Below are 142,802 nucleotides of genomic sequence, written 5' to 3'. Positions count from 1 at the left end.
GCACCTGTAGTCCCAGCTACTCGGGAGGCTAAGGCAGGAGAATCACTTGAATCGCTTGAACCCAGGACGCAGAGGTTGCAGTGAGCTGATATTGCACCACTGCACTCCAGCCTGGGTGACAGAGTGCATCTCTGTCTCAAAAACAAAGAAACAAACAAACAAACAAAACCTCATTTATTAGGAAGGAGGGGAGAAGATATTTTGAGGCATAACTAGCAGCTTATTACATTTTATTTTTTGGCTTTTGGCTTTAGTTTTCTCAGAGCTGGTGTCATTGAAGAGATTATGCCGAGTGCTTCTGGGGACAGGGAAGTGGGGACAAGCAGTAAGACCAAGAAGAGAGAATCTAGGGAGAGAAGAGGGCTCCTGTACCAGTGGTCAATTGCTGCATAATAAAACATCTCAAAATTGTTAGTATCAGATATTGACAACATAGGTGAGCAGGGTGTGATTTTAAAAAATTAAAAAAGAAAAAAATGTTGACCACATTTATTTTGCTCACAGATCTACTATTTTTGTAACATTTGGTGGAGACAGCTTATTTCTGCCCTACTCAGTATCAGCTCAAGCATCTCAAAGCCTGGGTGCTGAGATCATCTGAGGGCTCTCTCAGTGACCTGTCTGGTTATTGCGGGTTGTTGGCTGGGACTTTAGTTGGTCTTGTGGCTAAAACACCTATGCATGGCCTTTCTGTATGGACGCATGGCTTTCCCGTAGCCTGGGGCATGGGTTGTAAGTGCAAACCTCCTGTTGCCTTTTATTTTTATTATATTTTCATTTATTTTTTGAGATGGAGTCTCACTCTGTTGCCCAGGCTGGAGTGCAGTGGCACAATCTCAGCTCATTGCAACCTCCACCTCCCAGGCCCAAGTGAGTCTCTGCCTCAGCCTCCCCAGTTGCTGGGATCACAGGTGCACACCACCACACCCAGCTAATTTCATATTTTTAGTAGAGGCAGGGTTTCACCATGTTGGCCAGGCTGGTCTCGAACTCCTGACCTCAAGAGATCTGCCTGCCTTAGCTTTCCAAAGTGTTGGGATTACAGCTATGAGCCATGGTGCCCGGCTTATTGCCTTTTATTTATTTTATTTTATTCTATTTCATTTTATTTTATTTTTTTGAGACAGAGTCTTGCTCTGTCACCCAGGCTGGAGTGCAATGGCACAATCTCGGGCTCACTCTGGTTCACGTGATTCTCCTGCTTCAGCCTCCCGAGTAGCTGGGACTACAGGCACCCACCTCGGCCTCCCAAAGTGTTGGGATTACAGGCATGAGCTACTGCACCCACCCAATTTTAAATCTTAAGTATTTATTTTACTTATCACCTATGTAAGAAAAAATACAACCACCGCACCAGAGATATCATTGCTTTGGATGAGGCTGAATTTATTTAGGTAAAAAATAGTGAGTCGATTTAAAGAAATACCTTAAGTAAATAAATCTGAGGCCAGGCGCGGTGGCTCACGCCTGTAATCCCAACACTTTGGGAGGCCGAGGCGGGCGGATCACGAGGTCAGGATATCAAGACCACGGTGAAACCTCGTCTCCACTAAAAATAGAAAAAATTAGCCGGGTGCGGGAGCGGGCGCCTGTAGTCCCAGCTACTCGGGAGGCTGAGGCAGGAGAATGGCGTGAACCCGGGAGGCGGATCTTGCAGTGAGCCGAGATCACGCCAGTGCACTCCAGCCTGGGCGACAGAACAAGACTCTGTCTCAACAACAAAAAAATAAAATTAAATTAAATTAAAAAAATAAATCTGAGTGAGGACTAGAGAAGGCTCTGTACCAAGTTCAGGGTGCAGTGCAAGCTGCTCTTTCTTTTGGCCCTTATGATCCACAGACCCAACAATATCCGAGTGTCTGTGGCAGTGGGGATGCTATATGGAGGCCCTGGGAAGCACCAGTAAGAGAATCACAGCACAGGCCTCTAGGGTTTGGGAACAGATGCACAGCCTGTTTCACAGATAACTGTTCTTCTGGCTTGCTGCTGGTCCCTGGTAGAAACAGAACACCTAGTTATGGGTCGTGAAGCGGCCGCGTGTGCACTGCATGTTGTCTTACTCACCCCGCCACGGGATTGGGCACGTGCAGCAGCAATCTCTAATCACGTGGAGACGGCATATGTACACTGGGCTCGAGCAGGCTCAGAAGGCACAAGCGAGCTGTGTGAGCAGGTGGTGCAGACTCCTTCGACAGCGATTCTTGCCTTATTGCCCGTTTTCCTTCATTCCTAGGACCTCATAGAAAGTTCCTTGTGTCGGCCGGGCACCGTGGTTCATGCCTGTAATCCCAGCACTTTGGGAGGCTGAGGTGGGCGGATCACCTGAGATGAAGAGTTTGGATCAGCCTGGGCAACATGGTGAAACCCCGTCTCTACTAAAAATACAAAAATTAGCCCGGTGTGGCCTGTAATCCCAGCTACTCGGGAGGCTGAGGCATGAGAATCACTTGAACTCAGGAGGCTAAGGTTGCAGTGAGCCCGAGATCACGCCATTGCACTCCAGCCTGGGCCACAGAGCGAGACTCCATCTCAAAAAAAAAAAAGTTCCTGTGTCAGTTGACTGAGGAGGTCAGTCAAATCCAGACTTGGTTTACAGATGGCTCCTGCACAACAGAGTGGACAGCTGGAGCCCTCCAGCCCCCCTCCAGGGTGGCCCTGAAGGACAAGTGGTGAAAGAAAATCTTCCTGGGGGGCAGAACTTCAAGAGGCACATTTGTTTGTCTACTTTGCCTGGATGGAGAGACAGCCAGACGGAGGGATCTACATAGATTCACTGGCAGGAACATGGAAGGAGGATTGGTGACAAGGAGGTCTGGGGAAGAAGTATGTGGACAGATCTCTCCAAACAGGCCCAGAGTATAAAGATATTTGGGTCCCGTGTGAATGCACACCAAAGGGTATCACTGCAAAGGAGGCTCTTGACTATCAGGGGAACAAAGCATGTTCTCTGGAGGTCGGGCTGTCTCTTTTTCCAGCTACCATTGCTTGCCCAATGGACCTATGTAACAAAGAGGCTGTGTGGCAAGATTGGAGGCTATGCACCAGCTCAACAACATGGACTTCCCCTTACCAAGGCTGAGTAAGCCATCTACTAACTGCCTAATCTGCCAACAGAAGAGACCAACACTGAGCCCACTGTGGCTCCTTGGGGGACCCAGCCAGCCATCTAGTGGCAAATTGATTACAATGGACTTTTTCCATCATGGAAAGGACATTATACACATAATTCTGGATTTGCTTTACCTGTTCATCTTGTTTCTGCCAGCACCACCATGCATGGATTAACAGAATGCCTTCCTCACCATCCTAATACTCCACTCAGTACTGCTTCTGATCAAAAGATGAGCAGCAATGGCCTACTGCCCATGGAACAAACTGATTTTTTTGTTATTTTTCTTTTCTTTTCTTTTTTTTTTTTTTGAGTCGGAGTCTTGCTCTGTCGCCCAGGCTGGAGTGCAGTGGCGCTATCTCAGCTCACTGCAAGCTCCGCCTCCCGCATTCACGCCATTCTCCTGCCTCAGTCTCCGGAGTAGCTGGGACTACAGGTGCCGCGCCACCACGCCCGGCTAATTTTTTGTATTTTTATTAGAGACGGGGTTTCACCTTGTTAGCCAGGATGGTCTCGATCTCCTGACCTCGTGATCCGCCTGCCTCGGCCTCCCAAAGTGCTGGGATTACAGGCATGAGCCACCGCGCCCAGGCTTCTTTTTCTTTTCTTTTTTTTTTTTTCTGAGATAGAGTTTCACTCTTATTGCCCAGACTGGGGTGAAATGGTGCGATCTCGGCTCACTGCAACTTCTGCCTCCCCAGTTCAAGCAATTCTCTTGCCTCAGCCTGCCAAGTAGCTAAGATTACAGGCACCTGCCACCACGCCTGGCTAATTTTTGTCTTTTTAATAGAGACGGGTTTTCACCATGTTGGCCAGGCTGGTCTTGAACTCCTGACCTCAGGTGATCTGCCCACCTTGGCCTCCAAAAGTGCTGGGATCACAGGGGCGAGCCACCGTGCCCAGCCCTTGTTTGTTTTTAAGGCAGGATCTCGCTCTGTCACCCAGGTTGGAGTGCAGTGGTGTGATCTCAGTTCACTGTAGCCTCAAACTCTTGAGCAAGTGATTCTCCCAGCTCAGCCACCCAAGTAGCTAGGACTACAGACACACACCACCACATCTGGCTAATTTTTATTTTATTTTATTATTTTGTTTTGTTTGAGACAGGGTCTCGCTTTGTCGCCCAGGCTGGAGTGCAGTGGTGAGATCTGGGGTCACTGCAACCTCTGCCTCCAGGGTTCAAGTGATTCTCTTCCTTCAGCCTCCCAAGTAGCTGGGATTATAGGCGCCTGCCACCAAGCCCAGCTAATTTTTGTATTTTTAGTAGAGACGGGTTTTCACCGTGTTGGCCAGTCTGGTCTCAAACTCCTGACCTCAAGTGATCCACCTGCCTTGGCCTCCTGAAGTGCTAGGACTACAGGTGTGAGCCACTGAGCCCAGCCATGCCCGGCTAATTTTTGTATTTTTAGTAGAGAGGGGGTTTCACCATCTTGGCCAGGCTGGTCTTGAACTTCTGACCTCGTGATCCACCTGCCTAGGCCTCCCAAAGTGCTGGGATTACAGGCGTGAGCCACTGCGCCTGGCCTCGCTTTTTTCTTTTCTTTTTCTTTCTTTCTTTTTTGAGATGGAGTCTCACTCTGTCACCCACGCTGGAGTGCAGTGGTGTGATCTCGGTTCACTGCAACCTCCGCCTCCCGGGTTCAAGTGATTTTCCTGCCTCAGCCTCCCGAGTAGCTGGGGGTTACAGGTGTGCGCCACCATGTCGGGCTAATTTTTGTATTTTTAGTAGAGATGGGTTTTCGCCCTGTTGGCCAGGCTGGTCTCTAACTCCTGGCCTCAAGTGAGCCGTCCGCCTTGACCTCCCAAAGTGCTGGATTACAGGCGTGAGCCAACGGCGCCCGGCTCCTGAGACCACTTTCGCGGGCAGAGGGGATGGAGCTGCGGGGAACAGGCTGGAGCGCTGCGGGGCCGAGAATTACTGAGTCCCGCGAGGCGCAGGCAGGACTGGCACTGTTTTTTCCAGCTCGCGGGCTCTCAGTTCATAGTATGACATCCCCACTCGTCGGCTCGGAGGCAGCTGAGCACTAACCCGCTTTGTTTTCCAAAGTGCCAAGCTTCACCCACTCGGCAGGATGTGCGGCACCTTCAAGGCCGCAGCTGCAGCTCGCGGGCTCCAGGCGTTCGCATGGCTGGGCTGGGCGCTGGAGGCGGCCCTCACCCATGGGACGGTGCCCCCCAGGCCCCGGGACGGAAAGGAGCTGCGGCGACGGCGGGAGTGGGCCCTGCCCCCAGCGAGGCTGAGGCCTGAGGAGCCGACCTCACTGCAGGCAGCCCTGGCGGGAACGGCGGGGGAGTCCCGGGTCGTGGGGGTGACCCAGCCAGGGCTGGCGGAAAAGGGCCCGTAAGGTCGGCAAACCTGGGAAAGCGCGGGTGGCGGGAACCCCCTGGGTAGGCGGGCGCGTGGGGGCGGACCCGGTGGGCGTGGCGAGCTCCGGGGGCGTGGCCTGGGCGCTGGGGCCGCGTCACGTGACAACGACCGAGGCTAGAGGTGCTGTTGGGCGAACGCGAGGCGTCTGAAAGGATCAGTTTCGCGTTTTGGGGAAAGGTCTCTCTGGCACCTGGGGCTGGGGAGGGCGAGCCGGAGGAAGAGAGCCCGGGTGAGGCGGCGATTTCAGAAATGCCTGAAAAGGGAGAAGCCCGCCCCGGAGCCACGACAGTGGGGACACTGGAGAGATGCTGGGGACCGGCCTCCACGACCTGGGGGGGAGGGGAGAGGGGACGAGCGGCGGGCACCCTGAACCCTCAGTCCTCGAGGCCCTGACAGCGACCCTCCCTCATGCTGCCCCCGAGGAGGAGTTGGAAGGAACAGCTGGCCCCACGCCCCGTTTCCTGAGACTGCAGGCAGCGCTCTTCAGCAGTCTGTCCGGGGCCGGCCACTTCCGCCACTGAGAGCCGAGTCGCCCGGGCCGCAGGAAGGGCCTGGTGCGCGGCCATCTGCTGACCAGTCTGGAGCCAGCGTGGTGGCCTCGGCTATGCTGACAGTGAGGCCACCGAGGTCTCTCACACACCATCAGGCTTCACAGGCCCCTCACCCGGCTAAGCCCGGGCATGGCATGCCTTGAGGGTATCCGAGGCTGTGACATCTTAGCAGAAATCCAAGCTAGCCCTCCCTACCCCCTCCACTCTACCTCCCTCCCCTTCACTTGGAATCAGAACTGTTTTATTTCAGCTCCAAATGTGATGATGATGACCAAATAAAATCCACCGTGAATTGAGCCCTCACTGTGCGTGCCCGACTCTGTGCTAAGCATTTGTCATGCGTTCTCTCACATAATCCCCGGACCTCCTACCACTTTCCTTATTTTTGCCTTGCCAGCACTAATTGTAAAACTGAACTCTTACTATTATGATGTTTTAACTGACTCAAATTTAAACTTAGAGGTATTATACGAAATCACAGGTTTGATGTGCGATGTTTATTTTACTAATTCATATACAACATACAGACCTTGAAAATGTTTGAAACTGGCCGGGCGTGGTGGTTCACGCCTGTAATCCCAGCACTTTGGGAGGATGAGGCGGGCGGATCACCTGAGATCAGGCGTTTGAGACCAGCCTGGCCAACATGGCGAAACCCTGTCTCTACTAAACATACAAAAATTAGCCAGGCGTGATGACACGCACCTGTGGTCCCAGCCACTCGGGAGGCTGAGGCACGAGAATCACTTGAACCCGGGAGGCAGAGGTTGCAGTGAGCCAAGATTGTGCCACTGCACTACAGCCTGGGCAACAGAGCAACTCCGTCTCAAAAACTAAAAATACATACATACACAAACATTTAACAAATTGGATCGGCCATTTTTTTTTTTTTTTTTTTTTTTTTTGAGACTGAGTTTCGCTCTTGTTGCCCAAGCTGGAGTGCAACGGCGCGATCTCGGCTCACCGCAATCTCCGCCTCCCGGGTTCAAGCGATTCTCCTGCCTCAACAGGCGCCCGCCACCAAGCCCAGCTAATTTTTTGTATTTTTAGTAGGGACAGGGTTTCATCGTGTTAGCCAGGATGGTCTCAATCTCTTGACCTTGTGATCCGCCCCCTTTGGCCTCCCAAAGTGCTGCGATTACAGTGTGAGCCACTGTGCCCGGCCCTTTTTTTTTTTTTTTTTTTGAGACAGGGTGTCACTCTGTCACCCAGGCTGGAGTGCAGTGACGCGGTCACAGCTCACTGCAGCCTCAACCTCCCCCGGTTCAGGCGATCCTCTCACCTCAGCCTCTTGAGCAACTGAGACTACAGGCGCGCAGCAGCATGCCTGGCTAATTTTTGTATTTTGTGTAGAGATGGGTTCTGCTATGTTGCCCCAAGTTGTTCTGGAACTTGGGCTCAAGCAATCCGCCTGCTTCGCCCTCCACAAGTGCTGGGATTACAGGCCTGAGCCACCATGCCCAGCCCTGCCTCATTCTTTTTAATGGTTATATGGTATTTCTTTTTAAAATTTTTTGTTTGGGTTTTGTTTTAGAGTATATTGCTCAGGGTGGACTCGATCTCCTGGGCTCAAAAAGTCCGTATTTTATTGTTTTCTTTGACTATGAATTATTTAGTTGTTTTATGTTCAGGCAGCTGGTCTGTTTCTAGTTGTATTTTTCTATTAATTTTAGCTTAATTCCATTGTGATTGAAGAACATGCTCTATGTAACTGCAGTTAAGAATATTTGTTAGGCTTTCTATCAGCTCTGCATGTGAACAACTTTGGTAAAAATTTTCCTTGTGAATTTGAAAAGAATGAATTCAAGTGTTGAGTTCAGAGCTCTATATATGTTAGTTGATGAAGTTTGTTAATTGTATTGTTCAAATCTTCTATATCTTTACTTCTTGTTTTTTCTCTCAGCTGATATAAAATATATTTTAAAGTCTCCCACAATGATTGTCAATTTGTCTACTTCTCTTTTTAGTTTTCTCTGCTCTGTATATTTTCAACCTGTGCTGTTAGGTGCATACAGATTTAGGATTGTGATGTCTTCCTTTTTGATTGCTTCCTTTAGCATTATGAAATGGCCTCTTTACCTCTTGTTATGTTTCTTCCCTTAAAGTATACTTTTATGTTTGTTTGCTGTTTTTATTTTTGAGATGGGGCCTCACTCTGTCGCTCAGGCTGGAGTGCAGTGGCCTGATCAGGGATCACTGCAGCCTCTACCTCCTGGGCTCAGGCGATCTGGAATCCCACCTGAGCTCCCCCAGTAGCTGGAACTACAGGCCCACACCACCACACCCAGCTAATTTTTTTTTTTTTTTTGAGGCGGAGTCTCGCTCTGTCCCCCAGGCTGGAGCGCAGTGGCACGATATCGGCTTACTGCAAACTTCACCTCCCAGGTTCACACCATTCTCCTGCCTCAGCCTCCTGAGTAGCTGGGACTACAGGCGCCCGCCACCATGTCTGGCTAATTTTTTGTATTTTTAGTAGAGACGGGGTTTCGCTGTGTTAGCCAGGATGGTCTCCATCTCCTGACCTCGTGATCCACTCGCCTCGGCCTCCAAAAGTGCTGGGATTACAGGCATGAGCCACTGCACCCGGCCTAATTTTTGTATTTTTTATAGAGACAGGGTTTCATCCTGTTGCCCAGATGGGTCTGGAACTCCTGAGCTCAAGCAATCCTCCTGACTCCGCTTCCCAAAGTGCTGGGACTACAGGCATGAGCCACTGTAATGGTAATATTAAGGTGTATTTTTCTTTTACTTCCATTCTTTCTTTGTCCTTTTATGTATTTTATTTTATATTTTTTTGAGACAGGGTCTTGCTGTGTTTCCTAGGCTGGAGTGCCATGGCCTGATCATGGCTCACTGCAGCCTCGACCTCCTGGTCTCAGGTGATCCTCTCACCTCAGCCTCCCGAGTAGCTTGGACTACAGGAGTACGCCACAATGCCCAGCCAATTTTTGTATTTTTTGGAGAGATGGGGTTTTGCCATGTTGCCCAGGCTGGTCTTGAGTGTTTCTGACAAAAATGCATAACCTGATCTAATCTGGAAACAGCCAACAAACCCAGAATGTGGAACATTCTTTTTTTTTTTTTTTGAGACGAAGTTTCACTCTTGTCGCTCAGGAACTTCTGAGCTCGAGTGATCCATCCACCTCGGCCTCCCAAAGTGCTGGGATTACAGGCGTGAGCCACTGTGCCCAGCCTCCTCTTGTCCTTTTATTTAAAGTGTGCCTATTTGCAGCATTGTTTGCTGATTTTTAAAAATAGTCTTAGAATCTTACTTGGAATATTTAATATATTTACATTTTGCATTTAATTATAATATAATTAGGTTTATATTTATTGTATCTTTTTTTTTTTTTTTAAGACGGAGTCTCGCTCTGTTGCCAGGCTAGAGTGCAGTGGTGTGGCGCAATCTCAGCTCACTGCAACCTCTGCCTCCCAGGTTCAAGCAATTCTCCTGCCTTAGCCTCCCGAGTAGCTGGGACTACAGGTGTGTGCCACCACGCCCAGCTAATTTTTGTATTTTTAGTAGAGATGGGGTTTCACCATGTTGGCCAGGATGTTCTTGATATCTTGACCTCGTGATCCGCCTGCCTCAGCCTCCCAAAGTGCTGGGATTTGGTCCATCTTTTGAATGTTGTTTTCTCCTCCTTTCTTGTCTTCTTTTGGATTAATCAAACACATTTCCTTCTTTTGTTAGTTTTACATTCTTTTTCTGTTCTTTTAGTTATTACCCTAAGAGTTATATAATATAGATACTTGACTTATTATGGTGGAACACAAAGTATTGCTTTAACCATGGCTCCAGTGCTGTGGAATATGTTTTAACTACATTTACTGCCTCCTACTTTTTCTGTTATTGCTGTCATGCATTTTAGCTCTACAACTATTTTAAACTCCTTATGTCATTGCGATTATTGGCTTACCCACATATTTACCTTTCTATGTTTATTTGTGTTTCTTGTGTTTCTATGTCTCTCTGGTATCATTGTTCCTCTGCCTGAAATATTCTCTTTAGTAAAAGGTATGAACCTGCTTGCAACACAATTCCTCATTATTTTCTTTTTTTTTTTTTTGCCTCCAGTCTTTAATTCACCTTCAGTTTGAAGGGAAAATATTGAGGCCTATAGAATTCTAGGTTGGCAGATGTCTTTAAAGTGCTCAGAGAGATGTTATTCTATTGTCTTCTGCATTCCATTATGTCTATTTAGAAGTCAGCCATAAGTCATATTACTGTTCCTTGGTAGGTAAATGTCTCTTTTGTTCTTAGGCTGCTTTTAACATTTTCTCTTTGGTTTTGGTTTTCCTCAGTTTGACTGTGGTGTCCTGAGCTGCGTTTTTCTTCACATTTATCCAGCTCGTGGCTTGTTGAGCTTTTTGAAGTAATGGGGGGAATATCTTCCATCGGTTTTGGAAAATTCCTGGACATTATGTCTTCAAATATTTTTTCCTGCTCCATTATCACTCTCCTATCCTTGTGTGACTCCACTTTCATACATTCTCTTACCTGATTTTTTTTCCCATTCTTTATTCTCGTGGTGTTTCACTTGGGGTGTTTTCCATAGATTCATATTCCAAGTCAAAAATCCTGTATTCTGCCATGAAATCTACCTAAGAATCTGAGTTGGGTTCTTAATATCAAATGAGAAGTATTTCAGTTCTGGAATATTCATCTGATTCCTTTTTATAGATTTCTTTTCTTTTTTTCTTTAGACAAGGTCTCACTCTGTCACCCAGGCTGGAGTGCAGTGGCGCAATCTCAGTTCACTCCACCTCCACCTCCTGGGTTTAGGCGATTCTCATGCCTCAGCCTCCCAAGTAGCTGGGATTACAGGCACATGCCACCATGCCCAGCTAATTTTTATTTGTATTTTTTGGTAGAGACAGAGTTTCACCATGTTGGCCAGGCTGGTGTTGAACTCCTGACCATAAGTGATCCACCCACCTTGACCTCCCGAAGTGCTAGGATTACAGGCGTAAGCCACCGCACCTTCGTATAGATTTCTTATAGCCTTCTTATAGATTTCAAATCTCTTGTGTAATTCTCTCTGTTTTAATCTATCTTTCATTCTATTTTCTTAAGCAAACTAATCTTACTTATTTAGAGATAGGGTCTTCCCGGGACGGAATGTAGCAGTGAGATAATAACTCACTGTAGCCTCAAACTTCCAGACTCAAGTGATCCTCCCAGTGATCCTCCCACCTCAGCCTCCCACGTAGCTAGGACTTCAGGCACATTGCACCATGCTCAGCTAATTTTTGTATTTTTGTGGAGACGGGTTTCACCATATTGCCCAGGCTGGTCTGGAACCCTGAGCTCAAGTGATCCACCCGCCTTGGCCTCCCAAATTGCTGGGATTACAAGCATGAGTCATCACGCTTGGCCATCTTATTTATTTACCAATTTATTTATTTATTTGAGACAGGGTCTCACTGTGTCACCCAGGCTGGAATGCAGTGGTGCAATCACGACTTACTGCAGGTACCACCTCCCTGGGCTCAAGTGATACTCCCACCTCAGCCTCCTGAGTAGCTGGGACTACAGATGTGTGCCACCATGCCCAGCTAATATTTGTATTTTTTGCAGACAAGGAGTTTCACCATGTTGGCCAGGCTTGTCTCAAACTCCTGAGCTCAAGTGACCTGCCTGCCTTGGCCTCCCAAGGTGCGGGGATTACAGGCATGAGCCACTGCACCTGGCTATCATGTTTATTTTAATATTCTTGTGTGCTAATTCAAATATCTGGATCCTCTGTAGTCTGATCTTTCTCTTGATCATCACTTACATATTCTTACTTCTTTGTAGGTCTAACAAATCAACAAGCAAAAAACAACCCGATTAAAAATGGGCAAATGGGCCGAGCACAGTAGCTCACGCCTGTAATCCCAGTACTTCCGGAGGCTGAGGTGGGCGGATCATGAGGTCAAGATATCACGACCATCCTGGCCAACATGGTGAAACCCTGTCTCTACTAAAAATACAAAAATTAGCTTGGCGTGGTGGCACATGTCTGCAGTCCCAGCTACTCAGGAGGCTGAGGCAGGAGAATTGCCTGAACCCAAGAGGCGGAGGTTGCAGTGAGCTGAGATCATGCCACTGCACTCCAGTCTGATGACAGAACGAGACTCAAAAAAGAAAAAAAAAAAGAAAAGAAAAGAAAAGGAAAAGAAAAGAAAAAGAAAAAAAATGGGCAAATGACACTGGAGGAAGAAAATGGCAGAAAGTAGAAAAGAAAAAATGGGCAAAGAACATGAACAGACACTTCTCAAAAGAAGACATACACACAGTCAACGAGCATATGAAAAAATGCTTGCTATCACTAATCATTAGGGAAATGCATATCAAAACCACAATGAGAGACCATCCTATACCAGTCAGAATGGCTATTACTAAAAAGTCAGGTGGGGTGCAGTGGCTTACGCCTATAATCCCAGAATTTTGGGAGGCCAAGGAGGGCAGATTGCTTGGACTGAAGGGTTTGAGACCAGCCTGGGCAACATGGCGAAACTCGATTCTCTAGAAAAATAAAAAAATTAGCCAGTCATGATGGTGTGCACCTGTAATCCCAGCTATTTGGTTGGCTGAGACAAGAGGATCTCTTGAATCCAGAAGGTCGAGGCTGCAGCGAGCCAAGATGGTGCCACTGCACTCCAGCCTGGGGGAGAGAGGGAAACCCTGTCTCAAAAAAAAAAAAAAAAAGTCATCCTATTGTTGCCACATCCAGTGAATAAAAAAATTAAGTCAAAAAGTAACAAATGCTGTGGAGGTTTCAAAGGAAAGGGAACACTTATACACTGCAGGTAGGATGTAAATTAGTTCAGCTACTGTGGAAAGCAGTCTGGAGATTTCTCAAAGACTTAAAATAGAACTACCATTCAGCCCAGTGATCCCATTACTGGGTATATACACAAAGGAATATAGATCACTCTACCATAAAGATACATGCATGCATATGTTAATCATAGCACTATTCATAATAGCAAAGACATGGAATCAGCCCAGATGCCACCCATCAACAGCAGACTGGATAAATAAGATGTGGTACATATACACCATGGAATACTAGACAACCATAAAGAAGAACAAAGTCCTGTCCTTTGTGGCAACATGGTTGGAGTTGGAGGCCATTGTTCTAAGTAAATTAACGAAGGAACAGAAAACCAAATACTGCATGTTCTCACTTATAAGTGGGAGCTAAAATTGGAGTACACATGGACACAAAGAAGGGAAAAATAGATACTAGAAACTACTTGAGGGTGGAGGGTGGGAAGAAGGTGAGTATTAAAAAACTACCTATCGGAGCTGGGCACGGTGGCTCATGCCTGTAATCCTAGCACTTTAAGAGGCTGAGGTGGGAAGGGTTGCTTGAGCCTAGAGTCTGAGACCACCCTGGGCAACATGGTGAAACCTTGTCTCTACAAAAAAATTTTAAAAATTAGCTGAGTGCCATGGTGCATGCCTGTAGCCCCAGCTACTCGAGAGGCTGAGGCGAGAGGAACCCTTGAGCCCATGAGGTTGAGGCTGCAGTGAGCAGTGATCATACCACTACACCCCAGTCTGGGTAACAGAGTGAGTCCCTGGATTTAAAAAAAAAAAGAAAAAGAAAAAGAAAAACTACCTATCAGGTATTATGCTGATTACCTGGGTGACAAAGTTGTCTGTACATTAAACCCAAGACACGAAATTTACCTATGTAACAAGCCTATGCATGCACCCCTGAACCTAAAAGTTGGAAAGAAAAAAAAAGGCCTCTTGAGCTTCCACGTTCTTCTTTAGTTACTGCCCATTTCTCTCCTTTTCTCCTTTTTTTTTTTCTGAGACAGAGTCTCACTCTTGTTGCCCAGGCTGGAGTGCGGTGGCACAATTTCTGCTCACTGCAACCTCCACATCCTTGGTTCAAGCGATTCTTCTGTCTCAGCCTCCTGAGTAGCAGGGATTACAGGCGCCTGCCACCACACCCGGCTAATTTTTGTATTTTTAGTAGAGACGGGGTCTTGCCATGTTGGCCAGGCTGGTCTGGAACTCCTGACCTCAGGTGATCCACCCACTTTGGCCTCCCAAAGTGCTGGGATTACAAGCGTGAGCCACCTCGCCCGGCCTCATCCAATTCTCTTTTTTTTTTTTTTTTTTGAGACGGAGTCTCGATCTGTCGCCCAGGCTGGAGTGCAGTGGTGCGATCTCGGCTCACTGCAAGCTCCACCTCCCAGGTTCACGCCATTCTCCTGCCTCAGCCTCCCGAGTATAGCTGGGACTACAGGCGCCCGCCACCACACCCGGCTAACTTTTTGTATTTTTAGTATAGATGGGGTTTCACTGTGTTAGCCAGGATGGTCTTGATCTCCTGACCTCGTGATCCGCCCGTCTCGGCCTCCCAGAGTGCTGGGATTACAAGCGTGAGCCACCGCCAGTTCTCTTTTTAAAAGCATTTCCCCTAACTGCTTGTTTTGAAATCTTCCTTGCTTCCTTTCCTTTTTTTTTTTTTTTTTCTTTTTTAGACGGGGTCTCATTCTGTCACCTAGGCTGGAGTGCAGTGGTGTGATCTTGGCTCACTGCAGCCTCCGACTCCCAGGCTCAAGCCATCCTCCTACCTCAGCCTCCCAAGTAGCTGGGACTACAGGCATGCACCACAATGCCCAGCTTTTTTGTTCTTTTTGTTGTTGTTGTTTTCTGTATTTTTTGTAGAGGTGGGGTTTTGCCATGTTGGTCAAGCTGGTCTTGAACTCCTGGCCCCACCGGCCTTGGCCTCCCAAAGTGTTTGGATTACAGACATGAGCCACTGCGCCTGGCTCGCTCCTTCTTTCTTTCCTTCCTTCCTTCCTTCCCTCCCTCCCTCCTCCTCCTTTTTTCTTTCTTTCTTTCTTTCTTTCTTTCTTTCTTTCTTTCTTTCTTTCTTTCTTTCTTTCTTTCTTCTTTCTTTCTTTCTTTCTTTCTCTCTCTCTCTCTTTCTTTCTTTCTTTCTTTCTTTCCTTTCTTTCTTTCTTCTTTCCTTCCATCTTTCTTTCTTTCTTTCTTTCTTTCTTTCTTTCTTTCTTTTTTTCTCTTTCTCTCTTTCTTTATTTATTTTCTTGCTTTCTTTTTTTTGAGACGGAGTCTTGCTTTGTCACCCAGGCTGGAGTGCTGTGGCATGAACTCAGCTCACTGCAACCTCCTCTCAGGTTGAAGCCTCAGCCTCCTAAGTAGCTGGGATTACAGGTGCGTGCCACCACGCCTGGCTAATTTTTGTATTTTTTAGTAGAGACGGGGTTTCACCATGTTGGTCAGGCTGGCCTCCAACTCCTGACCTCAGGTGATCCATCTGCCTCGGCCTCCCAAAGTGCTGGGATTACAGGCGTGAGCCACTGCACCTGGCCGGCCCTTTCTTTTTGAGACAGGGTCTCATTCTGTTGCTCAGGCTGGAGTGCAGTGGCATGACCTCAGCTCACTGCAGCTTCCGGCTCCTAGGCTAGGTTCAAGGGATTGTCCTGCCTTAGCCTCCCAAGTACCTGGGACCACAGTTATGTGCCACGATGCCTGGCTAATTTTTGCATTTTTTGTAGAGATGGGTCTCACTATGTTGCCCAGGCTGTTCTCAAATGCCTGGACTTAAACAATCTACCCGCCTTGGCTTTCCAAAGTGTTGAGATTACAGGCAGGAGCCACTGTGCCTGACGTCTAAATATATTTTAAACTGCAGCCATTATGACCCTTTACCCCCTCAGCATCTACCTCAAAGAACAAGGGCATTCTCTTTACAATCATAATACTGTTATTATTATACATTCAATAAATTTGAGAGTGATATGTTATTTAATATACAGTGCTTATTAAAATCTCATCAATAATTTCCTTTTAATGTTTAAAAAAAATCCAGACTCTTACACACACTGGCTCTCAGAAAAAAAAAACAACCTAGAATCCAATGAAGGATTGATTAATATGCAATTAATTGTCATGTCTCTTAAATCACCTTTAATCTAGAACAGTTCCCCTGCCTTGTTTCATGAAATTGGCTTTTTTTTTTTTTTAATTGAGACAGAGTTTCCCTCTTGTTGCCTGGGCTGGAGTGCAATGGTGCAGTCTCGGCTTACCGCAACCTCCACCTCCCGGGTTCAAGCAATTCTCCTGCCTCAGCCTCCTGAGTAGCTGGGATTAAAGGCATGCACCACCACGCCTGGCTAATTTTGTATTTTTAGTAGAGACAGGGTTTCTCCATGTTGGTCGGGCTGGTCTCGAACTCCTGACCTCAGGTGATCCACCCACCTCAGCTTTCAGAAGTGCTGGGATTACAGGCGTGAGCTACTGTACCTGGCTGACATTTTTTTCTTCTTTTTTTGGAGTTTAGGCAAGTTGCTTTGTACAATGTCTTACTTTTTTTTTTTTTTTTTGAGACGGAGTCTCGCTCTGTCGCCCAGGCTGGAGTGCAGTGGCATGAACTCAGCTCACTGCAACCTCCATCTCCCGGGTTCACGCCATTCTCCTGTCTCAGCCTCCCGAGTAGCTGGGACTACAGGCGCCCACCACCACGCCCAGCTAATTTTTGTATTTTTAGTAGAGACGGGGTTTCACCATATTAGCCAGGATGGTCTCGATCTCCTGATGTGATCCACCTGCCTCGGCCTCCCAAAGGGCTGGGATTACAGGCGTGAGCCACCACGCCCAGCCGTTTTTGTTTTTGTTTTTGTTTTTTTTTGAGACGGAGTCTTGCTCTGTCACCCAGGCTAGAGTGCAATGGCGTGATCTCAGCTCACTGTAACCTTCACCTCCCAGGTTCAAGCAATTCTCCTGCCTCAGCTTCCCGAGTAGCTGGGATTACAGGCGTGTGCCACCCTGCCTGGCTAAATTTTTTTTTTTTTTTTTTTTTTTTTTTTTTTTTTTTTTTTTTTTTTTTTTGAGATGGAATCTTGCTCTGTCACAGAGGCTGGAGTGCAGTGGCACAATCTTGGCTCACTGCAACCTCCGCCTCCTGGGTTCAAGTGATTTTTGTGCCTCAGCCTCCGGAATAGCTGGGACTACAGGTGCACACCACCATGCCTGGCTAATTTTTTTGTATTTTTAGTAGAGATGAGTTTCACCACATCAGCCAGGCTGCTCTTGAACTCCTGACCTCAGGTGATCCATCTGCCTCGGCCTCCCAAAGTACTGGGATTACAGGCGTGAGCCACCATGCCCGGCCCAATATCTTAGACTTTGGATTTATCGGGTTGTTTCTTTATCCTTATTATATTCAGTTTAAACATTTTGGCTAAAAGTTTGGGTCACGTTGCATCCTCAGTATGATGTCAGTTTGTCTCCTTTTTGATGACATGAAGTTTCATCGTTTGATTAAAGCCTAGTTTCTCTTGAATTCACTCTAATCAAGTTTTGCTCCCTCTATTTCATCAAAACTGTTATTAGGATCACCAATGACCTCTACAAATTCAATGGTCAATTCTCAGACCTCACACTCCCCTTGACTTAGTGGTATTTGACACCGTAGATCACTTTGTCCTCATTGGAGCACTTTCTTCTTTTGAATTCCAGTTGATCACATATGTCTGGCTTTCTTCCTCTCTGCCTATTTCTTCTCAGTCTTCTTTGGAGCTGTCACTCATTCCCTAAACTCTAAATGTTGAGTTCCTCATTCCTTGGAGCTCCTCTCTAATTTCTTTTCTTTTTTTTTTCTTTTTTTTTGAGATGGAGTCTCGCTCTGTTGCCCAGGCTGGAGTGCAGTGGCGCGATCTCCGGCTCACTGCAAGCTCCGCCTCCCGGGTTCACGCCATTCTCCTGCCTCAGCCTCCCCAGTAGCTGGGACTACAGGCGCCCGCCACGATGCCCGGCTAATTTTTTGTATTTTTAGTAGAGACGGGGTTTTACCTTGTTAGCCAGGATGGTCTCAATCTCCTGACCTCGTGATCCACCCACCTCGGCCTCCCAAAGTGCTGGGATTACAGGCGTGAGCCACCGCGCCCAGCCTCCCTCTCTAATTTCTATCAGCACCTACTTCCTTGGTGATCTCAGCTAGTTTTAAGACCATGCTGATGACTTCCAAATTTATATCTCCAGCCCAAACCTCTTTCCTAAACCCCAGGTTCATATCCAATAGTCTACCTGAAATCACTAAAAAGTCTAATTAAGCATCTCAATCTTAACACGTCCAAAACTGAGCTCATTATATTTCCCAAACCTGTTCCCTCACAGTCTTCCCTATGTCAAGCAATAGCAACTTCATGCGGTTGCTCAGGTCAAAACCCTGGCCCCATTAACCGCCCCCACCCCGCCTTTTTTTTTCTCATGCCTACATCCATTAAGTCCTAGCCATCCTTCTATCATTGTAAAATATCCAGAATGCCACTTTGCACACCTCCACTGCCACCACCCAAGTCCAAGCCACTATGTCATGTCGCACTTAGGTTACTGCAATAGCTTAATTGGTTTTCCTTTCTGCTCTACCCTTATTGCCTTCAGTCTATTCTCCAGACAGCAGCTGTAGTGATTTTGTTAAAACATTAGTCAGACCATTTTATCCTTCTGCTCAAAACTCTCCAGAGGTTTCCCATCTCACTCAGTGTCCTTGCAAGACCTATAAAGCGCTACATGCTCTGGCTCCCATTACATCTCTGGTTTCCCACCGTGCTTCTCTGCTCATTTGCTCTCCTGTGGCATGCTCACCTCCCTGTTGTTCCTAGAACATACCAGGCTGGCTCCTCCAATGGGACCCCTAATAGGACCTGAAATACTCTTCTCTCAAATCTGTGTGGCTTGCTGTCTCATTTTCTTCAAGACTTGACTTGAAAGATACCTCAGTGATGCCTCCCATGGCTACGCTAACTTCCAACATCTCCCCCCCGAGTCCACAACACTTGTTATCCACACTTTTTTTCTTTTTAGCACTTACCACTATCTGATAAACTATGTACAGATGGCCCCAAATTATGATGGTTCGACATACAATTTTTCAAAAGTGACACACATTCAATAGAAACCGTCCTTGGAGTATCCATACAACCATTGTTTGTCACTTTGTTTAGTATTCATGAACTCTTCAACATTTTATTTAAAAAATAGGCCGGGCGCGGTGGCCCACGCCCATAATCCCAGCACTTTGGGAGGCCGAGGCAGGTGATCACAAGGTCAGGAGTTCAAGACCAGCCTGGTCAACATGGTGAAACCTCATCCCTACTAAAAAAAAAACCACAAAAATTAGCTGGGCGTGGGGCATGCGCCTATAGTCCCAGCTACTCAGGAGGCTGAGGCAGGAGAATTGCTTGAACCCAGGAGGTGGTGGTTGCAGTGAGCCAAGATTGTGCGATTGCACTCCAGCCTGGGTTACAGAGCAAGACTCCATCTCAAAAACAAAAAAACAAAAAACAACAACAACAACAAAAACAAAAAACAAAAAACAAAAAGGCTGTTAGATGGTTTTGCCCAACTGTAGGCTAATGTTAAGTGTTCTGAGCACATTTTTTTTTTTTTTTTTTTTTTTTTGAGACTGGGTCTCACTCTGTCACCCAGGCTGGAGTGCAGTGGTAAGATCTCAGCTCACTGCAACCTCCACTTTCCGGGTTCAAGCGATTCTCCTGCCTCAGCCTTCCGAGTGACTGGGATTACAGGCACGTGCCACCACGCCCAGCTAATTTTTGTTTTGTTTTGAGATGGAGTCTTGTTCCCGTTGCGCAAGCTGGCTTGCAGTAGTGCAATCTCGGCTCACTGCAACCTCCACCTCCCGGGTTCAAGCGATTCTCTTTCCTCAACCTCCTGAGTAGCTGGGATTACAGGCGTGTGCCATTATGCCCAGCTAATTTTTGTATTTTTAGTAGAGATGGGGTTTCGCTATGTTGGCCAGGCTGGTATCGAACTCCTGACCTCAGGCGATCCACCCACCTCGGCCTCCCAAAGTGCTGGGATTATAGGGGTGAGCCACCGCGCCCAGCCTAATTTTTATATTTTTAGTAGAAACAGGGTTTCACTATGTTGGCCGGGCTGCTCTTGAACTCCTGACCTCAAGTGATCTGCCCATCTCAGCCTCTCAAAGTGCTGGGACTACAGGCGTGAGCCAACATGACTGGCCATTCTGAGAGCATTTAAAGTAGGCTAGGCTAGGCTGTGATGTTGGGTAAGTTAGGTGTATTAAATGCATTGTCGATTTAGGGTATTTTCAACTTACAGTCAGTTTACTGGAACATGGCCCTATCCTAAGTCAAGGAGACTCTGCATTTACTTCATCTTTATTGTTTTTTTTCCCACTACAATGTAGCTCCATAACAATATGTAACTTTGTTCATTTCTGTGTCCCCACAACAGTGTCTGGTACATAGAAGGTACTCCATAAATACTGAATGAATGAATGAATGAACGAGGCATAGGGGGACTGGGTGATTTGCCCCAGGTCACTCGGCTAGTACAAAGGCAGTTTAGCCACTGTTGTTTTTTGAAGACAAAGTATCTCTTGCCCAAGCTGGAGTGCAAGTAGCACAATCATGGTTCACTGCAGTCTCAACCTCCTGGGCCCAAATGATCTTCCCACCTCAGCCTCCTGAATAGTTGGGACCACAGGTGGGTGCTACCATATCTGGTTATTTTAAATTTTTTTTTGTAGAGACAGAGTCTCATTATGTTGCCCAGGCTGGTCTCAATCTTCTGGCCTCAAGTGACCCTCCTGCCTCAGCCTCTTACAGGCGTGAGTCACCACACCCAGCTCAGAGCCTGAACTCTTAACTGTGGAGCTACACTGCAAATAATTATTTCCTTAAAAAAATAATTTCCAGGCCAGGCGCCGTGGCTTAGGCCTGTAAGCCCAGCGCTTTGGGAGACTGAAGCAGGTGGATGGTGAAACCCCATTTCTACTAAAAACACAAAATTAGCCGGATGTGGTGGCTCAATTTTTTTGAGATGGAGTTTCACTCTTGTTGCGATCTCGGCTCACTGCAACCTCCACCTCCCGGCTTCAAGCAATTCTCTTGCCTCAGCCTCCCAAGTAGCTAGTGGTTAAAAAGAAAAAAAAAAGTATTCATAATGACTTTGAGAATGCCTTTTAACTAGTTTCACCACTTATGTTGTTACTGATTTATTTGCTATCATGATAAAGTTGTAACCCACCTAGTCCTATTTCACTTTTTTCCATAAAATCCAGCTCCTGCAGGATCTATTTCACTTTGAGACTAATATTCACTAGCATAAGAATCATACCTATTCAGTAGGGATGCTACTTGGAAAGATAAGTTTGAAACCAGGTTTTGCCCTACAATTCTGCAAGGAACAGTATGTATGTTGGCTTGCCTTATGAGAATTTTAGATTCTAGTTCACTTACTATTGTGTCTGGCTTTTTTTTTTTTGAGAGAGTCTCGCTCTGTGGCCCAGGCTGGAGTGCAGTGGTGAGATCTAGGCTCACTGCAACCTCTACTTCCTAGGTTCAAGTGATTCCCCCACCTCAGCCTCCTGAGTAGCTGGGATTACAGGCACGCACCACCATGCCCAACTAATTTTTGTATTTTTAGTCGAGACGGGGTTTCACCATGTTGCTTAAGCTGGTCTTGAACTCCTGACATCAAGTGATCTTCCCATCTTGGCCTGCCAAAGTGCTGGGATTACAGGCATGAGCCACCTCACCCGGCCAGGCCTTGTGTTTTTGTATCTACTTGCATTTAATCCTCAAAATAACAAATAAGTTACCATATATTAAGGTTACAGAAGCTTAATGTTGACATGGAGGTGAGCAGGACCACTCATTCATTCTAGCATTAATTCGACAGATTTTTATTCAGATTTACTATATATCAGCATGGGGGCTATAATGGGATAAGGCAAACCCCCGTTCTTGTAGCATTCTAGTGGGAGCAGTCAATAAAATAGTAGATAAATGGCCGGGCGCAGTGGCTCACGCCTGTAATCCCAGCACTCTGGGAGGCCGAGGTGGGTGGATCACCTGAGGTCAGGAGTTCAAGACCAGCCTGATCAATATGGTGAAACCCCGTCTCTACTAAAAATACAAAAAAATTAGCTGGGCATGGTGATGGGTGCCTGTAATCCCAGCTACTTGGGAGGCTTAGACAGGAGAATTGCTTGAACTCGGGAGGCGGAGGTTTCAGTGAGCCAAGATCATGTTATTGCACTCCAGCCTGGGCAACAGAGCGAAACGCCGTCTCAAAAAAAGAAAATAGCAAAAATAGCAGCTTGGATTAGGGCAGTAGAAGTGGGGAGTGAAAAGTTCTGGATGCCCCTTTGGAGGAAGAGCCTAAAGGAATTAGGTAATAGGAGTGGAATTAAAGGGGGTAAGTTATGACTGAGCAGGTGATGAGCAGCATGGTTTTGACTGCATACAGGCTTATGATTTCTAAAATATCACCCTCAACCCTAATTTTGTCTTCCCTCCCAACCCCCATTTGCTTCTACTACTGCCAAGACTTCAACTTCTACAATCCCTGGCAAAATTAACTGCTCTAATTTATCCTATGTATCACTTAAGAGAATGGCCTTCGATTTAGCCTACCTGGGGACAAAGTCTACCTCCTTCATTTGCCGTTTCTTTACCTGCAAAATAGGGCATAAAATAGTACCCACGTCATAGTTGTTGAGAATTAAATTTTGAGTTGGGGCATACTTTTGCATCCTCAGCATTTAGCAGGCCCTCGATGTATTTGCAAATTTGAATATATTTCCTCTTAAAGATTCTGGACTGTCAAGAAAGGGCAAGAGCTTGGGCATTGTTCAAGCACTCACCTATTTGTAATAGCTGAGATTCCCACCATTTGCTTAAGAGGATGTTCAAATTCCTCAAGATTCTTCCATAGTATTCCCGATTTTCCTAAGACATTTACCTGAAAATTTTATCTTTAAATATAATTTTCTGGGGTTTTTCATCTGTTAACTTAGACTTTAGTGAACTTTTCTGGAATCTTAAAAGGTGTTTATTGGCTATTTACTTTGCTACTGAAAAGCTGAAACAGTGGTAATTCTAGCTAGTCTCCATACATTTTGGGCCGAATTCCAATTCACTCTAGGTTTTTTTTTCTGGGGGGACTGCCATATAGCAGCTCTGAAGCATCATAGGAAAGAGGATTATGAACCTAACAGTTACTGAGCATTAACCCAGGTATTAAAGAGCTGGCAGATCCACTTACACCTGAGTCAAAGGATAGCCGTAAGCTCAAAACTACTATGCGTATTTGTCAGGTCCTGGTAAATTAGGAATATATAATACATGCTCAATATTAACATAGCATTGTATGAGACAATTCAATAAATTGATCAGACATTTGTGTACATACATTGAGTGCCAAGTTTGCCTTTGTGCTTTTTTCTATTTTTCTATCTGGCTCATTTTATAATGTACAATTTACTGTATTATACCTGGACAGTGAGCACATAGTACTAAATATTTGTACAAATTGAAATTTTGTTTAAAAAAAGAATTGTTAACAACCATTTCATGGGGCAACAAAAAAATGTACTTTTAAAGCACTAAAATTTTCGAGATTTTAGGATTCCAAGAACTCAAAGGACTGTATCGTCTACTTGTAAATAACTGGTCTTTATCAGATTCCAGCAGGTAACATTAACTTCCTCCCTTACTGGAGACACCTTTTTCTTCTGAAGTGTTTTTCATGAAAAGGCCATTTGGTCTTTTGCATTGAAAAACTGGACTGAACAGAGAACATTCAACTACAACTGGCTTTTAGTAACTTATATTGAGAAAGTACCAAGTGTTACCAGTACTTCCCTGTAGAAGTATATGCAAAAGATCACACTGAAAACTAGGATGCATGCTAACAAAATCAGTCTCTTAAAATAATTAATTCTCCCATTAAAGAATTTTATAGTCACCTATAGTCAAAAGATTAAGTTACGGCTAAATTTTTAAGAGCAGTAAGAAAGCAAGCCCAATGTTGTATCTTACTGACATGCGTCTATTCTTGGCATAGTTATTAACATTTCATATCACTTCTAGGGCAGTTTCAAACACTCAAACGTTACAACTAATGGGATGTGTTAAAGTCTTAGAAGGTTTAATGATCCTCATTTCACATTAATTGTACCAACACTAAACAAAACAAGGCTAAGAATTAACTATTAGTGCTTGAATAAATTCAGGGTTAACTAATACAGAGCATCTTAAAATAGCCAGACCTTGAATGCATTAATTTTTGAGCTAAAGACTGTTACACACTCTCATTTGTTATTAAACATTCATGAAAGTTCAATCTACTTACAGATTCCACTATTTCCAGGTGATTCTGTTGATTAGCTTTTTGAATTATTGGTTCAGAAGATAACATACCCAAAGAGTTAAGACCACTGAGTAGTGGCAAGCTTCTAAAAATTAGAAATAAAGCCAGTTTCCTTTTGCCACCAAGTCTATACTTTCCTCATCTCTCAATAAGTCTTATGTCTCAGATATAAACTGACTATTAAAGGACTTAATAATTATTTTGAATACAATAGTAGGGCAAGGCTATAATAAAGACCAAAAGCAGATATAGTTTAATGTATTTTAATAGCAAACTTACAGGAACAGCACAGAAGACAGACAACATTAAAAACATGTACTTGCATGTAGGACAACTCAGTTAGAAAAGTATAGTGAATGGATGGAATCTACTGTATGATAAAAATGCTACAAACACCATTTAGTTGCCGTCAATAAGAAATTTACTTGTTTTAAAAAAATCCAAATGCTGGCATTGTCCAGAAAAATTTAACAGGTTTATTTATAATTATTATAAAGTTGAACCGCTGAAACTTGTTCACTGAAACATTTTAACTTGCATTAATGCTTTACGTCTCCGCATTTATATTAAAAATTCACACACAAATGAAAATGGAAAAACTGCCAATACCTGATTTCTGTCCCCTATTTTTCCACTCTCAATCATATACTTAGGTACCTTTTGACCCCATGGAAAAAAAATATCTAACGTTCAGAACTACCAATAACAGGAAGAAGAGAATTTTTTTTTTTTTTTTTTGAGAATGAAATGTTTCCCATCATAGTGGATTCTTAAGCACGTTCTCCACGTATGCGGCGTGCTAGCTGGATGTCTTTTGGCATAATTGTTACACGTTTGGCATGGATAGCACACAGGTTGGTGTCTTCAAAAAGGCCAACCAGATAGGCCTCACTTGCCTCCTGCAAAAGGAATGAAGAAAAAATTACTGATGGTGTTATTTCCAATAGTTAAGACCCAACTATATGAATTAAAACAAAAAGGTTTTTGAACCCTTTAAAAAAATGACTGGGCAAGATGCTGACAATTTTACCAAATGCTTACATTTTACAACCTGTGGGACAAAGCTCAAAAGCAGCTTATGAAAAAAACCAAAAGCTTAAGTCAGTAAATCTTTTACCAAGTTACACAAATCAAATTACTTTGTTACTAGGAAACTTTAATTTTTCTAATGGTAACATGATTTCTAATAAACTGAAATGTCACAAATACAGCAAGAAATCCAATTTAACACTCTCATTCTTATAAATGGAATCATGTCCAATCCAAATAACCCATCCCAGCCTAGTCTCCTCCTCACTCTGAATCCCATTCACACAGTATGTGAACCTCTGCCTTGTCCAGTAGTATAATATGGTGAACAAGTGGTTTTGTATCACATGCTTCTCATCTACGTTCCCTTTCATACCTGTTTTATCATAAGAGTACTTTTCATTCCAGAACATATCACAAGTTAGTTACGTATTTCCTTCTTTCTTTCCTTCTTTTTGAGATGGAGTCTTGCTCTGTCGCCCAGGCTGCAGTGCAATGGCACTATCTTGGCTCACTGCAACCTCCGCCTCCCAGATTCAAGCGATTCTCCTGCCTCAGCCTCCCGAGTAGCTGGGACTACAGGTACGCACCACCATGCCTGGCTACTTTTTTTATTTTTAGTAGAGAAGGGGTTTCACCATGTTGGTCAGGCTGGTCTCGAACTCCTGACCTCATGATCCACCCACCTTGGCCTCCCAAGGCGCTGGGATTATAGGCATGAGCCACTGCACCCGGCAGTTCCTTATTTTGAGACGGAGTCTCTCTTTGTTGCCCAGGCTGGAGTCCAGTGGCTCACTGCAAGCTCCGCCTCCTGGGTTTATGCCATTCTCCTGCCTCAGCCTCCACAGTAGCTGGGGCTACAGGAGCCCACCACCACGCCTGGCTAATTTTTGTTATTTTCGGTAGAGATGGGGTTTCATCGTGTTAGCTAGGATTGTCTCGATCTCCTAACCTCGAGATCCGCCCGCCTCGGCCTCCCAAAGTGCTGGGATTACAGGAGTGAGCCGCTGTGACTGGCCCGGCAGTTCCTTATTTATATACTTTGATCTATGCCCCAGAGACGTGCCCCTGTCCTCTACCAAGTACCTTCCTCTATGTACCCCAATTTGTAACAGTTATTTGTTGCCCTCTAGTACTAATATCGAGCTCTCTGGTTTTTCCCATTTGACTGTAAGATCCTTTCAAGTCATCTTATTCCTACTATCACTCAAAAATGACAGTGTATGAAGCACTCATTGACACTTAACTTGTGAAGAGGAAAAAGGGACGTTTCCACCTAGAATTAACTCATAACTCAAATTGTTAGTATACTTATAGCTGTCTGAAAAGCTGAAGAATCTTTTAGTCTAAGCCAAAACATCTGCTTACTCTTTTTGTTTTTTTGAGATTTGAGTCTTGCTCTGTAGCCCTGGCTGGAGTGCAGTGGTATAATCTTGGCTCACTGCAACCTCCACCTCTCGGGCTCAGGCAATTCTCCTGCCTCAGCCTCCCGAGTAGCTGGGATTACAGGCATGCACCATCACGTCCAGCTAATTCTGTATTTTTAGTAGAGACGGGGTTTCACCATGTTGGCCAGGCTGGTCTTGAACTCCTAACTTCAGGTGATCTGCCCACCTCAGCCTCCCCGAAGTGCTGGGATTACAGGTGTGAGCCGCCATGCCCGGCCTGCTTACTCATTTTGAAATGGAGAAATTACCATTTAAAAAAATAATCATAAATCCAACAATTTTGGATCTGGAGCATGAAATGATAGGTTAGTTGGCTCTCTCTCTCCTTTTCTATAAGGAAAAGTTATTTCTCTGCTGAAGATATATTAAGGGAGAAAACAGTCTTATAGTTGCTATTTTTATTATAATAAAAAAAATTCCAGCCCAGGCGCCGTGGTGGCTCACGCCTGTAATCCCAGCACTTTGGGAGGCCGAGGCAGGCAGATCACCTGAGGTCAGGAGTTGAGACTAGACTGACCAACACGGAGAAACCTTGTCTCTACGAAAAATACAAAATGTAGCTGGGTGTGGTGGCATGTGCCTATAGTCCCAGCTACTTGGGAGGCTGAGATAGGAGAATTGCTTGAACCCGGGAGGCGGAGGCTGCAGTAAGCCGAGATTGCGCCATTGTACTCCAGCCTAGGCGACAGAGTGTGACTCTGTCTCAAAAAAAAAAAAAAAAAAAAAGGTACATTCACATTTATAGATAGCTTCATCCTTTTTAGCCCTATCACTACTCTTCTACAAGTTTCTTTCATTCAAATTAAACTATTTTCACATGTGTTTCTCCAGCATTTGTTATTAACAACTAGGTCTTACTTATCTACCCTTTAAGGCCCAGCTCAAGACTAGTCCATGAAGGAGAAAATCGCATACTTGTCTCTTGCTCCTGTTGCCAGTGCACGCAACCCCGAACTCCTAGTTCCTTGGCACTCACAATGACCTTGCATTATCAGCCATTTTTTGGTGCCCTTAAGTTATCTGATAATAGAAATCTCATTTAATACTCAAAATGCCTTGCCCTCAAGTAGATTTTCATTATTTGCTAGTTTTAAAAAATGTTTCTATTCTATGCAATTAGTCCCTCGCATCTTACCTATTCCACAGGTATTAAAAGCAAAAGTCCTTAATATTCCAAGATTCGTTCGTAAGATATTCTAGAAGTGGGTAGAAATCCTGGAAAAAATGGCGTATTGTAGCTTCCTTAGGAGGAAAGAAAACTAGTAGCCAGGTTCTAAGACAGCATATCAGCTATTATATCAGGAAAGAAAACAGTTTAATTTTGCTTAACCTGGCACCTCAGGATTACGGAAAGCTAGAATGCTTTTGTAAAATGCGGTACAAGCTACTATGCGGGCAAACCATCAGGTACCATGGTTCTGGTGGCCTTTCAGAGTGGTACCGCTTAGAACCACTCAGATGTCGCATGTGGTAGCTGGGGCTCTCACTGCTGTCTTAGAACCTGGCTACTAGTTTATAAGGGTTGTGTCTGGTCAGCTCTGAGAGGAGATTCAACTCCTAGAGAGGATCTGACCATGACCCATACGTTGATAATTCTATTACAAGTAGCCCAAAGTCCCTTAAAACATGAAGGCTGTAATGGGAATGAAAGACTGCTACACTAATTTATGACCTATGAATTAATTTTGAGTTAATGGCAAAGAAAAAAAAGAACTACAAGAAAATATCAGTTTAGGACATTTTGAGTATATCGAATGTCTGCCTCTTTACCATTTCAAAGCAACACTGTCCACTTAACATAACAATATTTGAGTTCAAGTTCTCAGACATTAAAGGCAAAGACTATATTTTAAGTAAGTAAATTCTTGATTATCCATGGCAAACTAAGACTAACTTCTCCTCTACCATTCTCACTGGACTGCCTGCTATCCTTTAGTTGTAAAGTGTGTAATTCTAAGGCCAAAAACAAAGGACCTTTGGATTTCTACTTCAGTTGCGATCTTCTATTATCCTATTCCATCAACAAATTCTCCCTCTGTTATCTTTTTTTTTTTTTTTTTGAGACAGAGTTTTGCTCTTGTTGCCCAGGCTGGAGTGCAATGGCGCCATCTCGGCTCACTGCAACCTCTGCTTTCTGGGTTCATGCGATTCTCCTGCCTCAGCCTCCCTAGTAGCTGGGATTATAGGCGCCCGCCACCACGCCCAGCTAATTTTTTGTATTTTTAGTAGAGAAGGGGTTTCACCAGGTTGGCCAGGCTGGTCTGGAACTCCTGACCTCAGGTGTTCTACCCACCTCAGCCTCCCAAAGTGTTGGGATTACAGGCGTGAGTCACAGCGCCCGGCCCACTCTCTGTATCTTTAAGTTAACTAAAATATATGCATAAAAAAGCAAACAGAAAACACAAAAGCTTAACAAAGATCACTCTTTCCAATAAAGAGCTATCTAACACTAAGAGAACTGTGGACAAAAGAGGTGAACATTTTGCTTAAAACCAATACAACCACACTTGACAAATATGTAATAGTAACAATGGAAGTTTACATGTGAACAATTTTAGAAAGATGAGTCTTTTACCCAGATTGTTTAGTAAATTCAATTTAAAAGGCTACATTATTGACATTCAAGCTAAAAATGCTACACTTTTCAAGTATGGTATTGTGTTCTTTAAGCACAGTTCTAACTAGAAAATATTAGCAGCTTTGTACCAATGCTTACGAATCTTAGTAACATTTCTGTATTTAGTAATAAATAAGAACTGAAGATAATTGGCTATTAAAACAGAAAATAAAGTTTTAAGTAAAAGCATGGAAGATTTTAGTAGTTGAAATTTCAGCAACTCACTGAGAATTTAATGGATGCCTACTCCTGGAATTCACCAATCAAATGAAGTTTAGACTAACCATAGAAACAGCTCGACCAATTACACTTCAGGGTGGAATCCACCTATCATATCTTTCTCACACATAAAGCAAAAGCCGGGCACAGCAACAGCAGCCTTGAAAATCCTCCAATGGAGTGTACTTAGATTCTGGATGCTCCCTCCCCACCCCTAGATTGATTCAGGTCTGCAATGGTGCCTAGCAATCAGCATTTTTAACGACCCCCAACTGCATGCTTCTGATGGAGGTGGTAGCTTTACTGTATTCTGGGATACTTGCATCTAAAGAATCCAACCACACAATATAAACTAGGTTACTTAAGTGATTACCTTTATCAAGTATCTTGTAGGAATTTCAAGTTTTGGTCTAACTTAAACCACAAGTATCTAAAATACATAAATATCTCTAGAACAGTATTTCTCTAAGTCCTGACATGCTAGAGATTAAGATTAAATTCAATATGCTCCACATTTAAGTGGCAATCCCTAATCCCCTTTAGGAAACCAGAAGGCAAATCCCGGTCCCTTTACACGTCCAGTATCACCTTTAAGCACCGTTCCCCTCATCTTGCCAATCCAATCCTATCCTCCACTCACTGCTCCTTTTACATCTTAATGTATAATTCTTTAATACTGCCTATTCCCATCCTAGGTATTAAGCTCTCTCTACCTATATGTTTCTTCAGGACCTGAAGCGACATTTCTTTTATTCTAGGCACTGCTGTTTGAAATTGTTACTACAAATACAGACCTCTAGTCTCAAGTTCTTCTTAATGTCCTGCAGCATCCATAAACCAAACCAGAGGATTTTCTTTAAATATTGTTTTTAGTGCAATTTTTCAAAATTTTAAATGGTATAATGGAATGTGCACTAAGCCTTGGAATCAAATAGGTTCAAATTATGGTTTTGCCATTTTCTATGTGTATGACCTTGAGCAATTTAACCTTTCTGAAGTCTCAACAGTGAAGTAACAATATCAACTACCTGACAGGCATGTGATTAAATGATATAAGCATACGCAACAATTTGGAACTGTTCTTGGTACACACAGGAATACAAACTCTCTGAGTCTTCCCACCCACCATTTTACCTGCAAAGCACCGATAGCTGCGCTCTGGAAGCGCAGATCTGTTTTAAAGTCCTGAGCAATTTCTCGCACCAGACGCTGGAAGGGAAGTTTGCGAATCAGAAGTTCAGTGGACTTTTGATAACGTCTAATTTCACGGAGCGCCACAGTACCAGGCCTTTAAAAAATTAATAAAGAAACTGTTACCAAAAACATAAATAGCACAAAAAGGTAAGTGGGCAGCTTCAAAGAAATGCAGTAATTTTTCAAAAAATAAGCCACCCAACAATTCTTCAGCTTCAGTATCAAATTTCACTGATCAACTTAAGATGTAAACATTCAAATCTAGTAAGAGTAACAATACCTTTAAAGCAAAAAGCATGAAATTAAAATGCATTCTTAGCAAGAAGTTTATCAAAGCCCTGTTTATTTTCATTTTAAAAAGTTATTCATTTATATAAACCTTGGGAAGGTATTAGCTGTCAGGCTAATAAAGAAGTTGGCTCCTCTCAATTTAGCACCACTCTCCTTCCCTACACCCTCTATTATCTTCCCTTAAAGATGACCAACACAACCCAATGAACTTAATTTAAAAATCTGCTTGTGGCATTTAAGTTCTATTTCCCAGAATACCTCTACCCTGACTACAGTTCATCCCTCATTAATTATTAAATTTGAATACACCCGATTGTGCAGTGTTCCTTCCACATGGAAAAGTTTTTTTTTCTTTTTTTTTTTTAAACTAAGTAATTGTCAGCAGGAAATTTACCTCTCATTCTGACTTATTTCTTCCACTGTATGAGCTTTTATTTTAGGTTAATCGTAGTATTTGCGGAGGCTAAGTCTGGGCAACTTCTGCCCTCTAATGGCAGATGCCCTTAACAACACAGTGGCTCAGGTAGTTCACAATCAAGAGCTAATACAGAAGGAAATAAGCTAATCAAGTAAATGACGGGGTAGGAACTTTATAAAACACTCAATCTCGATTAAATTATTTTGCCAAAAGCTAGGAAAGATCCTCAAAAGTGCATTCAAGAAAGCAACACTTAACTATTTTTAAAGAATTACTAGTAGTTAACTAAAATGTCAATATCTCCCATTAACATTATCAGTGATATACGAGGTCTCCTTAGACCTCTAGGTCAGATTATGGCTTCAAAGTTAAACGTTTTCAATAAAACCCAATACTTAACTTTATATATAAGTGATCATACAGTACATATATTTAAACAGTAGTTAAGTGTTCAAATGAAAAAAAGTTTTTCTAAAGCAAAGAGTTTTCCTGTTATCCATCTTTTTGTTAAATTATATGGATACATACAAGAGAGACTTTGTCCCATTTTTTTCCTGTTTTTTAATACCTGTAACGATGAGGTTTCTTCACCCCTCCAGTAGAGGGCGCACTCTTGCGAGCGGCTTTTGTAGCCAGTTGCTTCCTGGGTGCTTTACCACCGGTCGATTTGCGGGCAGTCTGCTTTGTACGAGCCATGGTACAGAGACCTCCTTACTTACCTACCAGCATTGAAAAATCAAAAATCACCATATGCAACTACTAAACATACAACTTTTCCTGCCACGATCACCCCCTCCCCATATCTGGAAATTATGATCAGTATAAAAAATAATGTTCGTATTGTTATATAATTTGAAAGAGTGAAGATTACGTCTACCCAAAATCTCTTCTTGAAACAAACTAGAGTACTAGAAAATTGTTAGCAATATCAATCACCTCTCAAAATGCCAATTCTGAGCGACAAACGGCAAAACAAAAATACCTCGAAGAGCCTTTGATCCAATTTATTTAATTAAAGCAGTAATTAGAAATGTCTGTAAACATTCCATCCACAAACAAGTCAAAAGAACGAAGCCACAAACCACTGGAAGGTCGAGTCAAATTACAGCAAAAAAAGGTCTCACTCCCCCCCACTTTGGCTGCCCCCCCCCCCGTCTGACTGTTGATGGATTGCTGTGAATATCTGAAAATATTTTTGGTTTTGCATCGTTACAGTTATGTTGACAAAAAGGCGTCTCGAAAAAACAAGAGAGGAACAACAGCTACCACCAGCGAGCATTCTACAAAGCCCCGTCCTCGCGTCCAGTCCTCACAGGCTTCGCAGTGAAATAAAAAGTGCCCCGCACCCAGGCTTTAATTAACGCACGACATCCGCCGACCGGTCCACCCCAAGCACCACATAAACTTTTGGTTTTGCCTCCTCCAGGTCCCTCGGCACAGGGTCCCCCAACCTGCCCGCCTCGCTCCCAGCGCCTCGAGCAGGAACCAACTCGGCTCCCAGACCAGAACAAAATGGAAACAATCGCAAAACGTATCCGATTCCGTTCCAAAGAGACAAAACACCAAATCGCTCGAAAATACCCCTATCCCCTGCCACGTGCCGCCCTCCAAAATGCAAAAGTTTTTTTTGCATTTCAAATGCATCAAGTTTCCGCTTCTCCAAAAAAGGGAAAAAAATGTCCCTCTTTTAAAAATTCTTGCTTTTTTGAAATGGGGAAGAGAGAAACGGGGGAAAAAATATGGTCGGTGACCAGAGAAGAGAGACAAGATGGTGAAGCTTAGCAACAACTGTGGGGAGGCAGCAAAAAGCGAGTTACCCCAGGGTGCGAAGCGGCGGCGATTTCCACCCCTTTCCCGCTCGAAAACTGGGGGCTGGGGCCCGGGGGCGGTAGTTAAGAGGCCCGCGCGGGTCGTGGTGAAGGTTTGGGGTCCGGGGAAGGGGCGGCGGGCGGGATTTCACCGAAGAAAGAGGAGCCAGGGGCGCAGGGAGGAGGAGGGAGAGCAGGCTCTGCGCCGCGGCGGTTGCTGCTGTTGGGCTGAGGCGGCGAGAGACGGGGGAGCCGCCGCCGCCAGAGGGAACAGGGAAACTCGCTCCTCATCTCCATTTCTGGGCCAAAAAGTTTGTGGGCTAAGCCGGAGGGGCTACGGGTCCCCTCCTGGCACCGCCAGGGCCCGGCTCGGGGCTGACGGCAATCGGGGCTCGGTTTCGGGGAAGCGGGCAGACGGGGAAACTTACCCCCCCTTCTCCTTCGGCTGGAGCTCGGCGAGCGAGAGGCGGCGCTGGCGTTGGAGAGCGACGGCGGCGCGGCGGCGGCTGCGAACACAATTGAAAGATGGCTGACACCGAGGCTATCCCCCAACACACGCCGCCCCGCCCCCGCGCCGCACGCCAGCCAATCACACACAATGGAGGGAAGGCTCGGCCCCGCCCCCACAGCCCCTCTCGCGCCCCGCCCCCGCCCCTCCCCCCGCGCGCCCGTTCGCTGGCGCGCGCTCGCCCCTCCCCCGCGCGCCGCTCGCTCCCTCCTCCAGGCCGCCTCGCGCCGTGTGTGTACAAACACAAAAGACACGCTGAGGGGCCGCCGGCTCCCGCCGAGACTGCCGCCCGCACCCGGCCAGCCCCCGCCCCCGGCCCTGCACTCCCATCCCGCTCCGTGTGCGCACGGCGTCGAACCCCCGAAGCCCGGGTTTGGGGCGCCCGGAGGGAAGTGGGGGGGAGGGAAAGGCGGGCGGAGGCGCGGCGGGTGAACGCCCGGCCTGCGGGCGTCTCGGGCCGCGGTGGGGAGGAGAGGGAGGGGCTGCCCCCGCGCAGGCCCCGGCGCGCGCCCCCGAGGAGACCCGGGCGGCAGTGGGGGAGGAGGACGCGGTCGGCCGGGTCGCCGCGCCCCATTGGAAAACGCTCCCCAGCAGGAAGCTGGCAAATAGGAATCCAGCGTCCCGCGCCCGCTGTCGGACCGGGCCGCTGCGGCAGCGGGAGGGGCGGACCGACGGCCTCCTTCCCGCCTGCGCGCTCGGCCAAGTGCGGCCGGGTCCTGCGGGACCGGCCCGTGTCCGCCGCAGACAACTTAATCCGCTAAGACTCCTGGGCCGGTCGCCTGCGTGCAGGGCAGCCCCTCGCCGGTGTCGGCCTCCGGGATCAGGGGACGGGGCTCGCTCTCCTCCTGGGCCCGGGCCCCCGACGCAAGATGGCTGTGTCGCGTCGGCCTCTAAACAATGTGTGGAGCGCGCAGCTCCTGCACCAGGGCCCGGTGTCTTGTCCTGCCCGCCCGTGGGGGCCGTGTGATCTGTTTTCGGTAGGATTGCTTTGGAAAGGAATTGCCGAATATAGAGAGTCAAATGTCCGCAGCTTCTGCATAGTTTAGAAGAGGCTGAAAACGGCAGAAAGAAGGCAAACATGGTTTGGGAATTAGTACATATACCTGTTTTCCAGTTCTCAGTAGCATAGGAAACGGACTTTTCATGGCCCAAGTTATCCTCACGACTTGTCAGTTGATTGGCTTTGGAACCTCTGAACCGTCCCTAGATGGTATTGACGCTTCACAACTGTGTGTAAAGGTTTTCAATAGAAGGGTCATGCAAATATCCCGTAGGGTAGTGAAGGAGGAAAATTTCATAAATGAAGGGCAGTAACTATTTGTAATCTGAAGATCTCACAAAGCATCTTAGTGATAAACATTATCCCGAAACAGATACATGGAAATCAGATAGCAGGGAAGAAATGGATTTGTCCAAGGTCACTTAAGTGAGGAAGAGACCTAGGAGAAACAAACAAACAGAAATCCAGGCCTCCCGTTTCGTTATTATTTCATGAATGTTAAGTGTCGGTGGTTGCTGTGCAGAACACATGCAATCTCTAATCCTATCCTAAAAGCACATATGCAATCGGCTTGGGCCGAGCTGCCAGCAAAGAATTTCCTATAATTCAAGCCAAGATGAGTTACTTTGCTTGTTTTTTGTTTTGTTTTCAGGAAACCGAAATATTTATTGTTGGATTTATCCAGGAAGGCTGTTCTGCTTAGTTAAATGCATCATATCTTCAAGAAATGTTAAATGACATGGGTAATGTTCTCTTTGTATGCTGGATTTTTCAATAGCTTCTACTTCTTGGCTTTAAAAAATATTTCTAACCAAGGGTCAGACCATTTTAGGTAGAGTAGTTATGATCTTAGATTATTTGAACTAACTCAGCTGTCCATTTGTGAAATGGGAATAATAATATTTATCTCTATGAAGTTAGGCCACAAATTCTTTCTAGTAGGTTCAAGTATTTAAGCACCTGGAGAGGTGACTGGTTACCCTCCTAGTGGCTTCAGAAGTTTTCTCACTGAATGAATATTGAGTGCCAACTCTGCTCAGCACAATTCAGGGGTGCTGGTAATGCAGCAGTGAATAACACAAGCAGTGTTCCTGCCCTCATGGGGCTTATGATCTCTGGAAGCGCTGCTTTGCACAGGGAAGTAGCACCAGGAGGGGGTAAAGAAAGAGGGACCTTGGAGCCCCAAGATTGGCAAAAACTATAGCTAAGGAGAGAGGTGAACTGTAGAGTCTAGATAATGGGGGAGGAGAGCTGCCAGAGCAAGAAGAGATTCTCACAGAGCCCTATGGGTCAGTCCTGAATTGGCTTTACTAGAACTCAGGCCCAGCACAGTGGCTCACGTCTGTAATTCCAGCACTTTGGGAGGCCGAGGTGGGTGGATTACTTGAGATCAGGAGTTTGAGACCAACTTGGCCAACCTGGAGAAACCCTGTTTCTACTAAAAATAAAAATTGGCCGTCATGGTGGCACACGCCTGTAATCCTATCTACTTGGGAGGCTGAAGTGGGAGGATTGCTTGAATTTGGGAGGTGGAGGTTGCAGTGAGCCGAGATTTTGCCACTGCACTTCAGCCTGGGCAACAGTGAGACTCCATCTCAAAAAAACAAAACAAAACAAAAAAAAAACCATGAATTCTTGGGCTAATAATGGCCTCAACATTCGCAGTTAAAAAAGATGGGGAGGATGGGGGTAAAAGCTTTTAAGTTAAAATATTTTCCCTAGAATAGAGTAATTATGGCCATGAATTTAGATTTGTTTGTAAGTAGAAAAGTAGAATGGAAAGGATTTTAAAAGCAATGGCTATTCATATCTGCTTGGCTCCTGTCAATCAACTGCAAAGATTACTGCCTCATGGGAGATGCTTCTGGTCACTCTAATCCTATCTCCATGCACACTTTATCACATTGATTTCACATCACCTTTTTATCACATTGATTTACATCTATCATTTGTTCACTTGCTTATTGTCCATTTCCTCCCCAAAGAATATAACCTCTGAGGTAATGGTGGTCTTGTCTATTTTTTCTACTGTCCCTGATCATTTGCTGTACCTTTTTATTAGGTGATCTCATCCAGTTCCATGGAAATTATCATGCAGAAAAATAGAATAAAACAATGAACCCGTTGTACCCATCTTCAGAAATTACCGACTCATGACCAATATTGGGTTGCCGCTATACTCTACTCACTTCTACCTCCCCCATTCGAATTATTTTGAAGCAAATCCCAGCCTACATTATTTCATCTGTAGATAATTTAGTATGTATTATAGGAGCCAAATAGATGATTGATGTGCCCCTTAAACCTCTTATAATCTACAGATTCTTTCTCTGTATTTGTACTTTGTTGAAAAATATTGGCCAGGCTCGGTGGCTCACACCTGTAATATCAGCACTTTGGGAGGCCAAGGTGGGCAGATCACTTGAGGTCAGGAGTTGGAGACCACCTTGGCCAACATGGCGAAACCCCATCTCTACTAAAAATACAAAAATTAGCCAGGCATGGTGGCTCACACCTGTAGTCCCAGGTATTTGGGAGGCTGAGGTAGGAGAATTGCTTGAACCCCAGGAGGCGGAGGTTGCAGTGAGCAGAGATTGCACCACTGCACTCCAGTCTGGGCGACAGAGCAAGACTCCATCTCAAACAAAAGAAAAGAAAAATATGGATCATTTATCCTGAGGCTTTGGATCCACACTGTCTGTCTAAAACTGTCCTTTCCCTCAGTCTTGTCCAGCAAATAGCACTACCATTTACTCAACTCAAACCAAAAAGTACAGACAGCCTCCTTGAGCCTCTTCTTCTTTCACCCCCATAGCCAATCTATTGGTCCTGCTCTGAAATGCTTATAAGAATGGCCTACTCCTCTTCTCATCTCTTACCTGGCCTTCAACAGTAACTTTCTGTATGACCTTTCTCTTTCCATTCTTGCACCTCTGTATTCTATTTACTACCAAGCAGACACAGATTAGATTATAGAATATAAATCAGATTAGGTCGAATTCTTGCTTAAATCCATTCAGTGGCCTCCCACTGCTCTTGGTTAAATTCTACATGTGTAGGCCCTGGCATTACCCCTCTTTCCTCTCAGCACTGTGCTGCAGACCAGCCACCCCTGGTCCATCAAGTCCTCCACTGCCTTAGTATCATTGCATCTGTTCTTTCTGAAGCTTGAATTCTCTTCCCCCAGCTTTTAATAGGACTGTCTCACCATCTTCTAAGGCAAACTTTCTAACCTTTCCCATGTCATTTTCTTCTTAGAAAATGATCATATTTGGCCAGGTGCAGTGGCTCACACCTCTAATCCCTGCACTTTGGGAGGCCGAGGTGGGTGAATCACCTGAGGTCAGGAGTTTGAGACCAACCTGGCCAACATGATGAAACCCCGTCTCTACTAAAAATATAAAAAATTAGCCAGGCGTGGTGGTGGGCGCTTGTAATCCCAGCTACTTGGGAGGCCTGAGGCAGGAGAATCACTTGAACCCGGGAGGTGAAGGTTGCAGTGAGCTGAGATCACACCACTGCACTCCAGCCTGGGCAACAAGAGCGAAACTCCATGTCAAAAAAAAAAAAAAAGTAAATGATCACATTTGTAAGGTACACCAAGGATTAGTGGAGGGTATTTGGAGCCATTCATATGGAACTTGATTTTAAAATTTGGGCTTGGTGCGGTAGCTCAAGCCTGTAATCCCAGCACTTTTTTGTTTGTTTGTTTGTTTGTTTATTTTTTTTTTTTTGAGATAGAGTTTTGCTCTTGTTGCCCAGGCAGGAGTGCAGTGACTTGATCTTGGCTCACTGCAACCTCCACCTCCGGAGTTCAAGCGATTCTCCTGCCTCAGCCTCCTGAGTAGCTGGGATTACAGACATGCACCACCAGTCCTGGCCAAGTTTGTGTTATTAGTAGAGACGGGGTTTCTCCATGTTGGTCAGGCTGGCCTGGAACTCAACCTCAGATGATCCACCTGCCTCAGCCTCCCAAAGTGCTGGGATTACAGTTGTGAGCCACCGCACCTGTAATCCCAGCACTTCTGGGATGCCAAAACAGGCAGATCACCTGAGGTCAGGAGAAGACCAGCCTGGCCAACATGGAAAAACACCATCTTTACAAAAATAAGCTGGGCATGATGGTGGGTGCCTGTAATCCCAGCTACTCAGGAGGCTGAGGCAGGAGAATCCCTTGAACCCAGGAGGTAGAGGTTGCAGTGAGCTGAGATCACGCCATTGCATTCCAGCCTGGGCGACAGAGTGAGACTCCATCTCAACAATATAAATAAGCAAACAAACAAGAAACTTAAAAAATAAATATAAAATTCATTACAGGCATACCTCATTTTATTGTGCTTCACATATGTGTTATTTACTATTTGAAGGTTTGTGGCAACCCTGCTTTGAGGAAGTCGTTTTTCTAATGGCATTTTGGTAATTCTCACAGTATTTCAAACTTTTCCATTACTATTTTTTTCTTTTGAGACAGAGTCTCAGTCTGTCGCCGAGGCTGGAGTGCAGTGGCACTGTGTCAGGTCACTGCAACCTCCATCTCCTGGGTTCAAGCAATTCTCCTGCCTCAGCCTCCCGAGTAGCTGGGTTTACAGGTGTCCACCACCACACCTGGCTAGTTTTTATATTTTTAGTAGAGACGGGGTTTCACCATGTTGGCCAGGCTGATCTTCAACTCCTGACCTCAGGTGATCCGCCTACCTCGGCCTCCCAAGGTGCTGGGATTACAGGCATGAGCCACCGTGCCTGGCCTTTTCCATTGCTATTATTATTTGAGACAGAGTCTCACTCTGTGGTCCAGGCTGGAATGCAGTGGTGTGATCGTGGCTCACTGCAACCTCCGCCTCCCAGGTTCAAGCAATTCTCCTGCCTCAGCCTCCCAAGTAGCTGGAATTACAGGCATGTGCCACCACGCCCAGCTAATTTTTTTGTATTTTCAGTAGAGACAGGGTTTTGCCATGTTGGCCAGGCTGGTCTCAAACTCCTGACCTCAAGTGATCTGCCCACCTTGGCCAACCAAAGTGCTGGGATTATGGGCATGAGCCACTGCACCTGCCCTCCATTATTATTATTTCAGTTACGGTGATCTGTAGTCAGTGATCTTTGATGTTACTATTGTAATTATCTTGGGCAGCCACGAGCTGCACCTGTATAAGATGACAAACTTACTCTATAAATGTCCTGTGTGTTCTGATGTCCACGGATTGGCTGTTCCCCCATTTCTCTTTCTCTCCTTGCGCCTCCAATTCCCTAAGACACAATTTTGAAATCCAGGCCAATTAATAGCTCCACAGTGACCTGTAAGTGTTCAAGTTAAAGGAAGAGTTGCACGTTTCTCACTTTAAATTGAAAGCTAGAAATGATTTTGCTTAATGAGGAAGGCATGTCGAAAGCCAAGATAGGCCAAAAGTTAGGGCTCTTGCACCAAACAGTTACCCAAGTTGTGAAGGCAAAGAGAAAGTTCTTGAAGGAAATTAAAAGTGCTACTCCAGTGAGTACCTGAATGATAAGAAACAGAACAGCCCTCTTGCTGATAGGGAAAACATTGTAGTGGTCTGGACAGATCAAACCAGCTACAACATTCCCTTAAGCCAAAGCCTAATCCAGATCACAGTCGTAGCTCTCTTCAATTCTCTGAATCCTGAGAGGTGAGGAAACTACAGAAGAAAAGTTTGAAGCGAGCAGAGGTTGGTTAATGAGGTTTAAGTAATGAAGCCATCTCTAACAAAAAAGTGCAAGATGAAGCATCAGGTGATCCAAAAGATCTAAGATAATTGATGAAGGTGGATACACTAAACAGATTTTTGTTGTAGATGAAACAGTTTCTATTTGAAGGAGATGCCATCTAAGACTTTCATAGCTAGAGAAGAGAAATCAGTGCCTGCCTTCAAGTTTCAAAGAACAGGATTATTCTCTTGGTAGGGGCTAACACAGCTGTGACTTTAAGTGGAAGTCGGTGCTTATTTATCGTTGTGAAAATTCTAGGGCCTTTAAGAATTATGCTAAATCTACTCTGCCTGTGCTCTATATAAATGGAACAACAAAGCCTGGATGACAGTACATCTGTTTATAGCATGGTTTACTCTTTTTTTTTTTTTTGAGACGTAGTTTCGCTTTTGTTGCCCAGGCTGGAGCGCAGTGGCACCATCTCGGCTCACCACAACCTCTGCCTCCCGGGTTCAAGCGATTCTCCTGTCTCAGCCTCCCAAGTAGCTGGGATTACAGGCATGTACCACCACGCCCGGCTCATTTTGTATTTTTAGTAGAGATGGGGTTTCTCCATGTTGGTCAGCCTGGTCTCGAACTTCCGACCTCAGTTGATCCACCTGCCTCAGCCTCTCAAAGTGCTGGGATTACAGGCATGAGCCACCGCCCCCGGCCTGAAAAAGAAAGTGAATTCTCATACAGCCCGCCTCATTCCTAACATTTATGAGAATATCTGAAATACCAGACAAGTTAACTTATCCTATTAAGAACTTTTTTTCATAGACTGCTTCCTATTATATTATTAATAAGTTTAATTGAAGAACAGATCAAACCTTAAATGTGAAGCCTTTATCTCAATGATGAAAATTTCCAAGTCACCTCAGTCTAAAAATTCATTTACCTCTCTTGCAGTCTCAGATGGTTTGTCCCTTCCTAGGTTGCAATGTGAGGACTTAGGGGCTATATGGCTCCCTATTAAGACAATAAGCTTTCCCAAGTTCACTTTCTACACTGACATCCACCCACAGCATGACCCATCCTGTATACATTGTCCCAAGGCCTCATGGAGGGAGTGCTCTCTACTGTTAGTCTCCAAATGTAGTCCAGGAAGTCACCCCCTGCTGAGGTTGCCAGATAAAATGGTGCGTGGGCATACTTACACTAGAAAATAATTCGTTGTTTATCTGAAATTCAAATTTAGCTGGGCATCGTATGTTTTGATTTGCTAAATCTGGCAGACTTAACCGCCTGCTATAGTGCTGTTTCTTTCAACTCTCCATGGCCCCAGCTCCTGGTTGTTGACACTGTTCTGAGCTGTTCGTTAGCAGCTGAACCTGGCTTCCTTCCATGGGCCTGAAGGGCTGATGTCCACTTGCATTCTTGCCACATCCATCCTTCCCTTTCTAGCAAGAGAATTTTTCCATATATAGGTCTCCATATTGAAGGTAAAGAGTTTCCAGACCCTCTCAGGTCCCTTAACTGTTGTCTTTCATGGACATTTAGAACTCTCCACAGACTATGGGCAGAGCTCCATAATAGCTGAGATTACTCTGGTCTCCCTCCTAGATACTCTGCCAAGAAACCTACCCCATGGAGCCGTCAGGTTCTTCTCACAGTTTACGGTACAAAGCTCGCTGTGAAAGTTGACAGTGCCATCCAAGTTCAATTCCTAATTAGTTCTTCACGAAGCAGAACCTACCCAGTGACAATCCCTTGGCATAACCAGGATAAAACAGGACCAAATGGGAACGGCAGGGACTTTGAAGTCAAACAGGGCTGAGTTTGAATCCCAGCACTGCCAATTATTACTAGGGGAGTATTAACCCCTCTGGATCCTAGATTCCTTGTCTGTAAAATGAGTAAAATTACCTTAAAGTACGATAATAGTCCTACCTTGTTAGGTTGCTATAAGGATTAGAGAGAATGAAGATGGAGTACCTGACACAAAGTCCAGGCTCCACTAATGATGATCCGTTGTGTCATACCCATCTTTACTGCTTTCAAAGGAGTGATACGGTCTTTATTATTACAATTTAAAATAGCTGTATTAATGCTTCCCAAACATGTCTGTGAAATGTGACCTTTTTGAAGCATGAAGTTCAGGTTACCTTTACGGGGAAGGTGCTTAATTAAGCAATAGCTGACTGGATGTGGTGGCTCACACCTGTAATCCCAGCACTTTGAGAGGCCAAAGTGCGCAGATCACTTGAGGTCAGGAGTTCGAGACCAGCCTTGCCAACATGGTGAAACCCTGTCTCTACTAAAAATACAAAAATTAGCCAGAAATCACTTGAACCCGGGAGGTAGAGGTCGCAGTGAGCTGAGATCGTGCCACTGCACTCCAGCCTGGAGCGGACCCAGTCTTAAAAAAAAAAAAAAAAAAGCAATAGCCACGTTACTAGAAGCCCCTCAGTGTCCCCAGTCTGTGAGGTTGAAAAGTAATTGCAGCATCAGGAGGGTAGATTTCTCCAGACTGGTTCCATAGGAGAGAGAGAAACAGACTCTGCCAAGGCAGTCTTCTGGCCTGTGAGTGGTATCCTTCCCTCTCAGTCATCAAGGATTCCCCACTGCTATTTAAAAGCCACAGGAAAAGTTACCAGTTATCTTGGGATTATAGTTTTGTGTTTCCTTGAGGGGGATCAGCTCTTTCTTGCTTATAGGTTTCTTTTTTTTTTTTTTGGACAGAATCTCACTCTGTCGCCCAGGCTGGAGAGCAGTGGCATGATCTTGGCTCACTGCAACCTCTGCCTCCCGGGTTCAAGCTATTCTTCTGCCTCAGCCTCCTGGGTAGCTGGGATTACACGTGTGTGCCACCCATGCTCGGCTAATTTTTGTGTTTTTAGTAGAGATGAGGTTTCACCCCGTTGGCCAGGCTGGCCTCGAACTCTTGACCTCAGGTGATCTGCCCACCTCGGCCTTCCAAAATGCTGGGATTACAGGCGTGAGCCACTGTGCCCAGCCATGTTTCCTGAACACCCAAAGTAGCTTAAGTCACACATATTTACCAGGAGTCAATGATGAAAGAGGTCCGTTGCCATTCCAAAATGTGCCCTTTACACTTATTAGGAAATGAGGTAACATTATTTCCACGAACGTTAAATGCAAGTGATACAGATATTAGTAAAAGTTTTTTTTTTTTTTTTGAGACGGAGTCTCGCTCTGTCACCCAGGCTGGAGTGCAGTGGCACCATCTCGGCTCACTGCAACCTCCGCTTCCTGGGTTCAAGCGATTCTTCTGCCTCAGCCTTCCGAGTAGCTGAGACTACAGGCGTGAGCCACCACGCCCGGCTAATTGTTGTACTTTTAGTAGAGATGGAGTGTCACTGTATTGGCCAGGCTGGTCTCAAACTCCTAGACCTCATGATCTGCCTGCCTCGGCCTCCCAAAGTGCCAGGATTATAGGTGTGAGCCACTGCGCCCGGCTAGTGAAAGTCTTTCTATAACCACTGTTGCCCCCATAAATTTTCTTTCTTTTCTTTTTTTTTTATTTCTTTTTTTTTTTTTAATAGTGACAGGATCTTGCTCTGTTGCTTAGGCTGGAGTGCAGTGGCTCATAGCTCATGGTAACATCCAACTCCTGGGCTCAAGCCATCCTCCCACCTCAGCCTCCTGAGTAGCTAGGATTACAGGCATATGTCACCATGGTTGGATAATTTTTAAATTTTTTTCCCATAGAGATGTCACATAGAGATGGGATCTTGCTATGTTGGCCAGGCTGGTCTCAAACTCTTGGCCTCAAGTGATCCTCCTGCCTTAGCCTCCCAAAGCATTGGGATTATAAGTATGAGCCACTGTGCCCAGCACTCCTACAAGTTTTCATGTGTGGGTGTGAAATCCCCTGACTCCCTAATAAGCCCAATGGTTGAAAATTTAAAGGTTAACATATAATCAGAAATGAGAAAATAGGCCAGACACGGTGGCTCATGCCTATAATCCCAGCACTTTGGGAGGCCGAGGCAGGCGGGTCACCTGAGGTCAGGAGTTTGAGACCAGCCTGGCCAACATGGCGAAACCCTGTCTCTACTAAAAGTACAAAAAATTAGCCAGGTATGGTGATGTGCATCTGTAGTCTCAGCTACTTGGTAGGCTGAGACAGGAGAATTGCTTGAACCTGGGAGGTGGAGGTTGCAGTGAGCCACAGCACTCCATCCTGGGCGACAGAGTGAGACTCCATCTCAAAAAAAATTTATATTATGTATAATAATATATGTATAATTTGTGTTATTATATATGTTATATATTATGTATAAATAATATTATTATTAGAGAGTCCATCAAATAGTTGAGAAAAACATAGCTAATATTTATTGAGCATTTATGGTGTGCCAGGCCTTGTGTTGAATGTTAGATGCACTTTCTCAATAATAATAATGTGTCTATTATTCTGCCCCAGTTACAGATGAGGAAATAGGCTAAGGAAGGTCGGGTAACTGACCAGGCTGGCAAGTGGCAGGGCTGGGACTCCACCCCTGAATCTGCTCAGTAGCCCAGGCTCTGCTATCCATATGATTCACAAGCATTTAGTCGACTAAAATTAGTCACAGACAGTTATCAGAAATTTACCTTTAAAATCTTAAAAATGGCCATATTTGTTTTTTTTTTTTTTTTTTTTGAGACGGAGTCTCGCCCTTTCACCCAGGCTGGAGTGCAGTGGCGCGATCTCGGCTCACTGCAGGCTCCGCCGCCCGGGGTTCACGCCATTCTCCTGCCTCAGCCTCCCGCGTAGCTGGGACTACAGGCGCCTGCCACCTCGCCCGGCTAATTTTTTGTATTTTTAGTAGAGACGGGGTTTCACCGTGTTAGCCAGGATGGTCTCGATCTCCTGACCTCGTGATCCGCCCGCCTCGGCCTCCCAAAGTGCTGGGATTACAGGCGTGAGCCACCGCGCCCGGCCTTTTTTTTTTTTTTTTTTTTGAGACAGTCTCGCTCTGTCTCCCAGGCTAGGGTGCAGTGGTGTGATCTTGGCTCACTGCAACCTCCACCTCCTCTGTTCAAGTAATTCTCCGGCCTCAGCCTCCCGAGTAGCTGGGATTACAGGCATCCGCCACTGTGCCTGGCTAATTTTTGTATTTTTAGTAGAGGCGGGGTTTCACCATCTTGGCCAGACTGGTCTCAAACTCCTGACCTCGTGATCCACCCACCTCAGCCTCCCAAAGTGCTGGGATTACAGGCGTGAGCCACCATGCCCAGCCTGATCATATTTTTACCTATCAAGAATTTGTCCACTTCTCTAGAGTGTCGTATAAATATACTAATAACCTCACAACAAGTTGCTGAAATTGATAAATATATATATATATATATATCTCAAAGATTATAATGCATAATGTTAAAAGCTGCAGTAATTTTCAAAGAAAGTAATACCTAGATATGAGTCCTCCAGTAAGGAAGGTGAATAACCACCCATTTGCCATGAATCAGCAGTTAGCCTATTAGTGGTGCTTCACAAATACTTTTTTGTCATATTTGAGGTGTAGAAGCACTGCTATTCCATAGCTCCTAGAGAGATGCAGCGGCCAGGATGAAACTCAGAAGCCCAGGGATCCCCAGCCGTAGGATCCCAGAGCTCAGTCCCTCTGCTCCCCTGGAATGTGTTTTTCCAAACTGCAGTGTGAGGCTGAAGGGCAAGCACACTGGACCCAGGCTTATGAAATGGACAAGACCAACGTGAAAGGGCCTGGTTCTTTGCAGGTGCTCATTGAATGTGGTTTTCCCGTTCTCTTATTCAATAAATAGCTATTTGGTTTGTGTCCGCTCCTATTTATTGCTATATTAGAAAATAATAGCATCATTCCCACATACAGCGTCTATGAGTAGAGCTGACAAGACCAACATAGGGCAACAGTGCTTTCTGTGGCATTTGCATAGAAAGTGCGCCCTTCAAATAGGCAATATGCCTGGAGCTGTTTGGAGTTTAGCCTGAGACTCAAATGTGCCAAAGCCTTTTCTTCTGAGAAAGCTACCCTGTTTGTGATTGCTACATTCCAGTTTATGTGACAGCCATTGCTTTGTTTCCTAGCAGTCCATAGATACATTATTGGAAATTGTGGTTTGGAGCATCATTTAAGGATTTTTTTATTTTTTAATACTCACCTGGTTTAAATGACACCGCTCTTCAGTTTATCATCTTCAGTATAGCATCTGTTTTTTATTCATCTTGTATCTGTACTTTACCTACTAAAGTAGGGGGCCATTGTTCAATGAAATTATCATGAAAATCATTTCAAAACTTTACCACTTTAGTTTGTTGGTGGTGATTATATGGAACAGACCCCTCAGATATTGTTGATGACTGTATAAATTGATAAAACCTCTTTTGAAAGCAATTTGCAAATGCATCAAGAATCATGAGCATATTCATACTCTGAGCCTATAATTCAGCATCTAGAATCTAAACCAAGGAAAAATAAAATACAGAAAATGTATGTCTAATGGTATTTATTGCAGATTTATTAATAGTGCAAAAGTATAAACAAATAGACATATGATTAATATATTTTAGTAACCCCCAAGTGAAATATCCTGCCATTAAAATGCTATCCTTAATAAGTTTTACTAGAAATGTTTTTTAAAATGTTTTTAAAATTGTGATGTTGGCCAGGTGTGGTGGCTCACGGCTGTAATCTCAGCACTTTGGGAGGCCGAGGTGGGAGGATCACATGAGGCCAGGAGTTCAAACCAGCCTGTGAAACATGGCAAGACCCCATCTCTACAAAGAAAAAAACACATTGTAATGTGAGTTGGAGAAAATGAGATATAGAATTGTATATTTATTTTATGCTGGGAAAATTATATACAAGTATATACCCATATACCAGGATGGTGATATTATGGGTGATTTGTTTTTCTTTCTACTTTTCCAACATTTTTAATAACGTGATTACATTATTTTTATAGTGGAAAGATTTTTAATAATTAAAAAACTCATAAGTGCAAGTAGAACCGTATGCCATTATGAAGAGAATTTTTAGAACTAAAGATACCAGGACACCTGGCCTGACTTAAAGCCTAGCAATAGGACACAGGGTTTGAAATTGAAACTATTCCCCCAAATCCAAGACATACACATATCCATAGATAAATTGGCAATGATGGTTGTAAACCAAAAGTGATTTGAGTAACTCAAGTTTATTTGAGGGAACCCCTCCGGACATTATGTTGCCAGGAACTATGGCCACCCATGGTGCCATACATAACCCCGGTACAAGCTGTCAGGGAACCAAATAAAATTGATACACCCTCATGCGGCTCAAACAGTGAGTCTTTTCAGCAGTTGTTCTGCCCAGGAAACTTCTCTGTTGGTAGTGTCATCATTCTATACAAAGGCAAGTCTGGCCAGTCCTAACTAACAAATACCAGTACAAAGCCATTACAATGTCTTACCCATGATTTAGAAGCTTTTTGTTAGTGTTCAGATGACCACATTCTTCTACTTTTCCCCTCTCCCAGGACATTCACTCAGCCTGTCCTGGGAGAAGAGCCTTCCTCCTAGTCCCTGCATTCAGCAGTGCATCTGGGGTGATAGTGCAGTGGAGAATGGCTTGTTACTAGTTTCTGGACACTGTCTCTCTCTCTGTCTCCTCTCTCTCTCTTGTTGTATAAACTCCAAATTAAGTTTTAATCCAAAGATATTGGTGAATGTCTTGAAGATTCATTCATTCATTTGGTTATTTCTTCATTTATTAAAGGATTCATTAAAACAAACATAATAGGCTGGGCACAGTGGCTCACGCCTGTAATCCCAGCACTTTGGGAGGCCAAGGCAGATGGATCACCAGAGATCAGGAGTTCGAGACCAGCCTAACCAATATGGTGAAACCACGTCTCTACTAAAAATACAAAAATTAGCTGGGCATCGTGGTGTGCGCCTGCAATCCCAGCTGCTCAGGAGGCTGAGGCAGGAAAATTGCTTGAAGCCAGGAGGCAGAGGTTGCAGTGAGCCAAGATGGCACCACTGCATTCCAGCCTGGGCGACTGAGTGAGACTGTCTCAAAAACAACAACAACAACAAAAAACAGACATAATTTATTACATACTGGAATTAAAGAACACAGAAAACCACCACCTTTCTTTCAATTTATAGGCAAAATCAGGCTCACAGATAAAAATCTAAGGATCCTCGGCATGGTATTCCAGAAATTCCTGGGGAAGCTGGTGGGGTTGGGGGGTGATGGGGGAAGTGGGGACTGTGATGGGTGTGCTTAGGACCTGGTAATGAGAGTGAGATGGGACCACATGTTCCTTAGGGAGTAGGGCTCAGATTGGGAGAGGCTCTGGGAATTGCTGAAGGGAGTGGGACTCAGGGGTGTGGCCCAGGAAGGTCTTGGGAGGGCTGGTAACTACTGGTGAGCTGAGTTTAGCTTGAAACTTAAAGGGAGATTCAGAAAAGAGACGAAAGAAGACAAATGTCACATACTAGACAATTTTGCTTAAGTCTATCTCTTGAGTAAGGGAACAGTAGGACTGTTGCTTTTTCTTCCTGAATCCACCTCTGCCGTTTGGTCCCCTTTGGGTAGATCTGCAAATAGGGAAGTGTTCATGGCCACCTGCCCAGGAGGCTTCCTAGGAATTTGTTGAGCAAATTTCTTTGATACCTGGGATTTGATATTTGCCAAGAGTCAGCCTGAGCAAATTCCTAACTGTTGAACATGAAAGCAGAATTCTCAGAGTCGGCCAGCTCTGCTAATTGTATCTTTCCCTAGCAGAGACTTGCAGTAGTACAGGCTATTTCCTTATCCACTAAGCACATGCTTGTTGGCCTATGTGGTGGTCTAGCCTTTGCATTCTTGCCTTTGAGAAGATTTCTGGAGAGTACCAGGCAAGATTCTTCTCCAGCCTAGGTAGTGGGAAGGCAAGAGGATGAGCTCTCCAGTTCTTTTTTATCTGTTAATTCTACTCCTCCCCTTCTAGGCTCTTCCTTTCTCTCTTCATCTCCATTTTTCCCTCTTTTTTCTCTAACCTCTTACTCCCTATTCTGGCCAAATAGATTAGGGAGTGGGAAGGGAATGGTCAGAGCTGGGAAGTCCATTCTTATTTATTGTTCTCTTTACAGGAAATCCCAAGCTTCCTTCATGGAAGCACATGGGAAATTACACCGCTGGGTTGCTGAGGCCACTTAATTTAAAAAGTAAGCCCAGTCTGGAATGTATCAGTTAGGTGACGCGTCCATCCCTGGGGCATGGTCCTCAAACACCTGCCATGTCTTGGAGAAAAGCTGGGGCTCACAGAGTGCTGCTGCCCCTGCCTTGCACGCACATGTGCAAGGGTTGGTGGTGCTGGGGACCAGGCTTAGGTAGAAGGGAGGTCAGCCCTTCCACAGGTGAATATTCTGAACTCAGCCTCTCTAACTCCAAATAACTTAAAATGAAAGATTTCGTCTGGGAGCAGTGTCTCATGCCTGTAATCCCAAAACTTTGGGATGCTGAGATGGGAGGATCGTTTGAGGGCAGGAGTTCAAGACCAGCCTGGGTAATATAGTGTGATGGTTAATATTTGCTGTCAACTTGATTGAAAGATGCCTAAATAGCTGGTAAAGTATTGCTTCTGGGTGTGTCTGTGAGGGTGTTTCCAGAGGAGATTAACATTTGAGTCAGTGGACTGGGAGAGAAGGACCCACTCTCAATGTGGGTGGGCACCATCCCATCGGCCGCCAGCATGGCTGGAACAAAGCAGACAGAAGAAGGTGGGATAAGATGGCTTGCTGAATCTTCTGGCTTTCATCTTTCCTCTGTGCTAGATGCTTCCGGCCCTTAAGCCTCAGACTCCAGGTTCTTTGGCTTTTGGACTCTTGGAGTTACACCAGTGGTTTCCCAGGAAGTCTCCAGCCTTGGGCCACAGACTGAAGGTTGCACTGTCGGCTTCCCTGCTTTTGAGGTTTTGTGACTCGCACTGAGCCAATTGGCTTCCTTGCCCTTCAGCTTGCGGATGGCCTATCGTGGGACTTTGGCTTGTAATCGTGTGAATCAATTGTCCTTAATAAACTGTCTTTCATATATACATCTATCCTATTAGTTCTGTCCCTCTGGAGATCTCTGACTGCTGATACACACAGCAAGACCCCACCTCTAAAAAAACAGAGAGAAAGACACATTGGAAAATAGAGAATAGATCAAGAAAACAATCCACTCATAATTTCATTACCCTATCACTACCGCTAGTAGCATTCCAAAAAGGTTTTCATTATTAATTCAGGTTGGTGCAATAGTGGGTACACAGGGTCAAGGGGAAGGTACCTGCAAAGTCTAAGTGAAGCAAAGACTATCCTTTGAAAATGAAATTAGGAAAAATTGTTGAGATCAGCCCTCTGTAGCAATGGCCCAATCTATGAAACTGAAATAACTTGGCTGAGACATTTCAGCTTTCTCATCTGTAAAATGGCAATAATACTTGAATTCCCTCCTTTCAGACTTGTTGTGAGATTAAAATAAAATAATAAAAAGCAACAAATTGTAAAGTCGTTAGTAAATGGATGTATCCTACTGTGTCATGATTATCCAATTTATTTAAATGACATAGGCAATCAAATTTCATAATTCAGGATTTAAAAAATTGTACTTGGGGCCTCTCAATTCCTTTCCTAACTGATTTGGTGAAATATAATAGGTAGGTAATTGGTAAATAAGTCTTGTTTCTCACAGGTTGTATGTATCTCGTTGGAAATAAAATAAAGATATGGCAGACTAATGCCGATTTGCACGTGCTTTTAGAACATCTCTACTGTACTTTAGCACCATTAGATGATTAGTGTTAGTAACTAATGCTATGGAAGTATGAGAATAATAAAATAATGATGAAAATGAAAAGAATAAAGAAAAATAGAATTCTCATACTTTATTATAGTTTTGTATTCTTTTTTCTAATTTTAAAAAAATTTTATTATAGCCACACCAAGAAACAGTCTATAAAAAAATGAAAACAATTCTTATTTTTTAGAGACAGGGTCTCACTCTGTTGCTCAGACTGGAGTTCTGTGGCACGATCATAGCTCACTGCAGCTTTGAACTCCTGAACTCAAGCAATCCTCCCACCGCAGCCTCCTGATTAGCTAGGACTACAGATGCACACTACCATGTCCGGCTAACTTAAAAAATTTTTTTTTTTTTTTGTAAAGACAGGGTTTTGTTTTGTTGCCCATGCTGGTCTCAAACTCCTGGCCTCAAGCAATCCTTTTGCCTCAGCCTGCCAAAGTGCTAGGATTATAGGTGTGAGCCACCACCTCCAACTTAGGTTTGTATTATAAAATTAACCTCAGAAGCAAATCACTGCTCCAGACTCTGTAAAACCATGTGATCTTGGTCTATTTTGTGTTGCCATAACAGAACACTTGAGACTGGGTAATTTATAAACAAAAGAGGTTTATTTGGCTCACAATTCTGCAGGCTGGGAAGTTCAAGGGCATGGACCTGGCTTCTGGTGAGAGCGTCCATGCTGCAACATAACATGGTAGGGAAGGTTAAAAGGGAAGTGAACACATGTGAAGAGGGAGAACCTGAGGGATGCCTCAGCTTTAGAAACAACCCACTCTCCCTGGAACTAATCCTTTCCCACAGGAACTAATCCAGTCTTGCACCAAGCCATTCATGAGGGATCCTCCCCCATGATCCAGACACCTCCCACTAGGCCCACTTCTCAGCACCGCCACATGGGGGATCAGATTTCAACACAAGTTTTGGTGGGGACAAACAAACCATGTCCCAACCATGCCACATGTGGCACACCAAAGCAGAAACATAAACACACGAACAGCTGTTTTAGAGAAAGTCTGATTTCTATGCTGCCAGAAATACAAAGCAACAGTACTTATTCTGATGGGTTCTTGAGTTATTTCAATCTTTTCCACATATTTCCTAAGCGTCATTCCTTCATGTACAATTAGATGGCCCTCAGGCTTCATCCCATCAGAGATCAGAGTCAAATCCCTATGATATGAGTTGAATTTCATCCTCCCAAAATTCACATGTTAAAGTTCTAACCCATAGCACTATAGAATGTGACCTGATTTAGAAATAGGGTCATTACAGGACAAGTGCGGTGGCTCATGCCTATAATTCCAGCACTTTGGGAGGCCAAGGCAGGAGGATTGCTTGAGCTCAGGAGTTGAGACCGGCCTGAGCAACATGGCAAAACCCCGTCTTTGCAAAATATACAAAAATTAGCCAGACATGGTGGTGCGTGCCTGTAATCCCAGCTACTTGGGAGGCTGAGGCACGAGAATCGCCTGAACTCAGTAGGCGGAGGTTGCAGTGAGCCAAGATTTTGCCACAGCACTCCAGCCTGGGTGACAGAGTGAGACTCTGTCAAAAAAAAAAGGAAGAGAAAGGAAGGAAGGAAGGAGAAATAGGTCATTACAGATGTAATTAGTTATTTAAAAAAAATAAGAAATAGGGTCATTACAGATGTAATTAGTTAAAACGAGGTCATACTGGAATAGGGTGGGCCCCTAATCCAATATGACTGGCGTTCTTTTTTTTTTTTTTTTTTCTAAACAATATTGTATAAAGACTGGTGTTCTTATCCAAGGGAGAAATTTGACAGACATGCATAGAGGAAAGATGGTGCAAAGAGACCCAGGGAGAAGATGGCTACCTACCAGCCAAAGAGAGAGGCCACAGACAGATTCCCTTACAGCTCTCTGAAGACCAAGCAGCCCTTCTGACACCTTGATTTCAGACTTCTAGCCTCCAGAATGCAAGACAATACATTTCTGTTGTTTAAGCTATCCAGGCTGTTGCCCTTTGTTATGGCAGCAAAAGAATACACCTTTCTTGTAGGAGATACTTCTTTGTGATTAGTTCCGGAGGAAGAACTTCCTGGAGAAGGTGGGCAGGTCAGTGGGAGCTCAGCCCCTCACATGGGGCTGTTGGCCTTCAGGCTGCCAAGGCCCCCCCAACACTTGAGACGGTTAATGGCACCCATGTAAGGCCAGGGATTTGGGGAAAATGATTTCCCTCCATCTCTGGCACAGACTGATCCTGGCTTAAAGTAACTCACATTATGCTTCCTCTCTTGACCTACACTTGACTGCCATTCCTGAGACAAGACTGGCACATGGCCAGGCACAGTGAATGGCTCACGCTTGTAATCCCAGCACTTTGGGAGGCCAAGACGGGTTGATCACTTGAGATCAGGAGTTTGAGACCAGCCTGGCCAACATGGTGAAACCCGTCTCTACTAAAAATACAAAAAATAGCCAGGCATGGTGGTATGTGACTGTAATCCCAGCTACTTGGGAGGCTGAGGCAGGAGAATCACTTGAACCCAGGAGGTGGAGGTTGCAGTGAACCCATTTTACACCATTGCACTCCAGCCTGGGTGACAGAGTGAGACTCCATCTCAAAAAAAAAAAAAAAAAAAAAAAAGACGGGCACAACACTACCTTGAGATTTTGTTCCATCAGAACTTCCTCTGGCCACAGAGTCAAGTCATTTGTAAACCATCATCACTTGTGCAAATCTGAAAACTGGGGACTCTGCAGAGGATGACAAAGGATACAGGATGTGGACAGAGGAAGTTGTGATGAAGCAAAAAAATCCCTCAGTGAAATCAACCAGTGTCCATTTCTACTTTGATACTGTTACACGAGAGTGGAAATGCAACTTATTTTATAGGAATACTAATTTTGTAATGAGTTTGCTAAGGTGTATGCCCTGTCCACTGCTGATGGACCAGGGTTGGGGATCTGGCCCTGAGACCAGTCAGTCCACTGGATAAACTATGCCCTAGATGCCCTCCCTTGAACACTTTCACTCAGATCTGCCATCATTCTGTGGATAAGAGGGACAGAGAGATGCCTTTTTTTTTTTTTTTTTTTTTTAGATGGAGTCTCACTCTGTCGCCCAGGCTGGAGTGCAGTGGCACAATCTTGGCTCACTGCAACCTCCACCTACTGGGTTCAAGCAATTCTCCTGCTTCAGCCTCCCAAGTAGCTGGGATTACAGGCACGCACCACCACAACAGGCTAATTTTTGTATTTTTAGTAGAGACAGGGTTTCACGATGTTGGTCAGGCTGGTCTCGAGCTCCTGATCTCATGATCCACCCACCTTGGCCTCCCAAAGTGCTGGGATTACAGGTGTGAGCCACTGCGCCTGGCTGAGAGATGCCTTTTAAGAGAAAGCTAGGCAGAAGACACAGCTCAGGAGAGATGATTGGAGAGAGGTGGAGCTGAAGGACCCCGGAGTACAGAAAGCAGAGGGGAGCCTCCTTTTCTGTTGCACCGTGGTCCCCTAAGGCGCATCCTTTTGCCCTGTTTCCTGCTCTTTGAATCCAGCAATCCAAGATTGCCTGCTGTGTCCTAGTAATGCCCACTGCTGGCACCACCCTCTCTGACCTGAGCTAGCTCAAGTGGATACCTGTTCATTGTAACCCCTCACCTTGCCCGGAGCAGCATCTTGTCCTTACCCGGGGAGCAGTCCAGCCACCATGTCCCTGGGCTGCTGAGTACCTGGAGAAACAGCAGCCAGAAGACTGGACCCCACTACTATTCATATCCCTGTCTGCATGGATTGAAACTCTGTTTTATTCACTGCTGTGGTTCTAGCCCCTAGTGCAATTCCTGCCACATAGTGAGCACTCAAGACAGTGTTTGAATGAATGAAATGCATTGCTTCAACCTCTGCTGGGCTATCTGAGCTCTCTGTCTTCTCTCAGCACTTTTCACCTGTCTTTGCTTAAGTCCTGTTTGTTTCCTGCCCTGGCTCTTCCACTTGCTCAAGTTACCCTCCTGCTGCCTCTCTCTTCAGCAGTAATAGCTAATGTTTACTGAGTGCATATTGTGGACTGGGCACTGTTCTAAGTGTTTTACACGTGTGAAATCCTTTAATCCTCTTGAAACCTATGAAACAAATCCTATTGTTATCACTCCTATCTTACAGATGAGAAAGCTGAGGCATGGAGACTAAGTGACTTGTCCAAGGTCACAAAATAGCAATAATGAGGACTCAAACTAGATAGTCTGGCTCTAGTCAACATCCTTAACTCCTCGTTAGCTTCGTGATAATAAAACCCAGCAGTGCTCAGCAGCCTAACTAAAAGAGCAGAGAAAACTCTTTCTTCATCAGAAAAGAACAAGACTATTCTTTATAAAATGGTTGTGAAAAGGAGTGATTGGTCTCTAGTTTGGGTGCTTAGCACAAGTCACCACCCCCTGGTTCACCAAGAAAACTGAGGGAATTGGGTATGAATTCTGCAGACACTCCTGCCTGCAGACATCTTTGTCAGACCATTCTGCTGCCTTCCTCCTGTCTCAGAGAGCTGGGTCTGCCTTTGCTTTAGCTCTTGATCTAGGTGCCTCCTGACTGTTTTGGGGGTTGCCTCATTAGATGCACCCATCAGGGTCCTGGCAGAAGAGAGGTGGTGCACTCAAAACTTGGGCTGCTGAGCACTGTCAGAGTTTAAGCAGGGTTCGATGAAGAGCCCACCCACAGGGTGTGAGCAGAACAGGACAGGGTGCATGGGCACAGGCAACAGCAAGGAGCCACAAGGGGGGTAAACGGTGACCCTGGGGCCTGGCACAAGTGGGCTCTGTGGAGAGTGGGGGCCTGGGAGTGAGGTGGAGTAGAGTTGTATTTGACAGCAACAAGCCTTGCCGCTCTCTCTCCTGCCCATCCGTGGTGCAGACAGAGGCTCCTGGAAGCTGGAGGGCAGTGGAGGCTGCCTGATGGAGTCTCCTGGAACACGGAGCAGTTGTGGAGAAGGGAGGGTCTTGGGTACACGGAGCATAGCCAGCGCATGGCTTCCCCGTCCTGTGTGCTCAGCCTCCCCTTCTGTTAGAATGCTGTCTTCTCGCCTCTGCTGGCCCACCTCTCCCCTTCCTTCCAGGGACAATTAGTCTATAGAATAGTTTTTAGTAATCTTCTCCACTTCCTTACTACCTATTAACTTTTATTTATGTATTTATTTATTGAGACGGAGTCTTGCTCTGTCGCTCAGGCTGGAGTGCCGTGGCATGATCTCAGCTCACTGCAACCTCCGCCTCCCAGGATCAAGCAATTCTCCTGCTTCAAACTCCTGAATAGCTGGGATTACGGGAGTGCACCACCACGCCTGGCTAATTTTTGTACTTTTAGTAGAGACAGGATTTCACCATGTTGGCCAGACTGGTCTCGAACTCCTGACCTCAGGTGATCCGCCTGCCTCAGCCTCCCAAAGTGCTGGGATTACAGGCGTGAGCCACTGTGCCTGGCCAACTTTTTAAAATCCTTATTGCGTTTTAGATTACAAATACAACATTAAATTATGTAAAATTTGAACACTACAGGCCGGTCGTGGTGTCTCACGCCCCCAGCACTTTGGGAGGCCTAGGCAGGCGGATCACCGGAGGTTAGGAGTTCGAGACCAGCCTGGCCAACATGGTGAAACCCGGTCTCTACTAAAAATACAAAATATTAGCCGGGCATGGTGGCAGACGCCTGTAATCCCAGCTACTCGGGAGTTGAGGCAGGAGAATCGCTTGAACCTGGGAGGCGGAGGTTGCAGTGAGCCGAATTGCGCCACTGCACTCCACCCTGGGCGACAGAGCAAGACCCTGTTGCAAAAAAAAAAAAAAAAAAGGCACAGTGGCTCACGCCTGTAATCCCAGCACTTTGGGAGGCCGAGGTGGGCAGATCACAAGGTCAGGAGATTGAGACCATCCTGGCTAACACGGTGAAACCCCGTCTCTACTAAAAATACAAAAAATTAGCCGGGCGTGGTGGCAGTGCCTGTAGTCCCAGCTACTCGGGAGGCTGAGGCAGGAGAATGGCATGAACCCGGGAGGTGGAGCTTGCAGTGAGCCTAGATCGCGCCACTGCACTCCAGCCTGGGCGATAGAGTGAGACTCCGTCTTAAAAAAAAAACAACAACAAAAAAAACGCTACAATAGAAAAGTATATAATATGTAAAGGAGAAGTCTTCCATTGAATTAACCCATACATACACTAGAAACCACTGCTGTCAAGAGTATGGTGCATGTTTGTCTAACTTGTAAAAAGTATATGTATGATCCGAATGACTGAAATAAAAAATAATGACACCATTAAATGCTGGTGAGGATAGAGAGAACTTTGATCACTCATATATTGCCGGTAGGAATATAAAATGGTATGGCCACTCTAGAAGAATATGACTGCTTCCTACAATATTAAATATGCACTTGCCATATGATGCAGCAATTACACACCTGGGCATCTACCCAGAGAAATGAAAGTTATTATGTTCCTGGTCATAACTGTTCACAATAGCTTTATTCCTAATTGCCCCAAACTGGAAACAACTCAAATGTCCTTTAATGGTGGAAGGTTCAATAAACTATGGTACATTCATACCATGGAATACTACTCAGCAATAAAAGGGAAGGAATTATTGATACACATGACCATCTGGATGGATCTCCAGAGAATTTTGCTGAGTGAAAAAAGCCAATCTCAAAAGGTTACATACTGTGTGATTCGTTTTAGATAATATTCTTGAAACAATAAATGTATAGAGATAGAAAACAGATCAGGGGTCAGGTAGAAGGGAAGAGTGACTGTGGCCATAAAAAGGTAGCATAAGGGGTCTGTGTGGTGGAACTGTTCTTCATCTTGAGTTTAGTGGTGGTCACGTGAATCCATACATGTAAAATTGCTTAGAACTAAATACACACACATGAGTGGCTGGGTGTGGTGGCTCATGCTTTTAATCCCAGCATTTTGAGAGGCTGAGGCAGGCATATCACTTGAGGTCAGAAGTTCAAGACCAGCCTGGCCAACATGGTGAAACCCCATCTCTACTAAGTGTGGTGGCACATGCCTGTAATCCCAGCTACTCGGGAGGCTGAGGCTGGAGAATCGCTTGAATCCGGGTGGTGGAGTTTGCAGTGAGCCGAGATCGTGCCACTGCACTCCAGCATGGGCAGCAGAGTGAGACCCCATCTCAAAAAAAAAAAAAAAGAACTAAATACACACACATGAGTGTGTATAAAATTGATAACATCTGAGTAATGGTGAAGGGTTCTATCAATGTCAGTTTCCTGGCTGTGCTATTGTACAATAGTTATATAAGATGTTACCATTGGGGGGAAATGGGTGAAGGGTACACAGAATCTCTCTGTATTATTTCTTTTTTCAATAAGTTTTATTGAGATAAAATTCATGTAATGTTCACCTTTTTAATGGGTAAAATTTAGTGGTTTTTAACATATTTACAAAGTTGTGCGACTTCAGCACTATCTAATTTTAGAACCTCTTCATCACCCCCAAAAGAAACTCTGTATCCATTATTAGTCACTCCCCATTCCTCTCTCCCCCCAGCTCCTGGCAGCCACTAATCTACTTTCTGTCTCTGGATTTGCCTACTCTAGATATTTCATACTAATGGAATCATACAGTATGTGGCCTTATGTCTGGCTTCTCTCACTTAGCACAAGGTTTTCAAAATCCATCTATTAATATTTTATAAAATGCGTCTGTACTTCATTTCTTTTTACAGCCAAATAATACTTAATTGTATGGATCTATTTCCACATTTTATTTATCATATTCATAAGTTGATGGACATTTGGGTTGTTTCTACTTCTTGGCTACTATGAATAATGCTGCTGTGGACATTCATGTACTAGTTTTTGTGTGAACATGTGTTTTTAATTCTCTTAGGTATTTATACCTAGGAGTGGAATTGTGGAGTCATATAGTAACTGTATGTTTAACTTTCTTTTTCTTTTTTTTTTTTTTTTGAGATGGAGTCTCACCTGTCGCCCAGGCTGGAGTGCAGTGGCATGATCTTGGCTCACTACAACCTCTGCCTCCCGGGTTCAAGCGATTTTCCTGCCTCAGCCTGAGGCCTGAGTAGCTGGGATTACAGGCACGTGCCACCACACCCGGCTAATGTTTGTATTTTTAGTAGAGACGGGATTTCACCACGTTGGTCAGGCTGGTCTCGAACTCCTGACCTCGTGATCTGCCTGCCTTGGCCTCCCAAAGTGCTGGGATTACCAGTGTGAGCCATCGTACCCAGCCCTCTATGTTTAACTTTCTAAGGAATCACCAAGCTGTTTTTCAAAGGGGTGGCACTGTTTTGCATTTCCATAAGCAATGTCTGAGGGGTCTGATTTCTCCACATCCTTACCAACATTTGTTATTGTCTGTTTTTTTTTTTTTAATTATTAGCTATCCTAGTAAGTGTGAAATCGTAACACATTGTGATTCTATATTATCTCCCCTTTTTTTTTTTTGAGATAGGGTCTTGCTCTATCACCCAAACTGGAGTGCAGTGGTGTGATCACAGCCCACTGAAGCCTCAACCTCCCAGGCTCAAGTGATCTTCCCATCTCAGCCTCCCAAGTAGCTAGGGCTACAGGCATGTACCACCATGCTTGGCTAATTATTTTCTTTTTTGTAGAGACAGGATTGTACTGTCTTTTATAATTGCATGTAAATCGGCCTGGCGCAGTGGCTCACACCTATATTCCCAGCACTTTGGGAGGCCGAGGTGGGTGGATCACTTGAGGTCAGGAGTTCGAGACCAGCCTGGCCAACATGGTGAAACCTGTCTCTACTAAAACTACAAAAATTAGCCGGGCTCAGTGGCACATGCCTGTAATCCTAGCTACTTGGGAGGCTGAGGCAAGAGAATCACTTGAACCCGAGAGGCAGAGGTTGCAGTGAGCCGAGATCGTGCCACTGCACTCCAGCCTGGGCAACAATAGTGAAACTCCATCTCAAAAAAACTGAGCCACCACACCCAGATAAATTTTGTATTTTTAGTAGACACGGGGTTTCACCATGTTGGCCAGACTAGTCTTGAACTCCTGACCTCATGATCCACCCGCCTCCGCCTCCCAAAGTGCTGGGATTACAGGCATGAGCCACTGCACCCAGCCTACCTGGTGTTTGTTAAATGAACACTCGGGTGAACTGAAAACACCCAGTGACGCCCCAGAAAGGAGCACAAGTGCAGTAGGAAGGGGAGGAGTTTTTCCTATTGGCAAGAGGCCTCATGGAGACTACGTCATGGTAGAATTGGTAGAACTGGAACTGCTCTGTGAGCAGCAGAAAGAAGGAAAGTGAAAAAGGAAGAGGGAAAAACCTTGGGGCTATTCCCTGGGAGTCTTAGAGCCAGCAGGAGATTCTTCTTTTGCAGGCAAAGAGGGAAGTAAAAAGGTGAAGGAAGATACAGAGAGCTCCTCTGTCTCTGCTGTGCCTCCTTTGCTGAATTCAGCACCTACATGCTAAATGCAAAAGCCCTTTATTTACTCAAAAGACGTTTGGACTCAATGGTCCCAAACACTTGGCACCTCTTTCCTCCTCAGGTAGAATGAGAATCCCTCTGAACAAAGCTGGATAATGGCTTTACCATGTCCACGGAAATTTTCCCTCTGGGAATAATGCCCTTCTCAATTATATGGGCATTTTCAGTGTACACCTCTTTGGAAAAGGTCAAGAACAATCCATATAAATACAATCTTTTCTAATGATACATTTATATTTGGGTTAAAGTTCTTTCATAGTAGGGATGAAAGAGAATAAATTATAGAACTCAAAGACAGAGAGAACTCTCCAGAAGAAAGTCTGAACTTACCTAAGGAAAAGTTAGATGAACAGCATTGGTTTTTTTTTCTTTTTTTGCTTATATATATTATATGCTTTACAATGAATATGTCTTACTTTCCTAATAAGAGAAAAAAGCAATACATTTATTTAAACCATAAGAATTGCTGCCGGGTGTGGTGGTTTACACCTGTAATCCCAACACTTTGGGAGGCCAAGGTGGATCATTTGAAGCCAGGAGTTCATAACCAGCCTGGGGAACATAGTGAGACCCCGCCTCTACGAAAAAAAAAAAAAACCTATAAAAATCTGGGTGTGGTGGCACACACCTGTGGTTCCAGCTACTCAGGAAGCTGTGGTAGGACGATCACTTGAGCCAAGGTTGAGGCTGCAGTGAGCTGTGATCATGCCACTGCACTCCAGCCTGGGCAACAGACGGAGACCCTGTCTTAAAAAACTAAAATAAATTAAAAAAATAAGATAAAAAAGAATTGCTCATCAGCGGACATGGAGTAAAGGTTATCAGAGGAAAAAGCAGAAGAGCTGAGGCCATCTTGCTCAGATTGGAGGCTTATAGAATAAGGGAGCATATTTGTTTCCTATGCTGCATAGCATATTATGACAAACGTACTACTTTAAAACAACTTCCCTTTATTATCGCACACCCTGTGAGTCAGGGGCCTGGGCATAGTGCAGGCTGCAAGGCTGTCATCATGGTGTCGGCCATGGCTCAGCTCCATCTGGAGGCCTGACTAGTGACAGATCTGCTGCCAAACTCATTCGGGTTGTTGGCAGAATTTGGTTCCTTGTTGCTGTAAGACCAAGGGCCTGGCTTTTTGCTGACTGTTGGCTGCCCTTAGCTCTATGAGGCTGCTCACAGTTCCTTGCCATGTGGACCTCTTGATAGGTCCTCTTACAAAATAGCAGCTTGCTTCCTCAAAGCCACTGAGGGAGGAACAGAGCTAGTGGGGTGGAATTGTATATAATGTAATCTAATCACAGACTAACAGCCCATCACCTTTGCCATATTCTGTTGGTTAGAAGTAGTCTTAGATTGGGAGGCTGAGGCAAAAGGATTGCTTGAGCCCAGGAGTTAGAGGCTGTAGTGGGCTATAATTGCATCTGTGAATAGCAACTGCACTCTAGCCAAGGCAACACAGTGAGACCCCATCTCTTAAAAAAAGAAAAAAAAGAAACAAACAAAATAAGAAAAAAAAGAAGCAGTCACTGGACCCACCCACATTCAAAAGGAGGGAATTATATGATTATGCAAAGGTGTGAGTTACTAGGAGGTGGAGATCATGGGGACCACTTTAGAGTCTGTTCCTTAAAGGGAGCTCAGAAATTCTTTCGGGATCCATATCCCCTTGTCACTCAGCATTCCAGTACATTCCAGTGGCTGTCCTACAGCAAGCATCTGGGATTCTTCACCTGACAGTTTTCCTTCCACCTGAGACACAGACATGCTGGAGGGTTACTGACCCTATGAGCAGGCCTCAGCCGATGATGGATGGAAACTGGAGGCTCCCCATCTTCCTCACCTCTTGGGTAGGAAAGCTCAGAGGCATGTTCTGCACTGTCTCCCAGGGTCCCCAGTAGGACTGAACCCCAGTTGCAGTTACACAGCAGCAACTTGCTTAATAATGTTCCTTTTCTTGGCTTCCTTCCCTTTCCTGCCTTACTTCCCCACTCTAGTCTTCCTGCAATCACCTCTTAAAGAAACTAGTTGAATCTAGAAACAGAAAGTAGAGTGATTGCTAGGGGGTAGGGGAAGGAAGGAATGGGGAGTTATTTGGTTTAAGGTATATGGTTCAGTTTTACAGGATGAAAAGTGTTACAGAGATGGATGATGGTGATGACTGCACAACATTGTGAATGTGTTTAATACCACTGAATTGGACACTAACACTTATTAAGAAGGGGCTGGGCACGATGGCTCACGCCTGTAATCCCAGCACTTTGGGAGGCCAAGGCGGGCGGATCACCAGGTCAGGAGTTCGAGACCAGCCTGACCAACATGGTGAAACCCCGTCTGTACTAAAAATACAAAAATTAGCGTGGCATGGTGGCACATGCCTGTAATCTCAGCTACTCAGGAGGCTGAGGCAGGAGAATCGCTTGAACACGGGAGGCAGAGGTTGCAGTGAGCTGAGATCGTGCTACTGCACTCCAGCCTGGGTGACAGAGCGAAACTCCAACTCAAAAAAAAAAAAAAACTTATTAAGATGGTAAATTGTATGTTATATGTATTTTACCACAATTTTAAAAAATGAAACAAAACAAAATATGCAGAACAAAACTAGTCACACTCAAATCCTGCCTTAAGGTGTATAACCTAACCTAATAGGAATCTATATTAATTTTGGGTAGCAGAGAAAAAAAGCACTTAAAAGCTGAGTTTAGGGTTATTTATACATGGCATCCAACTAAAAGAAACCTGAAATCAGCAAAGACTAGAAATGAGAGAAAGAGTCTAGCAGGCCTGGGGAGGAAAATGAAGAATCAGACACCATCTTCAACAAGTTAGTCAAATGTGACTAAACTGGGAATTTTAGTTAAATTTCCCAGCTATAGATAGGTAATATCCTAAGATTCCTCACACTGTTATAAAACAGATTTTTTGCATCCTAAACCTGAATGTGGCAATTTGGACATGTCACAGAGGCAGGGCACAGAAGAGGCAGCCAGACTTCAGCCCTCCAGCGATTAGTAAGTAGAAGTGACCAGCAGTTTTGGGCTGCCCAGCACCTATTGCCACTATCTTGTTAATTGTACCCTGTTTTTCCTTGAATGTCTCCAAGATATCTCAAAATCAGTAAGTCCAAAACAAACTCATGATTCTCCCTGCCAGACCCAGGCTTCTTTGAGCATTCCACAGGTCAAGATGGTGCCATCATCCATCTATGTAAGCAAGCCAAACATGATGGCCCCAGCCTGGTTCCCTTCTCTCCTTCCCTGTATACAATCCGTCACCAAGTCCTGCAATTTTACTTCCTCAATTTCTTATGGGTGTTTTGTTTTGTTTTTGTTGTTGTTGTTTGTTTTTTTTTAGATGGAGTTTTGCTCTGTCACCCAGGCTGGAGTGCAGTGGCATGATCTCGGCTCCCTGCAACTTCCTCCTCCTGGGTTTAAGCCATTCTCGTGCCTCAGCCTCCCAGGTAGCTGGGATTACAGGCATGCACCACCACGCCCAGCCAATTTTTTCTTTTTTCTTTTTTTTTTTTTTTTTTGCATTTTTAATAGAGATGTGGTTTCTTCGTATTGGCCAGGCTGGTCTCAAACTCCTGATCTCAGATGAACCACCCGTCTCGGCTTCCCAAAGTGCCGGGATTACAGGCGTGAGCCACTGCACCAGGCCTACTTCCTCAATTTCTGTTAAACTCATCAATTTCTCTCTGTATCCACCACTAAGACTACTCCAGTCCAAGTCCCTGCCATCTCAACTTCCAAAATAGTTTCCCAGCTGTGTCACTCAGTAACAGGGCAATCCCTGTGTGATGGTTAATTTTAGGTATCAACTTGACTGGATTAAGGAATACTCAGCTGGTGAAGCATTATTTCTGGGTATGTTGGTGAGGGTATTTCCATAAGAGATGGGCATTTGAATCAGTGGACTGAATAAAGAAAATCCACTCTCACCCAATGTGGCTGGGCACCATCCAATCCTTTGACGGCCTGAATAGAACCGAAAGGTATAAGACAGGCAAATTCTCGCTTTCTTACTCCTGAAACTGGGACGCCCTCTTCTCCTGCCCATGGATGTCAGAACTCCAGGTTCTCTGGTTCTTTGGACCCTGGAACTTGCACCAGCAGCCAGTCTGTTTCTCAGGCCTCTTGCCTTGGACTCAGAATTACACTGTCAGATTCCCTGGTTCTCTAGCTTGCAGACAGCATATAGTGAGACTTCTCAGCCTCCATAATCATGTGAGCCAATTCCTATAATAAATCTTCTCTCAGCTGGGCACAGTGGCTCACACCTGTAATCCCAGCACTTTGGGAGGACAAGGCGGGTGGATCACCTGTGGTCAGGAGTTTGAGAGCAACCTGGCCAACATGGTGAAACCCCGTCTCTACTAACTACAAAAATTAGCCTGCATAATGGCAGGCATCTGTAATCCCAGCTACTCGGCAGGCTGAGGCAGGAGAATCGCTTGAACCTGGGAGGCAGAATTTGCAGTGAGCTGAGATCGTGCCACTGCACTCCAGCCTGGGTGACGGAGTGAGACTGTCTCAAAAAAATAAAATAAAATAAAAAATAAATCTTATCTCCTATCATCTATCTATCTACCTATCATCTATCTATCTATCTATCTATCTATCTATCTATCTACCTACCTATCATCTATCTATCTATCTATCTATCTATCATCTGTCTATAATAAATCATCTCTCATCTCTGTCATCTATCTATCCATCCATCCATCTGTCTCTTTCTCGTATTGATTCTCTGTCTCTCTGGAGAATCCTAATACACTCTGGGCATACAAAGCCCTCCTGACACCTCCTCAGTTTCTTCTTAGGGAAGTGCCCCTGGCCACACTTCCCAACCTCAGGACTCCTACACATTCTCACAGTCCATGTACCTCATTGTTTTTAGCGTTCAGTCATAGTTGTAACAAAATATTTGTAAATATATTTTTATTGTGAGAACATTCAGTTTAACAAAATACAGAGAACAACATATCAAGCACCTATGTAGTCATAACCCAGAATTAACAATAATAACACATGTTAACTTTCTGCCATATCTATTTCAAATTTCATTTTACATTTAAAAGAAATCAAGCATAAAACAAATGTGGCTAAAATCCACTTGAACAGTGTTTCCCTTCTCCTCCACTTCTGTTCTCTCTCCCTCTTCAGAGGAACTAGCAACAAGAATTTCAGTGTATTTCTTTCTCATTCATGTTTTTATGCTTTTAATAGATAAGGTGTATTTTCAAAACCATTGGTTGTGTTCCTATTGGTTTTTTTGCTGTTGTTGAGACAGAGTCTTCCTCTGTCGCCCAGGCTGGAGTGCAGTGGCGCTATCTCAGTTCACTGCAACCTCTGCCTCTTGGGTTTGAGCGATTTTCTTGACTCAGCCTCCTGAGTAGCTGGGACTATGGGCACGTGCCACTACACCTGGCTAATTTTTGTATTTTTAGTAGAGATGGGGTTTCACCATGTTGCCCAGACTGGTCTTGAACTCTTGAGCTCAGGTGATCTGCCCATCTCGGCCTCCCAAAGTGCTGGGATTACAGGCGTGAGCCACTGCACCTGGCCTATTCCTACAGTTTCTAAAAGCAGATATAATTAGTTTTAATTTAAACCACTTTGATTTCATTCAAGCCGAGAATATCTTGGTCCTCAGGTGGTGGATTCAGAAGGGAATCAAAGAGGGTTTTCACTCTGTCTCGTTGTGGAGAAACAGCAGCAAGAACAACCAGCTCATCTTTCTTCTTCTTCCACTTCCCCCCAAGTACCAGAGGGAAGCTGGGGCCAGCAATACCCATCAGAGAATATCAAGGCAGAAGCACACAATGTTTTGGCACCTGTGGGCTTACCTGGTGGCATCATAAACATCTAACACCAGCCCTGAGGGTTGAACATTTTAAAAATAGGTAAAAATACAGTGGATGAACAGGTGGCCTCAAGTTTCTGTGCCCCCTGGTCCTGGAGACATGGTGCTGTGCTCAGGTTGGCTTCCAGCCTACTTCCGGTCTGCTTGAGCCACGTGGCCCTGCTGCTGGAGGCTTGGCATCTGAAGATGTGAAGCTTTGGATTAAGAGGCTCAAAGTGCCTCTGAGTTGTTACATGGAATTAATAAGGGTGAGCAAATGCCCGCGGCCTTCTCTGAGACACTTTCCCCTCTTTGGTTTGTTACAGAAGATATGGCTAAATAAATTTTAGACTGATTGCTTCCAGACACAAAGGAGGGCATCAAAGAGGAGTAAACTCCTTTCTTTCCAAGTGATAGCGCCAGCCAATCTGTCTAGTCTAGATTGAGAATTATACCTTGCTGTGACAAAGGGTCCAAAGAACATAGTCAACTAATCATCTTTGGCCAGGAAGAAAGTTATTGCTTCTTAAGGGGCGGAGAACTCTCTGGCCTCATATCGTTAACATACTTGTCACCTCTAACTAGACCCAGTCAGGCCCAATGAGCTCCATTAGAGTGAAACTCAGAACCTGCTAATACCGAAGTATGGACGGACAACAGTATTTGTTTATGTGTAAAACTGGTACTTTTTTTTTTTTTTTTGGTAGAAAATGAGGAAGTGAAGAGAACGTGACCTTTGGAGTCACCCAGACCTGGGTTTCTCTCCTGGCACCGCCTCTGACCTGCTGTGTCACATGAGCTTTCTGAGCTTTAGTTTCCACTTCTATGACACAAGGAGAAAATTCCCATCTCATAGGGAGAGTTTAGTGAAAGGACTGAGCATTTTGTCTGGGACATGATTGGATTCCTTCATCTGATTTTTTTTTTTTTTTTTTGAGACAGAGTCTTGCTCTGTTGCCCAGGCTGGGGTGCAGTGGCCCGATCTCAGCTCACTGCAACCTCCGCCTCCCACGTTCAAGTGATTCTTGTGCCTCAGCCTCCCAAGTAGCTGGGATTACAGGCACGCACCACTATGCCCAGCTAATTTTTGTATTTTTAGCACGGACGGGGTTTTGCCATGTTGGCCAGGCTGGTCTCGAACTCCTGACCTCAAGTGATCCGCCTGCCTTGGCCTTCCAAAGTGCTAGGATTATGGGCGTGAGCCACCGCACCCGATCCCTTCATCTGAATTTGGAGAGGGCAAAGGTTCGAACTCTGAGTTGTGCCTGGGAAAGGTAGATATGAGGTGAAGATCAGATTCGGGCAACCACAGGAGTCAACAGAGTCTGCTGGCCCTGCCATCATTTAGTGACTGGTAGAAGGCTGCTGCGGTGAGAGCTGGATTTGCTTCGATCCTGTTAAGTAAACCACAAGGATGCTTCTCCCTCTCCACATCTGAAAGAGCAACACTGTCCGCTGTCCTACAGAGCCTGTTATTGATCTATGATTTGTTCTCTCACCTTAGACTGCTCTCAATAGATAGAACAGCGCTCCACCTTAGCCCATGTGTAACATTAGGCTGGATAAACACTACCAAAGGAAACATACATTATTCAGGGAATGTGAGTGTGTAGGTCCCACGCCCACAGTGTGTCATGGACTCACCAAAGAGATGTGTTGCAAATAATGGGTGGCATCTTGTTTCAAACAATGCAAAGCCATCAATAATAGGAAAAATGACACTCCTCTGGATTCTCCAGCTAAGAAAACACAAAGCAGTTTTGGTGGATGGAGTTCAAGCCAATGACTTTTCTACCTAAATTATTATTTTAGTTCTTTCAAGCTGGTTTTGCAAGGTTTTAAGGAAGCCACCCAGTTGTGGGTGGAGCATTTTCTTCTGGGAGCTACTCCCAGGTACATGAAATACCATTCAGAAATGAGCAAGACATGTTCACAAGGCCAAGGGCTTCTTTGGGGCCATAATTACACTTCGCTATGTGCTGTTCACACATGGAATTTTGGTTTGACTTGTAAACTCTAGCCTGTTGTTGGCAGGCATTAAAAAATATGTGTCGGCCAGCAGTGGTGTCTCATGCCTGTAATCCAGCACTTTGGGATGCCGAGTTGGGAGGATCACTTGAACTCAGGAGTTTGAGACCAGCCTAGACAACAGGGCAAAACCCCATCTCTACACAAAATACAAAAAATTAGCCGGGTGTAGTGTCATGTGCCTGTAGTCTCAGCTACTGGGGGGCTGAGGCAGGAGAATCTCTTCAATCTGCGAGGCCAAGGCTGCAGTGAGCTGTGATCATCCCATTGTACTCCAGCCTGGGTGACTAAGTGAGACCCTGTCTCAAAGAAAAAAGAAAGAAGGAAAAAAAGTATGTGTTAATCATGGAGAATCTGATCATTAAAAATATACATATATGTGGAATAATAAGGTATATGATATTTATCCTCCCCTTGTTTGTTATGACAGTATTTCCCCAGAGCTTAGGTGGCAGGTATCAGAGTGTTTTACGTGTAGTCCACATCTTGTATTATATGCTCATTCTCGGAATTGGGCTTTGGCAGAGATGCTAAACACACAGATGCCAATTAGGAAACTAAAATCCAGTCATTACCCAGAGATTAAATATTTCAACACAGTGTCTCAAACTATAATTAAAGACAGTGAGCTTTGTTACTGGGAGAACAAAAACAGAGAGAGGCAGATAACTATTTTTGGAATTGTCCTTATCTTCAACACAATCTACTCTATACATTTATCAAGTTGTTTACTGTACTTGCAACTTTACAAATCAGTCTAAATAAAACATCATAAAATAACATGTTTGCTGACCAAGCGCAGTGGCTCATGCCTGTAATCCCAGCACTTTGGGAGGCTGAGGCAGGAGGATCACTTTTTTCTTTTTTTTTTTTTTTTGAGACAGAGTCTCACTCTGTTGCCCAGGCTGGAGTGCAGTGGCACGATCTCAGCTCACTGCAACCTTTGCCTCCCGGGTTCAAGCAATTCTCCTGTCTCAGCCTCCCGAGTAGCTGGGACTACAGGTGGCCACCACCACGCCTGGCTAATTTTTGTATTTTTGGTAGAGACAGGGTTTTACCATGTTAACCAGGCTGGTCTTGAACTTCTGACCTCAGGTGATAGGAGGATCACTTAAAGCCAGAATTTCAAGACCAGCCTGGGCAACAAAGTGAAACCCCATCCTTACAAACTATTTGGTGACACACATCTGTAGTCCCAGCTACTCGGGAGGCTGAGGTGGGAGGATCACTTGAGCCCAGGAGGTTGAGGCTACAGTGAGCTAAGATGACGCCACTGCACTCTAGCCTGGGTGACAGAGTGAGACTCCATCTCTAAAAATAAATAAGCAGGGCCAGGCGCAGTGGCTCACGCCTGTAATCCCAGCACTTTGGGAGGCCAAGGCGGGCGGATCACGAGGTCAGGCATTGAGACCATCCTGGCTAACACGGTGAAACCCTGTCTCTACTAAAAATACAAAAAAATTAGCCGGGCGTGGTGGTGGGCGCCTGTAGTCCCAGCTACTCGGGAGGCTGAGGCAGGAGAATGGCGTGAACCCGGGAGGTGGAGCTTGCAGTGAGCTGAGATCGCGCCACCGCACTCCAGCCTGGGTCACAGAGCGAGACTCCGTCTAAAAAGAAAAGAAAAAAAAAAAAACCTCCTCTCTGCTAAAAATACAAAAATTAGCTGGGCGTGGTGGTGGGCACCAGTAACCCCAGCTACTCCAAAGGCTGAGGAGGCAGGAGACCGGAAGGCGGAGGTTGCAGTGAACCGAGATTGTGCCACTACAGCCCGGGAGAAAGAGTGAGACTCCGTCTCGAAAAATAAATAAATAAACAAACAAATAAGTGATGCAGCTGTGAAGTGGCCTAGGGAGAAGTAGGGAGGAAACAGGCAAAAGAAGAGATGGTAGGAACAAGAGACAGAGAGAGGCAGACCTCCTCCCTGCCACCTCCAGAAAGGTTAAGAAAGAAAAAAAAAAAAAAAAAAAAAAGCCAGGCACAGTGGCTCACACCTGTAATCCCAGCATTTTGAGAGGCTGAGGTAGGCGGATCACTTGAGCTCAGGAGTTGGAAACCAGCCTGGCCAACATAGTGAGCCCTGTCTCTACTAAAAATACAAAAAGTTGGCTGTGTGTGGTGGCGGGCACCTGTAATCCCAGCTACTTGGGAGGCTGAGGCAGGAGAATTGCTTGAACGTGGGAGGCGGAGGTTGCAGTGAGTGCTATCGCACCACTGCACTCCAGCCTGGGCGACAGAGTGACACTCCTTCTCAAAAAAATAAAAAATAAAATAAAATCAATCAATTAAAATCCATAGTCTTTGCATCACATTTTAAGCGGTGGTACAGTTCAATTTTGCCCTAAATTTACTGTTTGTATTTTGTTATATCTTCTAAATCAAAGTATAATTGCAAGAGTATAAAGTACATGTACACTATGTGCATGTCTTGAGCATATACTAATAAAATTATTTACTTTATAAATATCAAAGTTTATCATTGTAGAAATGACAGGACATATATAACAGTATCTATCTATCTATCCAAGTCAGAAAAAATTACTTGCTGAAAGAATTAAGTTTAAAAAACCATTTCCTACTACCTAAACATTTGGTCAGCTAGCTTATGATTTCATTTGTTTGTTTTTATCCTGTTGTTTTTGCATCATGTAAGTACATTCTTAATGGCTTTTTAAACAAACTAAACGAGTAAATGTGGATAAAAGGCTTAAGAGTGCTATATAAATATGTACATTATTATTATTTCTGACTCTGGAAATTAACAGAGCTAAGAATATTTTAAAGGTGCTGAGAACATTTTACTATATTTTTATTTATTTATGTTTTTTGAGATGGAGTCTTGCTCTGTCACCCAGGCTGGAGTGCAGTGGCACGATCTCTGCTTTCTGGGTTCAAGCAATTCTCCTGCCTCAGTGTCCCGAGTAGCTGGAATTACAGGTGCCCATCACCACACCCAGCTAATTTTTTTGTATTTTTAGTAGAGATGGGGTTTCATCATGTTGGACAGGCTGGTCTCGAACTCCTAACCTCAAGGCCTGCCTTGGCCTCCCAAAGTGGTAGGATTACAGGCGTGAGCCACCGTGCCCAGCCCCATTTTACCACATTTTCTATACCCATTTTGGGATAATAACAGAACAGGTATTTCCAAGGCAGTGTCAGGAAACACCACACATTTCCCTAACACTTTTTGCTGACTACACAGAGAATGGAGCAGATAACTATTGACATATGGCAGGGAGCTGTACTTACAACTAAGATTTATCTGATTAATTACATTTTCTGACAACTAGCATGATGTCACAGTATCCAAAATGGAAACTCATGTTACAGATAATATCGAATCCATAGATAATAAAGGACACCACCTCCCCCATCCAAATACTTCTAAACTTGTTTATGTCTAAAAGGAATTTTTTTTTTTTTTTTTTTAGACAGCGTCTTGCTGTGTCATCCAGCCTGGAGTGCAATGGTGCGATCTCCGCTCACTGCAACCTCTGCCTCCTGGGCTCTAGTGATTCTCCAGTCTCAGCCTCCCAAATAACTGGGATTACAGGCGCCGGCCACCATGCCTGGCTAATTTTTGTATTTTTAGTAGAGACGGGGTTTCACCATGTTGGCCAGGCTGGTCTCAAACTCCTGATCTCAAGTGATCCACCCGCCTTGGCCTCCCAAAGTGCTGGGATTACAGGCATGAGCCACCATGCCCAGCAAGGAATATTCTTTTTAAAAGACGTTTTACAAAGAAAAAAAATCTCTAAAGTTTTTTCCATCTTAGTATTCTCTAATTTTATTGTTTTAAGTGGGTATCATAGAAAATAGCCAACTACAATAGAATTAAATAGGCTGCACTTTAATAATCAGAGATATTTGATTATAGTTTGGGTATTAGGTGAAAATAGGAAGTACTGTTCATCCTGTTAGGTGTGAAATTGACATTATGGTCAAACAAGAACATACGCACATTTTTAAGAGACACATACTGAAATATATATGGGTGAATTGAAATTTAAAAAAAATTATTTATTTATTTATTAACCATGGGTCTTGCTATGTTGACCAGCCTCTCAAAGTGCTAGGGTTACAAGCATGAGCCACCATGCCTGGGCAATTGAAATAATTTCTAGGATTAAAAAAAAAATCACAGAGCGAGAAAGTGATAACGTGGCGACATCTTGATAATTGTTAAATCTGATGATGGGTATATGAAGGTTTATTGTTCTGTCTACTTTTGTGTAGGTTTAAAATGTTTACATAAAAAGGGTTTGTTTATTTTATTTTAAAATTTAATCTTTGTATTTATTTATTTTGAGACCAGGTTGTGAGACTGGCTAATTTTTGTATTTTGGGTAGAGGTGCGGTTTTCTGTGTTACTTAGGCTGGTCTTGAACTCCTTGGCTCAAGTGATCCACCCACCTCAGCCTCCCAAAGTGGTGAGATTACAGGCACGAACCACCGCCCCTGGCCAACAAAAAAAGTTTTTTAAATAATTCAGATAATTGGTTTAACAGTTTTGTTTTTTCATATGTAGCACATAAATTGGATAGAGAGAATTCTGCTACACTGTTTTTCTGCTGAAAGGATTATTTATCTAGTTCACTAGTTCTCAAATTTGAGTGTGCTATTTAAAACTCAGATTGCTGAGTCCAGCCTCAGAGTTTCTGATAATGTCTTGCAGGGGCCCAGCAATTTGCATTTCCAACAAGTTCCTAGTTGATGCTGATGCTCCAGTCCAGGGACCACGCCGTGAGAATTACTTCTGTAGGTAAACCATCTTTTCTAAGCTATCCTTCTTCATTCTTTCGGCAGCCAATTCCATTCCTTTATTATTTCACATCAAGCATGAGCTTTAGCTGTCAATATGGGCCAGTTTCTTAATTTATTCTGGAATATACTGAGAGTCAAAATCTTGAGAATTTGATAATTAAGACTCCTCATTGTTTGGTTCTGACTTACCCAACTTTTCAATCTTTTCTTCCTTTATTCCCCTGACTCCAGCAATATCAGGATATTTGTACTCTAAGTGAGTCATGCATATTCCTACCTCAGTACCTTTACCCATGCCACCATCCCCTCCTGAAATGCATACGTGGCATTCACACACACACACACACACACACACATACACACACACACAAAATGAGTAACCAAAAGGTCCAGTCCAAATCTCCCCTTCTTTGTGAATTTGACTGTCAGCATCCGTGGTGATCTTTCCTGCTGAAAACTTCTCATTTTATACTAGTCATACCATCATGTAATAATTTATATTTTTTTATATTCGTGCTTTTTCTTTTCTGCTTTTTGAGATGGGGTTTTGCTCTGTCACCCAGGCTGGAGTGCAGCGGCGCAGTCTCAGCTCACTGTAGGCTCCACCTTCTGAGTTCAAGCAATCCTCCAACCTCAGTCGGCCTGGGACACAGGCAGGCACCACCACGCCTGGCTAATTTTTGGTTTTTTTGTAGAGACAGCGTTTTGCCATGTTGCCCAGGCTGAGTATTCATGCTCCTTATCTCCTCAATAGACTTGTCAATTCCTTGAGAGCAGAGACCTTGCCTTATACAGAACTTCTTTGTGCAGCCCACAGACTTTGGCCCAGAGCTATGTTCTTAATAGGCACTTTCATTTTCCCTGCAAACTGGGGGAAATATGTTTTTTTCTAATAATGGATGGAACCTGAAGTCTACAGATGTAGAATAAGCACCAGGGAAAAGCTCATAGAATCCTATTATCTATGCACATCCAAGCAGTGCTATGAGAATAATTAATGATTATGCAGGTCTTTGAGATCTTCAGATGAAAGGGGCTTTAAAAGAGTCCAGAATTATTATGATGACCCATGTCACCTTTTTTTTTTTTTTTGAGACAGAGTTTCTCTCTTGTTGCCCAGGCTGGAGTGCAATGGCGTGATCTCGGCTCACCACAACTTCCACCTCCCAGGTTCAAGCGATTCTCCTGCCTCAGCCTCCCGAGTAGCTGGGATTACAGGCATGAGCCACCATGCCCAGCTAATTTTTGTATTTTTAGTAGAGATGTTGGTCAGGCTGGTCTTGAACCCCCAACCTCAGGTGATCCACCTGCCTCAGCCTCCCAAAGTGTTGGGATTACAGGCATGAGCCACCGCGTCTGGCCCATGTTACCCTTTCAAAGCCTGAAACCAAATTTCACAGCATCCCTCAGGTTTCCTCAGACTGGGAAGAGTTCAGGGCTACTCCTCCAAGAGTGGCTAAAAAGTGACTTCTCAACACCCACCACTCAGGATTTTCAGGAAAGACAAACTTTAAAATAAGGCTGGAGATAGCAAAAGTCCCAACAAAACAAACTCTTGGCTTCCTGAGAAAAAGTGAAACCGAGATACTACGTGTTGTCCTCCAGCAGGGAGAGTTGGACTCCAGACCAGTCATCTGCACCTGTCTTCCTATCTTGTCCTCTGGGCTAGTGGCACTCATAGGCTTTCGGGTGTTGGGATCTGCCTGCAGTCACCTGGATCAGAACCTGCATGTTCAGGCCGGGCATGGTAGCTCACACCTGTAATCCCAGCACTTTAGGAGGCCGAGGCAGACGGATCACTTGAGGCCAAGTGTTCGAGGCCAGCCTGGCCAACGTGGCAAAATCCTGTCTCCACTAAAAATACAAAAAGTAGTTGGGTGTGGTGGGGGGCACCTGTAATCCCAGCTACTCAGGAAGCTGAAGCAGGAGAATTGCTTGAACTCAAGAGACGGAGGTTGCAGTGAGCCAAGATCATGATGCCATTACACTCCAGCCTGGGCAACAGAGCCAGACTTGGTCTCAAAAAAAGGACCTGCACATTCAAGTTGTTATTTTTGTTCTGAGTATATAAATTTTGGCCTGAGTTCTGCTTTCATGAAGCACTACGAATCAATCTCTCTCTCTCTTTCCCTCCCTCTCACTCATGGAATAGGTCAAGCCATCTCTTGATTACCACTTGAAACTCTGTTATGACCCAAGCTCAGGAATATTGCTTCAATATCAAAGCTTAGATTTTCTTCAACTTCCGTTTTCCTTGATAGCAAGTTTCCTCTCTCTGTTCTCTTTGCTTTATTCCTGCATCCTTGTTTTGGTTGGCTTGGGTTGGTACCACTTTACCAATAATTCACTAAACATAAAAAATGTCTTCTCTGAGTCTGTAGCTATGACTGCCTACGTTAGATGGAACTAAAAGAGCTTCAATACTTTTGCAAGCCCAGGCAAACATGGATACAGTTATAATTAAGCAGTAAATCACAACGAGATGCTGTTAGAGCATGTCTTAGATGTGTTGGCGAAAGTTGAATGTCCTCACCTGCCAGCAGGAAAGAAAAAAAAATGAAAAGCCCAGCCAAGCTTAACCAGACAGGGCTTATACCCAGTATGATCATAAAGCCACTCCTGGCTTATATTTCTAGCAATGAAAAATCCAATGTACAAAGAGCCAGGGTTATATTACATACCAAATGCTAATTCCCTCTTTAGCAGATCAGGTTAAACCATTTCCTGGTTTGCAAGGGGCAACTTTGATTAGACTAATTGTGAGATTAGCAGAACCCAGACCTCTATGACTGGCATGCCAAAAAAGTAAAATTTATTTAAAACAATGACCAAAAAATTACATATAAAGACTTAATTCCAGACCCTAAATTAGAAGGTGTAGGGTTTTGTTTTTTTTTTGTTTTTTTTTTTTTTTTTTTTGTTTTTTTTTTTTGAGACAGAGTTTCACTCTTGTTGCCCAGGCTGGAGTACAATGGTGCGATCCCGGCTCACTGCAACCTCTGCCTCCTATGTTCTAGTGATCCTCCTGCCTCAGCCTCCCGAGTAGCTGGGATTACAGGCATGCATCACCATACCCGGCTAATTTTTTGTATTTTTAGTAGAGACAGGGTTTCTCCATGTTGGTCAGGCTGGTCTCAAACTCCCAACCTCAGGTGATCCGCCCGCCTCAGCCTCCCAAAGTGCTGGGATTACAGGCATGAGCCACCACGCCTGGCTAGAAGGTGTAGGGTTTTAACTTGGATCTGCCATCAACTAACGGAGTAATTTGGCCTCATTGTACCTTGCTCTGGCCTTGGAGGCTCATTGTTGGTTTTGGTCCCTACACAGCTAATGTCAGTGTGGACAGCCCTTGATTCCCACCTCAGACTTGGAAAACAAGCAAACAAGTACTGGAGGAGGAACCAACTCTCAGTCTCTAACTACCCTTTGAGCCCAATTCAGGATACGCTTTCGTGGAAGAAGGAGGTCTCTCTTCTGGACAAATATATATATCTATGTGTGTGTGCATATATATATATATAAAAAATATATATGTATAAAACATATATATACACATATACATATATTACACATATACACATATATATTCTATAATATATATAATATGTAATTTTTTAGAATGAGTCTCACTCTGTTGCCCAGACTGGAGTACAGTGGCGCGATCTTGGCTCACTGCAACCTCCTCCTCCCAGGTTCAAGCGATTCTCCTGCCTCAGCCTCTTGAGTAGCTGGGATTACAGGCCCCCGCCACCATGCCCAGCTAATTTTTGTATTTTTTAGTAGAGATAGGGTTTCACTATGTTGGTCAGGCTGGTCTCGAACTCCTGACCTCAGGTGATCCACCCACCTCGGCTTCCCAAAGTGCTGGGATTACAGGTGTGAGCCACCACGCCTGGCCCTAATTTTTGTATTTTTAGTAGAGATGGAGTTTCTCCACGTTGGCCAGGCTGGTCTCAAATTCCTGACCTCAAGTGATCTACCTGCCTCGGCCTCCTGAAATGCTGGGATTACAGGCGTGAGCCACCATGCCCAGCAAATATATCTGAATGATGTATCTTGGGCAAATATATCTGAATAACTTGATGATGCCTCCTCCCCAGACCCCTCCCTAGCACACACAGTGGCTTCTACTGAGGCTCAGCCGTTAGCATCCCCTTAAGCTGGAAGAAGAGATGCAACGAACCAAAGGGAAAAGAGAATCTTTAGTAAGTTATAGTTGAAACAATACTATAAATTCATGTAAACCATGGGCTAAATGGCTTTTTGTGATTTGGACTGGGACCTTCAACCACTACCTGTAACCATATTTTTGCAGGAAAATGCTTCCTGAGGTGTACACAACTGGCTTATTGACTTTGGGATACAAATTCCTCAGTAAATTGCTGACTGTGCCCTCATAATAGAATCTGATTCTGGAAGAGACCTTAGAGATTATATAATTGAACTCCAGATTTTCTAATGCCTTCCTTTAGAATGTTCTAAGATATGGGATCAAAGGATTTGTCACAACTATATTGCTCATAATCTGTAACATGTTCTCTGAGTGTGGTCCCCGACTGTCTGGTAACGACAGCATCACCTGAGAGCTTGTTATAAATGCAGATTCTCAGGCCTCTCTCCAGACTTACAGAATCAGAGGCTCTGGGAATGGGGCCCAGCAATTGGTTTTAACAACTCCTCTGTGTGGTACTAGTTTGAGAATCACCGGTCTATAGGAAGAACGTATTTATCGAGGGAGAAAGTTGTGGGGAGATGCTTTATTTCTACCTTGAGTGTGTTTAATATTAAATATGTGTTTAAGTAGCCATTTTTGTCCTGTCTTTGCAACCTGGTTTTTGTATGTGAAAAACAGAAATGACCTCATTTTGCCCCCTCCATCAAAAGCGGGTTGACGATGTCATAGTTGAACATTCTCTCTCTACCTGTCTTTGATCTCACGGTGGAGCCAAGATTCTGCTCAGAGAAAGGTGCTCCTGCCAGTACCAGGCCTCTGAGCCCTGGAGGTCACCAGGCAAGGTGCTTCGCATACAATTCAGAAGCAGGCTGGCAAGCTGAGGTAAGGGATTTGACGGCTTGGCCACCACCTGACAGGGAGAAAATCTGCTCGCGCACTCAGGAGTCCTGCCTGGTCCTGCTGGGGAGCTCCCCAACTCGGGAAACACCCGGTCCACATATGGTCAGAGAGCTGAGGGCCAGGGCCGCACAAAGCAAGGACAAACATCCTCAACAACCTTCCATGGGCTGTTATCAGAATTAATGGCAAGGCAGGGGGTGCCCACAGGGCTCTGAGCCCTTTCAGAGAAAGGCAGAGTATGAAGACTTTTCACAGAAATGCGTGTTTATTACATGTGGGTGACTTTTTCCTATTTATCTCTCTGCTGGACACAAATTCAACTGGGAGTTCTTGAGGAAAGGGCCATCGCCTCACTTAATATTATATTGCTAAGATTCAACCATATTGTTATCTGTAGCTGTAGTTCATTTGTTTTTTGTTTGCTTATTTTTTTCAGAGCCCACTGAAAGAATAGTTCATTTGTTTTAATTGCTGAGTCACATTCCATTGTAGGAATAAAACACAACTTACTCGTCTTCTCTCCTCTTGATGGGCATTTGGATTGTTTTGGGGTTTTTGTTACTGTAAACAGGAGACAAGATGTTCCTGTCTGGAAAAAGATCAGTAAGGAGCAACTTAACCTATTGATAACAAAACCCATTATGAAATATAATAATTAAAGCAATGCAGTACTGGCCTGGGGAGAGACAAATTGACCAATGGAATAGAACGGAACGGTGTGGAACTTTGGAATATGCCAGAGGTGGCATATAAAACCAGTGGGAGGGCCAGGTGTTGTGGCTCATGCCTGTAATCCCAGCACTTTGGGAGGCTGAGGCAGGAGAATCACTTGAACCTGGGAGGCGGAGGTTGCAGTGAGACAAGATTGTGCCATTGCACTCCAGCCTGGGCAACAAGAGTGAAACTCCATCTCCAAAAAGAAAAAAGAGAAGAAAAGAAAGAACATATAGGTGAATCTTTCAGACTTTGAAGTTGGAAAAGACTTCTTAAATAATACCTAAACAGTATTTAACTGAAAAGGAAATACTGATAAATTTGACTATATTAAAAGTAAGAACATTTTTCACACATACATTTTTCTGCGAAAAAATTTCCAAGAATAAAGATTATTCTGCTACTCTTAACCACTCCTCAGTAATAAACTTTTTATAACTTGAGATTAGATTTGAATATAAATACAATTGCAGGCTGGGCGTGGTGGCACATGTCTGTAATCCCAGCACTTTGGGAGGCCAAATCAGGAGAGTCACTTGAACCTGGGAGGCAGAGGCTGCAGTGAGGCAGGATTGTGCCACTGTACTCCAGCCCGGGCAACAGAGCAAGACACTATCTCAAAAAATAATAATAATAAATAAATACAATTGCAGCTGACTCCATAGTCTTTTTTTTTTTTTTTTTTGAGACAGAGTCTCATTCTGTTGCCCATGCTGGAGTGCAATGGCATGATCTTGGCTCACTGCAACCTCGATCTCCTGATCTCCCAGGCTCAGGTGATCCTCCAACCTTAGCCTCCCAAGTAGCTGGGACTACAGGTATGCACCATCACACTCGGCTAATTTTTTTTATTTTTTTTGAGACGGAGTCTCACCCTGTCACCCAGGCTGGAGTGCAATGGCACGATATCAGCTCACTGCAACTTCTGCCTCCTGGGTTCAAGCGATTCTCCTGCCTCAGCCTCCCAAGTAGTTGGGATTACAGGCACACACCACCATGCCTGGCCAATTTTTTGTATCTTTAATAGAGATGGGGTTTCACCATGTTGGCCAGGCTGGTCTCAAACTCCTGACCTCATGATCTGCCCGCCTCAGCCTCCCAAAGTGCTGGGATTACAGGCGTGAGCCACCGCGCCTGGCCTCGGCGAATTTTTGTATCTTTTGCAGAGATGGGTTTTTGCCATGTTGTCTGGGTTTCATAGTCTTAAAGGGAATCATTCTTTCCCCCAAACTGCAGTAACATTATTGGTGCCAAATCACCCTCTTCTCTCGACCTGGTTCATCTTAACCAAGTGTTCCTTCTTGCTTCCTGCTTCTTCTTTCACCCCACTTAGAACAGAAACATCAGAGCCTTTCCTGGCTGGAAACCATAATGGGAGAGAAAGGTCAAAATATGCTGAATTAAAACATAAGTGGGACATTATCCTCACCCAAAGATAAAAATTTGAAGTTACCAACAATAAAGAAGCTAATGGAAATTAATTAATATTCCTCAAATATTTATTTGAGCATCAATTCTCTCTTAGACACTGTGCTAGAAGCTAGAAATAGAAACATAAGATGCAGCCAGTCATGGTGGCTCAGCCACTGTGATTACTCCCAGCACTTTGGGAGGCTGAGGTGGGTGGATCATTGAGGTCAGGAGTTCGAGACCAGCCTGGCCAACATGGTGGAACCTCGTCTCTACTAAAAATACAAAAATTAGCCGGGCTTAGTGGCGCATTCCTGTAATCCTAGCTACTGGTGAGGCTGAGGCAGGAGAATCACTTGAACTCAGGAGGCAGATGCAGTGAATTGACATCGTGCCATTGCACTCCAGCCTGGGAGACAAGAGCGAAACTCTGTCTCAGAAAAAGAAAAGAAAAGAAAAAAAAGGAAACATAAGATGCAGTCTCTGTCCTAAAGGAAGACAAGGAGATGCTAGGGCCAGTGTGCTTGGCACTATGTTAGAGTTCTATAAGCTCCCAGCAGAGCACACAGGAAGGGATGGGCAGTGATAGCAGGGAGAGTAGGGAAGGTTGGGGAAAGGCAGGGATAGGAGAAGCTTGAAAGGTCCAATTTGAGCAAGGATATGAAGGTGTGAATAAGCAGCTGAACACAGAGAAGCACAGGTAGTCAGCATGGCTGAAGCACAGGGTCCCAGTGGGGAGACTGTGTGAGAACCAAGACACAGCATGAGGCAGAGGCCAGTTTGGGTGTTTGAACTTTCTTCAGAAGCTAGAGGGTGCCACTGAAGAGTTTCAAACACAGGAATGGCATTATTATTATTATTATTATTATTATTATTATTATTGAGACAGTTTTGCTCTTGTTGCCCAGGCTGGGGTGCAGTGGTGCAATCTTGGCTCACTGCAACCTCCACCTCCCAGGTTCAAACGGTCCTCCTGCCTCAGCCTCCCAAGTAGCTGGGATTACTGGCATGTGCCACCGCGCCCAGCTAATTTTGTACTTTTAGTAGAGACAGGCTTTCACCATGTTGGCCAGGCTGGTCTTGAACTCCTGACCTCAGGTGATCCATCCACCTCAGCTTCCCAAAGTGTTGGGATTACAGGCGTGAGCCACCGTGCCCAACCAGAAGTGGCATAATTATATTTGGTTTCAGGGAGATCACTATAGCTGCAGTGTGCAGTGCAGGTGGAAGGGTTTGAGGATGGTGGTAGGAAGTTCACCCAGACCGGAGCCTATGGTGGCTGAAACACAGAGTTAGCATTGGGAGAGGAAGGGCAGGGAGAGAGAAGTGAAGCAATTGGATGTTGACTAGATTTGGGAGATGACAAAGCATGGGATCTAGGATGACTCCGTTTTAGACACCCAGGTGGATAGATGGTGGTACCACTCACTGAATTACGGAATACAAAAGCTAAAGCAAGTTTACGGGGAAGATAATTAATCTTGAGATACATATGGGACATCCAGATGGCAGAGCCAGAGAGCTGAGAAAGAGGCCCACCATGGCATGCTGCGGAGCCACGGCAAGGAAAGGGGCAGGGCAAGCCCAGAGAAACCTCTGCAGAACCTGGCTGGGAGGGCGGATTGACAGTGGAAGAGACAAAGGGCACACGGTGGAAGAGGGTGTTTTTTTGGGGGATTAGGACAGGGTCTTGCTCTGTCACCAGAGTTGGAACACAGCGGTGTGATCATAGCTCAATGTAGCCTCAAACTGTGGGGCTCAAGGAATCCTCCCACCTTAGCCTCCCAGGTAGCTGGGACCACAGATGCATGCCACAATGCCTGGCTAATTTTGTAATTTTTTGTAGACATGGGGTCTTGCTCTGTGCCCAGGCTGATCTAGAACTCCTGGCCTCAAGTGATCTTCCAGCCTCAGCCTCCCAAAGTGGTAGGATTATAGGCACGAGCTACCATGCCCAGCCAAGGCTGGTTTTTAAGTTTAAAACACGTGAAACACAAATATGTATCCAGATTGTGAAAAAGAAGCCAGTAGTACTGGAATATTTGATGGAGAAATCCCATTTTTATGTCTTAACATCCTGTGGATGTTGAACTTTCAAAGAAAAGGTAATGGTATTTGTAAGAAGCCAGTCTTACTCTAAAATAAATCCTAGACAGTGTCAAAATTATAGCATAGTCCCTCTTGCCTCATCGACAGCAAACAATAATTTTGATGCACAGACAAGGTATATATCCAAAATTGCAAGAATCACACAAAGGAACGTAACTCAGAATGGCAGGTGCAGGCCTAATATCTTCATCTGCATCTGTATTCCACTAATATCGTAACAGCATCCAGCCCTTCTCATTGGGCTTTTCTATTTCGGTGGGATCTGTGATACGATCACATAGGCATTTTCCAGATTTATGCAGATAATACAGAATATCATTATAAATTCATGGCATAGACATTGATGGGCTGTACATGGAACCCAGCTATAGAAAGGGAAAGGCAAAGAAAAGGAACCTGGCAAGGAGTACATTGAAGATGAAGACACACTGGAAATATTCCCACCCAAGCCTTCCCACTCGGCACTCAGTAGTGAGTGATCATGAAGGTTTCTGGCACGAAGAGGACGCTCAGGGAGATTGATCAAATGTCTCTTTTTTCCTCCTCCCTGATCTTCTACCTTCTGGACTGTGCTTTGTCTTTGAGGACATCAGATTCCCATGAGTAAAGAGGGAGCCATTTAATCATTCTGCTTCCTAGGGTCTCCCGCCCTTTTCCTTCATTTGCTGCCATTGTCTGCAGGCCTTCATCCCCTCTGGACCTTGGCAGAGCCTGACTGGTCTTTATGCTGTGGAATCACTCAGACCCGAGTTGAAATCTTCGCTCTGATACCTTATTGCTGTGTGACCTAGGTTAAGTCACTTCACCTTTCTGAGTCTGTTTCCACACTTGTAAAACAGAGATGGCTACTCAATAAATGGTGACTAGTATTGTTGTTATTTATGCCTTCAATATCTATCCAGGGTTCTTTTTCTTTTCTTTTCTTTTTTATTTTTTTCAGACAGAGTTTCACTCTTCTCACCTAGGCTGGAGTGCAATGGTGTGATCTTGGCTCCCTGCAACCTCCACCTCCCAGGTTCAAGTGATTCTCCTGCCGCAGCCTCCCGAGTAGCTGGGATTACAGACACGTGCCATCATGCCCAGCTAATTTTTGTATTTTTGTAGAGATGGGGTTTCACCATATTGGTCAGGCTGGTCTTGAACTCCTGACCTCAAGTAACCTGCCCGCCTTTGCCTCCCAATGTGCTAGGATTACAGATGTGAGCCAAGTAATCTGCCCGCCTCTGCCTCCCAAAGTGCTAGGATTACAGATGTGAGCCACCATGCCTGGCCCTAGGGTTATTTTTCTAAAGCATGGATCTGACCATGTCTCCTTTCTGTTCAAAACCTGCTGTGGTCTCTCCTTCCTTACGGAGTGAGGTCCAGATGTCTCAGCCAGGTGTTAAAAGCCCAGTCTGCCTCTTCAGCCGTTATCCTCCATGCTTTCACCCTTTCCCCTGCTATGTATGCTCTTGCAGTAACGTCATACTTCTTTCCATTCCTGGAACGAACCCCGTGCTCCTCCTCAGTGCCTTTCTATTAAGTGCTTCTGTGTGTTTGTCATCAACGCTTTCATTTTTTAACCTGATCAGCCTATCCAATGCATACCCATTCAAAATCCCAATTCTTTGTCTCTCTCTCTCCCCTAAGTGCCTTTGGGATGTAGCTTGTGTGTGCCTGTGTGTCTGTTATAGCATTTACTGGTCTGAGACATTTCAAGAATGATTTTTTATTTATTATGGTTTTAGAACATCTGGAGAGTAGACCCTTACCTTTTTTATCCTGGTATCTCTCTGTCAAGTTCCCTCCCTCTCATCCCTCTTTTCCTGCACTTAGGAGGTAAGAAATAAATGGTTGTTAAATTGAATTGAACAAGCCACTCATACTGCACGTCTCTAAATCTTTAGAGTGAGCTGTGATGATACAGTTTCATCTTTACACAGTGAATTCTTTTGTGGTTATTGGCTCTGCATGTGAGCATAAAGAGGACACATAGGGTAGCTGTGTTCAGTAATTACCTTATCCTCCAAGTGGAAGAAGGAGGGGAGACTTAGCTCATCACGTCAGTCTTAACAACTAGAAAAAAAGATAAAGTGGATTTTGATGGTGTGTGGAGAAAAAAGAGTGTGGGTGTTTATGAATTAAAATGAAATGAGCTCTGGCCGGGCATGGTGGCTCACGCCTGTTATCCCAGCACTTTAGGAGGCTGAGGTGGGTGGATCACCTGAGGTCAGGAGTTCAAGACCAGCCTGGCCAACATAGTGAAACCCTGTCTCTACAAAAATACAAAAATTAGCTGGGTATGATGGCAGGTGCCTGTAATCCCAGCTAGTTGGGAGGCTGAGGCAGGAGAGTCGCTTGAACCTGGGAGGCAGAGGTTGCTGTGAGCCGAGATCTTGCCATTGTACTCTAGACTGGTGACAGAGTGAGACTCCGTCTCAAAAAAAAAAAAATAAATAAATAAATAAAAGAAAAGCACTGAGCTCTATAATATCCTGAGGAATCGAAGGCAGTGCCTCTGTAATCTCCATCTCTGGTTTTTTGTGTAGACTTCTTTGAATACCAATCTTAGGGCATACTATTAGGTGTGACTTGAAAGAAGTTCCATAGTCAATTAAGTTTGCAAAATACTGGATTAAACAAAGAAAACAAAATTTCTCAGGGCTTTTATTATGTTAATAAATTTTGTGAATCTCTAAAAGAGGGCATATGGTATGGGAGTTGTTACAGAATGAATGTTTGTGTCTCTGCCAAATTCAATTTTTTTTTTAAGAGTTGGGGTCTCACTCTATTGTCTAGGCTGGAGTGCAGTGGCACCGTCATAACTCACTGCAGCCTCAAACTCCTGGCCTCAAGCAATCCTCCTGCCTTAGCCTCCTGGGATTACAGGCTCAAGCCACCATGCTTGGCTCAAATTCACATATTGAAGGCCTAACCCCCAGTGCGATGGTATTAGGAGAGGCAGCCTTTGGGAGGTAATTAGGGTTAGAGAGGTTAGGATGAAGCTCTCATGATGGGATTAGTGCCCTTATCAGAAGAGGAAGAGACTGCATCTTGCGCGCTCTCTCTCTCTCTCTCTCTCTCCCATCTGGACATGCCAGCGAAAAGGCATCAGTCTATAAGCCAGGAAGAGGGCCCTCACCAAGAACTGAATCTGCCAGCACCTAAATCGTGGGACTTCCCAGCCTCTAGCACTATGAGAAATAAATATCTGTTGTGTAAGTTACCTGGTATGTTTTTCTTTCTTTCTTTCTTTCTTTTTCTGAGACAGTCTCGCTCTGTCGCCCAGGCTAGCGTGCAGTGACATGATCTCGGCTCACTGCAACCTCCACTTCCTGGGTTCCAGTGATTCTCCTGCCTCAGCCTCCCAAGTAGCTGGGATTACAGGCAGGCGCCACCACACCCTGCTAATTTTTGTATTTTTAGTAGAGGCAGGGTTTCACCATGTTGGCCAGGATGGTCTCGAACTCCTGACCTCAAGTAATCCTCCCACCTCGGCCTCCCACATTTCTGGGATTACAGGCGTGAGCCACTGCGCCTGGCCTGGTATGGTATTTTGTAATAGCAGCCCAAGTCAGACTAAGACAGGAGTGTTCTCAAATGTATCTGAAAATGGAATTCTTTTATAACAGCGCATTGTGGTCTAGGGTTTTCTGGAGTGCAGTTTGGGAGATACCACTCTGATTTAACCTTCGTAGAATCTGGAGCCTGTATATAGATTTGTTTCATCTCCTAATGATGTGCATTATTACTTTCCTTCTATCAATGTCCAGAGGACTTCAACAGTGACTATGCATTTCATGTTCTTTATGAATCCTTTACACAACCCAGATACATGGATTCTAGATTTCTGGTAAATATTCTAAGGAAAACCCTCTACTAATTTATGGAAGATGAGAGAATTTTTGTATCGTTCCTATCCTTACCTTCTTATTCAGAATGACGTAGGTTGTCTGTATTCAAAGGCTACAGGTAATTAAAAAGAAAAGTGAGGTATTTAATTAAATGTCACATTACACTAACAAGGAGGAAATTGTTCATTTGTACATAAAGCAGCTTGTCTTACCCTCTGTCTGAAATCCATTAGAATATAAAAATTATCGGCTGGGTGCAGTGGCTCACGCCTGTAATTCCAGCACTTTGGGAGGCTGAGGTGGGTGGATCACTTGAGGTCAGGAGTTTGAGATCAGCCTGGCCAACATGGTGAAACCCTGTCTCTACTAAAAATACAAAAAATTAGCAGGGCGTGGTGGTGCGCACCTGTAATCCCAGCTACTCGGGAGGCTGAGGCAGGAGAATCACATGAACGCACAAAGCAGAGGTTGCAGTGAGCTGAGATCGAGCCATTGCACTCCAGCCTGGATGACAGAGCGAGACTCCATCTCAAATAAATAAATAAAATAAAAATAAAAATTATTTGGAGGAGTGCCTAAACAGCTAAGACCTTCACTGTCTGGAACTTTTAGAAAACCTGCTGTTCTGGATAGCTGAGCTTCCCTGATTGTTAGGGTTTAACCTATAAATTCACAAATATTCAAAATTCTTCCCTTTTTGGAGAACTTTTTCTTTTTTTTTTTTTTTTTTTTTGAGACAAAGTCTCACTCTTGTACCCCAGGCTGGAGTGCGATGGTGTGATCTCGGCTCACTGCAACCTCCGCCTCCCAGGTTCAAGCAATTCTCCTGCCTCGGCCCCGCGAGTAGCTGGGATTACAGGCGCCTGCCACCACACCTGGCTAATTTTTGTATTTTTAGTTGAGACGGGGTTTCACCATGTTGGCCAGGCTGGTCTCAAACTCCTGACCTCAGGTGATCCACCCACCTCAGCCTCCCAAAGTGCTGGGATTACAGGCATGAGCCACTATGCCCAGCCGACGTTTTCTAAAATGTGTTTCGTGCTGCCTTGCCATCATAACTAGAAAACACTAAACATAACTGAGTCTTTCCATTAGACTCGGGATATGGAAATCCCTTTAGGGCCTATTGTCGTGTGTCCCATTGTTTGACCCAATACAATCTTTTCCCCAGTGGTGGTGATTTGGAGTTCCTTCTCTGTGTTGATTTTTTTTTTCTCCCTTCCTTCCTTCCTTTCTTTCTCTCTCTCTCTTTCTTTCCTTTTCCTTTCTTTTCTTCTTCTTCTTTTTTTTTTTTTTTTGAGACAGGGCCTCACTCTGTCACCCAGGCTGGAGTGCAGTGGCATGATCATGGCTCACTGCAGCCTTGACCTCCCAGGCTCAAGCGATCCTCCCACCTCAGCCTCTGGAGTAGCTGGGATTACGGGCATGCACCACCACACTCAGCTAGTTTTTTGTATTTTTAATAGAGACAGACTAGCCGGGCGCGGTGGCTCACGCTTGTAATCCCAGCACTCTGGGAGGCCGAGGCGGGCGGATCACGAGGTCAGGAGATCGAGACCACGGTGAAACCCCGTCTCTACTAAAAATACAAAAAAAATTAGCTGGGCGTGGTGGCGGGCGCCTGTAGTCCCAGCTACCCGGAGAGGCTGAGGCAGGAGAATGGCATGAACCCAGGAGGCGGAGCTTGCAGTGAGCCCAGATCGCGCCACTGCAATCCAGCCTGGGCAACAGAGCGAGACTCTGTCTCAAAAAAAAAAAAATAGAGACAGACTTTCGACATGTTGGTCAGGCTGGTCTCAAACTCCTGGTCTGGGATTACAGGCGTGGGCCACCACACCGGCCTGATTTTTGTCTTTAAATACAGGCGGTGGCTTACACCTGTAATCCCAGCACTGTGGAGCGCTGAGGCAGGCGGGTCACTTGAGGTCAGGAGTTCAAGACTAGTCTGGCCAACGTGGTAAAACCCTGTCTCTACTAAAAATACAAAACTTAGCTGGGCGTGGTGGGGGGTGCCTGTAATCCCAGCTACTCAGGAGGCTGAGGCAGGAGAATCACTTGAACCTGGGAGGTGGAGGTTGCAGTGACCCAAGATTGTGCCACTGCACTCCAGCCTAGGTGACATAGAGACTCAGTCTCAAAAAAAAATCACTCTGGTAGGCAGCTCTTATTTCTCATTCTTGTCCCTATGCCAGCCTCTTGCAGCCCCCATTTTGCTCTCTTCTCTTCCTGTCTCCTCACTAATATTCTGCAGGCTGTTAAGCAGAGCACAATATAATCTATTTTAGAATGTTTTATTTTATTTTATTTTATTTTATTTGAGACAGGGTCTTGCTCTGTCACCAAGGTTGGAGTGCAGTGATGCACTCCTGTCTCACTGCAACCTCAACCTCTCAAGCTCAAGTGATCCTCCCACCTCAGCCTCCTGATACCTGGGACTACAGGCGTGTGCCACCTTGCCCAGCTAATTTTTGTATTTTTTGTAGAGGCAAGGCTTTGCCATATTGTCCAGGCTGGTCTTGGACTCCTGGACTCAAGTGATTATCCCACCTCAGCCTCCCAAAGTGCTGAGATTACAGGTGTGAGCCACCCCGCATGGCCTAGAATATTTTTTAAAACAAGAAGGGCCTAGAATTCTGCAAGAAAATTATACAGATATTAACTGTTCAGAAGCCATTGCACTTATTTCTATTTTTACTTTTTAAAAATGTTTTTCAGGGTGCTACAGTGGCTCATGCCTATAATCCCAACACTTTGGGAGGCTGAGGTGGGAAGATCACTTGAAGCAAGGAATTCAAGACCAACCTCTACAAAAAACCTCTACAAAAAAGCTTTTTAAAATTTACAAAGCAAGACCTTGTCTCTACAAAAAAAAAAAAAAATTAAAAATAAAAAACGTAGCTGGGTGTGGTAGTATACACCTGTGGTCCTAGCTACTTGGGAGACTAAGGCAGGAGGTTTGCTTGAGGCTAGGAGTTTGAGGCTTAGTGAGCTAAGATTGGGCCACTGCCCACTCCAGCCTGAGTGGCAGAGTGAGACTCTGTTTCTTTTCTTTTCTTTCTTTCTTTTTTTTTTTTTTTGAGACAGAGTCTGGCTCTGTCACCCACACTGGAATGCAGTAGTGCAGTCTAAGCTCACTGCAACCTCAGCCTTAGGCTCTCCTGCCTCAGGCTCCCGAGTAGCTGGGACTACAGACATGCACTACCATGCCCAGCTAATTTTTGTATTTTTAGTAGAGATGGGGCTTAGCCATGTTGTCCAGGCTGGTCGTGAACTCCTGACCTCAGGTGATCCACCCACCCTGGTCTCCCAATGTGCTGGGATTACAGACATGAGTGACCAAGCCAGACAAGACCCTGTTTCAAAAAAACAAAAATGTATTCCGGATAGGTGAGTTAACCAGAATGTTGGGTTTTTCAAATAAATTCAGTAAACTTATTCAAAGCTGAATGCTAATTCAATTGCCCAATGACCCCTTGACCTTTTATATTATTTTATTTAAAAATTTTTTTCAGAAATAGTGTTTTGCTATATTGCTCAGGCTGGACTTGAACTCCTGGGCTCAAATGATCCTCCTACTTCAGCTTCCACCCCTGACTTTTATTTTTATTTTATTTATTTATTTATTTATTTATTTATTTATTTATTTATTTTTGAGATGGAGTCTTGCTGTGTCACCAGGTTGGAGTAGAGCGGCATGATCTTGGCTCAATGCAACCTCCACCTCCTGAGTTCAAGCAATTCTCCTGCCTCAGCCTCCCGAGTAGCTGGGACCACAGGTGTGCGCCACCATGCCCAGCTAATTTTTGTATTTTTAGTAGAGATGGGGTTTCACTATGTTGGCCAGGATGGTCTCAATCTCTTGACCTCCTGATCCGCCCATCTCGACCTCCCAAAGTGCTGAGATTACAGGTGCGAGCCACCGCACCCAGCATTTTTGTTATTTGAGATGGAGTTTTGCTCTTGTTGCCCAGGCTGAAGTGCAATGGCGCGATCTCAGCTCACTGCAATCTCCACCTCCTAGGTTCAAGCGATTCTCCTGCCTCAGTCTCCCAAATAGCCAGGATTACAGGTGTGCACCACCATACCCGGCTAATTTTGTATTTTTAGTAGAGATAGGGTCACCACGTTGGCCAGGCTGGTCTCGAACTCCTGACCTCAAGTGATCCAACTGCCTCGGCCTCCCAAAGTGCTGGCATTACAGGCATGAGCCACTGTGCCCGGCCAGCCCCTGACTTTTTAATTGATAGGGCACAACACCTTCTATTTTAGAAATCTCAAAGAAGGCTGGGCACGGTGGTTCATGCCTGTAATCTCAGCATTTTGGGAGGCCAAGGCAGGTGGATCGTCTGAGGTCAAGAGTTCAGCCTCGCCAACATGGTAAACCCCATCTTTACTGAAAATACAAAAATTAGCCAGGTGTGGTGGCACATGTCTGTAATCCCAGCTATTTGGGAGGTGGAGGTTGCAGGAAGTCGAGATAGCACCACTGCACTCCAGCCTGGGTGAGAGCTAGACTCTGCCTCACAAAAAGAAAAGAAAAGAAAAGAAAAGAAATCTCAAAGGATTCACAATTTGGATGTCTGGCCACATCCTGTGGTATATAGGTAAATTCATAATTCTTCAACCATTCAGAAACAAATGTGTAAAATAGTCAGATGAGCTTCCTGAGTTCACATAGCAAAACATCTAGGGAGTATGAGACATTTGACTCTCAGTCAGTCTCTCTCTGTTTGCTAAATAACATTTCCTCTTCGGTTGCACAGCTAAATTTAAATAAAATAATGAAGGTTATTTATTTATTTGAGACAGAATCTCGCTCTGTTGCCCAGGCTGGAGTGCAGTGGTGTGATCTCAGCTCATTGCAACCTCTGCCCACTGGGTTCAAGCGATTCTTGTGCCTCAGCCTCCCGAGTAGCTGGGACTACAGGCATGCACCACCATGCCTGACTAATTGTTGTATTTTTAGTAGAAGGGGATTTCACCATGTTGGCCAGGCTCAAACTCTTGACCTCAAGTGATCTGCCTGCCTCAGCCTCCCAAAGTGCTGGGATTACAGACGTGAGCCACTGTGCCCAGCCAAAGGTTATTTATTTATCAACGATACTCAGTGGATATGATGGTTAATTTTATGTCAACTTGCTTGGGCCATCATGTGCCCAGATGTTTGGTCAAACATGATTCTGGGTGTTCCTGTGGGGTGTTTTTGGATGAGGTTAACATTTGAATCAGTAGACTGGGTAAGGCAGGTTGCCTCCCCTAATGTGGGTGGACCACATCCAATCAGTTGAAGGCCTGAATAGAACAAAATGGTTGACACTTCCCCCAGTAAAGAAGAACTCCTCCTGCCTGACTCCTTTTGAACTGAGACATCAGCTTTTCCCTGCCTTTGGACTTGAGGACTTGAACTAAAACGCAGACTCTTTCTTAGTTCTCCAGTCTGCTGGCCTTCTTGTGGGAACTACACCATTAGCTCTCCTGGGTCTCCAGGTTGCCAACTCACCCTGCAGATCTTGGGACTTGTCAGCCTCCATAATCATGTGAGCCAATTCCTTATCTATTTATGTATTCCTTATCTATCTATGTATTTATTGATCCATCTGTCTATTCATCCATCCATTCATCCTGTTGGTTCTGTTTCTCTGGAAAACCCTAATAGAGTAGACATACACTAATGTCAACTAATTAAACTACTCCCAAAGGCCTATCACTTCTCCAGCAAGAAAATCCCCCTTTGAAATGCTTGGCTATACAGAATTCAAACAGGATCATGGATTTTTATTGACCAGAGAGAAATCAAGTTCAATGTTGAAAAAAATTCTAGTACTGAGATACTAAATTTCTGGAAGATAGGCACTATGCTAGTTTTGCTTTATAGTTTTAGTACAGTGAATAATATAGAAATTATTATTTTTTAAATGAAACAACATTGTTTGATGGTGATGATAAGAGTAATGATAACCAGTAGGGCTCTGTAAGCTAGTGTTGTCATGATCATGCAAACAAGATAATATCTAGAGCAACTGGGAGTGATAGAATTTATTGGCGGAAGTCCACTCTGAAGGACGCTCCTTTTGTCTTGCTGATACTACAAAGAGGTGGGCTTCTATACTCAGCACTGACTGTGAGGCCAGCTTTTAATCTCTGCTCTGCACCTCTACCCTAGTGTTCTTTTCTGCCCTCTTATGCTCCTTTCCAGTGTCAGTGCTGAACACAACCCTTCTCTGCCTCTCAACTCCACCTCACCATTGTCCTGTTTTCTTCCATCCAATAAGGAAGGAGGGCGGGGCTGTGCCTTCCCTGGCAACCAGCATCTTGGGACTTGCTTCAGGCTCCACCTCCCACACCATCCACCACTCGCTGTGGGCTACACAGCTCTCACCCAGATGCTGTTTTTCCATCCTAGGAGCTGACCTCATTGTCCCTGGGGCTGGAGCCATCTATAAGGCGACACTTGCCAATTTGGGGGTTTATGGCAGTTTTGCCTTTCTGGCACAGAAGGAGTCAGCCCGTCCCATTGTCTTTTGTCATAAATAAGGTATTAGCAACCACCTTTCCTCTCTGCGCACAAACATGGCTGAAAACACAGAAGTGCGACTTGTATGTCACACATGGATATAGATTCACTAGTTTAGGAGTGTGGCTGCTGTTTCTGGAAATTGCCAGCATACAGTTCTGCTTCCTGTTCTTGCAGACCAGCATGACATTTGGCTCAATTGAGCCCCTGTCATGGGTTGCCACACAAACATTGTCTGTCTGGTGCTGTCATTTCCTGGCAGTGAACAATTATTCCACATTGCGTCAAGACGCCCTCCCAGTGTCCCTCTCATGGCAGCAGAACCAGTCCTCAAAAGGCAAATGTGTGGCCAGAGCATTCTTCTGGAGAACATGGGCAGGAACAAAGCCAGTGTGGTTTACTGGAAAGCACACCAAATATAGTCCTAGGAGCATGGCCACACTATGTAGACAATAGAGGAACTGGCTCCCCTCCCACTCACCATTTAGTTGTCACAACCACACACGTGCCTTCCTGTGCCTTTCCTACCTGACATCATGAGGTGGGAAAGGTAGCAGCAGTTGGCTCTTTTCCATAATCACTGATCAGCCCCGCCACATAGCACTGTCAACTGGAAGCTACCACACACACATAATAACCCAGCTAATAGCTGTCTTTCTAGATTTTTTTTTTCACTGATGTGCACTGTGTTCTTGGCCATAGCCCTAACTTTACATGCTTCAATTTCCCCATTCTTTAAAGGAATTTAATAGCAATCCAAGTTAAATTCTGCGTCCTTAGAATAGATTGTGTTATATTAGTCCAAAATATATTTCATCATATGTACATTGAGAATAATTAACTTCTACCTTAGTAATCCATCAAGTATCCAACTAATATTTACTTAATGTCTACTCTGTACATGTCATGGTACTACAGGCTCATTTTGAAGTTTTAACAACAAATTACATATTACTTGGAAATTTGTGTCTTTAAAAAGCTAATATGCGCCTGTAGTCCCAGCTACTCGGGAGGCTGAGGCAGGAGAATGGCGTGAACCCCGGGGGGGCGGAGCCTGCAGTGAGCCGAGTTCGCGCCACTGCACTCCAACCTGGTCGACAGCGAGACTCCGTCTCAAAAAAAAAAAAAAAAAGCTAATATCAATGGTTATTTCATATTTTAAATGACAAATACCTATTCAATACTTGGGATTCTTTAAATAATAGGAATTTAAATGCGACAGACGGATAAAAAGCGAAAAATTCCATTCAGACATCAGGTTTTATGAAGACTAAATATAATGTTAGTAATAAATGATGTGGAGTTTCCTTACTGGAAAGTACTACTTATGCCAGGCACGGCAGGTCATGCCTGTAATCCCAGCACTTTGGGAGGCTGAGACGGGAGGATCTCTTGAGCCCAAGAGTTCAAGACCAGCCAGGGCAACTTAGCGAAAAACACGTCTCTACAAAAACTTTAAAAATTAGCCAGGTGTGGTAGCATGCACCTGTAATTCCATCTGGAGGCTGTGGCAGATCACTTGAGCCCAGGAGTTCAAGGCTGCGTGTGCTATGATTGCGCCACTACACTCCAGCCCAGGTGGCAGAGCAAGTGTCTCAAAAAAGAAAGAAAGAAAAAAAAAAAGACTAATCATAATCATTCCTTACAAGATACACAGCATTATCCCGACACAAAAAATGTTTTGGAAACCCAAACTGAGCTTTATACAGTTACTTGTAGGATCTGAGACCCTTGAAATAGTCATTTAAAAAAATTATTTATTTGAAATAGTCATTTTTGATCACCAGAAGGAAGAAATCACAAATAAAAAAAAAAGAGGCTTAAGGCTCAGATCTGTAGATTACTTTTTCAGGAACCCGGAGGACAGAGAGCTGGGCAGCAGACTGCGGAGGGACTTGAGGTTTCTGCAGTTTGGACGGCTTACGTGTAACCTGGTGACACCTTCACGCCCCAGGGTTGCCATGGCACCACCTTTCCGAAATACTGCTCCCTAGGTACAATATATCTTTTTTTTCCTGAAACGGAGTCTCGCTGTATCGCCCAGGCTGGAGTGCAGTGGCACGATCTCAGCTCACTGCAACCTCTGCCTCCCAGATTCAAGCGATTCTCCTGCCCCAGCCTCCTGAATAGCTGGGATTACAGGCGCGCGACACCACGCCCGGCTAATTATTGTATTTTTAGTAGAGATGGGGTTTCACCATGTTGGTCAGGCTGGTCTCGAATTCCTGACCTCGAGATCCGCCCACCCCCCCTCCCCCCCCACCCCCGCCCTCAGTCTCCCAAAGTGCTGGATTACAGGCATAAGCCACCGCGCCCGGCCTGTACAATCTATCTTTATTTTTTTGTAATTTTTCTTTATCTACTGGCATCCTCATGGAGGCCCTTTCTCTCCCCAACTTTCCCTCGTGTGTGAAATAAAGACCACTGAATCTATTAACTTCCCAGGCCTTGAAATTCCATTTTCGCACATACTGCCACCGCTAAACGATTTCTGAATTTTTTGTTGTTACCCCCTCAGCTAGGAGTTCCATTTGCCAAGCATTCTAACAGCTGAGAAGGCAATTCTGTGGGCCGATGCATTTGTGTTTAGGAGGCACAGATATCTCCAAATAACCTTCCCATCTTCACACTGGTGGCTTTTGAATTGTTCAGGGTTTTAGAAATACCATAATCTCATTCTATTAAATATTAAGGGACTCTTTCGGATTCCCTGAGCCTTAAGGTTACGTTATGCAAATCTGTCCAAGTGTGTTTCCATGGTGCAGAATAAGAGTTATGGTAGGGTTTTTTGAAGCAGCATGACTATAAACGTCACTCCTGTCACTGCCTTTCACAAGAACCCACTTGCTGTGAAATATTTTGAAAACAGAGCTGAAGTGGAGATAACGCAGAGCACAAACAGGCAGAAATAAGAATAAACCGTGCGTGGCAGGCAGAAACCCGGAGGTTGGCTGTTTCTGGATGGGAAGAGAAGGCTCTGTAAACCTGGAGGAGAAACCACGCGGGCCACTGTTTAGGGGCCTCCTGGGGGTCGCTTCCCTTGCCCCCTCGGGTTGGGGGGCTCCTCCAGGCCAAGGAAGCGGCCCCCTAAAACCGCTTCCGGGACTGCAGCTTCTCTCCCCACACTCTCAAGGAGCAGAGCCTTCTCGGGCCACAATTCTCCGCGACCCAAAAATAACTACACAGATGTGAGGAAAAGGGCCAAAACCCACGGCACAAGGCAGTGCTTAGTTACACCCTTATCGCTTACGGCCAGGAAGCTCGAAACCCAATCTAGCGCCAGCCTTTTATAGCCGGTCCCTCGAGCCCCGCCCTAGCAACTTCTCCTAGCAACGCCTCGCCCCGTGCTCTGCCGCCTTATCTGCCTCCGCCAGGCCTTTCCTGTTCCCCTCCCCCAGTCCGCGCCGCCCGGCCGCCCGGCTCACTTGATCTGCCCCAGGGGAGGGGAGGGGTGAACGGAAGCGTGAGGGACGGGGCGCTGGAAGACGCTTCGCGTCATCAAGATGCGCCGGGAGAGTTGCGGCGCCTGGTGTCTCAGGGAGGCTCGAGGTTCGGGTAGTCGGTGACATGGCGGAGGCCGCGGCGCTGGTGTGGATTAGCGGCCCTGGCTTCGGGTGCAAAGCGGTGCGGTGTGCCTCGGCTCGGTGCACCGTCCGGGATTTTATCCACTGGCACTGCCAAGATCAGGTGAGGATTTCAGTTCCTGTTAGGAAGGAGAAAGAGGAAGACAGGTGGCAGCGCTGGGTGCGGAGTAGGTCTGTCCGGGGCGGGGATACGTCTATTTTCTGGGGTTTTCACTCGTTGAGGCTGAGAGTTCCTCAGTGTTAAAATGCTTCGAACTGTTACTGAGACCTTCCTTTGCTTTTCTTTTGTGGTGGTGGTTTTGCCTCCCCACCAAGAGGGAGAAAAAAACTGTTACAGGCACTTAGTCCCTCTCACAGTTACAAATACTTTGTTTCTCTTTATCCGTAAATATAATGGTTTTCTGGCAGTTGGGCCGGCTGATTTTTAAGGCTCCAGTCTTCACCTTCTTATTATGGTTATGTGACGTGTATTTTGTCCACTCATCACACAGCCTTGTTAGCCCCAGCCTAGAGAAGTATGTCATATCCAAACCCAGGCCAAAGGATGATTGGGAAGGAAAATTGATTCTTCTGGTCACTCGTTGTGACCAAGCATTCACACGTGTGTCCTGTTGAGGGCCTGGGTTCTTAGGGCCTGTTATGTAAAAGTGTTCACTATTCATTTGATGGTCTCATTTGTCCGTGCATATTTGTGAAAACCCACCAGGGACTTCCAAAGTTACACGTGAGCTTTTACTGAACTCTCAAGTCAGTAAGCTTTTACCAGCTGTAAGATATTAAACCTGTTCAGTTGTCAAAAGAAGTTAGTGGTTTCTCTGAATCTAATTTTATTGTTGGCACTTGATCTAGAACTCTGTTCTTCTTTCCGCACCTCATCCGTGCTTTCCTTGGCTATTTCCTCTGCTTACTATTTATAAGCTTAACAAATGTTAACACTGCAGTCTAAACCAAAATTTTAAGAGACTTGGATCGATTCCGTGAAGAAGCAATGTGTGTTTGCAAATAATACGGTTTTTCACCTTCCGTGTTTTCCTTCCTGCTCTGTAATCCAGTCTAAAAACTGTAAGCACAACTGTTTTTGACCATGAAAATAATTGCATTCTAATTCCTTTGAAAATAATTCTTATCTCATGAGTACAGTTTTCTTTTCTTCTTCTTCCCCCCCCCCCCCACCAGACGGAGTTTCACTCCCGTTGCCCGGGCTGGAGTGCAATGGCGTGATCTCGGCCCACTGCAACCTCCGCCTCCCTGAGTTCAAGCGGTTCTCCTGCCTCAGCTTCCCAAGTAGCTGGGATTACAGGCCCCCGCCACCATGCCTGGCTAATTTTTGTATTTTTAGTGGAGACGGGGTTTCACCATATTGGCCAGGTCTTGAACTCCTGACCTTGGGTGATCCGCCCACCTCAGCCTCACAAAGTGCTGGGATTACAGGCTTGAGCCACTCCTCCCGGCCTATGAGTACAGTTTTCAAACTTGCTGACAATTGATCCAAAGTGAAACCAGAAAAAATAGGATCTTAATCATGAGGTACGTGGAAAAAAGAATTTTTAAATCGGAAGCAAGAAATATAGGCCAGGCGTGGTGGCTCACGCCTGTAATTCCAACACTTAGGGAGGTCGAGGCGGGCAGATCACCTGAGGTCAGAAGTTCCAGACCAGCTTGGCAACATGGTGAAACCCCATCTCTCCTAAAAATACACAAAATTAGCCAGGTGTGGCGGCAGATGCCTGTAATCCCAGCTACTCAGGAGGCTGAAGCAGAAGAATCGTTTGAACCTGAGAGGTGGAGGTTGCAGTAAGCCGAGATTGAGCCATTGCACTCCAAACTGGGTGACAGAGCAAGACTCGGTCTTAAAAAAATATATAAAGAAATATAAATGAGTGGATTCAGTCAGAAACTTAAGGAACATGACCATAGCAAATATGAATAGAAACACAGAAGAGTATTTGATGAGATACTGGAACAAGTTAAGAATAGCTCAAGTTCACACCTATGTTTTTAAAAACAAAACTATTCTGAGACGTGATGAAGTTAGTGTTAACTCCCACTGAGAAAATAAAAATCTGCCCTGCTTTTCATCAGGCTGGGATAACAGACACAGATAAAGCCAGCTGCAAAGTTTTTGTTTTTTGTTTTTGTTTCCCCCCACACGACACCGATGTACAGCTGCAGAGTTAACAGGAAATGGTGATGTGTCATAATGTCATAATGACCCCCACGAAGGTCTGCTGCTTTCTTACTCACTGAGAAACCTTGCTCTCAAAAACCATGGAATATATAAGAAATTTTGCTGTTTGAAGTTCTCTCAATAAGAGTGAACCTTCCCACTCTTGCCTTGTAGAGAAGCATTTTTGATTTCCAGCCCAGGTCAGAGCTTCCCATTAAGGGTTTCTGGACACAACTTTACACGTTTATCTTAAATTTGTAGTTTCCAAGGAAAGAGGAGCCTTCACAATTCAGATCTGATGTTGACGTTTTTATGTACAGTCCTGCTTTATTTTGAACCTGTTTAAACACTGCTTGATGTAAATTTCACCTCAACTCCACCCTAGCCCCAAATCTTATAATGACGCTCCTTTCTTCGGGTTGGTGAGATACCCGTGACTCCTGGTGTGCAGTTCCCCTCGTTGCAGTGAATCAGTAAGTTTGACAGGTTTATCTCTAATAGCCTTAGGCTGATTGTGCTAAAACACACATGATAATTTGTGTTTGAAGCACTTTACAATGCACAAATGGTTAAAAATAGTTAAATTGAGTCTAAATGTTGTATCCTTTTTTCTGCTTGTGACTTCATTGACAAGAATCTTAAGTAGAAAATGCAATTTTGTTGATCAGTTGTTTTGTTTAATAAGCCATTCTATTTGGAAATGAAGTATACATCAATTTCATGGTGTATACTTTCTGCCTTCATATTAATATCTTTTAAAATTATTTAGAAATACCATACCCATTAGACATACAAAAGGCTTCTAATGTGTAAACATTAAACAGATAAAAAATGTATTACATATCTCATTTAATGTTTACAACAGCTCTTTAAGGTAGACAGTATTTTAAAGACAAGAATAGTCGTTCATGTTACCTCATTGCAAATAGCCTGAGCTCCCTTGCTCGTCTCTCCCGCCATTATATTTGCCTGGGAGAACCCCAGACAACATAAATCCAACTTTCCACCTGTTCTGCCGTGGCATCTGGGCAGTGACTGTGGTAGAGAACTATAATCACATAGCTCAGTCTCCATACATCCACCAGCCTGGTGCTGCTTGGTAATTCTGTATTTCCTTGGTCCAGAGTGGGCTTTTACTGGGTTACAGGACTGCTGAGAGTATTGATTCATGTAGGCTTTGGGGCAGCTACACAGAATCTGGGGCTGCCCAGCATCTTAGCCTATCTTCAGCAACTTTGCTCATTTTTGCTCATTTTTCATGTTTTTATGTCTCCCATGGTGTACTTATATTGGTGTATTAAAAACCACACTCTTGACTCCTTCCTTCTCTACTTCTTATTCCTACCTGCACTTTTTAGGATTGAGGACTACTTTTGATGTTCAATTTAATTTTACCTGTTTAAGAAAGTCAGAAAATGGGACCTCCACAGTTATCTGAGTCCTGCATAGTCTTCTACCTTGACTCACATTACCTATCAGAGAAGAAGAAGCAGTTTTTGTTTTCACCGAAAAGTCTGAAGTTTCTTCTATATGTGATGATTAGGTAATATTGGGAAAAAATTATACCCAAAATGCATAATGTGAAGTGACTTTTTCTCCTAGCAGTTTACATTTTCAATTCAACAAATATTAATTGAACACCCTCTTGTAACCAGAGTAATAAAAAGACAGCTAGGTCCCTTCTTGTAACAAACTTAGATTATTATCTCATAAAAGGCATTAAAAAAACAAATTTGTCTCTAGAATGTTCCAGTGGAAAACTTCTTTGTGAAATGCAATGGAGCACTCATTAACACCAGTGACACAGTGCAGCATGGAGCTGTTTATAGTTTGGAACCCAGACTTTGCGGTGGAAAAGGAGGTAGGATGTGAACATTGACTACTTAGTTGTAGTGCATTTGCGGTCTTTATTTATTTATTTTCATATTCTGCTGACATTTGCTGTCTTTAGCCATGGTATTAAATTAACAAACTTCTTAGTCACTTTAGTATGCCAATATTGTTTTGCCTTATGAATTCTTTTATTTACTTAACCTGATTTTGGACATTTTCTCTTTTATTCTTTTGTTTTCTTTCTTTTGAGACACTGTCTTGTTCTGTCGCCCAGGCTGGAGTACAGTGGTACGATCACGGCTCATTGCAGCCTTGACCTCCTGAACTCAAGCAATACTCCCACCTCAGTTTCCCTAGTAGCTGGGACTACAGGCACACGCCACCATGCCCAGCTAATTTTTGTATATTTTGTAGAGACGGGGTTTCGCCATGTTGCCCATGTTGTCTTTTATTTTGGTCGAGGAAGAAATATTGTATGATACAATTCCCACTTTCTTCAGCTGGATAGCTCTTAGGGAACCTAGGCTCTAAAACTTTGGGGAAAATTAGATGAAGAGAGATGGCCATTATTCTGTTCAATTTGCTGAATAAAGAGTTTTTTTTCTAAATCTCCTTCCGCTTTAATCAGGATTTTGTCTCATTTTTGTAGTTCCAAAGGGAGTCTAAAGTTACCTTAGGAAACACAAATTGTTTACAAGTTGAGGCAGATTAAGGTTTTGTTTGTTTAACACAACTACTAAGAAAGAAAATAACAAAGAGCGAAAACAATATAAACAGTTCTTGGTATTTCTGCTAATGTAGTAACATGTGATCCCTAAGCTTTCTCAAACTCTACAGTGATTTGGTTTGGTTTTCAGAGAGCTGACATCTCCAACTATATCCGGCTGTTTGAAATTGTATCATTAAGAATGAAGCATGGGCTGGGCACGGTAGCTCATGCCTGCAATCCCAGCACTTTGGGAGGCCAAGGCAGGCGGATCACCTAGGTCAGGAGTTCGAGACTAGGCTAGCCAACATGGCGAAACCCTGTCTCTACTAGAGGTATAAAAATTAGCCAGGTGCGGTGTTAGGCGCCTGTAATCTCAGTTACTTGGGAGGCTGAGGCAGGAGAATCACTTGAACCCGGGAGTTGGAGGCTGCAGTGAGCCGAGATTGTGCCACTGCACTACAGCCTGAGTGACACAGTGAGACTCTCTCAAAAAAAAAAAAAAAAAAAAAAGAATGAAGCATGTGGCCAGGCATGGTGGCTCACGCCTGTAATCCCAACACTTTTGAGAGTCCAAGGTGGGAGGACAGTTTGAATCCAGGAGTTTGAGACTAGCCTGGGCAAGATGGTGAGACCTTGGTCTCTACAAAAAAAAAAAAAAAAAAATAGCTACTTGTGTCGGTACACGCCTGTAATCCTAGCAACTTGGGAGGCTGTGGTAAGAGGATCCATTGAGCCCAGGAGTTCAAGGCTGCAGTGAGCTTTGATTACATCAAGCCATCGTACTCTAGCCTGGATGACAGAGCAAGGCCCCATCTCTTAGGGGGGAAAAAGAATAAATGAATGAAGCATGTTGTATTAGCCAGTGAGAGCTTAAAATTGCCTTTCCTTCTAAACTCATTGAAAAATCTCACTATATACTTTTTAAGTTCTTAATCTGAGAATCTTGGGATCTCTGTCATTGGGTAAAGCTTTTTTTTTTTTTTTTTTTTTTTTTTGAGACGGAGCCTGGCTCTGTCACCCAGGCTGGAGTGCAGTGGCACGCTCTCGGCTCACTGCAAGCTCTGCCTCCTAGGTTCATGCCATTCTCCTGCCTCAGCCTCCTGAGTAGCTGGGACTGCAGGCGCCCACCACCACGCCTGGCTAATTTTTTGTATTTTTTAGTAGAGACGGGGTTTCACTATGTTAGCCAGGATGGTCTTGATCTCCTGACCTCATGATCTGACCGCCTCAGCCTCCCAAAGTGCTGGGATTACAGGCATGAGCCACCGCACCTGGCCTGGGTAAAGCTTTTTAAATATTCTAGCTGTACAGGTATTATACCTGTATGCAAATAACTAACACAAGGATAAATAATTAGGTTTGGGAAGGCTAGGTATTTTATCTCAGAACTATAAAATAAAAGGTGAAAGGCATGAGGTTAAATCAGTCTTTTTACTTTCGCTGCCTGAATTAGAACCTTGACGTTCATCTTTTCTTTTCTTTTCTTTTTTTTTTTTTTTTGAGACGGAGTCTTTCTGTCTCCCAGGCTGGAGTGCAGTGGCGCGATCTCGGCTCACCGCAACCTCCACCTCCTGGGTTCACGCCATTCTCCTGCCTCAGCCTCCCGAGTAGCTGGGAATACAGGCGCCTGCCAACACGCCCGGCTAATTTTTTTTGTGTGTGTTTTTAGTAGAGACAGGGTTTCGCCGTGTTAGCCAGGATGGTCTCGATCTCCTGACCTCGTGATCCGCCCGCCTCAGCCTCCCAAAGTGCTGGGATTACAGGCTTGAGCCACCGCGCCCGGCTGATGTTCATCTTTTCTAAAAAAAAAAAAAAAAAAAAGAAGAGATCATTGTTAATCTTGTGATATAGATTGTTTTCACAAATTCTGCTTTTATCGATCCTTGAACACATTTTAACCTGCTTTCTCCAAATACGTCTGCTCAGGTTTTGGATCTATGCTCCGAGCACTTGGTGCTCAGATTGAGAAGACAACCAATCGAGAAGCCTGTCGGGATCTCAGTGGAAGGAGACTACGCGATGTCAATCATGAAAAAGCGTAAGATGCCCACCTTTTTTTGTGTTTTTGAAGAGAGACATATACTTTCCTATCAGTAGTGATTATACGTATGCCACGCATATTGGAAATGGAAACTTAAAATATTTACATCCAAATTTATTATCAGATTTAACCTTTTCCACAATTTAATAATTATCTTTGGGATTTAGTTAAGATCAGTACCATATGCCAGTAGTAAGCATGGCTCACCTTTCTAAGAGAATATCACAGTATAAACAAGTGCATTAATTCGTCAGAGACATTTTATATATAAAAGGGTATATGTAATATATCTATTCAGTTATATCTCTTCCTCCCTCATCCCCAGAATGGCTGAATGGGTAAAACAACAAGCCGAGCGAGAGGCTGAAAAGGAGCAGAAGCGGCTGGAGCGACTGCAGCGGAAGCTTGTAGAACCCAAGCACTGCTTCACCAGCCCCGACTACCAGCAGCAGTGCCATGAGATGGCTGAGCGTCTGGAGGATTCTGTCCTCAAAGGTGAGAATGAGGATTCCTTAGTGTGTTGAGCTGGCACCCCTGAAGCCAGCTGTTCAGACTGCTCTATACTACACACAAAGAGCAGTTCTTAAGCTTTTTTTAGGTTACAGATGTCTGAGAATCTGATGAAAACCTTGGAACTTTTATCCTCAAAAATGAACACAGTATATTTTTTAAAAAAGAACACATACACAACATTTGGCTTTTTTTTTCCCCCCAAGACAGAGTCTTGCTCTGTTGCCCAGAGCTGGCGTGCAATGGTGTGATCTTGGCTCACTGCAATGTCTGCCTCCCAGGTTCAAGCAATTCTCCTGCCTCAGTCTCCAGAGTAGCTGGGATTACAGGCACGCATCACCACGCCCAGCTAATTTTCGTATTTTTAGTACAGTTGGGGTTTCACCATGTTGGCCAGGCTGGTCTCAAACTTCTAACCTCATGCTTGGGATTACAGGCATGAGCCCCCATGCCCAGCCAACATTTGGCATATTTAACCCCTGAATTCCATGGGGCCATGGGCCCCAGGTAAGAACATTTTTTGTTTGTGTTTAGGGATAAGCTAAGTCTTCAGAAGATGTCTAGACCTCAAAGAATTTGCTGCCAGTTTTAAGTCAGTTTTTAATGTGAATGATTCTCATTAACTTTTGTTTTTAGCATCCAAAACGTGGCAGGCCTAGTATGGGAACAATGGAATAAGAAACAATCTTTTTCCATCAAAAAGGTTATTACATAACAGGAAAAAGACAAGTGTATGCAAATAACTAATGCAGGGATAAATAATTAGGTTTGGGGAGGGCTGGGTATGAACTTGTCAGTCTCAAAGTTACAAATTGTGCAATGGTGCTTTAAAAAATCTGCTCCTAGACTAGAATGTTTATTATTTTAAATCTATGTAAATTTGAGATTAACTGTATAAAATGTTGATATCTTTTTTTTTTTTTTTTTTGAGACAGAGTCTTGCTCTGTCCCCCACGCTGGAGTGCAGTGGCGTGATCTCGGCTCACTGCAAGCTCCGCCTCCCGGGTTCACGCCATTCTCCTGCCTCAGCCTCCCGAGTAGCTGGGACTACAGGCGCCCGCTAACACGTCCGGCTAATTTTTTGTATTTTTAGTAGAGACGGGGTTTCACCGTGTTAGCCAGGATGGTCTCGATCTCCTGACCTCGTGATCCGCCCGCCTCGGCCTCCCAAAGTGCTGGGATTACAGGCTTGAGCCACCGCGCCGGGCCCTAAAATGTTGATATCTTAAGAAATTTAAATCTAGAGCTGTAGGTTGCAGCTCTTTTTGCAATCCATGTTATTTATGATTTCTTTAAACTTAGTCCCTATAGTAGAAACTTGAGTTGTTAAAATTTCTGGTTAGGTATGCAGGCTGCCTCCAGCAAGATGGTTTCAGCAGAAATCAGTGAGAATCGGAAACGGCAATGGCCTACTAAATCTAAAACAGACAGAGGAGCCAGTGCGGGAAAGAGGAGGTGCTTCTGGTAAGTGTTTCACTTTCGTTCCCAATTGATCTTTGAGGACTGACATGAGACATTTCCTCCTTATTTATCTGGCATAAACACATTTTTGTGTAATGTTTGGTGGGAGCTCAGAAAATTTCCAGAGTGCTTCAGGCTTTAGGTTTCAGTGATTGTCACATTGTACATACTGGTAATGGTTTCTGCTGTGAATGCCATTTATTGAATGTAAAGGATGAATTTTTTCCTTACACTGAAACTTAAAAATGGCTTTATATTTGAATTACTTTTTTGGTGTTGAAGGGGTTTAACTTTTAGAAATTCTAGGTGGAAATCAAGTTGTACTTTCCAGGTGGTTGTTTTCTGTGGTTTTTCTCAGTCATCATTGAGGTCTTTGGTCACTTTGCCAGACTTCTCTTCACCACTTTTGCACTTGAGGGTAAAAAGCACAGCAGTACTTTTTCTTGTCCATTTTTCTGATAGTTCTCTTGTCCCTCTAGTTGGTCCTCTTGTTGCCAGTGACTTCCCTTGGGCCAAGTTCTTGAAAATAAGTTTATCCCCTTTGGGGATAAACAGATAATTATTAATCAAAGATCATATAACACTATGAGTTCAGCATACAGTGTTTGTTCTTTCTGAAATGGAAATTAAATGTTCTGAGAGAAAGGGTGGTGACACTACCTGTGGTTTGTACTTTTTTAATGAGGTTTATTGAAGTATAATTTATATATAGCAAAATTCACCCTTTTTGGTTGATTGGTTCTATGACTTTTGAAAAATGTATACTATGTAGTCACATAACCACCACCACAATCTAGATAGAGTGTATTTTAATGACCTGAAATAGTTCCCACGTGCCCTTTTGTAGTTAAGTCCTTTTTCCCACCTCCAGGCCCTGGCAACCATTGGTCACCAGTGTGATATTTGTTACTATGGTTTAGTCTTTTCTAGGATGTCATATAGCCTTTAGTGTCTGTCTTCTCTCACTTAATATAAAGCTTTAGAGATACATCCATGGTAGTGTATGTATCAGTAGTTCATTCTTTTTTATTACTCAGTATCATTTCATGGTATGAATGTACCACAGTTTGTTTGTCCAGTCTCCATTTGGTAGACATTTGGGTAGTTTCTGGGTTTGAGTAATTATTAATAAAGCATAGGTTTTTTTTTTTGTTTTTTTTTTTTTTTGAGACAGGTTCCTCACTCTGTTGCTGAGGTTGGAGTGCAGTAGCGCGATCTCGGCTCACTGAAGCCTTGACCTCCCAGGTTTAAGCTATCTTCCCATCTCAGCCTCCTGAGTAGCTGGGGCTGTACATACCACCATGCCCAGCTGATTTTTTTTATTTTTTTGTGAAGACGGGGTTTTGCCATGTTGCTTAGGCTGATCTCAAACTCCTGACTTCAGGTGATCCTCCCGCCTCAGCCTCGTAAAGTGCTGGGATTATAGGTGTGAGCCACCGCTTCCAGCCCAAGCATAGGATTTATAAATGTTTGTGTGTGTGTGTGTGTGTGTGTGTGTATTAATATTTATTATTGGGCAACACCTCTATAAAACAATAATTATTCCTAGGATTTTCTTTATATATTTTTTTTCACCAATCAAGTCAAGGGGCAGCACTGAAGAATTTTCTTTTTTTTCTTTTTTTTTTTTTTTTTTGAGACAGACTCTTGCTCTGTCGCCCAAGCTGGAGTGCAATGGCACGATCTCGGCTTACTGCAACCTCTGCCTCCCAGATTCAAGCAATTCTCCTGCCTCAGCCTCCCCAGTAGCTGGAACGACAGCCATGCACCACCACACCCGGCTAATTTTTGTATTTTTAGTAGAGATGGTGTTTCACCATGTTGGCCAGGCTAGTCTTGAACTCCTAACCTCAAGTGATCCACTCACCTCAGCCTCCCAAAGTGCTGGGACTACAGGTGTGAGCCACCATGCCCGGATGGATTTTCTTTATAACTATTTATTATTATTATTATTATTATATATATTTTTTGAGACAGTCTTGCCCTATCATCCAGGCTGGAGTGCAGTGGTGCGATCACAGCTCACTGTAACCTCTGCCCCCTGGTTCAAGTGATTCTCCTGCCTCAGCCTCTCAAGTAGCTGGGACTACAGGCACCCGCCACCAGGCCTGGCTAATTTTTGTATTTTTAGTAGAGAAGAGATTTCACCATATTGGCCAGGCTGATCTTGAACTCCTGACCTTGTGATCCACCCTCCTCAGCCTCCCAATGTGCTGGGATTACAGGCATGAGCCACCACACCCAGCCAACTATTTATTATTTTATCTAATTTCCAACTATCGAAGGTAATTTAATGCGGGGGAAAAAGCTTTAAGCAAAATCAATTTTGCTTTTAGAGATTCAGAACTTTAGAAAGGAGATCCTCTTGGATCTTTGGGACAGTTGGTTCCAGTCTCATTGAAATGTTTTTTCCTTCTGTTTATAAGCTCTGGAATATCTTTTTCCAAAATTTGCCTGTTCTCCATCTCAAGCTAGCAGAAACAGATTCTGTTTCCTGAACAAACTATAACTCTTTGCTTTATTTATTTATTTATTTATTTTTGAGACGGAGTCTCACTCTGTCACCCAGGCTGGAGTACAATGGCACGATCTCGGCTCACTGCAACCTCTGCCTCCCGGGTTCAGGTGATTCTCCTGCCTCAGCCTCCTGAGTAGCTGGGACTATAGGCGCATGCCACCACACCTGGCTAATTTTTGTATTTTTAGTAGAGATGGGGTTTCACTATGCTGGCCAGGCTGATCTCAAACTCCTGACCTCGTGATCTGCCTGCCTTGGCCTCCCAAAGTCCTGGGATTGCAGGCCTGAGCCACCGCACGCAGCCAACTCTTTGCTTTAAATAGAAGCTACAAATGCTGTTAAACCTTTCTGTTGCTTCTGACAGGTTGGGCATGGAGGGACTAGAGACTGCAGAAGGGTCCAGCTCTGAGAGTTCAGATGATGACAGTGAAGAAGCACCAAGCACTTCAGGAATGGGTTTCCATGCTCCAAAAATTGGTAGCAATGGTGTCGAGATGGCAGCCAAATTTCCCAGTGGTTCTAAGAGGGCGAGAGTAGTGAATACAGACCCTGGATCACCAGAACAACTGCAGATCCCGGTGACAGACTCTGGGAGGCATATTTCAGAAGACTCATGTGCTGAGCTGGGGGAGTCCAAAGAGCATATGGAAAGCAGGATGGATACAGAAACAGAAAAGACCCAGGAGAAGAAGGCAGAGAGTAAAGAACCCATAGAAGAGGAACCCACTGGGGCTGGACTGAATAAGGATAAAGAGACAAAAGAAAGGACTGATTGGGAAAGAGTTGCTGAGGTAGCACCTGAAGAAAGGGAAAACGTTGCCATTGCCAAACTGCAGGATAGCCAGCCAGGAAATGCAGTAAGTATGTTTTGGGGTTGATACCTAGAACCAAATCAATTTAATCTCCACAATAAGTCATTAAAATTAAAATGTGCTTTTGCCCATCAGCTGCTTAGTGAAAGGCTTATTTGATTTTAAGAAGTACACATTATGATGGAGCTTGCCTTATTCCCCAGACTCTTTTTAAGCTCTGGCATTTATACTGTGTTGCCACTAGGTGGTGTCCTTGATTCCGTATTGCATCAATTGTAAGATGCATGTTTTCCACATTTTAGCATGTCTAAAATGAGATGTGTATAACATATTATAACTTAATTGGTATTATTTATTCTTAGTAATACATGAACGAGGGTATATTACGATAGATGGCATTTTAGATTTGATGCAATGTGCTCATTTTTCCTGTCACTAAATTGCTACTCAGCTTTTTCTAATGTGAGGATAGCTTGAACAATAGTTTCAGCTGAATGTGAAGACCTCTTCTATAGAAGAGGAACCTCCTTTTAAATTTAATCATTAAATCTTAAGTACCTACAGTCAGCCTTTTAAAAAAGGCATTTTCAGCCAGGCGTGGTGGCTCATGCCTGTAATCCCAGCACTTTGGGAACCCGAGGCAGGCAGATCACTTGAGGTCAGGAGCTCGAGACCACCCTGGCCAGCATGGTGAAACCCTGTCTCTATTAAAAATACAACAACAACAAAAATTAGCCGGGCATGGTGGTGCACGCCTGTAATCCCAGCTACATGGGAGGTTGAGGCACGAGAATCGCTTGTGCCCTGGGAGGCGGAGGTTGCAGTGAGATGAGATTGTACCACTGCACTCCAGCCTGGGCGACAGAGTGAGACTCCATCTCAAGAAATAATAATAAAATAAAAAAGGCATTTTCATAGTACATTCTCTCAAAAAGTTGGTTTTTCACTATCTACAATGGACTGGCTTCCAGCAAAAATCTCTGTTCTTTGATCTAATGGTTTGCTTTTTAGAATAGGTGAAACCTAAACTACTTAATTTCCTTCGATAAACACAAAACCTACCATTTGTTTAGCCAGCACCTTCCCCTACCCCCAGTAAGTAAGTAAAAATGCATAAATTGCCCTTTCTGGTGAGAATATTGGAATTTTTTTACGCTAAGGTCTTTACAATCTTTGGAGTTGTAAGCATGTAATTTTTGTGTTATGTATATACATTAGGTTAAGAGCTTTATCCTGACTGAAGTCTTAGAAAAATAAAAAAGGAATCATAGGATAAAACCTGATATTTTTCAATGTTAGCCATGGAGTTTTGTTCTTTATGTTGTAGTAATAGCTGTTGTATTCCTGACAACCAAGTGTGATTCTTTAAACACACATAAGTGGTATTTTAGAATTTGGTCATAAATAAGCCAAGGTTAACTCCGAGAAATCTAACAAAACAGCTTTTTTAAGAAAACAAAGATCAACTAGAAAGATAGTGTGTCTCCGGAGCTCTTTAATATTTTAAAACTGTGAGAGAAAGTTATTCTTTGAATATAAAAAATCACTCAAAGATGAACATTTTCATTCTTTTCAAGTTATCATTAGCAGTATTTAATTTTGTCTTTTTTTTTTTTTTTTAAATGACAGAGTCTCACTCTGTTGCTCAGGCTGGAGTGCAGTGGTGTGATTTCTGCTCTACCTCCCAGGTTCAAGTGATTCTCCTGCCTCAGCCTCCCGAGTAGCTGAGACTACAGGCACACGCCACCACACCCGGCTAATTTTTGTATTTTTAGTAGAGACGGGGTTTCACCATGTTGACCAAGCTGGTTTCGGACTCCTAATCTCAAGTGTTCCGCCTGCCTCCACCTCCCAAAGGGCTGGGATTACAGGCTAATTTTGTCTTAAAGTCTGTAAAGGCACTTGGTGGGTAGAACAGTTTCGAGTCTATTGAACAGCATTTGAGTTTGTTGAGTTATATAAGGGAGAGCTCTGACAATTAGTTTTAATTATTCAATTAGAATAGAAAGCATTAAGATTATGGAATTAGTAGATTCAGAGGCATGGGATTCTCATTAAGCTTTTAGGAGTGCCTGTTCTTTTCTGTGGGAATAGTGTGGGGATAGGCTGGCTATATTTTACTGTTTAGATGTTTACTAGAAAAATCAGAAAAGAAAGCAATATTAAAAATCTGGGAATGCTATACTTCTGTTACTGTTCTGAATGCCTGTTTCTAAATATATAGATGAAAAATTAGTTATTATGTGTATTGAGAATACTTATGGAATAACATGTGGATGGATGATGATTAAAATTCAGTTGCAAGGTATGGCAAATTAAATGAAAATTTCTCAAGAAATGTAGTTGACAGTTAAAGAGTCTTTATTCAGAGGAAGGAGCCTGTTTTAAATATTTTCTTATTTTTTTCCCTCAGGTTATTGATAAGGAAACTATAGATTTATTGGCGTTCACTTCCGTTGCAGAACTAGAGTTGCTGGGTTTGGAGAAGCTCAAATGTGAACTGATGGCTCTTGGACTGAAATGTGGGGGCACTCTGCAGGAGCGGGCAGCAAGACTCTTCTCTGTCAGAGGACTGGCAAAGGAGCAAATTGACCCGGCTTTATTTGCCAAGCCTTTGAAAGGGAAGAAAAAATGAGTATCATCAGAGCTGATTCCTATTTCTTTATAGTGTCTACCATTTATAACCTGCGTAATGTGGACTCTTGACCAGTATTCCTGTTGATAGTAAAAGCTAACTTTTTAGTAACCCAATTCTAACTATTCCCTTTTTCCTTGTTAGGTCTGTAGAATTAATGTCTGAAACCATCTGGGCCTTAAATTTTCTTTGTCTGGTTTTCTATAATGTGTTTAATAAATATAGGGCTATTCACATTTTTTGACTTGATCTTCTGTCATTTAGGTAATGAATCTATCCAAGGAATCTATCCTTTTGACCCAGGTTATCAAATTTGTAGACATAAGGTTATTTATAATGGTCCCTTCTTACCCTTTTAATGTCTTTAGGAGCTGTGTTGCTAATTTCCTTTTCATTATGATACTGGTAATTTCTGCTCTCACTTTCCTAATCAGGTTGGGTAGGGGTTTATCAGATCTGACTTTTTATTTATTTATTTATTTTTTTTTGAGACAGAGTCTTACACTGTCACCCAGGCTGGAGTGCAGTGGCGCGATCTCGGCTCACTGCAAGCTCCGCCTTCCGGGTTCACGCCATTCTCCTGCCTCAGCCTGCCGAGTAGCTGGGATTATAGGCGCCCACCACCACGCCCGGCTAATTTTTTATATTTTTAGTGGAGACTGGGTTTCACTGTGTTAGTCAGGATGGTCTCGATCTCTTGACCTCGTGGTCCACCCGCCTTGGCCTCCTAAAGTGCTGGGATTACAGGCGTGAGCCACCGCGCCTGGCCGATGATTTAACTTTTAAAGAACCAACATTTGGTTTTATTTTTCTCAATTGTTTATATAATTGATTTCTATTATTTTCTTCCTTCTATTTAGCTTGAGTCTTCTTTGATCTTTTTTCTTTAGTTCCTTAAGATAAGCCTTAGGTCATTGATCTTAGACGTTATTTAAAATACATATTTAAAGCTATACATTTTGTTTTAAGCATTACTTTAGTTGCGACTTCATAATTTTATTATGTCGTATTTTTATTATTCAGTTCTAATTTTCTTTTTTTTTCTTTTTGAGATGGAATTTCGCTTTTGTCGCCCAGGCTGGAGCGCAATGGTACGATCTCAGCTCACTGCAACCTCTGCCTCCTGGGTTCAAGCGATTCTTCTGCCTCAGCCTCCTCAGTAGCTGGAATCATAGGCTCCAGCCACCATGCCTGGCTAATTTTTGTATTTTTAGTAGAGATGGGGTTTCACCACATTGGCCAGGCTGGTCTCAAACTCCTGACCTCAGGTGATCCACCCACTTCGGCCTCCCAAAGTGCTGGGATTACAGGTGTGACCCACCATGCCCAGCCTCTGATTATTTTCTAATTTCCTCCCTCAATTCTTCTTTGACCCATGGATTATCAGAAGTGGGTTGTCTGATTAGCAAACATTTGTTTTTTTTCTCTTAATATCTTCTTGTTGCTGATATCTACTTTAATTCCATTGAGGTCAGAAAATATCCTCTTTATGATTTCAATCCTCTTAGTTTTATTGAGACTTGTTTTATGATCCAATATATTGTCTGTCATGGTGAATGTACCACACACAGTTTAAAAGAATGCATATTTTAGGCCAGGTGTGGTGGCTCATGCCTGTAATCCAGCACTTTGGGAGGCTGAGGTGGGAGGATCATTTCGAGACCAGCCTGGGCAATGTATAGCGAGACCATGTCTCTAAGAAAAACAATATGTAATTTGAATTGTTGGGTTAATATGTTCTGTAATATCGATGAGATTAAGTGGTTGATAGTATTCTTCAGATTTTCTATGTCTTTACTGATTTTTTTTGTTTATTTCTATCAGGTGCTGAGAAAGGATGTTAAAATCTTCAATTACGATTGTGGAATTGTCTCTTTCTTAAATTCTACCAGTTTTTGTATGAAGCTCTAATAACTTATGTCTTCCTAATGTATTGACCATTTTATCATTATGAAATTTCCCTCTCTCTCTGGTAATTTGGGTTTGAAATCTACTTTATCTTATGTGAATATAGCCACTGCAGCCTTCTTAAGCTTAGTGTTTGCACAGTATACCTCTATTAATTTACTTTGTGCTTCTGTGCCTATTTAAAGTAGTTTCCTTAAACAACATATACTTGAGTCTTGCATTTTTATCTATTCTCTCTGTACCTTTTAATAAGTTTATTAACATTAAATGTGATTATTAATAGGTTTCTAATATTTTACATGTTTCCTGTTAAGATTATTTTATAATTGTATTTTAATTTATTGGCTCTTTACCTATACTGGTGTAATAATTTTTTTAAGTTGGATGTTCTAGTGATTACAATATACATTCTTAATTTTTCAGTCTACCTAGAGTTGATGTGCCACTTCACGTAAAATGTAGAAATCTTGTAAGTATGTACATCCATTTATCATACCTGTCTTTTATGCTGTAGTTGTCATACGTATTAAATCTACATATATTGTAAGTCCTGTCATAAGTTACAGTTTCTGCTTTAAATAATGACATGTATTTTAAAGAAATTAAGAGGAAAAAATAAAATCTTTTCTATTTATTCACATATTTACCATTTCTAATATTCTTCATTTCTTCTTGAAGATCTAGTAGCCTTTCCCTTAAGCCTGAAGAACTTTCTGTAGCATTTTTTGTGTCTCCTGGCAACAAATTAGTTTTCTTTTTCTTTTTCTTTTCTTTTTTTTTTTTTTTTGAGATGGAGTTTCACTCTTATTGCCCAGGCTGGAGTGCAATGGCACAATCTCGGCTCACTGCATCCTCCACCTCCCGAGTTCAAGCGATTCTCCTACCTCAGCCTTCCAAGTAACTGGGATTACAGACGTGTGCCACCACAACCGGCTAATTTTGTATTTTTAGTAGAGATGGGGTTTCTCCACGTTGGTCCCCACGTTGGTCAGGCTGTTCTCAACTCCTGACCTTGTGATCCACCCACCTCGGCCTCCCAAAGTGCTGGGATTACCACCGCGCCTGGCCAGTTTTCTTTTTTAAAAAGAATCTCTTGGCTAGGTGCAGTGGCTCAGGCCTGTAATCCCAGCACTTTGGGAGGCTGAGGTGGGCGGATCATTTGAGTTCAGGAGTTCAAGACCAGCCTGGCCTTCATGATGAAATGCTGTCTCTACTAAAAATACAAAAAAATGAGCCAGGTGTGGCAGTGCATGCCTGTAATCCCAGCTACTCGAGAGGCTTAGGCATGAGAATTGCTTGAACCCAGGAGGCGGAGGTTGCAATGAGCCAAGATCGTGCCACTGCACTCCAGCCTGGGTGACAGAGTGAGACCCTGTCTCAAAAAATAAAAAGAATCTCTTTGTAGATCTTGTTCCACTGTCTTCTGGCCTTCATTGTTTCTGATGACAAGTCAGTGGGTATTCAAATAGTTGTTCCCTTTATAGAATGCATCTTTCTCTTTGGCAGGTTTCAGGTGTGTGTGGTTTTCTATGTATTTTGTCTTGGGAGTTTGATGAATTTCTTGGCTCTCTAAATTTATGCCATTTAATCAAATATAGGAAAGTGTCAGCCATTATTTCCTCAGATCTTTTTCCTGACCCATGTTTTCTCTCTCCTGGGACTTCAGTTATAAATATACTAAGCTTCGGTCTCAGTCTCTGAGTGTCTGTCTTTTTTTTTTTTTTTTTCACCAAACGCTTCTCTGTGTTCTTCAGATGATTTCTGTAATATAGCTAAGTTGATGGAGAGTTTTCAAGCCAAAGTTGCCTTTTGGAGGAGTTGGCATCTTGCCAGAATGGGCCTGCCTTAGTACCTGCACTGTGCTCGTTGGCTATAAAGAGTCCCCAGAAAGTGTGGCCTGAGTGTGAACCCGGTGGCCCCAGAGCATCACTGAGTGATGCTCCCCACAGCAGGAGATCTGAGAGGCATATTTTCGTGGCTGCCACAGTATGTTCTGTTGCTTAGGGAGGATTATTTTTCTAGTTTGGGTAGTTGGAAACAGTTTTCTTCAAATTATGTGGGTGCCTGTTCAGATCTTAAAAAGCACACCCAAAGGGAGCAGGGAAACATTTAGTGAAGGTTTACTTTAAAAAATTTTTTTATTTTATTTTATTTTTAGACGGAGTCTTGCTCTGTCGCCCAGGCTGGAGTGCAGTGGTGCCATCTTGGCTCACTGCAAGCTCCACCTCCCGGGTTCACGCCATTCTCCTGCCTCAGCCTCCCAAGTAGCTGGGACTACAGGCACGTGCCACCACACCCGGCTAATTTTTTTGTATTTTTAGTAGAGATGGGGTTTCACTGTATTAGTCAGGATAGTCTCGATCTCCTGACCTTGGGATCCACCCGCCTAGGCCTCCTAAAGTGCTGGGATTACAGGCCTGAGCCACCACGCCCAGCCTAGTGAAGGCTTACTTTACAAGATCCGAGGTTCATCTTTGGGAGACTCAGGCAGCCATGCCCAAAGAATTTCTTTCTTTTGTGGCAGCATGAAGCTGGCTGGGCCAGTGCCCCTTTCCTAACTGGCCTGGTTATCCTCTTCAGGTTGCCAGAGCTCTAGCTGAGCCCTGCTTTATTTAGAATGGGAGTGTGAGCAGCCGTTGCCCTGCTCCCTGCAGGCAAATAGACCTTGACTGGCAAAATGAAAAGACTAGAGTTTTGTAATTGCCCCCCTCTTGTAGCATTAAAGGCTAAAAGTAAGGAGGCTGCTGATGAGCAGAAACTGACCATCTTGACACTCTCCTAGGTGGCTGTAGTTCTAGCCCTCACTGATCTGTGCGTGGGGATGTTAATGGGCTTTTGCTGTGGGTCCATTTCACTCACCCACACATTTTGATTTGGAGATAGCTACCTTACTCCTTCCTCTTCTGGTGCTTATACCGCAAGCTTCCTCATATTCCTTTTGTCAGTTCAAATGGGAGTTTGCAAGAGGGAATTAAACAAATATGCTCATATTACCATCTTGAGCCAGCACCTGTTAGTGATTTTCAAGGTGAAAAGTACCCCCCGAGAAAGTCTAGGAACACCAGATGTTAATTCTAGGCTGGTTCTGATCAAAATCATAAAAACATTGACTTAAACTTTATGGCCTTATTTGTGTGCCTGAACTAGAATACAGGAAAGGATATTATAGCCAGGTGTGGCGGTGCATGCCTATAGTTCCAGCTACTTGGGAGGCTGAGGTGGGAGGATTGCTTGAGTCCAGGAGTTGGAGGCTGCAGTGAATTTTTTTTTTTTTTTTTGAGACGGAATCTCACTCTGCTGCCCAGGCTGGAGTGCAGTGGCATGATCTTGGCTCACTGCGACCTCCGCCTCTCAAGTTCAAGTGATTCTCCTGCCTCAGCCTCCCGAGTAACTGGGATTACAGGCACGTGCCACAACGCCCAGCTAACTTTTGTATTTTTTGTAGAGATAAAGTTTCACCATGTTGGCCAGGCTGGTATTGAACTCCTGACCTCAAGTGATCTGCACGCCTTAGCCTCCCAAAGTGCTGGGATTATAGGCATGAGCCACCACGCCTGGTCAATGATGCAGTGAACTTTGAAGGCGTCACTGCAACTCCAGCCTGGGCGACAGAGTGAGACCTCATCTCAAAAAAAAATAAATAAATAAAAAATACAAAGAAGCAGGTGAAATTAATTTTAGCAATATATTTTATTTAACCCCAAAATATTCAAAATATTTCAATAAGTAAAAATTATTAATGAGATAGTTTACATTTTTGTGCTAAGTCTGAAATCTGGTGTGTATTTTACACTTACAGCACTTGTCAATTCACAGTGGCTACATTCCAGGTGCTTAATAGCCCCGTGTGACTTTCAGCTCCTGTATTAGGCAGTGCCCCTCTAGAACACATCTAAGGCAAGGCAGTGAGCACAGCAGAACTGTCCACCTTAATCCAAACACACGTGTACAGAGCTGAATCAAAGCCAATGAGGCTGGGAGGACTTGGGGCTTTTAGCACGCTCTGCCCTTCCCTCAGCCACCCTTGTGATAAGTGGAATATATGTAAAATAAAAGCTTTATGACCAGTCAGATGTCTTTCCTGTGGGGACTCCTTACATGCCAGGCTGGCAGAGGTGCAGAAACAAGTTGGAGAGCTGTGGTCTGTGAGTCCTACCCTTGGCCTTGCTGGTGCGGGGCTGGGTGACCTCATCTGGCAAACTGTGGTATCTGTTTAATTTTATGAATTGAGCTGTGAGGCATAGCTGAAATTTGCATGGGAGTGACAGACTTTAAAGCATCTTGCAAAAAAGTAGTAAGGAATTAGGAGTTGTAGACAAATGCTCAATGAAAACAGGAGTGTGATACTGGGTATTGCACCATACCGTAGTGCTGGATCCCTCAGTTTACCAAGTAGATCATTTGGTCCAATTACGGGGTAGTGTAGGAATGATGATTAGCCTGGTATGTCCTATCCTTGTTAAAGTTTTTTTTTTTTTTTGAGATGAAGTCTTGCTATGTAGCTCATGCTGGAGTGCAGTGGCACAATCACAGTTCACTGCAGCCTCCACCACTCAGGCTGGGACCACAGGCATGTGCCACCTTGCCCGGCTAATCTTTTAAAAAGTACTTGCAGAGACAAGGTCTCACTGTGTTGCCAGGCTGGTACTTACCTTTCAAGACGGCTCACAGGCTTCCTCTTCCAACTGCGAGCCTCAGTGAGGAAACAGTGGGCTTATTGTGGAATTTATTCTGCAGCCCTCCAGCCTCCAAACATTAATTGTGCATGTCTGATCAGTAAAACATTTGGGGGTGCACCCCACATGACACTCATCTGTCAGAGCCCTCCATCGGCCTTGGAGTACAAGCCCACGCACTTGCAGTGGCCGGCAGTCCCCTCTCAGACTGCACGCCTCTTCCCTCTCTGACCTCATCTACTCCTCCTCACTCCACCGCAGCCCCCAGGGCCTCCTTGCTGTTTCCTGAACCAACCAAACACACTGTGCTCCCCCCGGCGTGGCACTGACTATCCCTCCTTTGGGAACAGTCTTTCCCCAGACGTCCCCAGGGAAGACTCTCTCACCTCTCACTGGGTTTAAAATGGCAACCCCCACCCCCATCCCTTTCTTTCCTGACTGGTTGGTTGGTTGGTTGGTTGGTTTTTTTGAGACAGAGCCTTGCTGTGTTGCCCAGGCTGGAGTGCAGTGGTGCTGTCTCAGCTCACTGCAATCTGTGCCTCTGGAGTTCAAGCAATTCTCCTGCCTCAGCCTCCCAAGTAATTGAGACCACAGGTGTGCGCTACCACGCCCAGCTATTCATTCATTCATTCATTTATTTGATTGATTGATTCTATTTTTAGTAGAGACGGGGTTTCGCTGTGTTGGCCAGGCTGGTCTCAAACTCCTGACCTCAGGTGATCTGCCCATCTCGGCCTCCCACCGCGCCTGGCCGACAGTTTTGTTTTTTTTTGTGATGGAGCCTTGCTCTGTAGCCCAGGCTGGAGTGCAGTGGCGCGATCTTGGCTCACTGCAAGCTCCACCTCCTGGCTTCAAGCAATTCTCCTGCCTGAGCCTCCTGAGTAGCTGGGATTACAGGTGCGTGCCACGACGCCCGGCTAATTTTTGTATTTTTAGTAGAGACAGGGTTTCACCGTGTTGGTCAGGCTGGTCTTGAACTCCTGACCTCATGATCCGCCCGCCTCAGCCTCCCAAAGTGCTGAGATTACAAGCATGAGCCACCGTGCCAGGTCCTGACAGGTTTTTTTGTTTTGTTTTGTTTTGTCTTTTTAATAGTACTTATTACCCCTTATCATACTTTTTTTTTTTTAATTAAATGTCCCTCTCCCCTCAGAAAATAAGCTCTGCCAGGGCAGAGACTTGATCTGTTTTATTAGTGCCGGATACCTAAAATGTGCTCCATGAATATCTGTTGAATGAATCCAGTGTACTAACATATTTATAAAACAACAAACAGAATTCCAAATAAATTCATCATCTCTCAACACACAATGTGACATGTCCGCTGGGGTGTATGTATGTCCCTGCTTTGAAACATATGCTTGTAGAAATGGGTGTCTTTTAGGCCGGGCGCGGTGGCTCACGCTTGTAATCCCAGCTCTTTGGGAGGCTGAGGCGGGTGGATCACGAGGTCAGGAGTTCAAGACCAACCTGGCCAACATGATGAGACCCCCGTCTCTACTAAAAATACAAAAAAATTAGCCGGGCGTGGTGGCAGGCGCCTGTAGTCCCAGCTACGCGGGAGGCTGAGGCAGGAGAATCGCTTGAACCCAGGAGGCAGATGTTGCAGTGAGCTGAGATCGCGCCACTGCACTCCAGCCTGGTGACAGAGACTCCTTCTCAAAAAAAGAAAGAAAGAAAGAAATGGGTGTCTTTGAAGGTGGTTGAGGAAAATGACTGGGACTTACTGTTTTACCAAAATCTGAGAGCAACTGAAGTGAGCGCACGAGTGGCAATTCTATAGAAAGGGATTCTGTTGAGTCGCTCAACACCAGCCAACCATTCCTATTTCTGAGGAAGACTCTTCCTGTAACCACTAGAGGGCGCTGTGCACTAACAAATGCCAGCCAAAGCCATCAGGGAGAGACTGCTGGGGAAGGTGGGGAGGAGGTGGCGTGGCAGTGTTGCTTGGCAGTGGGATAGCAGGTAGCAGGATGGCCAAATCCTGTGAGACCCACCTTTCCCCGTCCCTACACTCCCCTACATACCATAAGTGGCAGACTGATGATTAGGTGCAGCTGGCCTGGGTTGGACTAGGCCCTGTTCTTTTTTTTTTCTTTTCTTTTTTTTGAGACGGAGTCTCGCTCTGTCGCCCAGGCTGGAGTGCAGTGGCACGAACTCGGCTCACTGCAAGTACCGCCTCCCGGGTTCACGCCATTCTCCTGCCTCAGCTTCCCGTGTAGCTGGGACTACAGGCGCCTGCCGCCACCACGCCCGGCTAATTTTCGGTATTTCTAGTAGAGATGGGATTTCACCGTGTTAGCCAGGATGGTCTCCATTTCCTGACCTCGTGATCCGCCTGCCTTGGCCTCCCAAAGTCCTGGGATTACGGACGTGAGCCACCGCGCCCGGTGCTCTGTTCTTTCTGATTCTTGAATTCTCAGATTTAGCTTCAGTTTTCACTGTACAGGTGGTGAATAAATCATTTACAGTCTTGCTGAATATCCCATAACATTATTACTTCTGTCCTCAACAAACAACGTTATCTTAATCATTTGCTGTTGTTTTCCGCTAGAGGAATTTCAGTATCTGTGTATACAACCATGTCTTTATTTTTGTGTTATCAAAAATAAATCTGGGGCCGGGTGCGGTGGCTCATGCCTGTAATCCCAGCACTTTAGGAGGCCGGGGTGAGCGGATCACCTGAGGTCAGGAGTTTGAGACCAGCCTGGCTGACACGGCAAAACTCCATCTCTACTAAAAATACAAAAATTAGCCAGGCATGCTGGTGGGTGCCTGTAATCCCAGCTACTCGGGAGGCTGAAGCATGAGAATTGCTTGAACCCAGGAGGCAGAGGTTGCGGTGAACCAAGATCGCACCACTGCACTCCAGCCTGGACAACAAAGCCAGACTCCATCTCAAAAAATAAAAAAAAATTAAAAATAAATAAATAAATAAATCTGGGGGCATATATAGCTGTGTTGTGTGTAGCTCTGACATATTTATTTGCGACTGGCCCCTGCATTTCTCCTTGGTGGGAAATGTACGTGTTGACATTAGGATTCAACTCAGTTATTATGCCTGACCTGAGCTGCTCTTAGACCAGGCAGGCAAAAGAGGCCTCTGCCCAGAGTCTGCATCTAGAAAACACAGAAACACAAAGCTAGGGGAAGAGGAGGACAAAATCCCAGCCCTCACCCTGGAAATTCAGAGAAAAAGTGGCTGCTTTTGATCTAGGTTCATCTCCCCAGGTCATCCTTAGTTGGTGTTCAGGCAGGCAGGGTCCAGGAGACGCCCTTCCTCCCCAGCTCCATTCACGTAGGTGTGGTTAGCGGGGCTCCTAGAACTGCCTGGAAGTCCTGAGTGGGCACAGCAAGGTGTGGGGAGGGGACTCGTCTGCCCAGCTTCCGAGGAGCTGACAGATCCTTCAGGCCAGGCCCTGTGCAGTGGCAGTGCGATTTCAGGGGCCGTGTTTCTGTGGTTGCTCAGGAGGATGAGGCTGTAAGGTGGGCCTCCCCGGCTCCAGGCTCCAGTTTTGTCTTCGTGTGAAGAGCCTCAGGGCACATACTGACCAACATGAACAAAGTGAGCATCAAGCCTTAGACTCAGAAAGTATATTTATTTGAATAAAATATCACTGTTAGGCACTTTGGGAGGCTGAGGCAGGAGGATCTTTTGAGTCTGGAAGTTCGAGACCAGTCTGGGCAACATAGTGAGACCTCATCTCTATTAAAAATATGGGTAAATAGATATATAATCACTGTTATATTTTTGTATATTGGAGTTCTAGGTAAGATTCTATTTACAAAGGCATTCACTGATAAAATTGAAAGTTTGCAGGCATTAATTTTTATATCACTATATAGAAATATGAATTTTGGAAAAATGGATAGCTCTTAACTGAGTAAAGTGGGAAAAAAGATGAAAAATGATTCTGAGATATAAGAATGAAATATTGTAGCTGTTGTCATGTTAGAAGAGGAAGGACATAAAATTTTTGTAGAGATTGCAAAATCATTAATGCAAAAACAAAGATTATGCCTAGGAAAAAATGACAAGAAGGAAAATACAGGTTAATGTTTCCCAAAATTTTCCTTGGGGATATGAAAGTGGATTGTTTTCCCTTCTTCCCAATCTTTTATGTTATTCTAAGCTTTCTATGATCACATTTTTTTTTTTTTTTGAAACGGAGTCTCGCTCTGTCACCCAGGCTGGAGTGCAGTGGTGTGATCTCAGTCTCAGCTCACTGCAACGTCTGCTTCCTAGGTTCAAGCGATTCTCCTGCCTCAGCCTCCCAAGTAGCTGGAATTACAAGCATGCACCACCACGCTCAGCTAATTTTTGTATTTTTAGTAGAGATGGGGTTTCACCATGTTGGCCAGGCTGGTCTCGAACTCCTGACCTCAGGTGATCCACCTGCCTCGGCCTCCCAAAGTGCTGGGATTACAGGTGTGAGCCACCGCACCTGGCCCAGATATACTTTTATAATAGTAAAAAAAAGTTAGGGCTTTTTTGTTGGAATATGCATATCATGATGATTTAGTTCAATTTTATTCAACAAGTGCCTGCCGAGCACCTGCTCTGTACTCTGCTCTATACCAGCCCGGGATGCCTCCCTCACCGAGAGAACTCAAATCTAGCAAGAGCAGGTGGCTATGATGTGACTACAGTTGTTGTATACACACAGCGTGCAGTAATGAAGTGCAGTCATCCGGGGAGTGGGTGGAGGTGTGGCATTCCATCTGGTGGAGTGAGACGAGGTCACTGGGGAGGTGAATTGAGCCCTGGGTTTTAAAAGCTACCTCCCAACCCAGGCAAAACATGGACATATGCTGGGCTTGGGGACTTGCAGTGGCCTTGCCTGTCAGTTTTTATTTTTTTCAAGACAGAGTCTTGCTCTGTCATCCAGGCTGGAATGCAGAGGTGCCATCATAGTTCCCTGCAGCCTCAAACTCCTAGACTCAAGTGATCCTCCCACCTCAGCCTCCTGAGTAGCTGGGACTACAGATGTGCACCACCATACCTGGCTAATATTTAGTTAGTTATTTTTTGTAGAGATGGAGTCTTGATATGTTTCCCAGGATGGTCTTGAACTCTTGGCCTGAAACGATCCACCCACCTTGGCCTCCCAAAGCGCTAGGATTGCAGGCATGAGCCACTGCACCCTGCTTTGTTGTCCTGTGGGTTTTAAAATCTTGTTGTTGAAAAAAAATGATGTATCTTTTGTTTTCTTTGAGACAAGTCTCACTCCGTTGCCCAGACTGGAGTGCAGTGGCAGGATCTCAGCTCACTGCAACCTCTGCCTCCTGGGTTCAAGTGATTCTCCTGCCTCAGCCTCCCGAGTAACTGGGACTACGGGAGCGCTACCATGCCCAGCTAATTTTTGTATTTTTAGTAGAGATGGGGTTTCACCATCTTGGCCGGGCTGGTCTTGAACTCCTGACCTCATGATCCACCCGCCTTGGCCTCCCAAAGTGTTGGGATTACAGGCATGAGCCACTGCACCTGGCCTAATTTCTGTATTTTTAGTAGAGACGGGGTTTCACTATGTTGGCCAGGCTGGTCTCGAACTCCCGACCTTGTGATCCACCTGCCTTGGCCTCCCAGAGTGCTGGCATTACAGGTGTGAGCCACCACACCTGGCCAGAATTTCCTTTCTTTTTAAGGCTGAATAATATTCCATTGTATGAATAGACTCCACTTTGTTTATCCATTTGATTTGTTTGTTTTGAGATGGATTCTCACTGTCGCCCAGGCTAGAGTCCAGTGGCTTGATCCTAGCTCACTGCAACCTCCACCTCCCGGGTTCAAGCGATTCTCCTGCCTCAGCCTCCCGAGTAGCTGGGATTACAGGTCCACACCACTATGCCTGGCTAATTTTTGTATTTTTAGTAGAGATAGGATTTCACCATGTTGGCCAGGCTGGTCTCGAACTCTTGACCTCAAGTGATCCGCCTGCCTCGGCCTCACAAAATGCTGAGATTACAGGCGTGAGCCACCCGCACCTGGTCTGATTGTTTTTTTAAATGCAAATCAGACCATGTCACTCTTTTGCTTGAAGCTCCTCAGTGGCTGCCTATGGCTGTCAGGGTCAGAGCCTCACCACGGCCTGGGTTTCCTCCTGTGGCCCCTGGCCTTCGCCTCCTGCTCTATCCTTATCCTGAACTACGCCAAGCCCTTTCTCAACCCCGCCTCTTGCTCCCTCTGTCTGGAACTACCTTCCCAGTCCTTTTTGTGCCGTTCATTCTCAAGTCACCTCCTCAGCGAGCCCTCCCTAGTCGCTCCCTTTCATCACCCTGTTTGCTTCCTTCCCATTATCTGGTTTCCCTGGAGGCTTCTGTCTGTCTCCCCTCACTGGAATGTGGGCTTCATGGCACAGGCTCATCGGGGTCACTGCTGTGTTCGGGGCTCAGTAAGGATGCCTCGGTGCACATGGATGTGGCGCTGGCCGGCTGGCTGGGGGTGCCACCTGGCGTGATTTGTTGTCACTTGCTCACCTGTCCTAGATGCTGTTTATAAAAATACTAATAGAACCAGGCGTGGTGGCTTATGCCTGTAATCCCAGCATTTTGGAAGCCCGAGGTAGGTGAATCCCTTGAGCCCAGGTGTTTGAGACCAGCTTGGGCAACAGGGCAAAACCTTGTTTTTTTTTTTTTTTTGAGATGGAGTCTCTCTCTGTTGCCCAGGCTGGAGTGCAGTGGCGTGATCTTGGCTCACTGCAACCTCTGCCTCCAGGGTTCAAGCAATTCTCATGCCTCAGCCTCCCAAGAAACTGCGACTACAGGCACGCACCATCATGCCTGGCTAATTTTTTTGTATTTTTAGTAGCGACGGGGTTTCACTCTGTTGGCCAGGCTGGTCTTGAACTCCTGGCCTCAGGTGATCTGTCCATCTTGGCCTCTCAAAGTGCTGGGATTATAGATGTGAGCCACCATGCCTGACCCCTTACTTAATTTGGAGTAAAGGCAAAGACCTAAGTGATATTTTTTATGTGTTGCAAATATCTCCTCCTACTCTTAGCTTTCCATTTCCTTAATGGTGTCTTAAAAATTGTATTATTGAATATAACATACATACAGTATGAACAATGAATAAATCATAATGTACAATGTGAATTTTTTTTTTACAAATGAACTGTGTAACCAGCATCCAGATCAAGAAACAGAACATTATAAGAACTCCAAAGCCCTGGAGACCCCTTCTGGTCACCACCTTCCAAAGGTACCATTATCCTGACTTGTATAAATGGAATCTAAAAGAATGCAAGTTTTCTTTTGCTTGTATGATGTATGTGGGATTCCCCATACTGTTTCATTCATTCATGAGTAGTGGTCATTCATTCATGTTTGTTGCTTTATAGTATTCTAGTGTGCACCAATTGATCCACCCTACTGTTGATGGACATTTGGATAATTCCCAGTTTGGGGGGATTATTAATGGTGCTGCTATGTGAAGGAGTGGCCTGCCCCTCCACACCTGTGGGTATTTCTAGTCGGGTGGGACGAGAGACTGAGAAAATAAATAAGACACAGAGACAAAGTATAGAGAAACAACAGTGGGCCCAGGGGACCGGCGCTCAGCATACCAAGGACCTCCATCGGCACTGGCCTCTGAGTACCCTCAGTTTTTATTGATTATTATTTTTATTATTTTAGTAAAAAGGAATGTAGTAGGAGGGCAGGGTGATAATAAGGAGAAGGTCAGCAACAAACATGTGAGCAATAGAATGTATGTCATAATTAAGTTCAAGGGAAGGTACTATGACTGGATGTGCACGTAAGCCAGATTTATATTTCTCTCCACCCAAACATCTCAGTGGAGTAAAGAATAACAAGGCAGCATTGCTGTAAACATGTCTTGCCTCCCGCCATAGGGCAGTTTTTCTCCTATCTCAGAATTGAACAAATGTACAATCAGGTTTTATACTGAGACATTCAGTTCCCAGGGGCAGGCAGGAGACAGTGGCCTTCCTCTATCTCAAATACAAGAGGCTTTCCTCTTTTACTAATCCACCTCAGCACAGACCCTTTATGGGTGTCGGGCTGGGGGACGGTCAGGTCTTTCTCATCCAGCGAGGCCATATTTCAGACTATCACATGGGGAGAAACCTTGGACAACACCCTGCTTTCCAGGGCAGAGGTCCCTGCGGCTTTCCGCAGTGCGTTGTGCCCCTGGTTTATTGAGACTAGAGAATGGCGATGACTTTTACCAAGTATACTGCTTGTAAACATTTTGTTAACAAGGCACGTCCTGCACAGCCCTAGATCCCTTAAACCTTGACTTCGTGCAACACATGTTTTTGTGAGCTCCAGGTTGGGTCAAAGTGGCTGGGGCAAAGTGGCTGGGGCAAAGCTACAAATTAACAACATCTCAGCAAAAGCAATTGTTTACAGTACAGGTCTTTTTCAAAATGGAGTCTCTTATGTCTTTGCTTTCTACATAGACACAGTAACAGTCTGATCTCTCTTTTCCCTACACGATGGAACATTCTCTCTCTCTCTCTCTCTCTCTCTCTCTCTGTAGCAATTTTACTGAACTGGTGCTGCTCCTTTCGTAGGACTAACCCATAGGCACTGTGCCCAGAATCAGCCTGAACATGCTAGAACTTGCTTTTGATCAACACCTTGTATTAGGGACAGAACTAGAGGGACAGAACTAATAAGATGTATGTATATATGAAAAGAAGTGTATTAAGGAGAATTGACTCACAAGATCACAAGGTAAAGTCCAACGATAGACTCTCTGCAAGCTCAGGAGCAAGGAGGCCAGTAGTGGCTCAGTCTGAGTCTCAAAACCTCAAAAGTCGGGAAGCTGACAGTGCAGCCTTCAGTCTGTGGCCAAAGGCCGGAGAGCCCCTGGCAAACCACCAGTGTAAGTCCAAGAGTCCAAAAACCAAAGAACTTGGAGTCTGATGTTCCAGGGCAGGAAGCACCGAGCACGGGAGAAAGATGAAGGCCTGAAGACTCAGCAAGTCTGCCCTTCCATCTTCTTCTGCCTGCTATTTCTAGCCACACTGGCAGCCGATTGGATGGTGCCCATGTAGACTGGCGGTGGGTCTGCCTCGCCCAGTCCACTGCCTCAAATGTTAATCTCCTCTGGTACCACTGTCACGAAAAAACCCCCAGAAACAATACTTTGCATCCTTCAATCCAATCAGGTTGACACTTTTTTTTCTTTTTTGAGACAGAGTCTTGCTCTGTCACCCAGGCTGGGGTACAGTGGTGCGATCTTGGCTCACTGCAACCTTCGCCTCCCTCGTTCAAGCGATTCTCCTGCCTCAGTCTCCTGAGTAGCTGGGACTACAGGTGCGCGCCATCATGCCTTGCTAATTTTTGTATTTTTGGTAGAGACGGGGTTTGCCGTGTTAACCAGGCTGGTCTTGAACTTCTGGCCTCAAGTGATCTGCCTGCCTCAGACTCCTCCCAAAGTGCTGGGATTACAGGCGTGAGCCACCACGCCTGGCCACAATCAAGTTGACACTTAATATTAACCATGGCACACATGAACATATTTCTGTTGAGTATATACCTATGCTGGTCACAGGATATGTAAATATTCAGCTTTAGGAGATATTGGGAGAAATAGCAACACTTGATATGCATATATATGTATTTTTTTGTTGTTGGTTTTCACATTTTTATTGGGAGCCATGGGAGGGGCCTCTTCTGTCAGTGGAGGTGCTCACAGTTTCTTCAGCCACTCCAAGCTGGGGCCCTGGGGGTGGCTGCGCATGTCCGCATGTTCCCATCATCATGGATGGGCACTGGATAGTTTTAGGGTGTGGTCTCGTTGATTGTGATGGAGTACTTGGTGTAGGGGCTGAGTGGGGGCAGAATGACAGCGAGGCTCCCGATGATGAAGGAGACCACCAGCACTGGCTCCTTGGCCCAGGCGTTCTTGAGGAAGGCGCCAAGTCTCAACAACCATCTTGGTCTCATATATATATATATATATATATATATATATTTATTACAGTGGGAGTGTGTGTGTTTGTGTGTGATTAGCGATTTCATCTCACTATGTTGCCCAAGCTGGTCTTGAAGGGCTCAAGCAATCCTCCCACCTCAGCCTCCCAAAGCACTGAGAGTAGAGGCATGAGCCACCGTGCCTGGCCACATCGTGTATTAACTTGCATTTCCCTGATGACTAATGAAGCCAAGCATTTTTTCCTGTTGATTGGCCACGTGGATATCTTCTTCTACCATGTGCCTATTCTAGTCTTTTGCCCATTTTGTGAGGTTTTTTTTTTTTTTTTTTTTTTTTTGAGATGGAGTCTTGCTCTGTCGCCCAGGCTGGAGTGCAGTGGCACGATCTCGGCTCACTACAAGCTCCGCCTCCTGGGTTCACGCCATTCTCCGGCCTCAGCGTCCCGAGTAGCTGGGGCTACAGGCGCCCAACACCACGTCTGGCTAATTTTTTGTATTTTTTTTAGTAGAGACAGGGTTTCACCGTGTTAGCCAGGATGGTCTCGATCTCCTGACCTCGTGATCCCAAAGTGCTGGGATTACAGGCGTGAGCCAATGCACCCGGCTGCCATTTTTTTTTTCATTGAATTGTCTGTCTGTCCTTTTCTTACTTTTTTTTTTTTTTGAGATGGAGTCTCTCTCTGTTGCAGTGGTGTGATCTCAGCTCACTGCAACCTCTGCCTCCCGGGTTCAAGAGATTCTCCTACCTCAGACTCCCGAGTAGCTGGGATTACAGGGGCCCACCACTATGCCTGCCTAATTTTTGTATTTTTAGTAGAGATGGGGTTTCACCATATTGGTCAGGCTGGTCTCGAACTCCTTACCTCAGGTTATCTGCCCACCTCGGCCTCCCAAAGTGCTAGGATTACAGGCGTGAGCCACTGCGCCCGGACTCTTACTGACTTTCAGGAAGTTTTTCTATATTCTGGATTCAAGTCCTTTGTCAGATATATGAATTATGAATATCTTCTCCCAAGATATATTATATCTTGTATATAATGGGTAACTATCCCCCACCCTTTAATTACCAAGTTTTTGTAAATAAGAATAGCCTAAATCAATACTGCGAGGTCATATTATAGCTATTATACCAGTAACAACACAAGAAAGCTAATTTTGAAACTTCCCTGTACTGCTGAGGATTCTGGGAAGCAAATACTCTCATTTCATTGCTCAAGATTTTTTTTTAATTTTTAATTTTATTATTATTATTATTATTACTACCATTATCATTTTTGAGGCAGAGTCTCACTCTGTCGTCCAGACTGGAGTGCAATGGCGCAATCTTGGCCTACTGCAACCTCCGCCTTCCGGGTTCAGGCGACTCTCGTTCCTTCACCTCCAGATGGGAATACAGGCACCCACCACACCCAGCTAATTTTTGAATTTTTAGTAGAGACAGAGTTTCTCTACTACAGAGAGAGGAGAGGCTGGCCAGGCTGGTCTGGAACTCCTGAGCTCAGGTGATCCGCCCGTCTCGGCCTCCCAAAGAGCTGGGATTACAGGTGTGAGCCACGGCGCCTGGCCGAATTATTATAAAATACATAATTTTTAAACATTTGATAAGCTCTTGCCCTAACCCTTCCTCTCCTACAGGGAATCTCATAGTCGCTGCCTGAATCCTCCGGCTTGACGGAAGTTAGAAGAGCAAGAGTTTTTCCATTAACCAGTTAGGGACTCTGGGCAAGTCCTTTGACCTCTCTGTCCTCAGTTTCTTCATCTGGGAGGACCCTCTGCACCCCCTGGGTTTAGAGAAGAGATGACCGTTCAGCAAAAGCACCTGAAGACAGCGCTACAGATGCACGGTCAGTGCCGTGATTCCCATGTCTGAAGCGACCCCTGCTGGCTGCCGGCCCGGGCTCAGGGTCCACCGAAGCCAGCCTCCAGCCCCTACTTCTGTGCTTCCTGGAGGGCACTGCCCCGGAGCCTGGGCAGCTGCAGGTAGGTGGGTCCTCTGAGTCCATTTTCCCCACTCCTCCCTTTCCTCTTCTTTCCTCCTCCCCCCGCTACAGCCTGGGGTGGGGCAGGGACCCTGAGAGACCTCACACAGTTCTTCCAGGTAACTATCCCCCACCCTTGGACATTGCTTGACCACTTTAGTGTGCAAGACCTTTTTCACGAATACTCTTTCACTGGCGTGCTCAGAAGGAAATTTCTTTGAGTGTGTGGGTTTATGAAGACAGCTTACACAGCCAAGAAGTACCTCCTTCAGAAACTAAAAATTCCGGCCAGGCGCTGTGGCTCACGCCTGTAATCCCAGCACTTTGGGGGAATGAGGCGAGCGGATCACAAGGTCAGGAGTTCGAGACCGGCCTGGTCAACATGGAGAAACCCCATCTCTACTAAAAATACAAAAATTAGCCTGGCATGGTGGCACATGCCTGTAATCCCAGCTACTCAAGAGTCTGAGGCAGGAGAATTGCTTGAACCCGGGAGGTGGAGGTTGCAGTGAGCAGAGATCCCGCCACTGCGCTCCAGCCTGGGTGACAGAGTGAGACTCCATCAAAAAACAAACAAACAAACAAACAAACTAAAAATTCTAAGACGTCCCAAGGGAGGATAGGACTCTTCCCCTAGGCATCCCCTCTAGCTTAAAGTGTGTGGCGGGTGGGGTCTGGACCACAGGTTCTGGTGCCTTGCTTCATTCTCCATCCCCACACTTCATGGAGTTGATGTTCTCACATCTCATGGTTGATCAAACGGAGTGTCCGAGTGGTTAAATAACTTGCCTATGCTTCTAAGTAGGTAGGTTAGGTAGGTTATTGGTGGAATTTATCTGTCGAGACTTCAGAGCTTGTGCATTAAAAATAAAATAGGATAGCCGGGGGCGGTGGCTCACGCTTGTAAACCCAGCACTTTGGGAGGCCAAGGCGGGCAGATCACAAGGTCAGGAGATCGAGACCACGGTGAAAACCCCGTCTCTACTAAAAATCCAAAAAATTAGCCGGGCGTGGTGGCGGGCGCCTGTAGTCCCAGCAACTCGGAGAGGCTGAGGCAGGAGAATGGCGTGAACCCGGGAGGCGGAGCTTGCAGTGTGCCGAGATCGCGCCACTGCACTCCAGCCTGGGTGACAGAGCGAGACTCCATCTCAAAAAAATAAATAAATAAATAAAATAAAATAAAATAGGATAAAAATCTTTTTTTCTGATTATTTAAAAAAAAAGCTTTCAGAGATTCTGGAAAATACATAAAGAATATAAAGATGAAGCTAAACATCACCCAGATGTCCTCAACTCAGTAATAGTCATTGTTAATATTTTGGTAAATATCCTTGTTTGTTTGCTTTTCTGTGTATATTGACTGAAATCATATATTATGAGTGATGATATGTGTTCCTTTTTGATTTGACATTGCATAGTATGAGCTTTCTTTATGGCATGTAAAATTCTTCCACATGTGGTTTTTAATGACTATATAACAGTTTTCTCTGTGTATGCACCATCATTTGACCTTTCTTGTTTTGTGAGGCATTTGCATTTCTTAATTTTTTTGAAATTGTATAAAATCTTTGCATATTCACCTTTGCCTGAATCTCAAATGATCTCCCTGGGACATTCACAAATAGGCCCTTACTGGTGCTAGTCTATGAATATATATACATACATTTTTTTGAGACGGAGTCTCACTCTGTCGCCCAGGCTGGAGCATAGCAGCACGATCTCGGCTCACTGCAAACCCTGCCTCCCAGGTTCAAGTGATTCTCCTGTCTCAGTCTCCCTAATTTTTGCATTTTAGTAAAGATGGGGTTTTGCCATGTTGGCCAAGCTGGTCTTGAATTCCTGGCCTCAAATGATCTGCCCACTTCGTCCTCCCAAAGTGCTGGGATTAGAGGTGTAAGCCACCATGCGCAGCCAAGGATATAAATATTTTTAAGGTTCTTAACACATATTACCAAGATACTGCATGACAAGATGACACCTGTAAGCGTGCCTAGCAACCATCTCACTGCTCCCTCGCCAACGCTATTCCCTTCTCAAAAGAAGTCTTTTTTTTTTTTTTTGAGGCAGGGTCTCGCTCTGTCACCTAGGCTGGAGTGTAGTGGCATGATCTTGGTTCACTGCAACCTCCGCCTCCCAGGCTCAAGCAATCTTCCCACCTCAGCCTCCCAAGTAGCTGGTACAACAAGTGTTTGCCACCATGCCCAGTTAATTTTTGTATTTTCTGTAGAGGTGGGTTTCACCATGTTGCCCAGGTGGGTCAAAAGAAGTCTTTACTAATTTAGTGCCTGAACAATGCCACCTTCCGCTGATTAAGGCTGTTTTTCTTTGTCTTTTTTTTTTTTTTTTTTTTTTGAGACAGAGTCTCGCTCTGTTGTCCAGGCCAGAGTGCAGTGGCACAATCTTGGCTCACTGCAACCTCCGCCTCCTGGGTTCAAGGGATTCCCCTGCCTCAGCCTCCTGAGTAGCTGGGATTACAGGCGCGCGCCACCGCACCCAGCTAATTTTTTGTATTTTTAGTAGAGACGGGGTTTCACCATGTTGGCCAGGCTGGTCTCAAACTCCTGACCTCGTGGTCTGCCTGCTTCGGCCTCCCAAAGTGCTGGGATTACAGGCGTGAGCCACCTCAGCCAGCCAAGGCTGTGTTCTAAGGCTTTCCACACTCTATAGATGATGGGATCCTTGCTGAAAGCAGTGGGATCAAAGAGCCTCTTGGATTCCTTATTTTATTTTGTTTTTATTATTTTTTGGCACAGGGTCTTGCTCTGTCACCTAGGCTGGAGTACAGTGGTGCAAACACGAATCAGTGCAGCCCCGACCTGCTGGGCTCAAGGGATCCTCCTGCCTCAGCCTCCTGAGTAGCTGGGACCATGGGTACATGCCACTGTGCCCAGCTAATTGTTTAATTTTTTGTAGAGACAGAGTCTCACTTTGTTATCCAGGCTGCTTGAACTCCTGAGCTCAAGCGATCCTCCCAAAGTGCTGGGATTACAGGTGTGAGCCACTGTGCCCGGCTCCCTTCTTTTATTTTGTTTTTTAAAGCATTTACATAGTGTTTTCCATGTTCTGGGAACTGTTTAGAGCCTAATAAATAGCAAGTGATTTACAAAACCTAGAAAAAAGACTCTATTATCCTCCTCATTCTGCAGATGTTGAAACCAAGGCAAGGAGAGTACCCAAGACCACCTGACTCTGGAGTGGTGAACTGGGTTCCAGCCTGGGCAATGTGGCTCGGGGCTCTGTGGGCTTGGCCAGCACATGACATTGCCTGGGAGTGGGCGCAAGGCCACTCGGAAGCAGGAAGGGACAGTGCAGGCTGGAGGGGTCTCTGCTGAATGAAGAAGCCAGCATCCTTGATGTGGGTCTCAGCCGCGGATTTCCTGACTCACCACTTTATTTCTTTTAGGCTCAGTCTTATTTCTTTTTATTTTTCTTTTCTTTTTTTTTTTTTTTTTTTTTTTTGAGATGGAGTCTCTGTCACCCAGGCTGGAGTGCACTGGTGTGTTCTCGGCTCACTGCAACCTCTGCCTCCTGGATTCAAGTGATTCTCCTGCCTCAGCCTCCCGAGTAGCTGGGATTACAGGCGCGCCACTATGCCCGGCTAATTTATGCTTGTTTGTTTGTTTTTGAGATGGAGTTTCGCTCTTGTTGTTCAGCCTGGAGTGCAATGGCATGATCTCGGCTCACTGCAACCTCCGCCTCCTGGGTTCAAGCGATGCTCCTGTCTCAGCCTCCCAAGTAGCTGGGATTACAGGTGCCTGCCACCATGCCCAGCTAATTTTTTGTATTTTTAGTAGAGACAGGATTTCACCATGTTGGCCAAGCTGGTTTCAAACACCTGACCTCAGGTGATTCGCCTGCCTCAGGCTCCCAAAGTGCTGGGATTATAGGTGTGAGCCACCACGCCCAGCCAATTTTTGTATTTTTAGTAAAGACAGGGTTTCACCATGTTGGCCAGGCTGGTCTCAAACTCCTGACTTCAAGTGATCCACCCGCCTTGGCCTCCCAAAGTGCTGAGATTACAGGCGTGAGCCACTGTGCCCGGCCATCCCAGTCTTATTTCTTTAGGTGTCCTGCGCACTGGTTCATTGACGGTCTTTCAAAGCCAGGTCACGTTAACTGGGGCCAGTGTCCTTTAGGGTGGCAAGAATGCCACTTGCTTTGCAAGCAAGGCTGTGGCTCAGCCCTCCTGCAAGGAGGCGAGTAGAGGCAGGTCTGAAGAGATTATACCCGGATTATACCTGTGCGTCCCTGTGCCAGGGCCTTCTCCAGGCCCACTGCTCAGCCGGTGGCAGGGCTGCATCTGTTCAGTCAACGTGGAAGAGCCTCTGACCCCAAAATAAGGAAAATCTGAAATCAGCTGCTCAGTGGGAAGCTAATGGAAATCCACATTAGCATGGCCTGGGCCCAGCCACACTTCATATCCTGTCCACTATCATCCTGTTAACTAAACACTGAGCTCCTCAAGGGTGGGACCCGGGCTTTGTATCCCCAGCTCTGAGGTGGCTGATGATGGATAGGTGCTCAGTAGATGTGGATTGCATGAATGAACTGTGGATGGGATTAGCCTGCTGCCCAGAAGTAGCTCATCTACTAGGATTAGGAGATTGTTTACCCATTAGATTAAGGGGCCAAAGGTGCAGCCTAGACTGGTCAGGGGGTGTGGGTTCAAATCCCAGCAGGACACCCTGACCCTGTTGACATGGCAGTCACACTGCAAGGCCTTGAATGAATTAGTTTGTGTGTTTTGGCCTCAGTTTCCCTTCCAAAGTCCTCCATTGTTTTGAGGATAGAAATAGAACACGTGTGACAGCAAGGAGACCCAGCCTGGGTAGATGCAAACGCTGCACACTGAACCTTAAACGGGGATCAGGGAGACACAGGGTTCCTCGTTCACTCCCATTCTTTTATTTTTTATTTTATCTTATTTTGTTTTTAGAGACGAGGTCTCACTATGTTGGCCAGGCTGACCTTGAACTCCGGGGCTCAAGGATCCTCCCGCCATGGCCTCCAAAAGTGCTGGGATTACAGACGTGAGCTACTGTGCCCAGTTCACTCACATTCTTGGTCCTTCTGAAGAGAGGCGACACCATTTGAAGCTTCAGGGTAGACTTTTTCCCCCCCATCAAAAATGATTTTCTTACAGGGGGCTCTGCTCTTTAGATAGTGCTGCAACCTCTGGGAGGCAGGAATCGAAGCCACAAAGCCCCCTGGGGATCTGCCTGGAAATATCTCTCACTGCCTGAGGCCAGACTCTAGGAAGTTCTAAATTCTCCTCCCACCTTTGATAAATTAAGAAAAAACCACAGTGATGTGGCAAAGGTAGAGGAAGGAAGGGTCCCATCTCCACTGCTGTGTCTTCATTGACCATGCCTTCCTTCAGAAACCCTTCCCTCTCTCGACTTTTCTCACTTTCCTGCTATTCTCCCAGGCCCCAGCTGGGACCCTCCGCTCTCCCTACCACTGCGCCCAGGTGGGGTCAGTGGGGTACTCATCTTGGAGGCAAAGTCTAAGAGGGCACCAAAGAATTCAGTAATCAAGATAAACAATCTTTTAGTTTAACATTTTTAAGTGAAAATTAACACCAAAAAATCACGATGAGCAAAATATCAAAATATATATATATATATATTTTTTGAGACAGGGTCTCACTCTGTTGCCCAGGCTGGAGTACGGTGGTGCAATCACAGCTCACTGCAGCCTCGACCTCCCTGGGCTCAGGTGATCCTTCGACCTCAGCCTCCCAAGTAGCTGGGACTATAGGCGTGCACCACCATGTCTGGCTAATTGTTTTTGTATTTTTTGTAGAGGTGGGGTTTCACCATGTTGCCAAGGCTGGTCTTGAACTCCTGGGCTCAAGCAATCCCCACCTCAGCCTCCCAAAGTGCTGGGATTACAAGTGTGAGCCACTGTGGCTGGCCCAAACTTTTTTTTTTTTGAGACAGAGTTTCACTCTGTCTCCCAGGCTGGAGTGCAGTGGCATGATCTTGGCTCACTGCAACCTCCACCTCCCAGGTTCAAGCGATCCTCCTGCCTCAGCCCCCTAGTAGATGGGATTACAGGCACACGCCACCATGCCAGGCTAATTTTTGTATATTTAGTAGAGACGGGGTTTTGCCATGTTGGCCAGGCTGGTCTCGAACTCCTGACCTCAGGTGATCCACCTGCCTCGGCCTCCCAAAATGCTGGGAATACAGGTGTGAGCCACCGCGCCCGGCGCCAGACTTTTAAATAAATTCAGAATCAGTCTCTCTCTTTCTGTCACATTTGTTTTTGTGACATCAAGTATTACTTCTGTTTGGACAATTCACAGATTTCTCTTTTAAACACTGACTTCCTCTCTTGAGTAAAAGTTGTGGGTCTGCAGCTGCCTTCTGAAGACCCATGGAGAGGTCCACTCAGGGAGGCCTGATGCCTTCTGCAAAGAGCCAAAGAGGAGCTGAAGCCTTCAACAGCCATGTGAGTGAATCCTGCAGGTGGATCCTCGGGCCGCAGGTAAGCCTTCAGCCGACTGCAGCCCTAGCCGACATCTTCATGGCAACCTCATGGGAAACCCCGAGCCAGAACCATGCAGCTAAACTGTTTCTGGATTCTTCATCCGTAGGAACAGCGAGACAATAAATGCTTGGTGTTTAAGCCACCAAGTCAAGATAATTTGTTACACAGCAGTCTTTCTCTGGAGAGGTTCTGGTGGACGTCTCCAAAGGGCTTCATAAGTGTCCTTCTCCTATATTATCTGATGATGGCCTCTTCCCCCCATGGCTCCAGGTACCACCTACATGCTGTGCTGATGTTGCCCAGGGTCATGGTTCCATAACTTCTCCTCCCAGATTTCCCACAGGCTCCTCATCACTCAGACAGAACCTGATGTCTTCTCCCTTGAAATCTGGACCCGCCTCCTCTTACAGTCTGGGAGTCTCCTCTGCCACATCTACTCAGTCCTTGGTCACCATAGACTCACCTCCTGGATTGCTAGTGGCTTTATCCCATTTGCTACTGCCATGATTCAGGTCCCACAATTTTTCTTCTGTGTGACTACAGAGGCCACTCCTCCTGGCCTCCTTTCCTCCATTCCACACAAGGCTGCTGAGCAAGCTTTTCAAACCATGACTGTCTCAGAAAACCCACTGTCTTCAGAATAAAGTGGAAACTGCTGATATGGTCCCCCACTCCCGTACCTCTAATGACCGCTAGGTTCAACCAAGACCTCGTTGGCTTGCTACACAGATACATATAAACCAAGCCATGGTGGGTCTGAGGGGCCGGGCTCAGCCAGACTGGTGGTTCCTCATGCTGGGACAATGTAAACAATCGGACCCCTGCTACCCTCCCCACGAGTGTCAGACCAGCCTCGGGCCTTTGCTCCGTGGTCATCAACTAAGGAGAGAATGTGAGCGACCTGTTTAAGGTGACCGTATATATGTTATCTATTTCATACCAATTTTTAGAAAAGGTGGTTCAGTGGCTGGGCACGGTGGCTCACGTCTGTAATCTCAGCACTTTGGGAGGCCAAGATGGGTGGATCACGAGGTCAGGAGTTCAAGACTAGCCTGACCACTAAAAATACAAAAATTAGCCAGGCGCGGTGACACACGCCTGTAATCCCAGCTACTCAGGAGACTGAGGCTGGAGAATCACTTGAACCTGAGAGGCAGAGGTTGCAGTGAGCCAAGATTGGGCCACTGCACTCCAGCCTGGGCAACAGAGTGAGATTCCAACTCAAAAAAAAAAAAAAAGAAAAGGTGGCTTGGGTCACTCCAGTGAGAGCTGCCATCCCCATGGCCTCCAGACGGTCTCCAGACTGCCTTGCAGAGGTCATCCCATCCACCTAGCTGGAGCCTTCCTTTTTCACGGACTCTACAGGTGTTTTGGTAAAGTTTGGGCTCCTACATACAGTCCCCCAATCTGCATACCTCAGAGGTTTCTCCAGGCTCTGGGCACAGGTAGGTGCTCCTTTGTTTAGGGGAGGCTTCCTCAGGACAGAGGGAAGAGGCCACCCAGCCCTGAGGTCAGTACCCCTAGGGAAGCCCAGAAGCTGCCCATCACCCAGATTGAGAAGGGATCTGGGTGATGTCCAAGGTGGCCTCTTGTGCTCACGGCCCCCGTGGACCTCCCAGTGGATAAGGCCTCGATGCATATGCTCCTGTCCATTGCAGTCAGCACATGGCTGAGATTCACAATGGGAGAGCTGCCCAATGGGAGTCTTTGTCCAAGAACAAGTGTTCATTATGATGACTCCCAGCTCTATTTTCTCTATGGTAATAGATGATGGCTTAGGTTGGTCCCCTTTGAAGAACTGACTGTAGAGCAAACAAATACTTGGGGGGAACATAAAATGCTTTAAGATTGTAATTCATATTCTCAGAATGATTCCATAATAAAAAAGAAGCTTTGGACATTTTAATATTACTTGTGAAAATAAAAACCCAAATGTCACAGCCAAGAGGAGACAAGACAACTACATGTAATATAGTGTGATGAATGGGATCCTGGAACAAAAAGTGGACATTAGGTAAAAACTAAGACAATCTGGGTAAAGTGTGGATTTTGTATCAAAATTGCTTCAATGATGATAACAAAGGTACCACACTAATTTAACTGTTAATAATAGAGTAAACTTATGTGGGATATATGGGAACTATCTGTACCATCTTTGCAATTTTTCTATCAATATGAAGTTATTCTAAAATAAAAACTTTGTTTAAAAAGCAGCAACAGAAGGGGTAAACTATAAAGATATGATATTTCAGAATGTGGGGCCAAGGGCAGAGAAAAACAAAGGAAAGGTGAAATGTAGAGATTCCATCGGTTCTAGATCTAGAGAACGGAGATCATGGAGAGGAGATGAAGAGGGTTGGTAGGATGAGATAGTATTAAAAGAAGACAGGAAAGGCAGAGATTTCCCACAGTTAAAGGACTTCAGGCCGGCCGCAGTGGTTCATGCCTTTAATCCCAGCACTTTGGGAGGCCAAGGCGGGCGAATCACGAGGTCAGGAGTTCGAGACCAGCCGGGCCAACATGGTGAAACCCCGTCTCTACCAAAATACAAAAATTAGCTGGGCATGGTGGCAGACGCCTGTAATCCAAGCTACTTGGGAGGCTGAGGCAGGAGAATTGCTTGAACCCAGAAGGCAGAGGTTGCAGTGAGCTGAGCTCACACCAATGCACTCCAGTCTGGGTGACAGAGCAAGACTCTATCTCAAAAAAAAAAAAAGAGGGTAAGGACATGCAGAGATAGGCTCTCTCACACAAATGAATGAGTCTGTAAATTGGTGGAAACTTCTTGGAGGGCAATTTGCCAGAATCTGATAACACCATAAAATATGTACATCCTCTCCCTGGTTCTCAGTGTCTACCTTAGAGAAATACCCACCTACAGGTGCACAAAGAGGAATGCTCAAGAACTTTCATTGCAGCATTGTTTGTAACATGGAAAAAATCTAAAAGTCCATCAAGGGAGTGCTTCTAATTTTTAAGACAATTTAAGCAGAGTCTCACTGTGTTGCCCAGGCTGGTCTTGAACTCCTGGGCTCAAGCCAAAGGAATGCTTCTACACTTTGACATAGTATTCAGCAGTGAAAAGAATGTAATAGAACTTGGTGGGCCACCATGGAAATATCTCTAAGACATCTGTTAAGTGAGAAAAGCAAGTTGCATGGAGTTATGTGCAGTTTGATCCCAATTATGTAAAAGAGAAAAGAATGCAAAATATATATTTTATATGTACATATAAGTACCAATTAATAGAAAAAATGTCTCAAAGGATGCATACCAGAATAATAGCAATGATTAATTACCTTGCAAGAGTTTTCAGAGGCTGGGCATGATGGCTCATACCTATAATCTTAGCACTTAGGGAGGCTGAGACAGGAGGATCGCTTGAGCCCAGGAGTTTGAGATCAGCCTGGGCAACATGGAGAGACTACATCTCTACAAAAATAAGTTAGCTAGGTGTGGTGGCAGGCACCTGTTGTCCCAGCTATTCAGGAAGCTGAGGTGGGAAGGTTGCTTGAGCTCAGGAGTTTGAGGCTGCAGTGAGCTATGATGACACCACTGCACTCCATCCTGGGTGACAGAGCGAGACCCTGTCTTTAAAAAAAAAAAGAACAAAAAAATGTAAAAAAAGAGTTTGCAGGGAGGCAGGGAAGATGAAGGGGTATTAGAATATGGACGTTTTTGTTTTATCAGGATTGTTTATTTTTATTTATGTATTTATTTATTTAATTATTGAGGCAGAGTCTCGCTCTGTCACCCAGGCTGGAGTACAAGTGGCACGATCTTGGCTCACTGAAACCTCCACCTCCTCTCAGCCTCCCGAGTAGCAGGGATTACAGGCAACCGCCACCACACCCAGCTAATTTTTGTATTTTTAGTAGAAACTGGATTTCACCATGTTGGCCATGCTGGTCTCTAACTCCTGACCTCAGGTGATCCACCCCCCTCGGCCTCCCAAAGTGCTGGGATTACAGGCGTGAGCCACAGTGCCCGGCCTTATCAGGATTGTTTAAATCTTCTACCGTGAAATTTATTTACTTAATCTAAAAATTATATAATGTTGTTAATTGGTGTTTTCAACATGTAAAATCAATTTGTAAATAAAGGACTGAACAGAATGTAAAGGTTGTCAGGCCTGAGAACGCACAGGTAAGGATGTAGCTGGTAGAGGTGGTAGATGAGGGGTGTCTCATTGTCTGGCTTCACCTGGTGAAACACTGAGACACTCCTAAAGCTTGGGGAGCAGGAAATAGAGGTTTTAGTGTATTGTTTAAATTTGCAAAATTAACAAAAAGAACTGAAATTACCAGTGCACGTATTACAATTGGTGGGGGATAGGGAATGAAATGCCAAGTGAAGGGGAAAGGGCTAAATTCTTGTCTTTCACAACAGGGAGCCAGTAGATATTGTCCAAGTTAAGAATCCTAACTTAGAGTTCAAGGCTAGCCTGGGCAACATGGTGAAACCTTGTCTCTACAAAAAAAAAAAAACCCACAAAAATTAGGCGGGAGTGGTGGTGTGTGCCTATAGTCCTACCTACTCGGGAGGCTCAGGCGGGAGGATCGCTTGAGCCCAGGAGGCAGAGGTTGCAGTGAGCCGAGATCATGCCACTGTACTCCAGCCTGGGCGACAGAGTGAGACCCTGTCTGAAAATAAAAAATTTAAAAAAGTATTCCTGCCTTGCTTCCTTTTGACAGTTGGAGCGCCTTTTCTTTTTGGGGACCTGCCACTAACTTCCTATTTTCTGGCCCAGAAACATTTCTGTCTCTTGGCAACACCTTAGAGTTCCTTAAACACGGACTCTTGTGTGTCATTTTTTAAAAGATGGATGGAAGTCGCACCATTTCCCTGCACTTCCATCTGCCCGCTCGCCCTTTCCCTCTACTTCCCTGCCTCTGTCTGTCCCGCCCTCTGCCCAGCGGGGGACCTAGGGGGAGGAGCTAAGCAGGGGGCTGGGACGCTGCTGAGCCGGTTGCTGCTCCGCCTAGGCAGAAGAAGCCGGAGCCCCTGGCCTGATTCCACAGCTCTTTCCTTCAGGACCCCCTCCCCAGAGTCCCCTCTCAAAAAGGAGCCCCTCAGGCCTGTGGGCTGTGTGGATGCTGGTGGCAAAGCCTGTTGTCCCCTGCCAGCCCTCTTGTCTGCCATTTTCAAGCTACTTTTGCCTTCTGTGCCTCTAGGTCTCCCCTCCCCACTTCTGGGTATGGGGGGAGTGTGTGGATGCCACCTCCTGACTCCTCCTTCTTGCTGCCCTGAAGACCAACCTAGCTTCACTGTCAGCCTTGGAGGGCAGAGTTCACAGCCTAGTGGTGTTCAGGGCTTAAGGTCTTTGCAGGTCTTACACATGGACCTGGTCATTCTACCTTCTTTAGTTCAGGATTCAAAAGATCAGTGAGAGCCCGGGGAGCTCATGGTGCTTCTCCTAAGGTCCAGGGGCTCTGTCCCCAGCTCCTCTGATTGTGGTGGGGGGGATTGCTCTGGGACCCTCTCCCCTTTTAGCTTCTTCCCACTCCCAGCCAAATTTGAAAGCCCTCTTCCAGGCAGCACAGTGTTGAAACTGCCCATCGAGTGGGCATTATGGGTGGACAGAAGCATCCAGTCGGGATGAGCAGCCTGGCCTCTGTGCAGGAGCAGGTTCCTGCAGGTGGGGTCTCCTGACCCAGCATGGACCAGCCCTGACTTCCTGCTCTGCTTCTCTTCCCTCAACCAGCCCTTCCATTCCTCTCTGCCTCTTGGTTTCAGGGAAAAGCAAAGCCATTTAAAGTGCATAGCACTGTGTATGGCTGGTTCTGACCTTCTGTAAATATTTGCTAAATGGATAAAAGAACGAAGCTAAAAAGAAAAAAAAGGCCAAGCGTGGTAGCTGATGCCTGTAATCCCAGCACTTTGGGAGGCTGAGGCAGGCAGATCACTTGAGGCCAGGAGTTCAAGACCAGCCTGGGCAACATGGTGAAACCCTGTCTGTACTAAAAATACAAAAAACTAGCCTGGCGTGGTGACTCGCACCTATAATCCCAGCTTCTTGGGAGGCTGAGGTACAAGAATCGCTTGAACTTGGAGGTGGAGGTTGCAGTGAGCCAAAATCGCACCACTGCACTCCAGCCTGGGCAACAGAGCAAGACTCTGTCTCAAAAAAAAAAAAAAAAAAAAATTGCCTCATGCAGTGGCTCACATCTGTAATCTCAACACTTTGGGAGGCCGAGGTGGGTGGATCACCTGAGGCCAGGAGTTTGAGACCTTCCTGGCCAACATGGTGAAACCCCATCTCTACTAAAAATACAAAAAATTAGCCGGGCATGGTGGCATGTGCCTGTAGTCCCAGCTACTCGGGAGGCTGAGGCAGGAGAATTGCTTGAACCCGGGAGGTGGAGGTTGCAGTGAGCCGAGATCGTGCCACTGCACTCCAGCCTGGGCGACAGAGTGAGATTCCATCTCAAAAAAAAAGAAAGAAAAAAGAAAAGAAAAAAAGAGGCACAAGTATTCTGTTTACTGTTTTGGAGGTAAACCCTCAGAACTGACCGTTGGAGTGGGGAAGGGTGGAGTGGAGATTATTGCTTACTGCTTTTCCCTGTAGACCCTTCTGTGCTATTTGATTTTGTACCAAGACATGTCTTTAATTACATACACCACACGTGCATGTGTGCACACACA

The 142,802-nt window shown here is 44.9% G+C and overlaps 2 protein-coding genes, 2 long non-coding RNA genes and 1 pseudogene across 12 annotated transcripts in view; 2 read left to right on the top strand and 3 right to left on the bottom strand.

Annotated features, from left to right (window-relative positions):
• LOC116457234 (uncharacterized) overlaps nt 1–5,549 on the bottom strand; it is a 6,704-nt gene extending 1,155 nt beyond the window's left edge. Inside the window, exons 1-2 of the long non-coding RNA XR_004244975.1 lie at nt 5,136–5,549; nt 2,065–2,322 (exon numbers count right to left, since the gene is read on the bottom strand). This is a non-coding gene — a long non-coding RNA (uncharacterized LOC116457234). The remainder of the gene's footprint in view (nt 1–2,064; nt 2,323–5,135) is intronic.
• An 18,717-nt stretch (nt 5,550–24,266) lies between these two features.
• LOC116457233 (histone H3.3A) lies at nt 24,267–33,997 on the bottom strand. Of its 4 annotated transcripts, none has more exons than XM_058430460.1 (5): nt 33,979–33,997; nt 33,652–33,733; nt 31,988–32,133; nt 30,651–30,804; nt 24,268–25,102 (listed from the first exon to the last, which is right to left on the bottom strand). In XM_058430460.1, exons 3-5 carry the CDS (start codon nt 32,113–32,115, stop codon nt 24,974–24,976), a joined length of 411 nt encoding a protein of 136 aa, XP_058286443.1. In that variant the 5' UTR covers nt 32,116–32,133; nt 33,652–33,733; nt 33,979–33,997; the 3' UTR covers nt 24,268–24,973. The 4 variants fall into 4 exon arrangements, with proteins under 4 accessions (XP_058286444.1, XP_058286443.1, XP_058286442.1 ...); XM_058430459.1 differs by having other exon boundaries at nt 31,988–32,138; nt 33,656–33,733; nt 33,979–33,996; XM_058430461.1 differs by lacking the exons at nt 33,652–33,733; nt 33,979–33,997 and adding an exon at nt 33,237–33,254 and having other exon boundaries at nt 24,267–25,102; nt 31,988–32,138.
• Nucleotides 33,998–34,322: 325 nt separating this feature from the next.
• On the top strand, nt 34,323–48,524 carry LOC131381770 (uncharacterized). Its single transcript, XR_009210697.1, has 3 exons — nt 34,323–35,478; nt 47,037–47,170; nt 48,124–48,524. It is a non-coding gene; the product is annotated as an uncharacterized LOC131381770 (long non-coding RNA).
• Nucleotides 48,525–73,181: 24,657 nt separating this feature from the next.
• SDE2 (SDE2 telomere maintenance homolog) lies at nt 73,182–138,753 on the top strand. Of its 6 annotated transcripts, XR_009210696.1 has the most exons (10): nt 96,328–96,610; nt 100,418–100,535; nt 103,143–103,254; nt 103,583–103,752; nt 105,111–105,231; nt 108,111–108,603; nt 113,525–113,570; nt 124,904–124,978; nt 129,434–129,663; nt 132,416–138,753. XR_009210696.1 is itself a non-coding variant. In XM_058430457.1 (7 exons), the coding sequence occupies exons 1-7, from the start codon at nt 73,219–73,221 to the stop codon at nt 111,191–111,193; spliced, it is 1,281 nt and encodes a 426-aa protein (XP_058286440.1). In that variant the 5' UTR covers nt 73,182–73,218; the 3' UTR covers nt 111,194–113,743. The 6 variants fall into 6 exon arrangements, 5 of the variants coding, with proteins under 5 accessions (XP_058286440.1, XP_031992768.1, XP_031992767.1 ...); XM_058430457.1 differs by lacking the exons at nt 96,328–96,610; nt 124,904–124,978; nt 129,434–129,663; nt 132,416–138,753 and adding an exon at nt 73,182–73,263 and having other exon boundaries at nt 110,972–113,743; XM_032136877.2 differs by lacking the exons at nt 124,904–124,978; nt 129,434–129,663; nt 132,416–138,753 and having other exon boundaries at nt 96,327–96,610; nt 113,018–113,743.
• Nucleotides 127,439–127,695, bottom strand: LOC116457431 (NADH dehydrogenase [ubiquinone] 1 alpha subcomplex subunit 3-like; annotated as a pseudogene).
• Nucleotides 138,754–142,802: the final 4,049 nt, after the last annotated feature.

The sequence above is a fragment of the Hylobates moloch genome, unplaced genomic scaffold, assembly GCF_009828535.3.
Source record: "Hylobates moloch isolate HMO894 unplaced genomic scaffold, HMol_V3 SCAFFOLD_18, whole genome shotgun sequence".
NCBI classification, from domain to species: domain Eukaryota; kingdom Metazoa; phylum Chordata; class Mammalia; order Primates; family Hylobatidae; genus Hylobates; species Hylobates moloch.
This window is presented reverse-complemented; position numbering and strand designations above follow the sequence as displayed.

Excerpts from the sequence above, each read along its gene's own strand:
- LOC116457233 (XM_058430460.1), bottom strand. The coding sequence starts at position 32,115 with ATGGCTCGTACAAAGCAGACTGCCCGCAAATCGACCGGTGGTAAAGCA. Across the intron at positions 30,805-31,987 it reads AAGAAACCTCATCGTTACAG|GCCTGGTACTGTGGCGCTCC; the intron begins GTATTAAAAAAC and ends AATTTTTTAAAG. Across the intron at positions 25,103-30,650 it reads CAGCTATCGGTGCTTTGCAG|GAGGCAAGTGAGGCCTATCT; the intron begins GTAAAATGGTGG and ends TTCCTTTTGCAG.
- SDE2 (XM_032136876.2), top strand. The coding sequence starts at position 96,491 with ATGGCGGAGGCCGCGGCGCTGGTGTGGATTAGCGGCCCTGGCTTCGGG. Across the intron at positions 96,611-100,417 it reads ACTGGCACTGCCAAGATCAG|AATGTTCCAGTGGAAAACTT; the intron begins GTGAGGATTTCA and ends ATTTGTCTCTAG. Across the intron at positions 103,753-105,110 it reads GGAGGATTCTGTCCTCAAAG|GTATGCAGGCTGCCTCCAGC; the intron begins GTGAGAATGAGG and ends ATTTCTGGTTAG.